Here is a 144179-nt window from a genome sequence, read left to right on the forward strand (position 1 = left end):
CTTCCGCACCACTCATCCCAAATCCCTCATACACTGCCACATCAACACTTGTCTACCGTTTCCTGTCCTGTCATCTGCATTATTTCAGTAGTACCACTCCCACGCCACTCATTCTGAGTTCTCCATACACAGCTACACCTGGGTTCATCTGTTGCAATCCAAGCCTCAGCAGTCCACTGGGATCCACCGATGTTAGGTTGCCAGGACATCACAAAAAATAGAACATAAAAACCCTCATCCGTGTCCTCCAAGACGTCAGTCCATATTGCTAACCACTTCGCAATGGCAACTGGTCACGTTCATGATATTCTGCACTGCCTGTTTTGATTCAGTGCATCCAACACTACGCTTACTAAGTCTCTAACTGATGACAATAATCACTTAGTTGCAGAGCTGGGTGAGAGTTCTCCCCAGAGTGGAGACTGCCCCCAGCTTTTCCACAAGCTCCCATAAATCTGCCACACCAAAGAACTTTAAAAGAACTCACCACGGGAATGGAACTAGAAGTAAAGTCACTATGAGAGCAGGACAGGAAAGGCCACAGAATAGGAGGCAAATTTTCTTTGTAGGAAAAAAGATTATGATAATGGCAATATAGCTAAGGCAAGACCAAGTGACATTGCTGTGCTCTACACATCATTTCATAATATGCCCTGTCACCAACTAAGCCCAAGATACTGATACTTGCAGTGATGGTAAGGAAATTTGAGCACCACTGCTACAGACACATAAGCAAAACAGATTACTGTCGGCTGTGTGGTCCATGTACTCCTATCAATTTTGAGCCCACAGCACACTCAACTCTAGGTTAGAGTGGGCCACACCCCTAAAAGCTTCTGATGGAATATGAACCCACATCCTCTCAGTTGTCAGTCTGTGATGTTACTTTGCTACAGTGGTTGGTCGTTTGTTAAGTCTTTATATTCAACATATCAACAACAACAAAAATCATTCATCAAAACATGCAGGTTGGTCCAACTTAGTAAACATGACCAATCACATCAAAAGTCCATACAAAACTCAATGTCCATAGTGAACACCCAAAAACCACTGAGTGACATGTTTATCTACACTCATTTCAAACAGGTCATCAGGCAAAAGACACAACACTGCAGAATATGCAACCATCCACATTTTTATAACAATACAAAAAATCTCACTACCCATTGTGATTGTCAGGGTTGAAAATCCCATACACAAATCAAGCATTAAAAACTGAGACTGGGATTGGGAAAAAGTACAGTGAAGAGACCAGTAAGTGGACTGAAAAAGAAAACAACAGTAACTTGAGGAAGATTAATTCAAAAAGGCAGAAGATCAAGAAGGCAGGCAGAAAAAGAGAGTGTTTGAAGTATACCCAATCAGGGAAATGCAACAATAAAAAACACACATAATTTCTATCAGAGAAATTACCCAACAGAAGTAACAGACAAGCTGAGACTGATGTTGAACAGAAAAGCTTTTATTTGATAAAAGAAGATATACCATACAATTTTCTGCACCCAAAGTATCACATAACAGAACAATACAAATTAAACAGGCACTGCAAGAAACACTACCAAAAAAAAGTCTGGTACAAACTTTTCATGTAATCATGTACTGATCATGTCCAATAAAAATCTAACATACACACATTTCTGTAAAACGTGACGGAAGTATTGATCCCTTTCACTCTCAACATCCTGTTCAAAGCACACGCACCCTGCTCGCACACACACACACATACACACACATACCTGCTGAAAAATAAAATCACCAAAAACGTCCAAATATTCTCTCAATGGCCTCTGGGTCAGCATTCTTGGCATGTCGAAGGAACCAGTAAAACTTCACTGGCCTGTCATAGAAGTGGATTACTTGATAAATATCATTCGATTTCACAGACATGTCAGACAATGGAACAATAGAAGATAAATCAAAGTCTTCATCCATTCGTCTGCCCCAAAACGTCAAGTGAGAAATGCGCACAATGTCCTGCTTGTCATTGATGCTGATCATTCCTACCATATGGCGAAACATATTGCTCATCACATACAACATAATGGTGGCTAGTGACGCAATCCCAAAGAAGGAGGCCAGTCCTGGGCTTGACAAAGCCCCTGTGTTGTGCATGAGCACTGCTGGAGGGATGGCTCCCAGTGTCAACAATGTCTGGTAGATTTTTAATCGAGACAGCATTCGTGTGTGGACGATGAAGCGAAATGTGTAGATATTCCTGAATTCTGGTCCAGATTTCAAGCTACTCAAATTGGTAGTAGAGGATTCTGAAGAACTGTAATGTCTGTGGCAAGCTGCATATTGTTGGGTGGGAAATAACTTCACATGAAGCAGGTGTTGCCTTCTGGTGAGCAGCACGGTAAGTTGCTTCCCTTTCACAGCTTGTCTTGCTATCCAGGCCATATTCTGTTCACAGAAATAACAACATAAAATAATGACAATAAGGAAGTTTGGTTTCAACAGAAATATGGATTACTAAAAAGATTCTACTTGAATTCTATGGCATACTGTGTAGATTATCTGTTGCAGACACTGGAACCATTTTTTTAAACAACTGTTTTTGTCACATTTGAAACCTGAGACATTAACATTATAGAACAACTTCACAAAATGAAGACACTTAGTGACTGAGCAGTATAATTCATTAAAGGTGTTGAAATGAAGACACTTAGTGAGTGAGCAGTATAATTAATTAAAGGTGTTGAGTTACTACAGTTGTTTTAAACAGATGATATTCCTTTACAGTATATTCATGTTAGTTTCCAAAGAAATACTAAAATGATTCTGCTTGAAATCTGTGACATATTATGCACATTATCTGTAACACTAACAGACAATAGAACCAGTTTCTTCATGAGCTGATTTTGCAAAATTTGAAATCTGAACCATTAACTTGATTAAGGGGCAAGTTCAATGACAACAGTTACACTTTTCACACCATGACTGACTGGCAGAGCACTCTTCCTTCATCCATGACATTGACAGGTGTTCATCAAGACATCCGTGAACACTATGGATTTCATCCCGGTTTCAAATGTCGCCCAACAATACTTAGAAATAGCTAAAATATCACACAGAATGCATAACCCATTGTTAGTTAACAGGTTATATATATGAATAATAATGGTAACAACTTGATGTGAACTATTGTTTTTGTTTATTCATAACCAACTGAAACAGACAGATGAAACACCAAAGTAATGATGGTGAAAAGCGCACAATTCCATTCCTTGTTTACTTAACAAGAGAACTTTGTGTCAACATCAAGCATGCGTTATTTGTGCGCGCGTTTCCATTCGATTTTTATTATTTTTATGTGAAGAATCACGAGAAAGACACAACAGAAGGGTTTGGGATCGACTTTCAGTGTAACGTCAACATTTGTTTCAGGCTTACCGTTTCGGTCTTACAGTAACAACTTTATAAACAAAGTCTTGGACCTGTGAAACGTATGGACCGGTGTTTTTGTTGGAGCAACATGTGAAGGTTGACAGGAAGGATGGAGGGGGATGGTGGGGTGATGGTTGAATATCACAGAGTACCCTTTCTACTTTTCGTAATGATTCTTTTTTTAATCTTCCGTCGTAAAAAAAAACCCCAAAAAACACTAAATGTATTCGGCCATAATTAGAGATAAAGTGAAACTGAAGTTCTTTACGCTCAGTGAATTTACGAAAATTACTTCAAATCAGACGACAAATTCAGTCCAACATTTCGCTTCCGGGTCATTTGTCCAGACTTTCTTTTCTGGGTTGCAATGTTTGCGCCAACGTTGATCGTTTCAGACCAGACACCACGGTTGCATAAAAAAAAAAGAAAAAAAAAGGCAAAATTTATGGCCACATAGCATTTCAGCCAATGCAGTACGTGCCAATGTTACACGATGTAAAGCCAGTGATAAAACCAGACAGAACAATTCTCTCAAATGAAGACAATGTCATAAAATGAATTATTCAATTTTAATGCAACAAAAGTAAATAAGAAGTGCACTTCTGGTATCCAGTTTCAGTTTCAGTAGCTCAAGGAGGCGTCACTGCGTTCGGACAAATCCATATACGCTACACCACATCTGCCAAGCAGATGCCTGACCAGCAGCGTAACCCTTAGTCAGGCCTTGAGAGCCTGGTATCCAGCTACATTGCAACTGAATACATACAGCCAGCACAACACCAAACTCTAACAATGAGCACATTATTATCTTGCTAGCAGAATTAAACTCTGCATGCAGCACATATTTGTATTTCTTTTTATCACACTACAGCGCCACCCTTTTTTTTTCTTTTTTTCTTTTTTTTTGGTATTTTTTCCTGCGTGCAGTTTTATTTGTTTTTCCTATCGAAGTGGATTTTTCTACAGAATTTTGCCAGGAACAACCCTTTTGTTGCTGTGGGTTCTTTTATGTGCGCTAAGTGCATGCTGCACACAGGACCTCGGTTTATCGTCTCATCCGAATGACTAGCGTCCAGACCACCACTCAAGGTCTAGTGGAAAGGGAGAAAATATCGGTGGCTGAGCCGTGATTCGAACCAGCGCACTCAGATTCTCTCTCGCTTCCTAGGCGGACGCGTTACCTCTAGGCCATCACTCCATTTAATGACACAATGTAGTACACATGGAGATTAAAAATAAAACAAAATTATATCAAGAAATGATTACAAAATATTCTCTGAATTTAATGCACACTCTGGCACACACCTAACGTAGGCTCAGTCACTCACTATAATTATGTCCTGTTGTACTGGTTAATATCAAATATCCAAGATCTACCAGATGAACTTCCACGAACCTCCCCAGTCTTTACACATGACTGGCCGCAGAATGTCTTGGAGTGGTTACAAATGGAGACCAAGAAAATGTATCTCAGCAGTATATGTGGTGCAGGCTAAAATGAAACTCCAGAGTCTTATAGATACACACACAGATTCTACATCCAGTGCCCACTAGCAACTGGCAATGCTTTGGTTGGGTAGTGTGAATATTGGCATGGCACTGTCCTGTAAATACTCCTGTAAATCAAATTTTTCTGCCCTTTGCAGAAACAAAATGTACTAATGGAACTGCAACAGCCACATCACAGTCACTCAGATGACAATTGATAATTCTTCCACTGTGACAGCAAACTATAGGTATCTTTTGTGACTGAACTTGTCTCCTGCTTCTCCTTTTGCAATGTCCCTGCTGTTTTGCTACAGTACCCTGGCACGTTTCCCTATACTATTTCTCAAGCAATTTTTCTGCTTCATCACTTTTTTTTTCAGGCTTTTTAACAAGCAGATTCCTCATGACCTCAGCCAGGCCTGGGAAAGAGATACATCTTCCCTGACAGCTACATGACAACATCATCAATTTTAAGTGACAAACAATGCCCCAGACAGGAATACCAACAAAGTCCCATTTTAGAGAGGATGACAGCTCAAATTTTTGTTTACCACAAACTTCAAACAGCACAAATGGTGATTCACCTTAGATTGTGCAGATTAATTCATTGAGAACCTCTGGGTCATTTGTGGCCAGTCAAGATCAACCCCCCTTGATTGGAAATTACCCCTTTTCTATGGGTCTTTAATCAAGCTTTTGATAAAAGAAAGGGAGTCATTTTGGGCTCGCCTATACTGACACCCCCCTCACCCCTTCCTCCTCCTTCTATGACTGTCCCTTTCCTCTCCATGATAAGCTAATGGAAGTAAATGTAGGGGAGTTATATATATATACAATCTTCGTTGGGCCAGCTTAGCAGACGACTTTTGTGACTCGCCGAAGGTTACTAAGGAAGTTGTAAATCGGTCACAAGTTATCTCCCTTTACAGGGAACCGTATGATGATTTCACTTTCACTGCGTTGACGGCCACAATCATCAATTTGATTTTTACGCCGTTATTGTTGGGTTGCGATGAAAGAAAAACAAGCTACAGAAAGTGACAGACCTATTAGTGAGGATGAAAACTTAGTCCTACTCTAAGTGGGTTCTCCCGCAGGCTACTATCACTTCACTTTTCGCCCTTCCGAGCTAGCCGGTCCCTTGCTGATCTAAGACAGCAGGGCCCCAAAAATAATTTTTTTTAAAAACCCAAAAATATTAGGGTAAGAGAGGGGGTGGGGAAGGGGAGAGGTGGGGGATAGGGGACCTATTATCTAATTAACTACTGATTGGGGGGCACCCTAGACTTAAAGGTGTCCAAGGTGTCTGCTGCTATAGCTGTTTCAGGCAGGTTGTTCCAGTCACGTATCGTTCTGGGGAAGAAGGAATATTGCCTGTATTGGGTTTTACACCGGATCTGGTTGATCTGGCGAGAATGTTTCCTTCTTTGTCTGAGTGGGGCTGGCACGATGCAGCTTTTGTCGACGATCGCCTCTCCGTCCATTATTTTCCGTAGCATGGCAAGCCTAGCTACCTTCCGTCTGTGCTGCAGAGTCGGCCATTGCTGTCTGTCGATCATTGCGGTGACACTAGATGTGTTGTGGTACCGGTTGACCACAAACCGTGCTGCTCGTCTCTGGACAGCTTCAATCTTCTTGATGTTGTCTTGGGTATGCGGGTCCCATACGGTGCACGCGTACTCCAAGATTGGTCTGACGAAAGTCTTATACGCTGTTTCTTTGAGGCGCACTGCTGGGATCTTCAGGTTTCTTCTGAGGAGGCCGAGGGTCTTATTGGCTTTTGCACAAATGGTGTTGATGTGCAGGTCCCATCTGAGATCACTTGTGATGGTAACGCCTAGGTATTTTGAGGTAGAAACAGTTTCTAGGATATGGTTGTGGAGGGTATAATCGGATTTTGCAGCGCAGGATGATTTTGTGACTGAGAGAGTAGTACATTTTCCAGGATGGAAAGCCATGTCCCAGCTGTGCTCCCAAGCTTCTAGCTTCTTGAGGTCTTCCTGAAGTAAGTTTTGATCAGTTTTGGAGGCCTTTAAACGGTAGACAGCGGTGTCATCAGCAAACATACGTGTCAGTGAGGAGAGTTCTTCTGGCAAGTCATTGATGTACGCCAAAAATAGCGCTGGCCCTAAAACAGAGCCTTGTGGGACCCCAGACTTCACACTGACCCGGCTGGAAGCTGCGCCCTCCACTACCACCGATTTTGCCGGTCTTTCAAGAAAGCTCCTATCCATTTTTATCAATTTGTTAAATTATAAACACTTCCTTATAGATAAGATTATAGTTTTATGTTATGGGACTTCAGAACGATCATACTTCTCAAATGTAATGATATCATTTGGCCAGAAAGCTATAACTTTTTTAAACTAATATTTATGTGAATGAGTTTTGGCGCGATCTTCGAAATCCACTCAGTTGAAACATACAAAATACCTTCGTTTTCTATAAATCGATATAGTTGCCGTGGAATTTGGAATGTGCATTAAAATGTAAATGATTAAGCTTTCTTCTTGTATACCGCTGCTTTCCGTGTACTAGTCTCATTATCAATTTTTGTTATGCTAAATTCAAACATGTAGACTGTTGGCTCTGGTATTCAGATTGTGACAGAATGATCTGTTGCAAAATACAGAGCAGAAGATGATGGCCAGGCAGCGAAGAAAAGAGTTGATGATAAGTTACCAGTATGTGGTCATATCTGTACTAATTGCATGATGATTAACAGTCATGAAACAGGAAAATTGCTGAGTTTATAAGTAATTTATTTTGGTGGTGCATATTTACTTTTTTCATTGTGACAACAACAAAAAAACTATCCTTTGAAATAAGTTAAGCGCAATTTGTTAATGACTGATATGTGGACAATAAACTAGTTTGTCCATATGCTCATCTGAATGCGTGTGTATGTGTGTGCATGTGTGTGTTGTTTTTGTTGTTATTGTTGTTGTGTGTGTATATGTGTGTATGCATGTGTGTGTGTGTATGTGCACTCATATGTGTGTGCATGCATGAGTGCATGCATGCGTGCGTGCATGCATGTGTGTGTGTGCATGCTTGGCAAGCTTTAACATTGCATGGCTCTTTTTCCGCTACTATTATCAATGATATTTGAATCAAACTCTGGTAGTTAAAAATATAACCATTTCAGTCACCTCATTTTTGATGCTGTGTTGAGGAAGGTGAGAGGTGAAAAGTCAAGATTGTGACCTTCCATTACATTTGTTTTACTGGCCATGGTGACAGCATCATCTCCATTGAATTTTAAGGCCAAAGTTCAAGGTCACAACCTTGCATATGATAACAATAGAAGAGCTTTGCAGATATAACAGAAATAAAGTCTTGCATATGGTCTTAACAAAACTTGATACAATGACTGAACATGGTGGGTACAAAAACCTTGTAGAGATTCAAGGTCAGGAGAAAAAGTTCAATGTCACAACATATGGGCCATATAAGTGTAGCTGTGTTCTGAAACCCTGAGTGGTTATTCAAGGGTACGGTACAAAAGAACTAAACTAAATGATGATTGATTGACTGTATTAAAGGATAGACAAGAATTCCCGCGCACAGGCCAGGAACATATAGAGGCCAGTCACAAATGGGTTTTTCTATTGTTTTATTAACAATAGTTATGTAGAAAAGAACTAAGAAAGAGAAGACATAAAAAGAGAAGATATAAAAAGAGAAGAAGAAGACAGTGCTGGAATGACACAAAGAAATGTCATTAGCACAACATGTCGGCACAAGTGAATAATAAAGCACATGTATACATATTACATGGAAAGACTACCACTTGGTAATGCATATGTGTAAAGACCAAACACTGACATCAAATGACATTTCTAATACATTTAAATAGTGCAGTTAAAGTGATTGAAGCTATGCTGATTTAGTGAAAGTACACTGACAGTATAGATTAGGTAAAGCTTATACTGTGTCAAAGTGACTCAAATGAATCAGTTTATCATGTAGCACTATACTGGAGTAAGCCGTATAGGAGAGGGCATGATAACTAAATTTCAGTTAACATACTGATACATATCAGGTGGTTTTAACCAATAACTGATATTAATCCAACACTGTCTTGAAATCACCAAACAGAATACTACACACATCTTAGAGTACTGAGCACACTGTAGCAGTACAACTGATATGAGCATGTAAGATAATACCTGAATAATAAACAAGATAGAGAATCAGTGGCTTAGATATAATACTGGCAAACTGACAGACCAGATAGTAAGTGAAGCACCATCATGGCTCAACCATTAAATGGTGAATGAACTTACACAAGTTATCCGTTGCATCAAAGCCAAATATGAACATAGCTAAGCTTGTGCTCAACATTTAAATCTCCTCCGCTGAAGCGGGATAAGGAACCTAACCTTCATCAGTGACAGCAAATGAGAAAGAACACGTCATATGCACTCACTAGAACATTCTGGAACAAACTATCTGTGTCCAGAGATGTCATTGACTGTGACGTTAAGAAGAATCAAATGGAATACTGCTACGAGCATATGACGACATGGCAATTTTCTAATTATAGCCGAGCTGTGACTAACATGTCAAAGAAATAACTGAACTAAACAATAACTTAACATACTCATATGAACACAAGTACTGTGTCGAACAATACAATTTACAAATCAACACATTCTACACACTAGTATTTACAGCGATACTTAGCGAGATGTCCGCTGTTGTGAGAACACACACAACACACACTCACACTGCTCGTGATGCAGCAAGAGAGAGAGAGAGAGAGAGAGCAGCTCTGGTCAGATGACTGACCAGGTATGAAGTGACCACTCATCACTCATTGTGCCAATTTTTGCAAGTTAAGCGGACTGCAAAGACAGTCACGTGTGCTGCAAAGCAGATCGTCTCAAATCAAGCCAAATCTGACAACAACTGTGTTTCTTACAAGGTGTTCAGTAATAGATTTCTAAATGATTCCTGAACCGATTTATGTCAGATAAGTTGTAAAAGAAAGAGCTCAACACCTACTTTATAATGAGTATAAAATGAAGTGTTGGTTATTTAAGATGAATTTATAATCTTAATTTAAGTCACCTGAACAGGGTCAGTTTTAACGAGCTTGTCGCTGAAAATTACAAACTGCGTTAAATCATTTTAATGTAGGCAGACATAAATGGAATAGATTTAAAGATGGAATTGCGACGATTCTGCCAGTATATAATACTTGTAGTTTACTGATCTGACAAAAGATATATTAATTAAATACGGTGGAGCAGAAACACAGATTCCAGCTCAGCCAATAGCGTACCGCGACGCGACACTGGTCGAGCTGTGAGTAGGTTGTCTGGCGAGGAGGACAAAATAATGTAAGCGGCTTTGCGTTCAAACTGGGAGTGATGTCACACAATCTGTGCGAGCCGTTGAGGGACAGCGGATTAGTTGCGAAAATGTTGTCTGCTGTAGCTCGTGTGTGAGCAAGTTTTGAAGCAAGCAGAACGCTTGGCCACATAAGAAAACTAAAGTACGTAATACTTGGGTTTTCATTTAGCTTCATTCACTTTGGTACAGCGATTTGAAAATCATCAGAACATTAATGCTTTCAAAAGTTGAGGTTAGTGATCATAGAATAATGCTACAACTATGTGTGACAAAAAAATGTTTTGTTACAAGGTGATCTGCGTTTTCTCCTTCATACATAACTCATGTGCTATATCAGATATGTATTACTCATGTCTTAAAGGCCTTGCCTCTGGAAAAATACAGATCTACTCCAAGCTTGTTGATTTACAGAGGGGAAATCAGAACTGGTGAGTTTGTGAGCACGCCTGATCGATTAATTAATCATGATTTGTTGCAACATGTAATATCAAACTAAAATGTGTATTCATAGCAAAAGCAACAGATATCTGGATTCTCATTCATAATCATGAAATTGAAGGGAATATTTCTCAGATTCTGTTCCATTCATGCTTTGCTCCCAGGGTAACCTGATCAGTTTTTATTTTAATTTCCACTTCTATGAGTTTTATTATGAATTCCTGTAAAAGTCTTCAATCACAGCAGATTAAAGGAGAATTGTTTGAATGCCACTGTCTAGCTCCACCACTAAGCTGTTATATACTATCATTTGGCAGAGATTTCATTCAGTAGTGTAAAATGCCTTCATTGAATCACCAATGAATTTCCCCAGGTGATCTTACAGTAGTGCAAAATCTGCTCTGGTGAGTTGCCTCACATGATCTGACATTCGCAGCTTCATGTTGACAACTTGCACTGGGTTAGTGCCAGGATGGATGAACAATACAAAGGTAATGCCACTGAGAGGTGAAGCAGCAAAAACAGACAAGTGAACAAGCCAGTGAATATCTCTGCCCATGCCAAGTCTGTTTTTCTACTTTTTTTTCAAATCAGTCACACCAACCCTACCTCAACAGCTATGTGTGTGTGTGTGTGTGTGTGTGTGTGTGTGTGTGTGCTGCTGCTGCTCTGATCTCTGCTGACTCCCTCTCTGTCTCATATACAGTCTCTGTCTATCTGCCTGTCCTTTTACACTGCTCCCCACACATTCTCTCCACCCATACTCCTGTCTCTTCCTCCCCTCTCTGTCTCAGATCTTTCCTTTTCTGAGATATCACTCTTGCAAGTCTCTCCCTCCAAAATTTACACACTCATATACACACATCAAATACACACACACACACTTATGCATGTACACAAACACACACACACACAAACTTATTTCCTCCCACATACATGCATACACACAAACATGATCTCATATATAGATTCACACACATAAAGACATAACATACATACCAATTAATACATGTGCACACATACGTGTGTTGACATGCACCTGCACATGCATACATACACACACATGCATGCATGCCAACATACAAACCAGTACTGAATTAATATAATTTATTGAAGCATAATATTTTACATTTGTTACATGAATAATAGTTTCTGCTAAATATAAATTTTGACCAGTGTAAAAATACATTTGGATTAAACATCACCAATGAAGTACATGTATATATTAGTAAGCACCATTAGCCAGCTACATAAGTATATGTGCAAAGGTAAGTTACACTTTATTATATAAGAAGCTTAATGCTGTTATAAGCTAAACATTAACAGTTTCCAGAACACTAGTGCAACAAAAACACACAATGAATGTGCAACACACATACACACACATGCATGCGCACACGCACGCGCACGTGCAATCATGCACACACACACACACACACACACACACACGCACACACACACACAGAGCAACAGTCATGTCAGCAATATCAAGAACACCATTCTAAACAACAAATAAGTGCTGTTGCTCTTGCCATTGCCATATTGTGTACTTTTGTTTTGCCAAGAGAAACAATACTTGTTTGTTGTTTAATATTTCTTTCTGTCTATGGCTCATGTAATTCCAAAACACATGAAATAAGACAATAGCTACAGATATCAAGCATCTTTTTCAATAATTTGTTAAGAAATACATTCCGTTGGCAAGTCTGGTCCATATGGCTAACAATTGTATAATTTAAACAGAAATGCTGTTAACTCAGCAACTATACAAAGAATATGCAATATACAAAGTCACACAAGTTTAGCAGAAAAGTGGAATTTTAAGTGATGCTTGAAATTGAAAATGAGTCTTTAATGGAAGTAAGCATGTGTATTTTTTACAAGCTTTCAAAACATTGTCAACCCAAAACATAAAACAAGATGTGTGCATTTTAAAATATGTTAACAAAATAACCAGTAGTCATTCTATGAAAAACAAAGTTCAGAATTCATTTCTGAACCTATGTCAGATCATTCTTGTTTCAAGAGAGAGAACAATGACATATAGACACAGACAGAAAATGCGAATTTGGATTATGAATCTGAAATATTCCTCTTGCTCCCTCAAAGTCATTCGAATGAGATGACAAACCGAAGTCCTGTGTGTAGCATGCACTTAATGCATGTAAAAGAACCCATAGCAACAAAAGGGTTGTGCCTGGTAAAATTCTACAGAAAAACTCTTTTTTTTTCCCACGCCACTCATTTAGATTTCCCCATACATGGCCACACCCGGGTTTGTCCGTCACAGTTCCAGCATCGGCAGTCCACAGGGAATCATCGATGGCTGGTCAGAAAAACTCTCTTTGACATGAAAACAAACACACTTGCAGGTAAAAAAAAAATTTAAAAAAAAGAAGAAAAAAAGGGTGATGCTACACTGTAGTGACAAGCTCTCCCTGGGGACAGCAGCCCAAATTTCACACAGAGGAATATGTTGTGGCAAAATACAGAATACATTACTATCTGTATCTGTGATACAATACAATAAAATAAAATACAAAAACTCAGTTTCTCTCCCTATTTCTCTCTCTTGAAAGCACATCTCTCAAATTTCTGGCTCTCTTTCCTTGCCATATATTAGGTCACAACTGTACGGGGTGAAGAGATAAGTCACAGCTGTATAGGCTACAAAGTTTAGGTCCCAGTTAAATGGTGTACAGAGGTTTGGTCACAGGTGTTTGGGGTGCAGAGGTTAGGCCACAAATGTATGGGCTGCAGAGGTTCAATCATAGCTATATGGGGTGCAAAGGTTAAAATGTTTTGGTCGCAGCTGTATGGTGTGCAGAGGTCAACATGCTCTGATCCTTTATTTACAGCTGTTTAGATGTATAGGGGTTGACACATCTGGTCACTTGGTCACAGCAGTATGGGCTCTAGAGGTTGACATATTTGGGTCACAAAAAAAAAGAAAAAAAGAAAGAATGTGGGTGTGGTGGCTGATGTGATCCAGTCACAGGGGTGAAGATCTTGACATGTACTGGTCACAGAAGTATGGGGTGTAGATGAAGACATGTTCTGGTTGTAGCATGCAACATTGGATGCAGAGGCTGACATGTTCTGATCACTGCAGTATTGGGTATGGAGGCCAACATGTTCTGGTCAACAATATTGGATGCAGAGGCTGACATTTTCTGGTCACAGCAGTATTGGGTATGGATGTCATCATGTTCTGGTCTCAGCAATGTGGAATGTAAAGGTTGGTATGTTCTTTTCACAGTAGCATGGGAATGCAGAGGTTGACATGCATGCTCTGTTTATTTGGTTACAGTAGTGTGAGAGTGTGTAATCAACATGTTCTGGTCAACAGCCAGTTCACATGTATCTTCCCTCTCTTCAAAGGTGGATCCCACTGCTGCAAGGTTTCTCAAGCCTTACTGGATTTTGTTTTCAATGCGGCGGTTCATGTCCTTTATCACATTCATGAATATGCATCATAGATGTTAATATCAGCTGCCCTCCTCTTCATCCCAAACCTATACTCCAACAGTAAAGGTAGTGGTGGATGTGTTTTAATGTTTTTTTTCATCTTCCAAGTAATTCTCTTGACCTTTTTTTAGCTTCCAGCTTAAAGTATACATGAAGTCTAAGTATCAAAAGTTAAAAAATAATAAAGCAGCAACACAACAACAATATCTTTAAAATGAAGATAATTCATACAAATAAAATCTTTGTAAAATAATCAATGAGCAAATAAAACAATCAAAAACAAATTTTAAAAAATGCTGCACAGTATACATCGACAATGCATGCAATGCCCATGTTAACACATCAGTTTATATGCACTTGTTTACTGGAGTGGAACAACAGGCAAGTCGTCGAATGTCTGATTGAGGGGCAAGAAGACAAGACACGTGGAGGGGTCAACCCCAATCACTTCCTGTGGCACCATCTGGGTCAGCCATGGCCGCAGTGGTTCCATGTGCCAGGGAATATTTCTGGGAACATTGTCACAGGAACAATCATGGTAATTACATGCTTCATCATATCACAATTCTTCAACTGCAGTTGTTGTTTTTTTCTTGTGATTAGAAATGGCAGAATCTAGAAACGACTTCCATGTTCTGATTCTTCATCACATGTTTTATCTGTGTGCTTCTTCGCTTTTATTCACTGTCATCTTGTCTCACTGTCTCAGCTCAACTTCCACTCCCAAATTCTGTCATTTTCTCAATACATTATGTGCAATCATTTGAAATGCAACCATACATATTCAATTATACTAAATAAATACAAAATATTGCTAAATATAATCATCCATATCCATTATCAGGCTGCTTTTGTGTGTGCTAAAAATGAGCAAATATGACTTCTGTAAAATGTACGGCTGGTGTATTTATGGATTTGTGAAAAAGGGATGAAATATGGATTGGGTGAAGATAACCAACAAGTCATCAAAACAATTTCCTATTCAGCTGGGCAATTGAATGAATTACTGTGTTATCAAATATACAAACAAACGAACAAATGAATGAATGAATCAATCAGTAATACCACCAATCCACTCACCCATCCTGGCATCCTTCTACCATGAACGAATGACCCAAAGAAGGAATCAATGAACAGATACAGCAGTGAATCAATAATTCAATATACCAGAAAAACAGTCACTCAACTGAACAGAATAACCATTTATCTATCAATCCACCCACTAGATTTCCACCAGCTAACCAACCCAGCCATCAATCCATCTATTTCTCACCTCAAAGAATGGTCTCCATTGGTCTGATCACTCTTTAGCTTCTGTTCCTGCCTGGAGGCTGGTGCACCAGTCTCATCCAATCTGAACATTGTGCTGGGATGTGAGGACTGCAAACCAGCTGTAAAAATGTTGGGATTGCTTCCAAAAACCTGTCGTTTTAGTCTGTATCCATACACAGAGGGCTTAAGGGTATCACCAGCCTCTGTCTGCATCTCTTCAGATTGTGGCTCTGCTAAACAGGGAGCAGGTATCCATTCCACGTTTTTACCTGTCTTTGCAGAGCTTGGTCGACTTGCTGACCTGTCAGCCAACACTTCATGAGGAAATGGCTTGTTGTCTTTAGTGTGTGCTTTGGAGTGTCGACGAAAAGGTTTACGATCAATGTTCAGATTCATATTCACATCAAACACAGCTAAGTCACTTCCTGGACATGCAACAGTGGCGTTGTCTGAATGTACCCCATTTGTAGGGAACCTTTCCAATCTTGCTTTTGCACTCTGCACTCGCCTGTGTTTCAAAGATGATTTGACATTGTCACCACTATTTTCTGGACTGGGTGGTGTTGGAGCAATATGTATGGGTGAAGGGGAGTTACCAGTAGTTTGTGTGCCATCAGTGTCGTTGGCTGACTGCTGCTTCAGTGTGGAAAACAAGCGCCCTCTGTTTTGGAAACAACCTGACCATGGGCGGCCACTGCATGATGGTGCTCGAGGGGGTAAGTGTGACACTGGAATAACAACAACTGAGATTGAAATGACAAAAATAACTGCTCACAGAACAACAACAGCAACAACCACTGACACTGGGTAAACAACAATGACAACTGAAACTGGAATGAGAACTCTAGGCATTCAAACAACAAACTCCAGATATTCAAATGTCAGTTGCTGTCATTGTTCCAGTGCCTGTTGCTAATATTCTACAGTCATTTGTTCCACCGCCAACTGTTATTGCTACACAGACAACTGTTGTTCAGTTGTTGTCATTATTGTGTTCTGGTATCACTGTCAGTTATTACACATAACTGACACCAGAACACAATAACAACAACTGAACAACAATTGTTTGTGTAACAACAATCGACGGTGGAACAACTGACTGTAGAATATTTGCAACAGACAATGGAACAATAGCAACTGACATTTGAATATCGTCAGCATCAAACACACTCTCTCTCTCTCTCACACACATGACACACACATACACACACGCGCGCGCGCAAACCTCTAATCATATCTCTCTCTCTTGCGTACCCGCACATACATACAGTACATACGATGGTCGAACACAAGTCTGACTTGGGTCAAATTCAGTACATGCATGCATGTATAAAACGTACGGTACGCACCATTCTCAACCTGCAGCTGCTGTCCCAAGTCCACGGTGGCTGCCATATTGTTTATCTTCGCAATGGCCATGTCAACTGATCTGTACAATTTCTATTCTTGGGACTACAAAAAAGAGGTAGTGTATAGTATAAGTATTACGCGCTGAATAACATCTTTAAGCAATATGATAATAAAAATAATTTACAATATGTTATTTCTTTGTCTTTCTTAAGTTCTCGTTATATTCGAGACTTAAACGTAATCAAAAGTAGGGTCTCAATCGTGCTACATCAGAGGCAGCTGAAAAGAACAACAGACTGTCCACGATGTCAAAAACGATCGTAAGTGTTATGTTTTTTAACATAAGTGGTGTAGTTGTTTCAGTGAGATGTATATGTTCATTTCTGAAAATGATAGTTTGTCTCCACACGAAATAAAAAAAAGAAAAAGGAAAATATTTGCCAATCAACCTTCACAACCCCATAGTAAAATGATGAATCATATTTTTCATGTGCGCAATCTGCCAGCATACAGAGAGTAAACCAACTAAAGATAACTACCGGTAGTTGTAGCATATTTGGATATATAGTTTGCTTATTTTCCATGCAACTGATTGAGTATTCTTAAATGGCAGAAACTGAAACACATGATCTGCAACATACATGCACACCAATGACGGATTGCCAATCCCTGCTTATTCACCGCATGTGAACCAAGTTAATAGAACAGGAACCAGAACTAATTGATGTTGTACAGCAAGATGTAAAAGGAAATAGACCAAAAGATAGCATTCAAGGAAAACATGACTGCCAACATTTGTAAGATGATCAAACTTGGTTGAATATGATTGATTCACTCAAACACTATGATGTTGATAGTATGAGGGATTGATATCCACCCCCCAATGTTCAACATTCTTTCCTGTGCAAGATCCAGGAAACATCACAGTTCTCTATACAGGCAGAAGAGCCCTGTACTGGAGTAAAACTTAAACTTCAACATTTATGATCTTTCAGCTTCATGGAATGTTAGGAACTGGAAGCATCTGTCACACACTCTATTTAAGAGAGACAGACTAGAAACCCAACCCAACCCAGTTTTGATTCCCAGACAACATAACACACAGACTTCAGGAATAAAAAGTTCAGTGTATATATATATGTGTGTGTGTGTGTGTGTGTGTGTGTCGCAGCACGCTAAATCCCGGCTAAAGTCGCAGCCAACTATTCTTAGCTATGCACAAAAACAGGAGATAAGGGTAAAAATAAACGAGATTTTTACAAATATCGCATCTTTCAAGTCATCTTTGCTGTCATTAAGTATTTTTGCATAAAGCTGCCTGGAACTGTAGTATTTTTAATGTTTTCTCATGCACTGATGCCTGTCAAAACCATGTAAAAAAAAGAAAAACTGTACTCTCTTGCTGTATTTCACATAGATTCCTTGAATTTATTTAGCCACTTTTCTGACTTAAAGTTCTGAAGATCGATAATTTTATTCAAAGTTCAGTCTTTCTACAACATATTGTAATTGATGGTGTTTTATTCTGTGGTGTGTGTACATCACAATATTTCAGAAAAAGACACACGTGTGCCACCGCTGACCAAAAAAAAAGATCAGTGCGTTTGTGTGTGTGCCACATGCGAACCCCAAACAGCAGCATGCTGTTCAACGCTGTTTCTCAGTCTCTTCTACCACTAAGAGAGAGAAAGCAAGAAACTTAGATGTGTTGTTGCCGACAGCGGCTGTTGTGACTCGACTTCCACTGGTGCCAGTGTATCTAACTACAAATTTTGGAGACAGAGAAACCTGCCACATTGACATCATCTGTCCAGATAATGACAGGCCCATTTTGAATCTGTTATGTTTTGATCCAACGAACTCTTTTTGCCAAACATTACACTTTGATCCTGGAGTGAAACGTTCTGTTTTTGATTAAATCCAGAGATTCTTATCACAAGTATGCTTTGAATTAAGTTGCAGTTTTCAGGCTTTCCAGAATTTACATCAGCTGATTAAGTGGCAGTACACTTCATGATTGCAGTTTGTTAAAAGTAATTTTGACCTGGGATCTAAAGTTGAAGATCAAAACATTGATCAGTATTACAGACATGATGATGAAATATTTTTTGTTTAAATAGAAACGTAGCCTTTGTGAGTTGTCTCATTTAAAAATTAAAAAAAAAAAAAAAAAAATCACTGTCACCATTGACTGGGCTCTTTTGTGGCATGACATCAGTCTTCCACTTGCCATTCTGGACTTCATTTGAGTACAGACAGAAAATGTGAATTTTCCAGTGCATTCTTTGTGTAGAAATTTATAGTTTACTTAATTCTGAATCTTTTGACATCACATACGTGTTCGAGATGATTTTGTTATAAAGTTACAAATAGGCAAATGTATCATTATATGTATTTTTCATGAGTCGATTTCTCCATTTGTCCTTTTTGGGCACACCAACTGTGCACAAATCTGTGATTTTTAAACTTTCAGAGAGTACAAAAATGTCAAAAATGAAAAATTCTGATTGTAAGAGGGGTTTTGTGTGCTGTGCCTCACACACACACGTCAGACACAAACACACACATTTATTCATTTATTTATTTTGTCAGTATATGATAAAACAAATTTGAACTATTATTTAAGAAACTCATAACACTTCAAACTGAACATAAAAATAATCAGTTAAAAAGATTAATGATAAATGAATCTGCTCAGAAATTTCTTTTTCTGAATTTTACTCATCTTTATCAATATGCCATACAAAATTCCACAATCAATATGAACAGAAGAACTGTCGGGTGTTTCAAGTTGTCTTCTCACTAACTTTTGAGACATTTCAGTGGTCAGAATTTAATATGGCTGATGATCCATTGGGTTTTCTTCATGTTCTGTTCAGAAGAAACTGTGGTCACATGACTCATGTCAAGCAACAAACTCAGGAGTCTGACATGAACATCATCAGAAGGAAAGAACCTTGAAGGTCTACAAAAGTACAGTGTCAACCAGTTCACTCTGAAATTCACAAGCCACATTGTGATCCAGAGTATTAAACATATCTACCATCTGAAACATTCTACACAAATCACAAGTGCCTCAATGACCGGTAGCTTTGCAAAACGAATGTGCAGACTTTCCAAGACAGATTCCTGCTCAGAAGACAGCCCACGTGATCAGCAGAGACCCGCAGAAAAAGAAAATAAAAAGATAGAAGAAGCAACAATGAATTCCAGACAGTTTAGAAGGCTCATATGCACAATACCAATAGATTCACTCAACACTGTGACCAGAACTCCACACAGCCATTTCTCCGTCCAGATACATCCAAGATGGATGGAGGTGGAGATAACATTGAGAATACAAGACAATACCAGGAATATTTCAAGAATGCACAGAAAAAATCAAGAGTGCACAGAGAACATGAATACATAGATAACATCAATTGCACAACAGAACTTGCATAATTATTTGCTGATAAGCATCCTGCAGAATTAAAGTCAAAAGTCAAAGTGTATGTTTTTGTTTTTGTTTCAAACTGGCTGAATCTTGCTGTATACTACGACTACAACTGCTGCACAACTTGTCCTAGCGAAAAAAAAATCTGCATCTTGTCACATCTGTTTTACATCAGTTACACTGGCTTCCTATAGAGTCCCGCATTCACTATAGACTAGCAACACTTGCCTTCCGACATTTTCATGAATCTCTTCCACCGTATCTCTCCTCTGTGCTGGAAACATACAAACCATGCAGAACGCTAAGATCCAGTTCTGAAAGCTTACTTAAAGTCCCAAGAACTAATTCAAAATGTGCAGGGAAAAGGTCTTTTAGAGCTCAAGTACCCCAAGTTTGGAATTCTTTGCCATCATCCCTCAGAAATGTTCCTGATCTCCAGACCTTTAAGTCAGAACTGAAAACGCACCTTTTCTGCAAACATTTATGGACTCAGCACAATGGATAATCCAAAGTCTGTTTGCACATGGAGTTTTATGCTAGAGATATTTTAATATTTCATGTAATCCTGTTTTATTGCAGTTGATATATTTAATGTGTATGGGTGTGCATGTGCGTGCATGTGTGTGAGTGTGTGTGTGTGTGTGTGCGAGTGTTCATGCGCACGCATGTGTGTGTGTGTGTTTATGAAATGTGTGTTTTATGGAATGTATTTCTTTTTAATCATAGCATTATTTACTTGATACTTTTTATTGTTTGGTGGGTCATGCTTTTTGATCCATTCTGTGAATGCATTGGATTGAGCTGTTGTAATGTTTTTATGTTGTGTTTATGTCTGGCTTGATGATGAAAGCGCTTTGAGCAGCATTTGTACTGCACATCGCGCCACAGAAAAGTTATGAATTATTATTATTATTACAAATCAGTGGATATTCATTATTATGCAATGAAAGATGACACTAAATGTTGCATTGGAATTTGGAAAGAGATGGAATATTCTATTCTGTTCCTGTCCCCTGCTTATCAAGTAATTACTTAAATGATCAAGGGTGAACATAACTGCCATGCTAAACAGAACTGTTCATATTTCCCAAGAGATGAGGACAGATACCCTTCGAATATTTAATCAGGGATGAAGAATGACAGAAGATTGAGAGTGTCATGAGTTGTGACAGCATGAAACAGTGAAGGAACAAACCTGGTGCCTGGTTTTCTCCAACATGACCTGAAACAATGAAAGTGGCAAATGAAAAGACCAAGACCTTTGCTTACAAGACCCTGGTCTGATTACATGTAGAGAAGTGTGGCACTGTCTGGGGCCCTTTCACTGAAGATCAACTCTAGAAAAGAAAGACAGTTCAAACAAGAGCAGCACGATATGTCACAATTATATACAACAATACAAGCAGTGTTAAACTGATGCTTCAAAACCAGTTCAGCATGAACAGTGGGAGTGTGCCAGACTTCTAGACCTTTGCTCCCAACTGGGCTTCCTCACGAACCAGGAGAAATGCAATTTGTCCCCAAGTCAGTCCTTCAACTTCTTAGGGATGAGATTCGCCACATGGTCCATGATAGTCTCTCCAATGCCAGATCGCTGGGACTGACTGGCAGACCTCCTCTGCCACTTGCGCTAATCCTGTGGGCAAAAGCACGGACACTTTCTTCTCTCCTGGGCATGATGGAGTCCATGGCACCTCTCATCTGCCTGGGCAGGGTTTTCAAGCACCCTCTTCAGAGGGCACTGAGGCTATGGTGGTCCCAGAGAACCCAACCATGGGATACCCAGAAATGTCTGGGTGAGTGGTTCCTCGAGGTGACATCAGAATGGCTAACCACTGTTCTTCGGACACAGGGTGTGCCCATAGCCCCACCTACACTTCAAGTGGCACTCTTCACAGACGCCTCCTCTCTGGGTGGGGGAGCCCACATGGACTCACTCCATGCAGCAGGGACTTGGTCCCGGAGGAGTGCCTATGCCACATCAATGGTCTGGAACTGGAGGCAGTTTGCAGGGCTCTCTTGCACTTTGCGGGGGAGGCCACTGGCAAGACCATCCGCTTGTTCACGGACAACATGACGGTTGCATGTTATGTGAACAAAGGGGGTGAGGGGGAGGGTGCATTCAGGAGACCTCTCCCTGCGGACCGAGGCTCTCCTCCATTGGTGCCACAGCAAGGGCATTGCACTTTCAGCAAAACACATAGCAGGAAAAGCCAACATCTTGGCAGATGCACTCAGCAGGTTCAAGAGTGTCATCCACACAGAGTGGACCCTGAACAAGGACACCCTTCAGGGGGTGTGGGAGCAGTGGTTTTGGCTGATGGTGGACCTCTTTGCCACACAGTTCAACGAGAGACTCCCCACTTAGTCTGTCTGGTCGCCGACCGGGAAGTGTGGGCAGTATGCTCTGTCTCTAGACTGGAGCAATGTGATTGCCTACGCGTTCCTTCCTTTTCCAGTTCTGTACAAGGTGATCCGGAAAGCCAGATTGGAACACCTGCAGCTGATTCTCATTGCGCCAAAATGGCCAGCTCAGCCCTGGTATCCAGACCTCCAGTCCCTGACACACGTTCCACCTCTGGAACTCAAAACCAAACCTCATCTGCTGAGGCAGCCTCGATCGGGGGTCCCTCATTCCAATCCTCATCTGCTCCACCTGTATGCGTGGCTGCTGTGCGGTTGGAACTGTCAGCATGATCACCATTGAAGTCTTCAACCCCTCGGTCAGCCTCTGTGTTCTTACCGAGGGGTCGCCTCCTCTGACCTCCTCTCCATAGTCTCCAAAGCAAGGAGGGTGTTGACTGAGGCTTTGCATGACTTTCACTGGAAGAAGAACAACAAAAACCACCCCGAATCACAAAAAATGAATTTATGCTCAGAATTTTATATAAGTGTATGTTTTTTTGAGGGAAAATGAATGGAAAATATATTTATCATCAGTTCAATGTTGACAATATAACTCCCAATCAGGGGAAGATAACTCAAATTTTTAGGGGGGAAAATCACCACAAAATATTTTGGGAAAAAAGAGAAGAAAATTCAAGTTTATTTTATGGATGGAAATGGTACTAAAATATTAGCAAATGTATTAGACACAACAACCAAGTGCAGTTATGCTGTTTCCTCCACTATCATGTTGTTTTAAAAATTGTCATGTGTAGCCTCTGGGTGATCCAACATCAGTAGTAGTTCAGTACCATGTGGACTGTTTGCACCAAGACTGTGGCAGATGAACCTTGAGGTGGCTGTGTATGGGCATAAATGAGCAGCGTTACAGAAATGCTACTGGAATGGTGCACATTTTTTGGGGGGGATTGGGGGGGGGGGGGGATTGTAAGTGAGTGAGGTAAGTTTGCCTGTAAATAGTAGTTGAAATGAATGAATAAGCTTGCCTGTAAATGATACCGATAGTTGAATTTATAATCATACTGATATTGGGTTTGGTTGATATGTCATCATTGTTTTTGTGAATTGAAGTTTGAACTTGAGCATAATTATTGTGTGGTTACAGATTGTGCGAGTGCAGTCACCAGATCATGGAACCAAGAGAATTGAATCAAAAGGGTCTGAAAGTACATCCAGCTTTTTGAATAAGGTACACACACACACACACACACACACACACACACACACACACACACACACACACACACACACACACACATATGCATGCACGCACATGTGCACACACACACAGCACACAGACACATATATTTATATGTGTGTGTGTGTATATATATATATATATATATATATATATATATATATATATATATATACATCATTATATGTACATGTGTATACAGATATATGTATATTATTTCAGATAACAAACACAAAATAAAACAAAATAACACCCCTCCCTAAAAATAACAACTATAAATCGGTAACATAAATTGATTAAAACACCAGATGCCATATTCAATATTTTGACAGTATTATTATTGTTTTGATAATTTTGTAGTAATGACCAGTAAAACCATTACTGTTGATGGCAGTACTTATGGATGAACAGTTTTTGTAACAATGTAAGTATGTATTTTATTAGAAGAACAGTAACATTGAAAGTACCAAACTTAAATAAACTTTCATTTGACATTATTCTGAATTGACAGAACTTTGAGAAGGTGATGCCATGGCAGAGTATCAAAAGAAAAGAAGATAGTTAAATGAATATATTTTTCAGATGACATCTCTTTGTTGTACCCTGTTAATCTTTTGATTCATTTGATCACCGTAGTATGATATGTATCCTCACTATAAAGACCCTTTCCTGTAAAGACATAACAAATTTTGATTTTTTTTCTTGTAGAGAACACCATTGTAATTTGTATCATCTGGTTTATTAATAATTACATTTACAGTCACTTTGTTTGATACATTTATATACATTGAATTTTATCATTTGTGTTAAGTACTGACATGAATCTGCTGTAGTGACGTTGCCTCTAAGGTAAAATAGTTTATATGAATTAGTTTCTAACTTTCAGTGCGAAAGGTAAAAAAGAAAGTTTCACTTTTCTCTGGTTATTTATATTTTAGTATGCATATTGTACTGTAGTTCTTTTGTGTACGAGTCATTTGCTGTAATGCAGTGCATGTGTTCGTTAAATTTTTCCTACAGGTTCAGACTGAATTTGGATTAGGAGACACTGGATGGTACCTGTACACCAGCCGAGATTTCTCTATCTTTATACGCAACAGCCGTGCCAAGAAATTGGATGATTACAAAATCAGGTTAATTGATTTGGTTTCAGTATTTAATTTTTGTAATAATTCCCTTTTTTTTTCCAAGCTGCCCCAGTTGAAAAAAAGGTATATTGAAGATTAATGTAGTTTTACATGTTTATGCATGTTTGCATGCATGCTTGTCTGTTGGGTTGTGTCATGAATGTATTTTTGATTTAGCAAAACTTGAATCTTTCTATTCATGCTTGACTTATATGAAATAAAGCAACAATGAAAGAAAATTGTACTTGTCTGTGATCTGATGGGTTAACATTTACAGTTGAAAATTAATTGTTAATCACGTATGTTTTATTTGGGAATTACTTTTAAAACAAATCTGACAGTGGTTGTAGGTTGGCAGCTCTGATAATAATGACATGATGATAATGAGAATGGGGATTTGAATAAGTCAAGTAAGAAGAAAGTGCATGTTTTTAATGATGACTGATTTGGAGAATGTGTTGATGACTTAGATAATTTTGCAGTCATGGAATCATGTAAATGAAGCCAGAGTCATAGAGATGGTATTTTAATGATGGCAGTCAACATAGTGAATGACCTGAAGTGATGGTCTCGGTGCTAATTTTTCAAACAAGATGATATGAAGTCCCTTGTGTAGCATGCACTTAATGCAAGTGAAAGAACTCATGACAACAAAGTGCTATCGTAGGCAACATGTGTAATATGCAGAAGGGGGGAAACAAGATGGTGGTGTGCTTTTTTCAGGGGAGAGCAATCTGAGGTTCACACAGAACATTCTGATGAATTAATGATATACAGTAGTAATGGCAATGATAAATTACACTGATACAGGGACATGTTTTACATCAAGAGTGCAGAGGAGAACCGATGACATTAATACAATAGTGGTGATACTCAAGTAATGATGACTCAAAAAGTGATGCTGGTGATGATAGGGAGATGACCTTGATGATGATGGTTAATGTGATGAAATGATGATGCAGGCATGGGGACATGCTGTACATGAAGCTGGAGGAGAGGGCTCAGAGTGTTACCAGTATGGACGTGGATGGAGCACAGGGGGCAGTATCATTCCCATCCAGTTCTGCAGATTCTGTCTCTCCCTCCAGCACAGCGCCCTCACCCCCCATTTCAGCAGGCAGTGAAGTGCAGGAGGATGAGGTGGACATTCTCCTCAGCAAGCAGGATGGCAAGATCTACCGTGACAGGAATGAACAGCTGTGAGTGTCTTTGGTCTTTGTTGTTCATAACTGTGGTTCGTTGACCAACTACATGATTCCTTGTACATCCTGATATGGTCCTTTGCAGTCTGCTGAACTATAAGCAACAATTAACAATTAACGATTCCTCGTTCACTTGCTCAGTGGCTGCATCCCTCACACAGCCATCTGCCTTCTTGGAAGATGTGTGTTTCAGAATCTTGTCACTTGATCCAGTTCTCTGTTGTTGGTGTTGGGTTTTTTTGTTTGGTTTTTTTAAATGTCAGTTTCTTCTGATTTTTCTGTTCTTTTTGTGTGTCATTACAAACTTTTCCCTGTCAGATGGCATCTTCCCAAACTGACATGGGTTTTTTTTTCTTTTTTTCTGAAAATGGCAACCTGAAAAGTTTGTGTCTAGTCCCTGGTCATACTTTCAAATATGAGCTGCTTGTAAAATTGTTCTGATTTCATTAAACAATGAATCTTCTTGCAGTAATTGTGAAAAATAAGTTATCCCCCATACTCTCTATAAGTCTTTCTGTTTTTAAATCACAGATCATCTATTCTTTTCACTGCAAAGACCGCATTCCTAGAATGCCCAAAACTGTACTTTGGTGTGATTGATTCCCAAAAATAGATTATGGCTGCCTAAATGGAGAAGTAAAAACATATATGTTAAAGCCACTTCTTGAAGAATATGGGAACTGCAGCCCACAAATACAGAAGATGACGACTTAGGATTGGTACTTACCACTGTCTATTTCTCAGTATTCACTGCTCCTTTCATATTCACCATCTACCTGTAGTGCATCATTTCTCTGCAGATGCCTCAAAATTTAAGTTGGTGAAAGCCCAGAAAAATTCTTCACTCAGCATTCAGCTGTGTCTGACTGCTTCATACTCATAGACATTGAAAACAGACAACCCTGACCCTGAATAAAGGGCAGCTTTGTGAGAACTAACACTCTCCATATGTTCAGTTGCTGTCTGTTCTGTCCAATTAGTGTACAAACTGTCCAGCTTTTCTTTGTTCATCTGGAACCTTATTGTTACGCGGTGACAGCATTCTTTCAATGTAGAAGTTATCTTGCTAGTGTTTTCCAAGGTTTACTAAAAATGTTGTGAGACTGATTTATGAATAAATTGGGAATGTAATTCTTTGTTTTGTCATGTAACGTTTTTCTTCTTTTTGTTGTCTTTGGATGATCATAGTTGACAAATGTGTAACAGTTAAGTCTCAGCCGAGGTAACCTACTTAGGGAGGTTATTGGCCATAGCTACTTTCGTTTTCTCCGCATAGGCAGGTAGTAGTTTGCACAGGACAGGAATATCAGACCCCTTCCGGAGTCTGCACTAGTGGGTCACAGTAAGTATGTTACTTCAACGTAATTTTAGGAAGAAAATTTCCTGTATCTTACGCTGCCACATTAATTAGTTTGTCAAATTCTGGGGAGAATAAGATGACCTGTCATATTTTACTGTGTTACCAACCAATCTGGTATTCCTCTTCATTTTTTTCTTGTTGTCTATGGTCACATCCCCAAAGTGTGAGTACTTATTTCTGTACAAGTAAGCTGGTGGCCACCAAAGAAGAAGAGGACAACAGCCCAGTGGCTGAAAAGTGCAGTGAGCTGTGTACTGTTTGTTGACAGGTGTCGCCATGGACCCAAAGGAAAGTGCCTTCACTGTGTCCCCTTGGAGGTGAGGCTTTTACTTATGTATATTGTGTGACGTGCCCAACGTTTATTGTGTTCAGGATTTGAAACTCAGATGATTGTCTCTTGTTTTTGTGTGTGTTCGTTTTTTTTTTTATTATCTTGAATTAAAAGGGGAAAAAATACACCAAAGAAAAATATATTTTATGAAAAGAAAATAGATAATATTGAAGAATGTTATTTTTATTTGATGAAGTAAATGCCATCTGATGGGAATCACAAAGATTTAAATATCCAGATAGGTTTGACAAAAGTGTATGATATTTTTTGTGTGTTTAGGTGATTTGTTAACTGTTGAACACATAAACAAGATGTTCAAAGAGATGGGTTTTATTGATTATAAATAAAGATGTATATCTGCCGTGTTTCAGCCATATGATGAACAGTTTCTGAAGAGCTGTGATCCGCCCATCAAGTTTTTGTCTTTCCATTCCCACCTGCGTAAACTGACTGGAGGAGTTGACAAGTAGGTGTGACTTCATCATGGTCAGACTTCTGTTGAGTTTTCTTGGTTCCCTTGATTTTGAAAATCAGTAACATTGTTATGATAAGTCTTTGGTCAATGTACACACCATTGAAACTAAGCAGATAAGAATGATATTTCAGTGATGCACTATGAAGAGAGTAAGTACGATTGTGGCAAAAGCTGAAGGTTACTAATGTTAGTTTGTGTTTGTACATGTCTTGACGTGTGCATGCATGAGTATCAGTATCAGTAGCTCAAGGAGGCGTCACTGCGTTTGGTCAAATCCATATACGCTACACAACATCTGCCAAGCAGATGCCTGACCAGCAGCATAACCCAACGCACTTAGTCAGGCATGCATGAACCTTATATATTAAGTGTAAGTATGTGTTGATATGCCACCATATATCATGCTCTGTGGACAGGAGACATTTACACTGGGTGCTATGCATGCTTTTGGAATAAAGTATGGAGTTTGTCATGTGTTTGAGTGATGATAGATTTTGGTCATTAATCCTTCAACTGTCTGTTGCTTTCAACCAGAGGGAAGTTTGTCAACCTGGAGAACATCTCGTGCAAAATCAAACCTGGCTGCAAGGAGCACCCACCCTGGCCAGGCGGCATCTGCACCAAGTGTCAGCCCAATGCTGTCACCCTGAACAGACAGGTGAGATTATGGAAAATGTGTTTGGGATTGCCCTCAATAGACAGGTCAAAACTAGGAGTTTACCAAAAATAGATAACTGGGTAGAAGTGATAGTGTGTCGGGTGATGTCATCAGTAGGCAAGTGAGAATAGGGCATAGTAGGCAGAGGTGCCAACTTGCATGGACCTGTTGAGTATTTTAGTAAAGTGAAGTACACTGAATGAAAGAATCATTTTTGTGAAGATAATGTTACAATGACAAAATTTCCAACAAATTTACCTGATTGTTATTTCAGGGGTTCTGTCAAATGTTTGCAAGCTTCCATAATGATCCACTGAATGAAACAGTCAGCCATGGTTGAATTTTGGAGGATATGACTGAAAAATGATAGTTGCGACACTCGAGATCATTCATTTTTATTTAGAGAAAATGGCAGGCCATGGTGTTTAATTTGAAGTGATGTCAAGCTCTTTCTGACACGTATGTTGCAGACATATCGACATGTGGACTACATCATGTTTGAAAACCCAATGGTGGCAGATCGCTTGTTGAACTACTGGCGCAGTACTGGCAACCAGCGTATAGGAATCCTATATGGCCGCTATGAAGCACACAAAGATGTTCCACTTGGCATAAAGGCTACTGTTGCTGCTATCTATGAACCTCCACAGGTGAGCATCTTGTTTTCTGCACTTTTCCATTTTCATTTACATTTTGTCACTTTATGACAAAACTAATTTACAAACAATTAAGTTGATTCTTCAAAATGGAAACAGTGATGCGAACAAGAGATCACCGTGTAATTTTAGCATACACAAAGTGAAAACAATGAAAATGTTCTTCACCACAACACATCCACACTCTCATACATAAAAAAAAAACAAGTTACATACTTCTCCCCCAGCTCCCCAGTATTTTGTGCACTACCCGAGTTGCTGTTCTCCTGGAACTATTCCATCTCTTTTCATGTCACGGCCTGTCAGCTGCTGATGCCACCTGTTTCAGCTCTCCACAGTTGACCAAGTTAGTGAGGCCACCAGTCCCAGCTGATCAAAAATCTAGACCATTGAAACAGCTGGTGCAGGAACAACAAAGTAGTGCTCTACCCAGATTTTCCACAGCATAATCTTTACTCTGACCTACGTTTATGCAACAAGTTATCCAATTATTAAAAAGGAGGAAAACAGTATTAGAGATAATCAGCTAGCTGGCTCCAAATCATAACTTTCCTAGACAGCAAGAGAGATGACTGTTTCTTTGTTATATTCGGTTTTTATTTCAGACAGACAGGTGGTGAAGAAGTTTTGTGTAAGATGTACTGGTGTCATCAAGAACAAGTTGAAGGTGTTAATAACACTTAATGTTCCATTTAATTACACATACTTAACCGTGATCCACTAGTGCAGACCCTGGCAGGGGTCTGACATTCCTGTCCTGTGCAAACTACTATCTGCCTATGCGGAGAAAACGAAAGTAGCTACAGCCGATAACCTCCCGGAAGTAGGTAACCTCCCTTTTGCCCCCCTGACTTGCGCCCTCTTGACTCCTGTTCCTGTGCTCTTCATACGGCTAAGTTTTTTTGTTTTTTTTTCGTATTTTCTGTCTGTCTGTCGATTCTCTTCCATTTTTCTCAATATGGAAAAAGCTGCAAGTACTTCAGAGGGCAAATTGCACTGACACATATACTAACTAGGGACAGCAGTAGGTTTGTGAACAAATGCTCTAAAACAAAGGAGACATGTAAGAGAGGTGGATTTTCTCAATGCTTACCCAAAGAAGTAAGTTCAGCAATTCTATAATTTATAATAACATAGAAGTAATAGCAGCAGAAGATCAACAACAGCAACAAAAGTTTGATTTATATGCATATATTGCAGACTCATTTTAATGGCAGACTTATTTTGTTTACTTGAAAAAGGCCATTTTTGAAACAAAAACAAAAGTGTGCCTGTCCTTTGTCATTTATTGAGATCTGTGCCAAACCTTGTCATTTATTGAGATCTGTGCCAAAACATTCTTTCTTGAACTGTGCACTAGTGTAAAGATATGCTCTTTGTCTTTCCATGCAGAGAACTCTTTCTCCCCAGAATCAAAGCAGTGACATTTCTTTCTTGATAAAATGTGTTGCTGACTGTTAAATGAAAAAGCAGTGAGACTTACTACTTTTTTTTCTTTTTCTTTTTTTTTAATTTCCTTTTTATTAGTGAGAATTACTGCTTATGACAGAGTGGTTGTTGCAAGTTTTTGGATTACTTCCCTTCAAACCGTGCATCCTCTTTCCCTGTAGGTGAATTCCCCAAACCGGGTAGAGTTACAGGAAGACCCCAAGGAAGATCAGGTGACAGAGGTTGCCAAGGGTCTGGGTCTGGTGCCTGTTGGCTGGATCTTCCTCGACCTTGTCGCAGATGACCTTTCCAAAGGCACTGTGAAGAACTTCCGTGGACAGATCGTGAGTTAAAAAGCCATTCTGTGTGTGACCAGAACAGTTAATTGGTTTCCTTTTGAAGGAAAGAGAGTGTTCTAGAAGGGAGCGCTACAAAGGAGGGTGGTGAATGGGAGGAAAGGCCATCAGTTTGTGTGTGACAAAGACCTAGGGTGAATGAAAGGAGGTGTTCACTGGTGTGTGACAGAGATCGATGGTGAAAGGAAGTAAAAAGTGTTCATTTGTGTGTGACAGATAGATGGTGAAAGGAAGTAAATAAGTTTTCATTTGTGTGTGACAGATCGATGGTGGAAGAAAATAAAAAGTGTTCATTTGTGTGTGACAGATGGGTGGTAAAAGGAAGTAAAAATGGTTTCATTTGTGTGTGACTGATGGGTGGTGAAAGGAAGTAAAATGGTTTCATTTGTGTGTGACTGATGGGTGGTGAAAGGAAGTAAAAAGTGTTCATTTGTGTGTGACTGATGGGTGGTGAAAGGAAGTAAAATGGTTTCATTTGTGTGTGACTGATGGGTGGTGAAAGGAAGTAAAAATGGTTTCATTTGTGTGTGACAGATGGGTGGTGAAAGGAAGTAAAATGGTTTCATTTGTGTGTGACTGATGGGTGGTGAAAGGAAGTAAAATGGTTTCATTTGTGTGTGACTGATGGGTGGTGAAAGGAAGTAAAAAACTTTTGATTTGTGTGTGACAGATGGGTGGTGAAAGGAAGTAAAATGGTTTCATTTGTGTGTGACTGATGGGTGGTGAAAGGAAGTAAAAATGGTTTCATTTGTGTGTGACTGATGGGTGGTGAAAGGAAGTAAAAAAAACTTTTGATTTGTGTGTGACAGATGGGTGGTGAAAGGAAGTAAAATGGTTTCATTTGTTTGTGACTGATGGGTGGTGAAAGGAAGTAAAATGTTTTTATTGGTTTGTGACAGGGATGGATGATGAATGGAAAGAGAGCCTGATCATGGGTGTGTATCAGAGATGAGTGGTAAATGTAAGGAGAGGATATCCATTGTTTTGTGACACAGGTTTCATTTATGAGTGACAGAAGGGTGGTGAATGGTAAGAGAGAATGTTCATTTCTGTGTGTGACAGAGATGACTGGTGAATCAGATTGGAAGATGTTCATTGGGTTGTGTTATATTTTTATTGGTGTGAAACAGAGAGATGATGAATGAAGAACAGGGTGTTAAAGATTCTCTTAAGCCACAGCCAGTACAGGCAGCGTGCATATTGGCTGGCTTGAGGGACAAAAAAGATGAAAGTTCAAATCAGTATATTGTATGTACAAATGTGATTATATGTGCTGAATCATAGCATGTAGCATATCTGGCTACTATGCTGAACGGTATAAATTGTAAAATGATCAGGTGTCATATTATGTGTGGCGGTTGCAGGACTCTCACTTCCTGAGTGCTGAGGAGTGTATCATGGCTGCAAATTTCCAGAACAAACATCGCAATCCCTGTAAACTGGCCAGGGAGGGACACTTTGGTTCCAAGTTTGTCACTGTAATTGCCACAGGTAGGTCCTGTTTGCAACACCAGCATTGTCACAGGAGGCAGCAAATTAGCTTCGTTGTTTCTTTCAATGTTTACTCACATTTTGTTTCACGTAAGTCAGTGTATATTTTTTTTCATTCATGTTCGTGACTTCATTGCATTGGATAATCATTTATTGTCCATTTCTTGTCATGAAAAACATATATAGGTTATACATATGTGTCACGTTTACTCGTCCATATTTTTATTAACAGGCATTTGTTTCATGCTTATTGCTGTTACTGTAATAGTCTTGTACACTTTGATTGTCATATGTTTGTGTCATTGTTTGATTTTTGACTCACTTGTGTAAACAAAGTGAGTCTATGTTTTAACCCGGTGTTCGGTTGTCTGTGTGTGTGTGTGTGTGTGTGTGTGTGTGTGTGTCTGTGTGTCCGTGGTAAACTTTAACATTGACATTTTCTCTGCAAATACTTTGTCAGTTGACACCAAATTAGGCATAAAAATAGGAAAAATTCAGTTCTTTCCAGTCATCTTGTTTAAAACAATATTGCACCTCTGGGATGGGCACAAAAAATAATAAAAGAAACCAAATTATATGCAAACTGCATTTACTTTTATATTTATTTATTTATTTTTATTCTATAAACTTGGCACTTTGATCTGATATTCTGACACAACAAGAAGAGCAGTCATTATCATTTTTTGTTCGAACAGGAACTTCTTTTGTTAAGCATGGAAGTTATATTTATTTTGCAAACGTTTTGGTGCAGATAGTAAAAAAGGGAAATTAATCTGTAATTAATACTAGGGGACTTAGTTTGCTTTAAACTGATCTTTCTCATCTTAAACATTACATTTTGAAATTACACTCAGTACATAAAAAGCTTGTGTGTTTTACTCTCAGTGTACAGGGCTTTCACTATGTTCATTCACCCAAGTGGTCTTTTTTGGAAAATACTAAAATCAATATGACGAGTGGACTTTATAGGTCTATTGGCTGAGCCCTGAAGGTCATGGGCAAAAATCAGTTGCGTACACATATTTATACACATTCAAAGCGTGTGCTCATATTCTTCGTGAACGCGAACGACACCATTTTGTTTCAATCCTATATTCAATGGACAATACACGATAACATGTGATCGAAAGTTGGAGAAGTTGACTGTTAAATATTTATTCAGAGAAAGATTTGTGAACGCCTCATCACTTACTGGATTATGCCCCAAACTCCCATAAAAATATCCACAGAATCAATCGGAATTCACAGTTAAAAATAATAAACCATGTGCGTTAATACCCTTGAATTGATGAAATGTAAAAATTTCCAGTCTTGACTTTTCTCAAAATGAAGTCCTTTTCACTTCATAAGACGTTTAGAAGTGCTTGTACTTGGCTCTGCGTGTTATTAGTTTAACAAAATACTCAATTTTCACATCAACTTTAAAACTATAAAACTAGAATGAACATAAAAGAGAAATTGAATCGACTGTGTCAACCGGGTGTAACTAACTGAAACTTGTACATCTATCTAGATCCAGAGAAAATGGCAAAATTTTGCAGTGTGATTGCGGCGATAGCCACGTCTCCTTTACCGCGGACTTAAAAAGAATTTTTAATTGCCCTTAAAGATTTTTTGAATACCCAAGATACACCAGAATAATATGATTTAAACAGCGTTCGCACCGCAAATACCGCAATCGATTTATTGCCCTTTAAAAAAGCATGTTTAAATATTATATTTTTGAACGTCAGTTAATGAGCCACGATAGTGTAATGGGTAAGAGAGTTTCTTCTCACCTGAACACGCAGAGTTCGAATCTGCCGTTAGGACTTTTTTTTTTCTTTTAACCCGAAGTTTTATGATAACAAATACAGAACACATTTTAACGATTAGATTTTTTTTTTTTTTTTTTTTTGTAAGTGTATCACAAGTGAGTCTTGAAGGCCTTGCCTCTCTTGTATATTATTCCGGCAATGTTCAGGTTTGTAAACAGAAATCATTGTTTCTTAGGGGAGGTAACCTACTTTGGGAGGTTATTGGCCATAGCCACTTTTATTTTCTCCACATAGGCAGGTAGTAGTTTGCACAGGACAGGAATCAGACCCCTGTCGGAGTCTGCACTAGTGGGTCACAGGAAGTATGTTACTTAAACGTAATTTTAGGAAGAAAATTTCCTTTTCTTAGGTTTGCCCACCTTTCCTTTTACAGGTTTATTGATTTTTTTGTGATTGTCAGAGAATAATAGATTTGTGTACCTGTACAGAATTTCCAGATTTCACCCTTGTTTCCATCCTTGGTAACTTTTAGCAAGTTTTGATGCATGTATTTAAGGGGGTGGCCAGGCATCTTTGACAGAGATTTAAAAGTGTGTGCATAGCTTGTGATATGTGAAAAGTGAAGGTGAGGCGTCCTTTGATAGAGAATAGAAAGTCTGTGCAAAGGGTGTAAATGGGTGAAAAGTGAGATCAACCGTTGTTTAAAAGAGTCTGTGTACTAGGTGGTTGTTTGGCAACAGGGGACAACAACAACCAGATCCACTTTGAGGGCTACCAGGTGTCCAATCAGTGCATGGCCCTGGAGCGCGACGACTGCCTCATCCCCACCAAAGACATCCCGGAGCTGGGCTACGTCAAGGAGTCCTCCAATGAACAATACGTCCCGGATGTCTTCTACAAGGTGAGACCATGAATAGAAATATTAATAAGAAGGAAAAGGTAAGAACAGGAGAACTTTGATTTTGAAAACAGTTTAAATTTATCCACAACATAGTGGTTTACTGATCAGACAAGAATATCTTTCAGATGTAGAAATAAAGAAAAATAAGCATCACTTATCAGGCCGACCCCATAACTTATGGACAGTAATTATATTTTTTTTTACTTGCATCTTGGTTCAAATCAGATTCACATCCTTCAGGGGAAAGACAACTATTCAATAAAGAGACACATTGGATGACTTTTTTTCAGGGGAAAGACAGTTATGGCAATGAGGTGACTCACTTAGCCAGACCACTGCCTGTTGAGTACCTGCTTGTGGACATGCCAGCGGCTTTCCCCTCAGATTTCCAGTACACCTTTAAAACCCATGATGGCCTTTCTACCTTTCCTGTTGAGAACCGGGAACAGATGGGGGAAACTCAGGTATGTGAATTAGTCCTTGATGATTTGTTTGTCTGTGTGTTGTGAGGACAGTCATTGTTGATGATTTTGCACTTTTGAGCATGGCTAGAAAAATACTTTCGATGCTTTTTAAGATGTAAGAGCATTGTTGTGGTACATAGTGGAAATGACAGTGATGATCACAGATGCTAATGGTGAAGTATGTTTCAGGTGTTTTCAGCTTTTATGCATAACAAGGCTCTTATGATGACAAAGATGCACATGGTAGTGATAAAACAGCCAAAGTATTTTGTGTCAGGACAAAAGTGCTGTGTATGTCATAGGTGACAGTTGGTTTTTTTTCAATCTTAAGATGTGTTTCAGGATGTTGGAGCAGGACCATTGTGACCATATGTGATAGTGGTGATGAAGGTAGTAAAGTTGTTGATCATTGTTGTTCCAGGACTTTGGAGCCTTGGTGCAGTACATGCAGCAGTTCAGCCCCAACCAGTTCTTGACTGCCATGTCTGACTTTCACCTTCTGGTGTTCCTGTGTACCTCTGAGATCATTCCTGTCAGGGTCAGTGCCTCTGCCTCTCTGTCCAGTCCTGTGTAATCATCAGGATTACAAGAGGAGTAGGGATTGTTTAAGCATGTACACACATGCACGGACACACACACACACAAATCCTCTCATGCTCACATATGCATGTGCACATCAACACACATGCTGTCAGGGGGATCATAATGTCCTCTCAATGAAGTAAGAAATACAGTACCAATCCTAAAATGTTCTGCATCACAACCCATCTCACTCCGGTCCACATATCATTCAGCAATTGTAATGTCATGGTTTTAGGATTGAGTTTTCTGGTTAGATACATTTAAATTAAGGGTGAATTCATTACTTTATCTTTTATGGCATCCAGTGTCATTTTACTTTTGCTGTGCAGTGCACATACTTTGATTAATGGTTTTCAGAGGTGAAATGGATGAAGCAGCTATTCGGACTGGGCAGTATACATCATCCCCTGAGTCTTATTTTTTTGCTATAATACGAAATGCTGAAAAATTAATTTCCAAACCTTTTGGTGGTGGAAGGCCACATGCATGGGCTTTGTGTGTCAGTCTGACGCCTGGTGTGGTGCTGTAGGTCAGTGTGGGGTTTGTGTGGACAGGAAAAGATGGGAATGCTGCTAGAAGCCGTGAAGAATCAGGATGAGAACTTGGCACTGCAGTTCAAGAAAACGGAGGAGTGGGCCACAGTGGAGGAAATGATGTCTGCCCATGGTAACTTTTTCTTCATCTTCCACCCTTGTTTTTTGGTGTCTTATTCTCTCTCTCTCTCTCCCCCTCTCTCTCTTTCTCTCTCTCTGCAGATTGCTTCCACTGTGTCTCAAACAGGAACTGATACTACTTTATGTCACCCTTTGCCCTGCCACTTTTCTCTCTTCTCTCTCTTCCCCTACCCATCCCCTCACCTTTTCTATCCCTTTTAGTTTTTCAACTGCATTTTATATGGGTTATTTACTGCATCTAGGGATAGATTTATGTCAGGGAAATCCCTCATTTATGTGCTTGAGCTGTTAGTCAGTTCATATAATTCATTTTTAAGTTGGTAGTACTGTCCGTGCACAATGAGTGATAAGAAACTCTAGGGAGAGCTGGACAGTACAAGGTCTTCGGAGAAGAAGCCCCCCTCAGTCAAGTGTTTCAGCCCTTAACTCCTTACACTCTAAGGCGGCCAGGCTGCACCCAGGTCATGACTCCTGGATGCCCTTTTATTGCCGCATTTTTATTCTATTTTATAAGTATTACCTTGCAGGAAGTTTTATATACTCATATAGATATTTTAATGCACTCAGATATATACCATAAAGTTCGGCCTATAAGCCGCGACTTTTTACCCCAGCTTCAGCCTCTGCGGCTTATACAGTGATGCGGCTTATTTGCGGATTTTAACGATCCCGGGAGTATCATGTTCTCGTCTATTCTTAGCTGCCCTTCAACTCACCAAAATCATGATTTCTGTCCATGAATTTTTGGATGAACTTCAGGATAGTGTGCTAACTGTTCACGTTTTATAAATCAAATCTGCACACATGAAAGCCTTCAGATCAGCATTCAGTTCTACTCTGCTCAAGCGTACACCCTCATCATGCCAAAAACGCGACGTTATGCCTATAATGATGCAGCCTTCAAATTGAAGACGATCAACCTAGCAGATGACAGTGCAAGCGACGAACCAGCAGCGACCTCCACCTTCATGTTCATGAAGTGAAAGCGAGGCTGAAGTCAGTGACAAGATGGCAGAGGAAGCTGTGCTGGTTCTCTTCAACTCGGACACTGAAGACGAAGATTTTAGTGGATTCAGTTAGCAGGATGACGTTGAATAAATATGACTATCCCTAAATTATGGATCTTATTTTCGTTGTGTTTATTATTTTTTTGTGGCACTGCAGTATTTTCGCTTGCTTTTCTTTGTGTTGTTTCCAGCTTGTGTTTATTTCATAACCTACAGTATCGACAGCTTTTCTGTAGTATCAGTATGTGTTCCGGTACCGGAAATAAATAAGTGCAGCTTATAAGCCGGTGCGGCTTATGTATGTATAAAGTTAAATTTTTTCCAAAATTTAGTGGGTGCAGCTTATATACCAGTGCGCTCAATAGACTGAACTTTACGGTAAACCCTTCCATCATTTATCATTGTTTGTAGTCAGTGCCAGGGTATTACATCAACCAGGGCTTGTGTTCCACAGATCCATCACCCCGTCAAGCATCCTACGTGGGGCCCGGGGCAGCCCCCCTGCCTCCCATAGGAGGGGCAAGTTCAAGCGCCATGTGGACCTGTGCACACTGCACCTTCCTCAACCCAGTGGGACTGGCAGCCTGCGAAATGTGCTCCTTACCTCATAGCTCCGGCCCAACTGTCTAGGCCTTCAGCCCTCACTTCTCTTATGTCTGTGGCGCTTGGGAGGGAGGGATATGTTTTGTTCTGGGGTATTTACAGGATTTTATGTGACTGTTGTGAATTATATGCTGGTGACATTGACAAGAATGCATGAACATGTGTGTTTGTGGTTTTCTTTTTTTTTTTTTTTTTTCATTGTTCTTCTTTCTGTTGCATTTGTATGTGTTTCTGTGAGATTGGAGGGTCTGTTAAGATGGATGTATCTTCCTGTCTTTTATTTTTCTTTTTCTTTCTGCCTTTACTACTTTTATACTAGTAACTGATATGTAGTGAACAGTCTGCTTAATTTTGTGTACAATAGACATTGCTTCTGTTTGTTGAGAGAGCATAGGATGATGCCAGATGCATCGGGATATCAGCAACAGCTCATACACACATATACATTTGCTTGTTGCACCCTGGTGCACATGCATGTAGCATTGATTACATACACACAAAATGAAGTGCATGCATTTGCACATAAACACACACACACACACACACACACACACACACACACACACACAAGCCAGATTACTGTGGACTATAGTATTGCACTGAATCTCATGGGTTGTGAGAACATGCATGGTCACAATCAGCTTGCTGGAACCGGAAGGTGTGATTGAGTTTTGAGTTTCCTCTCGCTAGAAAGCTTCTAGTATAGTGTGTTCTCATCTGAGCAGACAGAAATTTTCTGTCACACGGGTGGGGCAGGCTCACAAATATTGTTCTGTTGTGGTTTTGTCACATCCACACACCAATTGATTCCAGACATAAATTGAAGGAGATGTTCACATGTTTTGTGTTTGGAGATATATTTTCTTTGGAAATATCTGAGCACTTGACAAGAAAGTTTAGTGTGTGTGTCAGTGTTAAACTGGTAAGTTCAGGGCTTTCATTCGTTTACCTGTTTCTTTTGTTTGCTTGTTTTTTGTGTTTTGTTTTCATGTATCTAGCTAAAAGTTGTTAACATTCCCCCCTTTCTCCAACCACCACCAGTGCTTCTGGTTGGTACTATAGTTGTTTTTGTTTTTTTCATATTTAAGTTATTCTCTCCTCCATTCTTTTTATACATGTGTGTGCTTAGTATTCCTTTGTGTGATTCAGGTGTGTGTGAGTGTGTCAGTGTGGATGGATGGTTGGCATTGTCACAGTTTAAAGGAGCATGTTAGGAGCAAAATTTGTCTTGTTTTGTACATAACTGGTATCATGGCCAGTTTAATGCTATGTACTGATGTCTGACAAACGTGATAACAAAATAAAGATTTTTGTTTCTTGCATTCATGTTACCCATTTCTAAAAAGATAGAATATTCTTTCTTCTGTGCTTGAGAAGGTGAGGGGGTGCTTTTTTTTGCAGATGCTTCATCTTTCTCATCATTTCATTTGCATTATCCCTGCTCCACTGTGCTGTTTATCCTAAATACCACTTACACAGCCACACCCACTGACGCAGGCTTATTATGGCACAGTGTCAGCTCCAGCAGTGCACAAGGAGCTGCTAGTTTAAAGTCAAATCAAATTATGGTGCTTAGAGCCTCACTGACCACTAAGGCCAATTCAAGGCTATCACCATGTTAACATCTACTTCAAGCCAAGGGTGAAAAAAAGTATAATAAAAACTAATCACCACTTCAGTCTTTTCAGTCAAAAAGTTTTAGAAAATATTCCAGAGTTCAAATTTGATTAAAAACGTTCACTTCTTTCAAGAAGTCAATGAGCATGTGTTTCACAGTGAGAGAATCTTCACAGGGAATACATCAAGGGGCCTCCTCCCCTTTCAACAAGTAAGAATGAGTGAGAAAAGTTTGTCTCGTGTGCAATCCACACAACACAAGACTCCTCCTTGTCGTTCTTCACGACCGATGGGAGGATCTCATGATGAATTTGGAACAGCTTGTTGCCTGTCTAGGTGTTCCACACCTCTTCCTACAGATCTTTAACGAAAGTGATCACTTTCTGCTTCATATCTGTGTATGGAAAATAGGACCTGGATAACTTTTCTTTTGTGATGTTCTTGGCCAGCTGGTCTGCCATATCATTAATTCAAATGCCAACATGGCCAGGAACCCAGGTCAAAACAACATCACACCCTTTGTTAAAAGTGTTAAATTAAAAAAAAATCCAGTAGTTTCAGATGTGTCAGATTCTTGCAGGCAATCGCCTCCACAGCTGACCGGGAGTCCGAAAAAATAATAAAACGCATGTGTTTTGCTTGCAAAACTATTTTCAGTGCCAGAACCAGTGTAGTCAGTTCCGCTGTATAGACTTAGCTGTCAGGCAGAATTTGTTACACTGAGGGCTAGTCAGGAAAGGCAGGACAATGCAGAAGCAGCAACACCATCCTCAGACTTGGAACCGTCATTGAAGATTTTGTGAAACAAGAGAAATTTGTGGCAGAGTTCAGAAAAGTAGGTATTATAGGCCAAGGAACTGGTGGAGTCTTTGGTGTGAGGCCAGATCGAATGGGACCTCTGGTGTTTTAAAGGTCCATGGTAGGCTTTCAGGGAGGTTAAAAAAGTTAGAAAAGTCTGAAATGCCTCTGACATCCAATTCAGCACTTTCCTTGTGTGGATGGGTATGGAGTCCCAGGGGAGGAATGCAGTTTGGGTTGTCAATTTTTTTATTAAAAGGGTTATTTAAAATACTGTCGTAGGCAGGGTTTAGTGGTTCAGAGTTTTAGTCATCATGATGCTACACTCTAGAGGAGACAGTGCCTTGCTGCTTGGTCACTTTCCTACATTAAGTAGTACTTATTCTGATTCTATATGCAGGACCACTAAACTTCCTTCTGATGTTTATGGTTGCTCAGTCGCATAACCAGTGACTCCCCTTAAGGGGAGACCATCACTACATCCATCCGAAAGTCTGATCGTGAATCCGTTGATGCAGAACATCGAGAGCAGGACATGAATACTACACAGATGAGGATGATGATGAAGTTGTAGGGCACATGACATGATATGGCAAGGCTGTACACCATTCATCTTTGTTCATTGACAACACACTTCTCCTAAATTACTGAACGATGTACCAGGAACTATAAAACCAATACATACAAAAATAACAAAGATTATGATTCTTCAGAGTGAGGTCATATTCTTTTTTTGTTTTTCACATCAGCAGGCGTCGACTTTGCAGTTGTACACACACACTAACTCTTAATAAAATACTCTCCCTCTCCTCATCCTGCAGTGGCATATTAAATAAGGAATGTGTGATCTGCTAAGATCACAAGACTACTGTAGATATTTAACTTTACACAAAATGCACAGCTTTTTTGCTTTTTTCAGTTTCAGGGTATATTCTGCAAGGATCGCTGTCTAAAATGAATACATCTATTGCATCTAGGCTGTATGTGTTATGTGTGACCACACTCCTCAGACAACAGAAACATGGCATACCCTCCACCCTGACTCTGCATGCATGCTAATGCTGACCTTCACATTCACCTGATTTCTGAATGATCTGACCAGGTAAACAGTTTCATTTTCTCAAGGAGGCGGCAAATCCATTTATGCTACACATCTTCTAGGCAGATGCCTGACCAGCAGTATAACCCAACGTGTTAATCAGGCCTTGAGTGCATGCACATTTATTTGTATACCTATCAGAGTGGATTTCTTTTACAGAATTTTGCTAGAGGACAACCCTTATGTTGCCACGCGTTCTTTTTCAGTGTTCCATGTGCATGCTGCACATGGGAACTTGGCACATCATCACATCTGAATGACTAGAATCAGTTTGATTTTCCAGTTGAACTTGGGAGAAAGGGCGAGATTTGGAACTGGACCCAGACCCTCATGGACGTTGTTTTGTGAGATAGTGTCTTAACCATTCTGACACCTTCCAATTACATTGAAACTGGTGTACTAATGGCATTTTGGTGTGCTGTATGTATCTCCACAACCCTCTTAAACAATGGCTCATGAACCCATCACACCGAATGAAAAATAAAACAGAAGTATTGAGCTTATCATGGTCATGCCTACCACGCCCCTCTTCATACAAGTACACACATGCACACAAAATGCCCTCAGGCCCTTTTCTCCATCTTGCCCCAAAGCCCAAAGCAACATAAAGCGGATGACAAGGCACTATAAAGGGGATCACAAATGCATGGCTGCATGCGGAAGTGAATCTGATTGGGTTGTGTGGAAAAATAACCGGTCATACCAACCAGTCGACGCAATGCCCTATTTTACAGGATATTTCTCTCGGCCTGTCTGTCAGTCTGTGAAATTATCCAAAATAAAACAGTCATGAAAATTTCTCTCTCTCTCTCTCTCTCACATGAAAATGGTAATTATGCGCACATTCAGATTGGTACAATAGTCTCCCTTCTTTGACTTTTCAGCACAGATTTGTGGTACAGCCTGTGGCTGCTTTCAGAGTTGTCTACGGTTCAACACACAGTTTTTAGTTAACCGTTTTCTCATTTCAGCAATGGATTCACTCCAAGTTTGTCAATATCAGGATGACATTGAAACTGGTCAGATGACATTGAAACTTGCAAAACATGCAGTAAGACCCATACATATTTTGTGTAATTAATGCTTCACAATATTAGAAAGTACTGATAAACTTATCAACACACCACTGACTACAGAAAAAGAAGAAACCAATGAAAGCAACAGATAAGCTTGTAGTTTGTACTGTACACAAAACAATGATGCCCCATTTTAAGACACCACTGTTAAAAAATACTGCTGTGGTTTGTACACATGTATGTGACAGATGAAACCCTGGATCGTCATTTTAACAATATGCTTATTGGTTGACTCTTAACTAACACACATGGTATACATTAACTACACTCTTGAAACAATAATTGACATGGGAAGATACCAGCATTGCAAATGAAATGCTATTTCTTTGGTAGATGAGTGCATACACGCACACGTACACGCACTTTCATGTACACACACACACATATGATTCCTAACTTTTTTTTTATGATCTCATGAATCACAATTTTTTCAATGGAATACTTGTAGAATCACCTGCAGATAAATGATACTTATATGGTAATGAATACATCAAATGGTGAGGAAGGAGTAAACCCCACCCCCACGCCCCGAAACGCTGGCAAACGAGACAATCATAGAAACCAGTCTCTCTCTCTCTCTCTTCTCTCAGGCACACACACAATGGCATGCGTGCCATTGACACGATGACTGATGTGAAACAAATTAGACTTCAAGCTGACAAATGACTGTCAGCACCTCGATCGATCACCACAAACACACACAGGTGGCAATTTTTTTTTTTTCGCAGCAGGAAACAACACCGTTCTGCGTACTCTTGTGGCCGCAGTGTCGTGCTGAGTGAAGCTACTGAAGCCAGCTAAGAAAGCCCCCAGCGAAGTCAATCAGTAGGCCAGTCGCTGTTGTGTGTGCGTGTGTCTGCTGTGTGGTGTTGAACACAGACGTTCTGTTTCCGAGTGCATACGTGTGGCATACACTTGGAGCCACGCCCCCTGCACAACTCTTTGGCCCTGAAGTGGCATTTGGTCATTCACACGAGTATGGCATCCTCGAGAGTGGTTTCGACTCGTAGACTGTGTGTCCGGTACAAATACTTTTTTTATGTGGCCGTTGTCATCCTTGCGCTTCAGGTGTTTTTAGCTTATAATTTTTATTCCATGAAAGAAGAGAACCAGGCAGAGGAGGAGGCCGTGGGCAGCAAAGGACCACACGAAGGGCCGGCATTTAAACAGAAGGAGAGTGAGAGGGTGAGTAGCACTCAATGAGTGTTGTAACTTCAATCCACTGATCTCTCTAAAAATATTTTTAGATCAGTGCTTCAGTCGCATGACAGTGGACCGTGAGTGAAAAATTGTGAAGTCGTAATTTCCAACAGACCATCAGATTTTTTTCTCTTTCATTCTGCTGTCATTGTCCAATCAGTTCGGTGCTATACAGTGGCCCGTTGAAATAAAGTAGATTAAACAACTGACTTATGACACAACAAAGCACAATCCTTAAGTGAACACAGACAGTGTCAGTTTCACCTGTTGTACAGTTATTCACATTCACAAGAGAAATAAGTTAGACTAAAGTGATGTTTACAAATGAGTAAAACAGAAAATGATGGGAAGTCCCGCGGCCTCGCATCTCCAGCAGGGCCAAACAGGATACCGCATTTTTCTCGACGGTAGTATTGTATCTTAACGAACAAGCCATGACTGGTACACTCGAGTCTGATGACCGGCATGGTCACAGCCATCATGCGCGGGGGTTTTGAAACATGTCGGTTTTAAATGAATTAATTTGTGGTGTTTACTCTTTCGAAATATTTTCAAGAAAGGAAGCAGTCCAAGCAAAGCTGACAAGGAGCTCCAGATGGCTTGAAGGGGGTGGGGGTGGGGGGGTACCTCTGTTTATTTTTTAGATCAGATTGTTGTTATCATTCGTTGGCACATTGGCCTCTTTAGTCATTTACCTTAATATAACATGTACAATGATATACATGTCTATTTTTATTTATTAATAATTTTGTATTCTAGGTGAGTATTAGCTGACTAGCTTTCAAGTGATAAGTTTATCTGGAAGTTGTAATCATTCCAGTGTCTATCAAATGAGTTTGAAGTAGTTTTAAGTCAAAAGAATTCATCCAGTGGCAATGTCTAGGCAGACTGTTTTACAAGTTAATAATTCTGTCAGTAAAACAGAGTGAAAAAATGATTAGATTTTGTTTAAGGTTTAGTCAGCTTCAGTGGTTGTCCCTAGTGTGTACTGTCATTTATTTTAGTGTAAAGACAAGTGATTCTGGGTGGTGCTTTAGTTTTAATCTCTGTTGGATGCAGATTTTATTTTTTTAATTTTTTTTATTTTATTATATACTAAAACATATCACCCTGCAACACGGAAACGATCACATGAAAATTTAAAATGCAAAAATATTACACATCTATGAAGAATTTTTGTATTAAATCATGGAAGTTAAAACTCGCACATGCACTCGCACGCGCGGGCGCGCACACACACACACACACACACACACACACACACACACACACGCTTCAGATTACTCAGTCTCTCTTCATAGGTCAAGTTGCTAGAGTTCTTTTATTTGTTTTGTGATTCTTCTGCATATTTTCTATAAAGTTCGTATTTTTTCAAAGCTATGGAGACCATCACATTAGCATGAATGGTCTAACCAGTGACAATAAACTAGTGTGTGTTCACTCTAAACTGTGATGCCTCAGTCTTTGAGATCCTTGGTATCAGGTAATCTTAAGATCTGATTTCTACCAGGTTCACAGTCTTATTGAAAACCAGTAGAACTAATTGTACACAAGTGAAATACCATAAGTTGTCAGACATTAATTTTCATCCTGAATCTTGTGTTATGCTCTTTGCATTGTTGTACCTGTTGGTCTGATACCTTACTGCTTGTCTGTGGACTACTTTGATCATGTCCAATTCATATGCATTTGATGAACAGCTGCATAAAGAGGGGGGAGGTTTGGAAGAGGGAGGGAGGAGGGAGTGGTTAGAAGGAGGAAAAGGAGCAAAACCTAAAAGAGTGAATGATATTTCACAACAGTATAGAGATGTGCTGTATTCTCACGCACTGATTTACTGGGATCAGAACTGTAGGTCTCTGTTGTCGGATATATGTAGCTATTACTGTTACATATTGTATTGAAATGTTGTTAAATTCTGTTTTATACAAATTGTGACTTTTTGGGCATGGACCATGGTTTGAATGTCATATAATGATATATGATCCATGTGTCCTCAAAAAAGGAAAAAGAGGTATTAAACCCAAAAGCTGCTACTATTTTGATGAATGACTTTACATTTTCTTGATTTTAGTTTTTACTTTTAGCTGCCCTGTTTATTTTTGCTTGGCCTGGGCAGAATGCTTAATGCTAAGTAGTAAAGTGGAGGAATTAGTTTCCTGGTGGCACAAGGTCTCGGTCACTTGATATTGTAAATAGTAAGAAGTCTGAGTGCTGAGGAGAATGACTGGGAGTGTGAGGGAGATAAGATTGACTTTAGTTTTATAGCGAGGGAATTGGGGCGACACAATGCAAGCTCTGACACAGACACACACATATGAGGCACACACACACACACACACACTCACACACATGCGTGCACACGCACACACACATACACGTCCGCGCGCGCACTCACACACACACACACACACAGAGAGATGCACAAGAGAATATAAATTATGAAGACTGCGTACTCTTGTACATGCACACATGCATGTACACATGCATGTCTGCATGCTTGCTGACACACAGGTTCACATAATTCAAATATAAACCCCACAGGAAACATTTTGTAAATAATTTAATTATGTTGAAAACAGCAAAAAATATTGAATAGAAATAATTCAACACACTGATATGACATTATGTAAATAAAAAGTGGGTTTTGTACACAAGTATTCTGTTCATGCCATCTTCCACTCCCCATTGCAACACTAAACCAGTTGATACATGCACTGATTCATAGTCTCATAATCAAAATCATAATATTATGGGGAGGGGGGGGGGGACAACCAACAAAAAACAAAAACAAAACAACAACAAACAAAAGAGTTAGGAAGAAACCAAGTGTTAATAACACCAGTGACAGTAACAACAGGTCCATCAGAAAGGCTTAGTACGTCTCACTCATTCAGACCACATCTTTCCATTTATGTCTGTATGTTTACACATATAGACAAAGTATCTGTGTATGATATCACAGTTTATTTGAATATGAAGTGACTGTAAATCGGATGCAAGCACAAGTCCTTTGAGTCGTCTGACTTCTCTTTTGATTCCCGTTAGGGATGGATCATCAGAGGGTCCCATGTGCTGTTGCTAGGCAGTTTACCTGTGCTCCCGTATGAATTTCAGACCAGTGCACTAAACTGCTATTTTTACAATTGTGGTCGTTTTTGGAGCTTTATAAAATATTGCTTCAGTCCACTGAGACTTTCAGGTACTGGCTTTGAATCATGATGAAATGTGACTCAAAGTGTTAAACTGATCAACACAGAAGCAAAATGATGAGTTGTGACAAAAACAACAAAAACAAACAGTGGTTACCAGGCCAACCACACATGGAGATTTTTTTGTTCATATATCCCATATATATATATATATTATATATATATATATATATATATATATATATATATATATATATATATATATATATATATATGTGTGTGTGTGTGTGTGTGTGTGTGTGTGTGTGTGTGTGTGTACTTTTTTTTTCTGCTAGAAATGAATCTGTATAACCTGATGGTATTAGAGAATATATTACGGTACCATTTTCAAATATGGTATATTAGTAATTGGTAGGGTAGATATTTTAAGTTTGATTATAGTGGAATGATGGCCTGTTGAGTGATGGCCTGTGGAGTGATGACCTAGAGGTAACGCGCCGCCTAGGATGTGAGAGAATCTGAGCGCGTTGGTTCGAATCATGGCTCAGCTGCCGATATTTTCTCCCCCTCCACTAGACCTTGAGTGGTGGTCTGGATGCTAGTCATTCAGATGAGACGATAAACCGAGGTCCCGTGTGCAGCATGCAATTAGAACACGTAAAAGAACCCACAGCAACAAGATGGTTGTCCCTGGCCAAATTCTGTCAAAAAATCCACTTCGATTGGAAAAACAAATGAAACTGCATGCAGGAAAAAATGCAAAAAAAATGGGTGGCGCTGCAGTGTAGCGACATGCTCACCCTGGAGAGAGCAGCCTGAATTTCACACAGAGAAATCTGTTGTGATAAAAAGAAATACAAATACAAAAACAGAAAAAGATATTTTATGGCTTAGTCTTTACACAAGCATCACTTTCTCTTTTCTTTTTTTTTTTTTTAGTTTTATACTTCTCATTTTTTCTGAAGTGAATGCATCATGCTTGGACTATGGATGTTCAGTTGGTTTCGAAAATGCTGACTTAAATCCTGACTGACTGAACATCCAGTTCTCAAAAATAGTCATATTATTTTGGGAGCTAAGGAAGAAGGGTACTAAAGTGCATGTTTAATGGGGCATGAGCAAGGGAGGATACTGACTGAATTGAAAGGAATTCATTGGAGCTTGAAAGTCTATCTATAACTTGTATTTACAGCTTAAGAATCCACCAGGCAGGTTTAATGACGCTTGTCGGTCATTGAGTATGAGCTGAGTTTTCATGTGTTGCGTCAGCATCAAATCTTGCCCATTTCTTTGTGTTCACTTCAGAGGTTGTGTTGTAAGTTATAAATGAGATTTCTGTTTGTGGTGATTTTATTTCATGGTTTTTCAACTGCTTTATTTCCTCCATGTAGAGGGATGTTTACAGCCCACAAAAATGAAAGGTTGCAAGAAAGGATATTTTGAATGAGAGTGGGGAATGGTTAAAGTCCTGGCTTAAAAACGTGTGTGTGTGTGTGTGTGTGTGTGCTGAATAAGAGAGAGAGAGAGAGTTGGTTTGTAGCAGAGACCAGCACAGGCAGGGGGGGAGAAAGGGTTAGTTGTCTGAGAATGGTTGACGGTTTGTTTTTAAGTGTATCTGATGTGGAACTCATATGTCTTCAGCTAAACTTAGTTGTATTTGTGTGTGTGTGTGTTTGTGTGTGTGTGTGTGCAAACATGTTCTTTGGGATTATTCATTAAGATTTTTGTTAACCATTGTCAAGTTTATCCTTCTGTTAAGCTTCACACACACACACACACACACACACACACACACACACACACACACACACACACACCTCACACCACACCACACCACACACCACACTGCACCACACCACACCACACCACACCACACTCAACCCATTCTCAGCAGTGTCTTGGGATCTAATTAACCCTATTCCAGGAAAAAGCTATCTACCTCTGGGCAGCTAATCCATGGTCCACTTCTCTCTGCCATTCCTAACTGCTCCCATCTGCACACCCTCTCTTCCCATTCCCTCAAGACCCGTGCACCTTTTAATTACCACCCTCATTTAGCCCAGCCAACAGAGAAAGGATAGATGAGCTGGAGAGAATTGCTTACTGCCGGTTGGGTCCTGGTTACAGAGTGTCCCTGTGACAACCATTTGCCTGCATGGTGTATATATATGTGTGTATCACACTGTCTGTGCCACATGTGTGGCTGAGGGGATACACAGTCATAGACCTACAAGGCTACATGGTTACTGAATTGTTATATATGCAGTAGATATTTTTGTTTGTGTATTTTTGTTTTTTGTTTTGTTTTGGGTGACATATGAAAGAGAAAGAATAATGGAAAGACATGAGAGAAAAAAACACACAGAAAAACAAAACCAACCAACCACTCTCCAACCAGCCATCCAGCAGGTATAAAGCAACAGTGCAAAACAGAAGCTAGTAGTGCTGACAAAAGAGGTCTCATATGTCAGATTCTGCTGCTGTTCATTTGATCATAACAGCTTAAAGCAGGTGTTATTTTCAGTTGTGTAACTTTGGACCTTTACTGTTGTTGACAATCAAGATTCTACAAGCAGACACGTGTTTTGTTGTTTTGTGTGTGTGTGTGTGTTTTTAATACATTTTGTTAATTTTGTGTGTACTACAAGAACAAGCTGTGGAATTTAGCAGATCATGCCTTTGAGTGCAAGCTGTCATGTTGTCTTTTGAGTGCCTGCAGGGGAGATTGGGTTTTGAGTTTGAGTGTTGGCACCAGATTGTAATGAACCAGTTTCGGTATAACCACAGATGTTTATGTACTGTCTAAATGACACCAGGCGGCATTATTATCTCCACTGCCTGAAAAAAAGAAGAAAAAAAGGTGGTGGTGGGGAGCGGGAGGGGAGGGGGGGGGGGGGACGTGGAGCGGGGACAAGCTACAGGAAGGAGTCCTTCCCTTCTACCATCAGTTAGTGGAACCTACTTTTCCCCGGAGACAGTAACATCAGACTCAGGAAGCCTTCAGGTTCCGGATATAACCACCCCACTCCCCTTCCTCTCGGTCCTCTCATTCTTCCCGCCACTTCCACAACAAAACTGATCAGACAGTTGATCATCCAGGCACTAAGCAAAATTTGACACAGTTCTGTACTTCATGTGAACATCCCCTCCTTCCTCGCCTTTCAAGTTTGTGACGATCGTCAATATGGTGACGGTGAACGTCAGAAGAAAGGAGAATGGAAGTATTTCGTTTCAAACAGTGGTTCGTTATTCAACTGCAGTGGCACTGTCATTGATATTATAATGTACTGAAATGTAACAATCATTAATTTCCCCACGAGCGACCTCTCAACTTTTAGTCATCCCGCTCCCTCCCCCCACTCTTCCCCTTCCCGAAACGTTTGGTGAGAGAGAGAGAGACGAAGCGCGCTTGTGAACCCGCTCTCTCCAATACACAGCAGACATGTCACCGCTGGCAGCATGCACCCAGCTGACCGAAGTCTTGGCCGTGGAATGTGTGCTCTCTCTATGGACTCAGTCCCATTCATTTTACTTTCCAGTGATTGGGACTGCCTCTTCCCCAATCGTGTTCATTCGCACACAGTGGACTGAACGCCACGGAAAATCTCTCAGCTAACTTCAGCTGTCTTCCTGATTGATCACCGCTTTGAAATTTGAAATTCCAAATTGGACCCAAACCCAGAAGACATCTACCATGGCCAGTGTGCTAGATTTCAGCTTGATCGACAAAATTCTGCATCATAGTAGTGTGCAACAGACAGGAAGAAATAGAAGATCATATCTCTGGTCCTCACAAGGGCGTGTAAAAAAGCAAGTTCATTACATTATTCCTCTTCATTAATATGCGGTAACTCGAATCACACACACTCATGTAGAATTACGTGTGGGCTTTTATTACGATTTAACACTGCTGAATAGACTGCTTTACTTGTTTTCAATGGCGGTGCAGGCTACAAGACCAGTGCTTTCATTACCCAACGAAAACAAACAGGGCTTACGTCAGTCTCATGTCCATAGTGTTTTTTCCCCTGCTTGCATAAACACATGAAGAGGGTAAAAGGCACAATCTGGTCTGTACATTTGCTGATCTGGGAGATTGAAAACATCTCCATCCATAGTCTTCCAGGCGCTGCCAGGGCTTGGACTCTGGGCTTGTGTGATGGGAGTCGGACACACTAAGTGTTCCACTATCATAATCACACGCATCAGATGTGGGCACGAAAACACAGTGCATGAATTGCAGTGTTGGCACTCAAAACACTGCTATCATTGTCAAAACCCAGAAACCTAACAACAGACAAGCAAGCACAGTAAACTTAGCCCTTACAAGGACACACAACGTCAAGCCAACGCTGCTTACTGGTTCCCATCATCTTGCACGTAGGTAAATAAAAGGAGCTGAGGAACAAACTCTGAAACCTCAAACAAGAGCAGCAAAGGCCTTCAAGACTCGAAGGAACAGGGGTTGTTTCATGAACATCATAAATTGTCAGCGTTTGTTTGCTGTTTCCAACATGGATCTGACGAAAGCCTGCAAAAGAAGTTGGGAGGTGGAGGACACGTCATTCAGTTCCTTTCCTAGAAAATGAAATGGATGAAATGAGCAGCGCAGTTTCTAAAAAGTACCCGTTTTTAGGTGTGCTGAGATGCGTGGATGAAGAGGAAACTGCACTGCTCTCTCTCTCTCTCTCTCTCTCTCTCTCTCTCTCTCTCTCTCTCTCCGTGATAACATGGAGAGGGGTAGGTGCCTGAGGATGTAGGAAGAATTGTTTGGCGAGCGTGAGTGGGGTGGGGGTAGGGTGTTTTTGAAGAACTGCGCGGTGTTGTTGAAGTAGTTTCTGTCACACTGAACATAAACTCTAGTCCCTTTCTCTCTCTCTCCCTCTGCCAGTGATACTTTATTTTAATCATTTCCCTGACTGATCAAAGTGTATGAATTGAAACAAGTTTGGTGGTTCTCGAAATGTTACGGCTTCTTATACGGTCTTGCACAGTGAGTGATATTGTGTCACCAAGTGCTGGATAAGCCTGGAAACTGTTCTACACTCTTGACAAACGGATGTCAGTCTTTAAAATCTTTATATAAATCATAAGAAAGAAAACAAAATTAACAAATGACCTTTGTACATGTTCACTAATTATCTGCACATGTTTTGAAGAAAAAAAATCAAAACCTGTTTTGAAATTATTTGCGATAATCGATCCGGTTCATCGCCGAGTACACACATTCATCATTGTGAACACTTGTTTTTGCGTTTGATGCACACATGGTGAAGTACCTACCCCATCTCTTTCCCACTGCAGCGAAAATGACGATTGAGAAGTGTGAAGGTGATCGGTCTAACGTGTTGGTATTTTTTCTGACACAGTGTGTTCGGGGCACCGTGTACACAGCCGTACAAAATGGGGACGGGGGACGTAAAGAAGTAAAGAGACCGGGACTTGCGGGAGGATAGACATCGAAGGGGTGGGTGGGTGTGTAATGAGGGGAGGGGTATGATTATATATCAGCAGTATGGGAAAAATTAAAAGGGTGGTGTGGGGGAGTAAATGTAATCAGACTGTTTCCCCAGTTTGTGGGGGAGGTGGGCGTTTCTTGTGGCTTTTTCCATCCTGTCCGCTGTTAGATCCCGTCATCCAGTCTTAGGATTCTCTTTTCCGTGTGGTTGGCTTGTTTTTTGTTTTTTTGTGTTTTATTTTAGTCACGTTACATCACTTGCACTGGTCGTTTGTGTGTATGTGTGTGCGCGCGCGCACACACACACACACGCATACAGGCGTAAGAGCTTGCTGCTGACAAAATATGGAGTGACTGGAACATAATCATCATTAGCACAAAGAACAAACTTGTTGATGGCAGACCAAGTGCAGGTACAGAGCATGTTTTTCATTTCTTCATTGGTTTGTGTAAGCGTGTGTGTGTGTGTGTGTGTGTGTGTGAGAGAGAGAGAGAGAGAGAGAGAATTAAGAGCAAGTGAAGTTCAGTCCGTAATTTCTGGAGAAAGGGAAGTGCAGGACTAGGAAGATCCTGATGTTATCTTTAGTGGGGGGCCAAATGGTCAAGTTGCTTCCTGCGCTTATTAAACGAGGTTACGGAAAAAGTGGGCCATATGGCGCATGATCTCAAACACACAAGATGTCAACGATGATTTTGTTATTATGTGTACACATGACTGAATGAAGACCCGGAAAGGGAAAGTAGGCCCGATGACTATGATTTTTCTCTTGATACTACGAAGCTAGATCTTGGAGAACTTTTGTCCCGGCTAAAATGGATGTTTGGTGGTGGTTTTTCACAGACGGTGAAACTTTAAGTGTTTGGTTCTTCGTCAGAAATGGCGCCTGATTTTTTTTCTTACACTTTCCATTTCTTCTGAGTGTCAAACGATGCACACACACTCACACACACACACACACACACTCACACTCAAACACACACACACACACACACACACTCACACACACACTCACACACACACACACACACACACACACACACACACACACACACACACACACTATCGCTCTCTCTCTCTCTCTTTCTCTCTCTCTCTCAAACACACACGCACAAACACACACACACACACACACACTCAAACACACACACACACTCTCTCTCTCTCTTTCACACACACACACACACACACACACACACACACACACACACACACACACACACTCAAACACACACACACACACACTCTCTCTCTTTCACACACACACACACACACACACACACAGCACGCAGCGCAGGTCATGGCATTCTCCACTAAATTTGCCGAAGTTTTGTCTCTGAAGACAAATAAACAGCATAGAATGCCGGCTCTGCAGGAATTGAGAAATGGGTTTTCGACGTACAAGTTAGACCACTGTCCCTTTTAACACAGGCCCAGTACAGAAGGAAGAGGGAGAAGAAGGGGTCAGCTACTAACGAGGCTAACTGGGTAAAATAATGTGGCACTTGACGGGCAAAGGAAGCGTGTGTGGGGAGAAGATGGGCCTTGCTGAAGTGGACGTACGCAAGAGTAGCCAGAGAGGTTTGAATGAGAGGGGGTGAGGCTGGGGATGACCGGGGAAGGTGGAGGTAGGAGCTGAAGGCCTTGAAGCCTTGCTTTACGGGCACAGACCTGCTGGCATCAGAAGGTCAAGGTCAGTCTGTCTCCTTTTTTTTTTTTCTCCCCGCCCGCTTGTGGTTGACCGGGCCGGTGATGAAAATGGAGACATGGTGGCTGTTGCTTGCATCGTGCTGACAATCAGTTGTCGGGGGGGTTATCTGGGGTGTGTGGGTGCCTAATACACACACACACACACACACGCGCGCGCACGCGCGCGCGCGCGCGCGCGCAGAAGGGGAAAATCCCTCGCGGACACGCATGCGTCTGTATGTATTTCTCTCTCTCTCTCTCTCTCTCTCTCTGTCTGTCTCTCTCGCGCCCCCCAACCCCTTTGAAGCTTACAAGTCCGTGAGTAATGCATTCGTAGCCACTGGAGAAAAAAACCCCCACCATAACAGTTGTTTTCTGGCTATCGCAGAACAGATAATAATTTACGAATGTCTGCAGAGCCAGTGCAGTTCTTATTAATAACATTCATTTGTAGCAACAAGGGTGGACTTGGCTGATTCGTACAGTTACATGATATGTATTTTGGATGAATGGATGTATGGGTAGATGGATGGATGGATGTGTGAATATGTGTGTTTGTTTGAGCGCGTGTGTGTAGAATTATGCTATTAATTAGACATGATGTAATACGAAAATTGATAGTTTTTGATATTGCTTTGTGATTATTTATGTTTAAGGTTTGATATTCTTTAGGCTGTGGGCTTTGGTCACCCATGTTTAAGGATCAGTGTATCAGTAAACAATCAGGGTTCATTCATTCATTCATCCTCTCCCTCTTTGTAATGTTACGTGTTTGCTGTCTGTTCCCGTTTTTATGAGGGCAGGATGAAAACAAGCCTAGAGTGCTGATTACCACAGATGTTCTCTCTTAGGATGACGAGAATGAACAGGTACAAAATCTTTATGAGCTTGTCACGTAGTGGTGCATGCATTGGGGAATAGTTTGCTTTGCACGGTTGAGCACCGAGCTAGCTGGCTCATCGAAGATTCTGAGTTCGTTTCAAGGCGCACAGAATGACTTGAAGAAAAAGACAACCAGTTGATCACTCTCGGTGTGTCTGCCTTCTTGTCTTACCGTTGTGACGGTGTCAGTCTGATGTTGGGATCCCTTCCATCCCCGTCGCATGGGATCGGTGGCCAAAAGGTGGGGCGAGGGGGGTGGGGGGGGGGGGGGGCGGGGGCGGGGGGATGGGGGTTGACATTAATAACTGAACGTTTTGCGTAGCGGTAACAAGGAAAAACGGAGTGTGGTGCTCACATGGCGGCAAAAAAAACACACCCAAAACAAAACAGTAAGACATAACAGTCCGCTTATTTGTATAGTACAGGCCTACAAGTCAGTGTGGGAGTAGCAGCCCATGGACGCGGAAGACCAGACTGCAGCAGTGACACAATGCAACGGGGTCGGTGAAATGCTGTCAGCGGTCATTGTGCACGTTGACGACCACAACCACTGGTTGAAGTGGAGGGCAAGGAAAGAGGAAGTCATCGTCAGGAGATTCTTATGTGGAAATCCATTCTTTGGTCCATGACCTGGCCATCTCCTTCACATATGGGCGGTCCTCTCTCTATCTCTGTGTGTGTGTGTGTCTCTCTCTCTTTCTCCTTTTCTCTCTGTCACACACGCATGCACTCCCCCCCCCCCAGCTCCTCCCCCCCGCATACACACAGTGTGTGTGAGTACGCGGTCTGCAAGCACTGGTTCCTTTCGAGGGAGCAGATGAAATTGTTTTTTTTAATTCTTTTTATTTTCTTTCTTTTTAATAGCTTTGTTTTCTTTTTTGTAACGTACTTGTATATCAACGGCGAAATAGTTTATTGTTCGCTTCAAGACGAGACATTCTTTTCCTAAACATTGCGTTCACGTTACAAATATTTCTGTTGCAAATAAAGTTGATAAGAAAGACATCAAGTAATTCATTTGAATGAGATACTTCAAAGACACTCAGTTACATAGATATGTGTTACACACAAATTATATATGCACCACTGGTCGGCCCCTTACCAGCATTTGCACCAGTCAGTAGAGTTAGCAGACAGTTCTGACCGTGTAGAGCTCGATTGACTTTTGTCAAAGAAATCATGTGCCGCCAGCACTTTAAAGGGTTTACTGCTTTGACTGGTTACCTTTTAGAGTTGCATCGTGTACAAACTGTTGATAGTGCATCATTAATCAGCGTTTTGACTCTGTTGTTGTATCTCATGCGGTTCCAGCCTGCGTAATCTTGTGTCTCGAACTAAAGACCAGTCTGTTCAAATATCACTCGTTTGTCATTCAGTGCCTCGACCCACACTATTTCCTCTCTCTTTCCGTCTGTCTGACACAAATCCCGAAGCAGAAAACAACACTTGTGCAGATTTTATTCTGCCATCAACATATGTCTGGCGTTTTATATCCAAGAAGATTTTACGTAAGTCCCAAGCAAGTCAGTGGCTGCTTTCAGCAATACGTTAAAGCGGTGGACAGCTGTCAGCTTCGATCTTTCAGCAGGCTGTACTTTCTGTATACGGAAGTAATATAAACATGCATATCGGTGCGTGTAATCAAAGACGGTGTGTTGTCTGGTGTAATGTGGTCCAGGGTCAGAAGTGACAGGCGGGTCACGGGAGCCGGGGATGTGCTCGTGCTGACTCTAGTCCCCTCTGGCTGCCTGCGCTCACCTACTCTTCCGAGAAGTTGGAGGTGCTCGTGCCACCCGTGTCTTGTACTGTCTGCACTTTTGCTTTGCCACAGCTGGTCATATATATATATATATATATATATATATATATATATATATATATATATATATATATTTATACATGTGTGGTGTGTCATCCAAACATTTTCCCATATTTTACCAAAGTATCGCACGCGAGCGCATGTGTGTGTGTATGTGTGTGTGTGTGTGTGTGAAAGCGGGAGAGAGGAGACAGGAGGTAGGGATGGTGTCGGATGGACTGTCGGAAGTCGACTTTAATGATTATGATAAAGGTCGATGCATCATAGTTCATGCATGAAAAAAAAAAAAAAGGCGGGGTGGGGGTGGGGGGTTGTTAAAATTCAGAAAGCAATTGCAGCAACTGAAACACAAAAAAAAAAAAGAAAGAAAAAAAGAAAGAAAAAAAAGAAAGAAAAAAAACCCACCACCAACCGCATAATTCGGAAAGATACTGACAAAGATGATAGTTCAGTTCACTTATAATACTCAAGGAGGCGTTACTGCGTTCGGACAAATCCATATACGCTACACCACATCTGCTAAGCAGATGCCTGCCTGAAAGATAACAAGTAAGAACCACCCTTGTACCAGCCGGTGTCCTTCCTTGTACTGCTTTGGCGGGATATTGGTGTATATAAATGGACGAAAAGACTGGTGGCAGTCTTTCTTCGATTGTTTATGTAAAGGAAGGAGTCTCTCTCTCTATCTCTCTCTCTACTCTGGGTGTGGGTGGCAACCTGACCCAACAAACACGAATGTTTGTTCGCTGAGGTTTCCCAAATTCAGGGCAGACACAGTCACACATGTCCCTCACAATGCACACACAACTGCAGACAGGACTACTCCTTCACCCCCATTCCAACCCCCCCCCCCCCACCCCCACACACACCCATCTGCCTTCCCCAACCCCCCAACACAATGCAGTGACGACAGCGCTTTTCTCGGATGGGGGAAAAGGAAGTGCGACTTCTTTTCCAAAGAGAGGAAGGAGAGAACAATAACGTGTATTATCGACTGAGCTCGGGCGTTCAGGGGATGAGAGTATGTGACTCTCTCTCTCTCTCTCTGTCTGCGTGTGTGTGTGTGTGTGTGTGTGTGTGTATGTGTTAGGATAGGAGTGGAAGTAGTGGAAGCGGATGGGGGTAGTTTTCGGTTGGGAATGTAACATGACGTCAAGATGTCTGTTCCGTTTGTTGTTGATGCACGGTTTTTGTGTTGCTTTGAGATACCATACACACACACACACACACACACACACACTCTCTCTCTCTCTCTCTCTCTCTCTCTCTCTCACACACACACACACGTGTGTGTGTGTGTGTGGTTTTCTTTTACTCTTTTTTGTGTTTGTTTTTGTTTTTGCAACAGCATCGTGCATATACTTTGTGTGTATGATAATATTCCTTTTTCATCATCTGAAAAGCACTTGTGTACTCAACTTTCCGAAGGCCAGTGGGCATGTGCATTGTTTATTGCAACCTAGGTATACTGTACCGACATTTCAGATGAATTAGCACACTTAAAGTGAAATTTAACAGACCCTCGAAGATAACTTGACCCAACTGAGAGGTGCAACTGACACAGGGCCCTGACTTTGATATACTCGAAATAAGGAACATAACTTACGGAAAATAGTTGATTTGCTTTAATATACTCGAAATAAGGAACTTAAGGAAAATAGTTGGTGATTTGCATTAATATACTCGAAATAAGGAAATTAACTTCTGGAACATAGATATTGATTTGCAGTTGGAAACTGCATACTGCATGAGTGTATTCAAAAAGGCCTTGACATCCTGACACTAGGCTGCATGATCCCGTCAGTGAGGACCTCGGAGTCCAGAGGTATTGTTTGGACTGTGGGATATTATTGCCAAGCAACCGTCGTGGAATCCCTTTAGTTCAAGGCACTGGAAGCAGTTGGATGATCGTTTTGGGATCCTAAGACACCGGACATAGAGATATTGGAAATAACGGACCTTTCTGTTCTGAGTGCTTTTAATGTAGGGTGTTGGAAGTGAGGCTACTGGAACCCCAAAAGAACTTGTAATGTCGGATATTGAAAGGAAATACCGTGTAACGTGAACAGCTTGGAATCGATATCATTGAAACTTAGATCCTTGGACCCTTGAAGGCGCCAACTTGCGAGCCGGTGCAGCGTTACAAGCAGATGAAAGGCAAATCGCACTTCCTTTCACACAAAACAGGGAAGGCAGGACAAAAAAGTCCCTCCAGACCTAACACACATGGTGAAAAGATCAAAACGTGACATACCTGTATTAAGGAGGTCGAGCATTGGGAGGGATCTGTCCTTTCGAGGACGTCCTGTGTTTATTTAGAACCAAAAGGCGTCTTCCATCCTCCCATACCCCCCCCCCCCCCCGCCCCCCTCCCCAACACTCACCCTGCCCTCCACCCCTTCACCCTTAAATTCCCTTTGACAGTTGCCATTGATCGGTGGGCATCGTTATCGCCTTGGTCTGTCTGGCCGCCAGCTGTCGTTTGTCTTTGTAATGCGTCGCCTGTCTGTATGCTCACGAGTTTTTGGGAAAAGCGCGGACTGTGGTGCCAGTGGTTTAGAAGTCCACAGTGTGTTTTACGAACTCCTCACACCTTTCTGTCTGCCTGGCTACTCTCTCTCTCTCTCTTTCTCTCTGTTTTTTCCCTTCTTTGTGTGTGTCCATATTCTTGATTCTGTGTGTGTGTGTGTGTGTGTGTGTGTGTGTGTGTGTGTGTGTTTGTCTGCGTGTGTGTATGTGCTGTTGTTTTCAAGATAACGAGAGCGTATAATAATTCTCTCTCTCTCTCTCTCTCTCTCTCTCTCTCTCTCTCTCTCTTAAACACGCATACGGCACACACATAGTTAAACACACATGGGTTAAACACACATGGGTGCATACACTCAAACACGCGCGCTCGCGCGTACACACACACACACACACACACACACACACACACACACACTTGCACGTACACATGCATGCATTGTCGCAAATTTCATGTAGCGTCACAACAATCACAACATGTGGAGTGTTGGCATAGAGATAACGCGTCCGCGTAGGAAGCGAGAGAATCTGAGCGCACTGGTTCGAATCACCGGCAGTCGCCAGTATTTTGTCACCCTCCACTAGACCTTGAGTGGTGGTCTGGACGCTAGTCATTCGGATGAGACAATAAAGCGAGGTCCAGTGTGCAACATGCATTTATTTTAGGGCACGTAAAAGAACCCACGGCAACAAAAGGATTGTCCATGGCAAAATTCTGTAGAAAAATCCACTCCGATAGGGGAAACAAATAAACCTGCAGGTAGGGGAAAAAAAATAATGAGTGGCGCTCTCTGTGTAGCGACGCGCTCTCCCCAGGGAGAGCAGCCCGAATTTCACACAGAGAAATCTGTTGTGACAAAAGAGTAATACAAAAATACAAAGTATAACAACAACAAATATCTCCATCGCTCAGGAGGTACGACGAATGAGAAACAGTTAAAGTGTAGAATATTAGCGCACACAATTATGTGTACATTGTGTGCCAGCGAGCACGTGCATTATGCGGTTTTTTTCAGAATAAGAGAGAGAGGTGTGGTGGTGGATAAGAGAGAGAGAGAGAGAGAGAGAGAGAGAGAGAGAGATGCATCGCAACAACTAAATCAAACTAATGGTGGATAGGAGAGAGAGAGAGAGAGAGAGAGAGAGAGATGCATCGCAACAACTAAATCAAACTACATTATTATAGTGAATATGCGAACTGGTGTAACTGAAACCGCACATGAAGTGTATCGCCTAATTTTAAGGAGATTGTCCAGATGGAGTGTGAAATGAGGGCTGCCAGTGAGTGACAGGTTGGCTCAATCTCTACCTGCCCGTCTGTCTCTGTCTCTGTTTATCAGTCAGTCTGACTGTCGACGCATACAGACTCTGTCTCTATCTCCCTCTCTGTTTCTGTCTCTCTCTACGTAGCTGTCTATCTGACTCTCTCTCACTGTCTTTCTCTCTCTCTTTGTGAATCCAGGAAAGGTCCGACGTTTGCTGGTATCCACCTCTGTATAACAGCCTGTTTGTCTACTCTCCCTGTCTGTCTTTGTCTCTGATGTTTTGATATAGTTAGTCTTTTTTAATCTTTCTCTTTATGTAATTGTTCATGCATTTCCCAATTTTCTTTATTTTTTTCGCTTTGTTAATGTCTTTATTTTATTTTATTATTTTCCATTTCCATTATTTCATTTTAGGGGGGTCGGATTACTTGATCTATTGCGCTCAGAAAATATAATTCATTCATCTCTCTCTCTCTCTCTCTCCTCACTTCTTTCCCTCTCTCTGCCTCCACTCTCTCTCTCAGTCACTGAGTCCGTCTTTTTCTCTCCGTGTCTTGTTTTTAAAACGGGAAGATGGTCTGACAGTTGCTGTTGACTTGAACTGGACGCAGGGCCGACCGGAAAGAGCGTGTTGTGATCCGCACAACAGTCAGACGGAGGGAGCTGCGTCACTCAAGAATTTAGCTGGTACGGTGGTGGCCCTTCAGACCGCCAGAGAACAACTTGACCTTAAAGTAGCAAGCAGGTCTCTGCGTCTGCTGTCTTATCTCACGGCCCCGCAGACATGTGAGGGGATGCGTCTGGACGAGTCCAGTGAAACATGACACCGAGGTCATCCTGCTCCTCATGGTCAGGCATCTGCTCCCTGGGCTGACAAAGTCAAGATGTGTGGCCTGTCGACACTCCACTCAGACCAAACTCTGTGACAGCCACAAAGAGCGGGTGAAAACGTCATTCAACGCCAGAGCTGGACTAATGGTGTAGCTGTGAACGCCAAGAACAGCAGCCGGTATATCAGTCGGGAAACTGCAGAGTCATGTCGGTATCCGCAAATAGGCGCTAAGTGCAGAGATTCCTTGAGCTCAAGACGCAACACGGGATAATGATTGTCGCTCGGTTTCGTTGTGGCGGGCTTCGCCCTTGCTGTATAAACGAAACCAGATGGTGTTTCATTTGTCATTTGTTCCTCTCTCTCTCTCTCTCTCTCTCTCTCTCTCTCTCTCTCCAGAATAGAAAAGAATACTTTAATGTCATGAAACCTTATACCAGCATGGTGTGTGTGTGTGTGTGTGTGTGTGTGTGTGTGTGTGAGAGAGAGAGAGAGAGAGAGAGAGAGAGAGAGATTACGTGATGTCGAAAATCGCCAGTCAAGCAGTTGTCCTTTCGTGGAATAGCACCGAGACTTGTCTGTTCTGAGTCACAGACTGGAAAGTGTGAACTCCATTTTTTAATCTCTATTTTTCAGTCTGATTGGACTTCTCAAAAGGCGTGTCTTCGCGATTCAGTTTATATATTACGTGCCACTGCCTTAACGGTCTGAATAAATTGGGTTTGGGTCTGTTGGATTGGAACAGACAACTAAAACCAGTGAAAATGGATTATCTGGGAAGGTCTGCTCTAAGGAGTGAATCACTAATGCACGGCTCTCTAACCCCCCTCTTTCAGTCTGGGTATTGAATGGCCACAGTAAATTCTGTGAGAGTTACTTTGAACAGGAAAAGAGTGTTGTGGCGATCTGTAAAACGAATTCAGAACACCACCAAGTTTGAAGTTAGTCGAACAGTGACTGGTTGTTAATGAAAATTGACGAAGACGAGTAAATTGTTTGACAGGGGTGTTGAGCAGGTGAAAATATCGAACACTTGCGAAACGACCTTTTATATGTATATACATATATATATATTAACGTTTCGCGTTGCACAGAGTAAATAAAAAGCGTATATCAGGACTCAGAACGCGGCTCTTCAGATGAAACGTGTGGATGTAAAGGTCAGTCCGATTCCGCACGTGCTTCCTACGTGTCCGTCACGCACATTCTCACCCACCTGTAAAGCCGCAGGTACACAGACGTATGAGTGTCGGCACTCTTCACGGAAAGGCTATCACGGCGGGCAGTAAACAAAGGCGGTGAATACTTGGCTGTGTATGGCGCAGGAGAAAGGGAATGAGACAGGAGCCCTCCTTGGTGCATGCTCTCAGGGAACCAAGAGATGGATGGATGGACGTGGGCAACTGGTGGGAATGATGGAGGGTGTGTTGCTGAGGTGAAAAACCTGTTGGGGGATTGGCGAGTGGATTGGATGGGTGGCGGTAGAGACGGTGTTGAGGCAGAGAACATGGAACTACGTTCTCTGGTTGGGAGGTGTAGACTTGGGGAAGTGCAGGAAATAGGAAGACTACAGTTTCGTTGTTTCTTGTTTGTTTGTTTTTGTTTTTGTTTGTTGTTTTCTTCTTCTTCTTTTTTTTTCCCTTTCTTTTAGACCTGTTTGTTTTTGGTCTCCTTGTGTTTGTATGTCTGTCTGCCAGAATGTCTCTGTCTGTCAGTCTGTCTCTATCCGTGTGTACGTATGTATGAAAACATGTGTGTATGTATGTATCCCGGATAAAACGCCCAGGTTGACGCATGTTTGCAGCATTTTGCCGACAATGTATATTTAGCATCCAGAATGAGTTTGGAGGAGGAAGAGGACGAATAGGATGAGGAGGAGAAAGAAGAAGACTGGAGAGAAACCCAGGAAAACCTAGTTTTCTGTCCTCTCAAGCACATGACACGTAACATCGCCTGTAATGAATACTTCGAAGCGGTTGGTTGTTGTTTTTTACCCCCCGATACAACCTGCTAGAACACGGTGGTAGAGAGCAGCCGCCACAGCTGTTTTCACTGTGCACAGTGTACACCAGGCTGTTGTTGCACGAGAAGAAAGAATTTGTATGGATTTTTTGTTTTCTTCCCGCGGTATTCTACCACTGTCTCGGTGAATGACTGTCTGGAGAAAGATGTTTGGAGGAGCCGGGGAGGGCGGGGGGTCTCTCTTTCTTTCAGCTCTACCACCTGGCAACACGGGGAAAAAATAGCGCAGTGTGGTTTGTTTCGCAACGACTTAAACTTGTCTGGGAAAAAAAAAGTTCCGAATTATTCTCCACACAAAAAAAAGTTCCGAATTATTCTTCGACCCCCCTCCGCCCCCCTCTCAATCTCTCCGCTGTCCCATCCTCTCTCTCTCTCTCTCTCTCTCCCCCCCCCCCCTTCTTTTTCAGTCTCTATCTCTCTTGACCTTTCTTTTTCTTTCTTTTTTTCTTTTCCTCCCCGCGGGGACTCTGGGGAGCTTTTTCAGTATGGATAGGTTTCCCTTCTGGAAATTCGGTGCTAGAAATTCCTCTTATCGCTCGCCGTCTTTGTTTCTTTTTTTTCTTCTTCTTTTTTTCTTGTCCCTATCTTCTTTTCTTTTCTCATTTCCTACCCTGCTGGTGCTCTCACTTGATTTTTGGGGGGATGCCGGGGGCTCCTTCGGTATTTATAGCTTTTCCCTTCTGGAAATTCTGTGCTGGAAATGTCCTCTTTTCTTTCGCTCTCTTTGTTTCTGGCATTTTCTTTCTTCCTTTTTTTTTCTCCCCCCCCCCCCCGCCCCCCTCTCTTCTCTTACTTTTTGTTTGTTTGTTTTGTTTTCTACCTTGCTGGCCCATTCACCTGTATTTAAAAAAAGAAAGCCTTGAATATTTTATGTCTTTCCCAGAACTTCATGATTGGGAACTCCAACGGTGTTGTGTTCTTTTTTGGCGCCTTGGATGTTATCATGTGTGAGGTGCCTTTGAAAGTTTTTGGTTTCGTATGCCTGTTACGATATGTAATTTTGTGAATTGTGTATTATATTATTTTTCAGGTGCTGTTTTTGTTGGTTTAAAATTTTTTTTTTTTTTAAGTAGATCCTCTGGTGAGAAAAATGACTGAATGGTCAACATCAGAGGTATGTCTTGGGCTTATGTGCATAAATGTGACTGCTCGTGCCTAATTTTCTTTTCCAGCTTTTGTTTTTATTGACAGGTTATACTGGATCAATATTTACAGTTTATCAGTTCAGATATAACCATGTATGGTCGGTTGGGCTTTAGTATAAGAAACAAAGATAATTGAATATTTCCTCTTTTTTTTATTTTAGGTAATATCACGTTTGCATAATCACGTTGAAGAGAAAGGAGTGTGTTACGCGCATCAGTTTGCTGGACAGTTTTGCCAAGTCTGCTATATGTTATGGGAGGACAACCTGGCTCACATATTATGCTTTCACATTGACTGAATGAGTCACGCACACACCCGCTCTTGCATATATATTCGCGCGCGCACGCACACACACACACACACACACACACACACACACACACACACACACACACACACACACACACACACGCACGCAACATTCTATTGTTGTTTTTTCATAACTACCATAATTTAAGACACACACCCCCCGCCCCCCGCACCCCCTCCTATGACAGTTTGCAATTTCATTTTAACAATGTTCAGTAAGAAATGATTTTATGCATTATTTGGAATTCCTCTTGGGAAGTTCCTGTTGGTGGGATGGTGGGATGTTTTCATTGAAGGACCTTTGGTTGCCTATCCAGATCTTCACTCTCTTTTGTAACTATCATTATACTTTGAAGCCATAAGAGCTGATGCTCTGTCATACACAGTATGATTATAATATATGACCTTTCCTATGAGGAAGTTAACGACCAAATAACTCAAGCTTTTAAGGTCATATTGTATATGACTGGGTGTGGGTGTGAGCATGTGTGTGTGTGTGTGTGTGTGTGTGTGTGTGTGTGTGTGTGTGACGTATGTGTCATTTCAGTGCAATCCAAATCAGAACCGAGCAGAAAGCCCGCAGCAAACAAGCTCTATTAAATATTAAATAGAAAGCGATAGACAAGACAAATTCTTTATTTACCATGGTAATAGATAATGCACATGCTCTTTGACACCCAGCCCTCTTCCGCAAGAGGGAGTAAAGTGAAAGAAGAATTTTATAAACGAGGAAAAACAAGATAAAACAACAACACCACAAAAGAATGAAAACATTCGTATCACTACTGCTAACCTTCCCCACTTCCCGATAATCACCTTTCCTATTCCACCTTCTACAGCTATTCCGTTGAACACAGAGCAAAAGAAAACAGCGCGTACAATATTAAATGAAGAGAAAAGCTTGTAATATAAGCATAACGGTTTTTGTTGTATACAATGTTTTCGTTTCGTCTGTGAGAAACATGCAGTGGCAACATGCCCTCGCACCATCAACAGTTACTATTTTTTGCAGTTGCCTAGTGATGTTCTGGCAACTCGATTACGCTGTCGTGAGCAATTTGCAATGATTTCAGGCATGCCTAAGCCCAGCTTTTGCGTACTGCGCATAATTACGCGTCGGTGTTGCAGTGTGTGATTATTGTGAGATTGTCCCAATTACCATGTTTTCCATCCGACACCCCCAACCCACATCTATTTCCGCGCTGCGCTTATCTGTCTGTAGCTCCCGTTTCTGTCTCTGTTTCTGTCTCTCTCTCTCTCTCACACACACACACACACACACACACACACACACACACACACAGAGTTCATATCCCTTTATGTCCTCTTCAATTCCCCGGAGAGTTTCATATAAAAATCTAAATATAAAAAGAGAGAAATCCCTACTGTTTTATCAGAATTGAGATCTGAGATTTGTTCCAGTTCAATCTTCCCAACTGCGGCTGAATGAAGCTCACGTGCTTTTTCCGTTTATAAATAGAACGAGTCGAGGAAACTGTCGACATGGCTGAGGGGAAGGTAGAAATATTGCTTCACACCCACCCCTCCACACATTCTCTTACGCACACACAAACGGATACACAGACAAGAGATGCCACACACACACGGAGATGCGCGCACACACAGCACACACACACACACACACACACACACACACACACACACACACACACACCTCACACACACACACACACACACACACCTCACACACACACACACACACACACACACACACACACACACACACACACACACACACACACACCCTGCCCATACCACCACATTTTTAAGGCACAAAATTTGAAAGAAACAATATCCAATTATCAACTTTTGAATTTGAAAAAGCTGAATACTAACTACATCGCCATGCTGGCATTTGTCGGTAGGCTTGTTGGGATGGAAGATGCAGGGGAAGAAGATTCCAAAAACAAGATGCACCAGATTGTGACAGGTCTGAAAGTATGTTCTTATCATTATGGACATGGTCTGTAGTGGGGTGGTGAAAACAGGCTTTCCAAGCCAAGTAGAAATGACCACAATCGCAGAGAATGAGAATGGAGGTCCTGAATGGACAACCGTCAGTGAATCATAGAGCAGGGATTGGTTCAGCTTGTGAGTACGCACTCCAGGACTGACCCTGTCTGCATTATATATGTATGTGTGTATATATAACTTTTTTCTTTGGTTTGTTCTTTTTTGGAAGAGGGGGAAATTCCGTAACTTTACATAAACAGCACAGCATAATTAAATTGTCGATGAAGAAATTATGAGCAGATGCTGAGATTGGAATGATTGATTAAGTAGTTGTTTATTAAATAGTTCAAGTCACCCAGTTTACACAGGTTTGGATGTTTAAGAAATTTTAACCGTGTAGTTAGGAATAATTATTGAATGATTGTGCAGTATATACTCGCGCATACACACGCTCGCATGTAATATGCACACACCATGCTTCCATAGACATGAAGGAGAGAGGGGAAAGTGTGTGCGTGTGTGTGTGTGGAACTGGTTCAAAGGAGAAATGACCCAAGTTTCTGAAACACATCACACATGCATCCATCCACGCAATAATGAGCTGCTGTAACAAGAAACAATTACAGAGCGGCGGAAATGGTGATGGGTTTGGGGAGAGAGAGGAGGGGGTGGGTGAGAGAGGTGGACAGGAGGGTGGGAGGAAAGTGGAAGGTGGTAGAGGAGGGGGATGGGATAGTGAGAAGACTTTTCTTTTCTTGCGAGCGCTGAAAAAGAAGAAGAAAAGAAAAAAAGTGGCATGAAGCTGGCCCGACTTCAAACGATAATTCAGTTTGCTCTCCGTTCCGCCGCACCGTGTTGGAGTATGTGGAGAAACCTGACGGGAAACAAAATACACCCAAGCCATATTCGTGTGCATGCTTTTCATCTGATCTTCCAAAACTACCAACTTTTATCTCCTTTTTTAAAAAGTTTTTTTTTTATTTTAAATTTTAGATATCAGAGGCAGCCTGCGTTCACATTTTAGAATGCTGATAAGCTAAGTTTAGCGCGCCCTGAAAATTTTTGCAAGTTATTTTTTCGGGGTCTCAAGTTTTGTCGGCATTTCAAAATGTGAACATGGACTGCCTTTGGGCACATGCTAGCCAACACCACACGCCGACACAGAACATCAGTCTGTCTTTCTAAATTACTTTAACATTTCTTCGAACTCTCTCTTAAGTCTCCATGGACTGGAAATTAATTAAGTCGCATGCTATCCTCTTCACCTGCCGTTCTGGTTCAGCCTTGATGAATTCCCTCCTGAAAGAAACAGTTATCGTCAACGGCTGGTGTATTCCCACACCCATTTATTTATTTTCATTATTTTTATGTCCCAGTTTCACATACTGTTGTCGGTATGTGAATGTGTTCGTTTGTTCCTTTGTTTAACGTCTGTCCACAATTGTGATTTTAGACGAAAATCCATCACCTTCCCCACCCCACCCATGCCTTAAATCATCACTGCTTTCCCTATTCCTCTCTCCTCAATGTGTGGATGTGTGTGTGCGAGTATGTGCCTGTGTGTTTGTGCTTGCGTCCGTCCTTGTGAGCGTGTTAGCTGGAAAAAGAGACAACGTATTCATTGGCTTAACCAGTGAAGTGATGAAGATAGATACTTGAAGAAACAGAAATCAGAAGCGTGGAGACTCCATAGTTGCTAATGGTACAAAATGATCTCTGACATGCACCCGAATGATGGAAAAAGAAACGAGAAAAGACATGTCCACTGAACTTTGGAAAAGCTATTTCAGTTGAAATTAACACTTTTTGTTATTGGCAGTGCATGCCCGCACACGCACACGCACAGTACGTCCTGGGTGCACTCAGACTGTCAGTACTATGGTATCTGCATGGACCATTTTATGAATGGAGCCGTAGTCACGGTTCGCAGTGCATACTTGTCTGCACCGTCCCACCTCTCGTCTCCACTTTCCGCATTGTGCTTCCCACCCTACCAACAGACATAACACACGGATCTTATCTGATGGTCCTGCTTCCAGGAAGTCCTCTCATCCTCCCCCCGTCCCTCCTCCTCTCTCTCTCTGTCTCTGTCTCTGTCTCTCTCTCTCTCTCTCTCTCTCTCTGTGTTTCTCTCCATCATCACCCCTGCCAAACCCTTCATACATCCGTGTCTTTTTTTTTTTTTTTTTTTTTTTTTTTTTTTTTGCTGCCCCATCATCTGCACCGTTTCAGTGGCATTACTCTCACGCCGCTCATTTAGATTCCCCCATACACGGCCACACCCGGGTTCGTCCGTCGCAGTTCCATCCGTGTCTGTTTGCTACTATTGAGCTCGATGGTTCGCTCTGAGGTGACTCACCTGTCATTGCCACCCTTTTTCTTCTCTCACCTCCCGCCCTTTTTTGTGTTGAATGTTTTACACTCAGCATGTTGACTGACAAAGCTCTTGCATCTTAGTACAGAACATTCCTGTCTTTGACCAACACGCCTTTTCCAGAATCAAACACTTTAATCATAAGAAAAAGCCACCTTGTGGTAAGTTATCACGATCAAAAGGCACATTAAGAAAAACAACAAAGAAGCAAAGTGACAACCATGGCGAGCATTGTCCAGTTCAGCTCAGTTACTCAGAGGCGTCACTGGGTTCGGACAAGTCCATATACGCTACACCACACCTGCTTAGCAGATACCTGACCAGCAGCGTAACCCAGTGCGCTTAGTCAGGCCTTGAGGGAAAATAAAATGAAATAAAAAATATAAAAAAAGAAAAAAGAAAATTTATTGGAACGGAAAAGCAATTAACCAAATGTTTGCTGGTAAAAAAAAAAGAAGAAGAAAAAAGAAAAAAGAAAAAAAAGAAGCTTTAATGACTGTCTTCTCCTGCAATAAAGTTATTGTTATCCATGAAAAAAAATCAACAAACATTTTGCCAACTTGGCAGAAAAATACCCAATCAAACAAAGAGCAGCTATTTCCATAGGAACTCTAGGAACCGCCAGTGTTGATTGAAATTAGCAACAGCGCACATTAACACACGGACTGTACTACCGGAAATAGGGAACTTTTTATTTCGTTGGAACAATGAACAGATACGACTGAGATGATAAATAAAAATAATAATATAAGACTTGCAGCAGATATGATTAAGCAAATGTCGTTTTGAGTAGAACAAAATTGTCGTGATACGAAACATGCTAAATCAAGGAACACGTTGTAAAACCAGTGAGGGGATATTCTTTGAAATTCATGCCTGTACACTTAAGTTAATAGCGGTATTAGGAAACTTCGACTGTGTGTGTATCCATTAACACTGTAAGCCTATTGTACTTACAGAAGTTTGGAAACTGTACTCTGTTTGAATTCATTAAAAGCAGGAATAATGGATGTGTGGTTGGTTGATGTTACAGGTCAGCGATGTCCTCTGAAAGAAAGTATCCGCGAACGCACTTGCAAACACACACACACACACACACACACACACACACACACACACACACACACACACACACACACGCTCACTCACTCGCACGCACACAGTTCTGCGCAAACATGTATGTACTCACAAATTAATGCTTTTCTATGTTTGTTGTGTTTAGTTTTAATGTCCTTAATTCCTGTTACGGGTTTTGCGACAAACAGAATGAGTCACACACACCTATATCCCCTCCCAAGCGCAAGCGCGCACACACACACACACACACATACGCGCAACCCCCCACCCCCTCCGCCCCTCCCTACACACACACATGCACATGCACACTCATACACACATACTCCAGAGTAAAATCACTTTAAATGAATCTATAGATGTTATAGACCAACCAAACAGCCAACCAACATACATGTACACTCACAAAGACACACTCGCACCCAAACACAGACACAGAGACACAGGAACCCCCCCGCCTCCCCCCCCCCCCCCCCCCCCCCCCACACACACACAAAGCAACGCAACGCAAGGAGAGAAAGAGAGAGAGGAATGTGAAAGGTGGAGAGAAAGGAGAAGAGAGAGAGAGAACAGTAGCATCAGCAGCAGCATTTCACGAGTAGTAGAGAGAGTAGTGGCTGTCATAGCTGTAGTAATTATAGAGGGGAGAAGGGTGGCACAGGATGCGAGTCCAAATCGAGAGACATCGACAGAGAGACAGAGACACAAGAAGAGAGAGAGAGACAGAGAGGGGGTGGGGTGGGGTGGCTGGGGACGGACGACACGGGCGAGTGTTGTGATTAAACCCCACACAGTTGGGAGGGACGGGAGGCGGGATCAATAGAGCGGGCCGAGGGGCGGTGATCAGGCTGTACAGTGCCACCCCCCCCCCCTTGCCCCCCAAAACCCCAACCCTCCCCTCCCCCTTCCCCCAGACAGGGCAGGGCCAGGTCTCCTCGGGACGGCTTGCGGCAACAGGGCCTTGTCTTGCCTCAGGCTTTCATCAACACCTACCCCCACCTCCCATACAAGTCCCTGTGGGCTCTATAAATTCCCCCCTCTCCCACTCCCCTGGCACCTCTTCACATGAATAGTCATCCTTGAGGTCCACACCACCCGATGTTGGCGTAAAAAAAAAAAAAAAAAATAAAAAAAAGAAGAAAAAGAAAAAACAAGGAAAAAAACCCAAACAAGAAGGAAACAATGTACATACATAAATAAACACACGCACATGTCTGTACGCACGCACGCGCACACGTGCGCTCGCGCATGCATGCACACAAACACGAATTAAAACATGACTCCAAAGAAACAACCAACAAAAACAAACAAGCATGCAAACAAACCACAACCAACCAACAAAAACAAACAAGCATGCAAACAAACCACTCAATCATTCAGCGCTCGCACACGCACTCAGACGCGTGCGCGAGCGCGCACACACTCATACACATGCGTGCAGTCATGGTTTCCACTTTACCGTGAGATCTGGCTTACATTCTGTGCTGGAGTGTGTCTGGAATTTATATTCTTCTCAATGGCTGTCTTGTTGATTTTCCTAGTTCAGCTGGCATATGTTCCTGATGCTACAAATTCGAAATGATAATGAGTTTTATCTGTTAATCACCACTCCAGGAAAATGATTTGAAGTGGTGTGCAAGATATTAAAATAAGTTAATAACACATATTCATAAAGAAAAAAGTTATAATGGAATCTTTAGCTTTAGAATTTACGTCGTACTTGGTGACACGAATAATGTTGACCCGTCTTCCTAATGGTTATTATTCAAGTCACTGTTTTGTTTCGTCATCTCGACACATTGTCCAAAAAATGTTATGCTTGTTACTTTTCGCTCTGCATTATGCTTATGAATGTCCATGTTGTTTGTATAATTTTTCTGCATTTTCATAATGGAAATTATTCAACCCTCTGTACATTTCATCGATCTTTTTCACTTATCGTTGAAGAAAAGGCTTCCTGGTTGACGTAACGTGTGGAGGCACATTGATGTGTCCACGGCCAGAAAAATTACCAGGAAGGTTTTGGGGAAGGCAAACCTGTTCACGTAATCTAATCCAAACCTTAATGCAACTCACAATTGAGTAGTTTCATTTTGTTTGCGTGTGTGTGTGTGTGTGTGTGTGTGTGTGTGTGTGTGTGTGTGTGTGATTATGCCCCCCTTTGAGGCGGGGTTGGGGAAAGGGAGGGGGTATGGGAGAGGGATACACAAGCCTATGAACACACCCAGAGTTGTTCTTTATTATCTTGACGAACTACTGCATGGTAAAACAGTGGGTTTAAAAACGAGTTCAAGTGCATTTTTAGTTTTGAACTGAATCAGATACCTTACCCTCTCTCTCTCTCTCTCTCTCTCTCTCTCTCTCTCTCTCTCTCTCTCTCTCACACACACACACACACACACACACACACACACACACACACACACACACACACACACGCACGCACACACGCACACACACACACACACACACACACACATATATATGTGTGTGTGTGTGTGCACGTTTTTGTAGTTTGGTTTCGTCTCGTTCTTTGAGAACTGGTTCCGTTTCGTTCTTTGAGAATAACACGATATACGTTAACGTCATTAGCGGATGTTTTTGTTACGAAGCAGTTATCATCTGACGTATTTGTATATTTTTTTTGTAAGTGTGTAAAGAAAGAGGGTCCGGGTTACTTCTCTCAGGAACGACACTCACTGGACGTGTTTTCTGGTTCATGCAAAAGTTACGTGATGCAAATTTAAAATGCAATTCTCAAACCACTCCGACGCTTGTCATTTGTTCCTATAAATTAAGCTCATCCCTGTGACCACATGACCCCCCCATCCTTCCCAGTCCCTGTGGTCACACTCCGCCCCCTCCTAACTTCCCAGGTTTAAACACGTTATTGTGCTTTCTGAAGGGAAAAAAGTCGTAGACCGCCAGATCTTTCCCCTTGCGCTTGGGTGCACATGGTTATTCCATTTGGAAAAAAATCATTTTTCATGCTAGAATGTTACCGTAGTTAGGCTTTCACACACACGCCCCTTATGTGCTGTGGCCATTCTTCCAGCACACCCTGCCTTCCCCGCTTATCACTTTTTCATTAAGACTAATGAGAGAGAAGAGAAGACAGAGAGACAGAGGGGAGTGTAGGGGGATCGTTGGGGTTGGGGATGGGGGAAGGGAGGAGGGAGAGACGGGTGGTCAGACAGAGGTTGCTAATGCTTGTCACTTGCAGTACGCACTATTGCTTTCTGAAGGATAGGGAATGGTTTGGTAGGAGGTTGGTATGAAGTAGGTGGTTATGCAAGTTGGCAGGTAGGCAGATACGTACGTACGTATGTGTACAAGTTAACCAACCTCTAGGATCGACTCTGTGGCGACATATAACAATTGAATTATAGCGACTCTGTGGCGACATATGACAATTGAATTATAGCGTTTTCCGGACCATTCTTTCGACAGTGACACATGTTTTATGCAAATTATCCAGATATGTGCTTTGTGGCGTGTCCGTGTGAAGACATGCGCAGATACGCCTGCAGCTGGAATCATTGTTGCAGCCTTGACATGTTTTACCCAAAAGAGGGCTACTTTTGCCCATCATCTTTTTCTCTCTTTAAAAAGAACTTTTGTTTCAAACTATTCTTTTATACGTGAACATCATCATTGTTTGGCGTCACCACCATCAGCATCGTTGTGGTCGTCATCACATCGTCGTCGCCACTATTGTCGTAATACTGATTAGATTCATATGGCACCAACTTCGTCACTGTCATTATTATCATCATGGCGATGTGTTTTCATCTTGATTTTTTCCCTCCGCCTCCTCCTTTTTCTCCTTCTCAATCCACAACTCTTCGTCTGTCTCTGCCGTTACTGTTTCATGCCCTTGTCTTCGTTCTTTCTTTGTCACCTTTTCTTCTTCTTCTTCTTGCCCCTCTTCGTCCATTTCTCGTCCCCCTTCCCCCTTCCTGCCCTCCTCACTCCCTCTCCGTTTCCTCCTCTATTTCCCTCTTTTCCATCCGCCTCTTCCTCTTCCTGTCGTTATTTTTGCAATATCTCCTGATCCTTCTTCCCAGCTTCCTGATCTCTCCTCCTTCCTCCTATCCCTCTTCAGTATCATCATCTTGTTGATGAATAACAGGAGAGAGAGAAAAAAAGAAGAAAAAAAAAGAGGTGTGCAGACTCGGAGAAAACCGAATTATGCACACGCACAGAGTTCGTGGCGGAGACAGACTGGGGGCTTGTGTTGATTCGTCGAAATCGAAAAATGAGAGAATGGAATTGATTTTCCTCTTCTTTTCTCCCCCTAGTGTTTTGCTCCCACCCCCGTCCCCCAGCCCCCAGCCAACCCATATATCCTTCCAGTCCACTCGGTTTTCTTTCGGAGAATATAGCCTAATGGATCTCTTTTTGCTAGCGGTTTCCGAAATTGTGTGTGTGTGTGTGCGTGCGTGTTGGCGTGTGCGCACGCTCACACATGCGTGTATGTAGGCCCTAAGGGGCTTGCTTTGTAGGCCTATTTCTGCGTGTGTGTGTGTGTGTGTTTTCACCTGGACAAAATGGAGGATGAATTTTGTTTCAAATCACGGTCTTAGACTCTACAGTCTTGACAAAACGAAATATGCGATATTAGACCATATCTAATATCATAAGAATGTATGATATCGCTCATATTCATGCTGATTCAGTCATATTTAGCCATAAAGTACATTCAGCCCGAACGAATTTCGTCTGATGCCATGGAATCTCAGTCGAACGCCCACCGTGGTGATTTCGCTGTGACGTCACAGAAGGTGCACGGTTGAAACAAAATAAGGTCGGTAATATCGCATGTTTCCAGCCCGTCACAAAAAGCGGAAAGACGTGTGCAGCAACTGGATACACGGAAATAATGGAGTGGGTTATGTTCCATCACAAACTGGTTATATGATAAGGTCATTTTCTAGATTTATTGATGTTAATGTAATTGGAACCCAGCTACACTTGCTCTGTAATTATTCATCCATGCCACCCTCACACACATTTTATTTTTTGGATGGCACAAAACTTTCCAGGTGTGTGACTACTAGAAGTGTGAGTACGTGTGAATATATTATTGATATTTTATATATTAGCGTGTATGTGTAGAGGATTAGGTATGTATGTGTGTCGGTAGGAGGTATCTATGAGACCCCAAATTGGTGCATGTGCGTAATGTATGTGTGTGTTTATGTGTGTGTGCGCGCGCGCTTGTATGTATGTTTGTGCGGATGTGTACACGTGTTTGAGTGTGTAAACGTTTGTTGCAGAAAGTCGAAATGTAGAGTGTTGTATGTATATATATATATGCCCTCTTCGTTAATATTGGTGTTCTTTCTTGATCGTCATTTCTTCTTTGAAAAAAAATCGAATAAATACAGAGCATCATTTTCTTGTACACCAGGGAATAATCATGAATATAATTGATCATCAGCACGGCTGAGAACCCTGGCATGGCTGACACGCACCATGGAGACACCCGTTCGCACATGGCGGCGCCTTCTTTCGTACCTTTTGTTTAGCTCTTGGGGAACGAAGTGATGAATGATTATCCTTTGGAAATGGCAGCGAATTAGCCACGGTTTGTGCGTCGGGGGAGGTGTCGGGAAGGGGAGAGGAGAGGTGGATTTGGAGGTGATCGGGGGTGGGGGGTGGGGGGGGGGGGGACCCAGTGACGAGCGGAACCATAACGCCTTTGTGCTGCAGTCATAACATCTTGGATTAAAAAAAAAAAAAAAAAGACAAACAAACAAAAAAACCACGTTTTGTTAAAAGTCTGTGGCTGAAGCAGACGTTCAGTGTGTTGATGTTCGCAAACAGCCTCCCACCCCTTCCTCCCTCCCGAATCCAATCCAGCTGTGGAAGGCAAACTCGGGCAAAACCCAGGCAGGTCGCAATGATTGGAAGAAACTTCAGATTGAAAAAATCCAGTTCTAGTTAGGGATCATATTAGAGGCCAGATGGTTAGAGGGAAAGCGTAACAGCAGAAGATAAGAAGTGTGCAAGGAAAATACATAGTTATAATTATGCAAGGTGGTGTGTGGTAGGATATGGGGAGTCCCGATGGTTGATTGGGATGATGCTTGGTGAAGCGCCGATTCCTGGAGACGATGCCTGACTGAACGATGTCTAGTTATGTCTGATGATGTGTGATGGAGAAGAGGTCTTTGAGGTCGTGTCTGGTACAGGAGGCACGTGCTGTGAGGCAGTTATTCAAGGAGGGGGACAGGCGGTATCAGTTAATTTTATTATTTAGCTTGAGATTTTCTTTTACAAAATATATTAAACGCGTGTGCGTGCGTGCGTCCATGTGTGCTCGCATTAGAGCGCGCAGGCTTCTTTGTTGAGACGAAGTGGTTGAAGTGGAGGGGTAGAGGCAGTGGGTGGGATTGGTGGGGAGGGGGCCGTGGGGTGGGGGGTCGCAGTGAGCAAACTATTTTTTCGCACACTTCATCGAAATTATGGCATTCTAGAACAGCTTTGTCTCGGTTTCAGAGCTGTCTTACATGCCGCACTTAGTCGGTCATCATCAGTAATTTTTCATTTTACCGAGAACTTTTTCCCTTGGTGTGCCCCAGGATAGTTGTTGGGTCTTGTCTGATCATTATGCATATCAGTACCCATATATATTCACTCATCAACAGCCATTCCATCTCCAACCAGCCATTGCACACGGCATTCAAATATACAGATTTTACCGTTCAATGGAAACATGTCATACAACATGAATCACGCAAACATGTATTGGTCAGATTTTAGTCTAGTTTGGCTGAGCATAGGTTGGAATTGAACGATGATAAAACTGATGCCCATCACATTTATTCATCCAAAGCTTATTTTTTCTCAAAGCTATAAACGAGATCACGTCGCATTTTTTCTTCGAGCACTGCATTGGCTCCATTTTTAGGGACGCCTTCAGTACTTCCTTTGCCGTAAGTTCTGAACGCATCACCAGCCTTCACCAACGTTCAGCAGTGCAGCGCCCCCACGTCCAAACCTGGTTTCGGGGCCAGTGACATTGACTGCTCTGCCCTAAGTTTCTGATATTCTTTCTGTCTATTCGCCTTTTTTGTTCCAGACCATCCCGTTCTCTCACAGACAGACAGAGAGTTTTTTTGGTCAGTTCCTTTACTTTATTTGAATTATAAACCCTCTTTAGTAACATTGAATCAAGTTATAATACTTCTACTCAGACGCGGTTTGTTTCGATTCTGTTGAAGCCGTATAAGATTCCCCACCCACAGTTGCAGAGAGCGTGCAGAACAGAGATGCACCACTTGAACAACGACCAGCTTTCTTGTTTACCTACCGCTGTATCGGGAGGCACCTGTTGACTTGGCTCCCTCACCCCGTGTATGCCATAAAGCCCGTACAGTGGATATGTGTGTTGTTTACTTGCCGTCTTTCTTTGGGCGGAGGGGCCCTTGTGTGAAGTGCCGAGAGCCCACGTGTACCATCTTAGGTGTGTGAACACTTCTCTGTTAGCCTGCTACTGTGCTGTCCTGAAGTCTTGTCCTTCTGTGCTCCTTCAGTCATGGGGTGTGTGGTCCTTGGCTTCAGTCCTTTCATCATGACATGGGCGATCGGGGTGAAGGCAGATCGTGTTACATTTCAATCTGCTGACCCTCTTTTTCTGTCCCGGTCTGTCTGTCTGTCAGTCCGTGCGAAAGCACGTTTGGAGGAAATGTGTTGTTACCTTTGAGGAGGAAAAAGGGAGGGAAAGGGGGGGGGGGAACTTGGGTCAGGTAAATAATGCGGTTGTTAAGAATAACAAACGCAAGGGTTAGATGGCTGGGAGTGAATTGGAGCTGTGATGGAAGGTGCTTTGGGAAACGTAAATCAGCACAGCGGATTGTATTTAGTCAGATACGACTTGTCATGTGCCTCTGTTCAGCTGCAAAGAACGACCCGGGCATGTAGACATAAACCGGAGTCTCCCGTTTTGTAACAACGTTGCTTTCTGAAATTTTATTGGTGTTACTCACGCTCTGAACTTTTTTAAAACTAAAAAAAAAAAAAAAAATTTTTTTTAAAGAAAGCAATGCTTTAAGTCGTTTATTGATGAACACCCGTGTACCAGTGAAGTTTGATATGAAATGATTGATTTGTGTGTGTTTGTGTGTGTGTGTGAGAGAGAGAGAGATATTTGGAAGTCTTTAGGAAATGACACCGGAAGTGACTTCCTTTTGATGACTATAAAAGATCATATTTCTTTTTGCAGGGGAAAGTGTGTGCGCGCGCGTGTGTGTGTGTGTGTGTGTGTGTGTGTGTCGGGGGCGGGGATTGTCAAGAAACAAAACTCTACCGAAGACGTTGGGAAATAATATATCTTTCGGGTACCGCAGAAATCACTTAATCTCTTGAGGACTACAGGAGATTACTTGATGACACACTTATGGGGTTTGTAGGAATTTTACCCCTCCAGGAATTCATGGCATTTGGCTGGGAAATGGCCTCGTTTGTTGGCTGGAGGAAAATCATGTTGTGGATTTCAGGAAATGACATTCTTGTGAGGACTTCCAGACGAGACTTTTAACTTTCATGTACCCGTTTTTTCCCCGAGGAGTGTGTAAAATGACATGTTTTTTTTTGTGGATGACGTTTTCTGTTATGCACTTAAGTAGATGTAATTCCTTCGAGCAATGTAGGAAATGATACCTTTTTGAAGATTTTGAGGAATTCTTTTCCTTTGGGAACTTTAAAAACCTCTGCTTTTTGGAAAACTTTTGGAAATGACATCGCTTCCAGAGGATTTTAAAATTGCCGTTCGTTAGAGGATTTTAGGATATCAGGCTCTTGAAGACTTTAAGAAATGGCTTTATTTGGAGGACTTTAGGACATGACACTTTGGAGGAATTTAGGAAAAGACTATGATTCTCTGGGAATCTCAGGGGAAGAAAGGGATTCCAGAGAATAAGGTTGAGGATCACTGACTGTTTGGTACATGAAAGGAAATTGTATTCTTTGGATCATTTTTAAGTTGGTTTTGTGTGTGTGTTTTTGTTGTTATTGTTTCTAATATTTTGTAAGAGAATGTTACGAAATGGCTTTATTTAGAAAAAAATATGATAGTTAAGGTACTTTATAGAGATGTATTTCTGGTGGACTTTCAGGACTGTGACACTTTGGGGGACTTTTTAAACGACACATTCTCTAGAACTGTAGGAAAATACACGGAAAACAACACTCTTTCGAGTTCGTTAAGAAATGACATTTTTCAGATGGCTTTGGAAAATGTCAGTCTTCGTCGGGTTTTTAAAAATAGGAACTTCTCTCTGATAGCGAATTTTACTAGATTGTTATGTTTGTGTTTTTTTTCTCTCTAGGAGCTTAGGATCGTTTATTTTCCTCACCTTGCTAAAAAGCATATGAAACCCAGGCAGAAAGGTTACTCCCTCCTCGTTGACGGATTTTGCTTCCTCTGTTGGATTATTCCTTGGTCGTTAAAAGCCATGGCAATCATTATTTTGTCGTTTGCGTTGGAGAGAGGTCGTGGGATGGAGAGGGGATTTTTGGAATGGGTGGAGAGGACAGTCTCATTGTTTTTTTATATACCATTTGGAGTGCGTGTCCAACACCAGTAAATGGAGTAATTGCTTGGATGAGTAGGAGTTGGCGAATGTGGAACTCATCCGCACACCCGTACAACCAGGAGAACTACGGGAGAGGCGGTCATGTTTAAACCACATCCAATGCTTGCCTCCACGATTCTGCAATGTGTGATGACTCCCCAGCCCTCTTCCCAGTGTCTCCTTGTCTGTACTTTCTTTCCAGCTGCACAAACTTTGAAGGTGTATTTTGAGACAGGAAGATGTGTGTGTGTGTGTGTGTGTGTGTGTGTGTGTGTGTGTGTGTGTTCAATATGTGCGGTATAGCGCACGTGATTTCTCTCTTCTCACTGATTTTCTCTCACTTTTGATAAATCTAAGCACGTACAAATTCATCTGAAAAGTGATCTTTGGATGAATTTAAGTACGTGTTGTACAAATTCAACTAAAAAGTAGTCCTGCTTGATGACCAAAGACAGACAAACAGACAGGCACACACACACACACACACACGCGCGCGGCATCCTCTCCCCTTCCCTCTTTCCTCTCTTACAGAGGGGCGTGTAATCAACTGCACCGTCTTGCATGACACATTCCAGACGGCAAGAAAGTGAAGTGGCAGAGCTCTGTGTGTGTGCGCGCGCGCGTATGTGGGTGTGCGTACGTGCATGTTTGTGCGCGCGTGTGTGCGTGCGTGTGCGTGCATGCGTGTGTATTTGCTTACGCGTGTGTGTATGTGCATGTGTGCGCACGCGTGCGTACGTGTTTATGTGTGTGTATGTTTGTATGTGTGCTCGTGTTGGCTTGCGTATGTGTGCGTGAGAGAGAGAGAGAGAGAGAGAGAGAGAGAGAGATGTATGATACTTTCTAAATCATACCCACGTTCCTTTTGTGGATGGTTGCAGTGATGCGCAGTGTTAGTGCCGATGTTTCGAGGAACTGTTCTGTCAAGTGCTCCCCTTTTCCTCGCCTTTAGACATTCCAGACAGTGGAGCAAGGGGGCACAGGAAGAGTGCCATTGGAGGAATGCAGGAGAAGTAAAAAAAAAAAAAAAAAAAAAAAAAAAAGGAGACAGCAACATTTGCTAACTTCTGAAGTTTCTTGGCCGAACAGAAAAGCAGTTCTAATCCAGATAAAGTCAACCCGAAACGTTTCCCCTCGTTTATATTTTGTCGTCTTTTCCACTTCACTTCTCTTCTCTGTCTTTTGTCAGCTCATCCCTGTCCCCCCTGCCCCCCTCTCTGTCTGTCTGTCTCTGTCTCTCCCTGTCTCTTCTCTGTCTGTCTGTCTACCCCCCCCCCCTTTCTCTCTCTCTCTCTTTGTATGGGTGTGGGTGTGTGTTTCTTCCCTCAACCCTTTTCAGTAGTGATTCTAATCATCAACTGTAAACTATAAATTCTGAGTCAATTCAGTTTCGGTTTCAGTTTCATGAAAGTGTCAAGGCGTGCGGCCTGATCCACTATTTACGCTGTTCTACATGTGCTTAGAAAGGGGGAGGGGTGGGGGGAAGGGTTGTAGGGACACAGACTCAGAGTGCTGGTCAGGCCTTGAGAAGAAGTATAAACAAAACAAACTAAAATGCATTAGATTAGAATAGAATGAAAATAAAAACAGATGCAATAGATTAGATAGAATGTAAATAAAAATAGGTAGTTCCAACCAAGAAATAGCGGTCGGTGAAAGGTAATGTAAAATGCATTAGTTTGAATAAATTTTCACTCTGTTCAGAGTTGCTTCCCTTCACAATCGATGTCGGTTACGCGAAAGATGACTTGTTTCGTTTGACGTTTTGACCTTTCCACTTTCACCCACAGAAATAATCGAAGCCAAACAAGGAGAAACTGAGAGTCACATAGTAGCAGTCGCAAACACTGTCCTCACAACAAAATGGTTGTGGGTGGCATCGACTCCGGCGTCCGTACCGAAACTGTATTGGTACCGCCAGAGATGGCAGTGTTGATGTGGTGAGTTTACCAGACAAAGTCGATGACAGAGGGAAGGGAATGAAACAGGAGAGAAAGAGTGATGGGGGAGGTGGGGGGCGGGAGGGCGGGTGGAGACAGTGACAGAGAGGGGGGTGCGAATGGGAATGCAAATGTTTTATTCAAAAGGCCTTTGCCATATCTCAGTGAAGGGGACTGAGATAAAACAATCCACCTGACAAGCGTATCCTGAAGTTTAAATGCCAAAAAAAACAAGTTGGTGGCTTGTCTTGTTTAGTCTTCGTTTTCCCGATGAGAGAGAGAGAGAGAGAGAGAGAGAGAGAGATGGATGCAAGCATAATTGATTTCGGTTCTTAAATTGATTTAAGACGCTTGGTTTGTTCTACAACTGGGGCGGTGTGGGTTTGTGGAGCTCCAGCGGTTACGTTGCACGTTAGAAGCGTAGCACAATGTTGTACAAACATGCAGGTTGTTTATGTATGGCGGGGACCTTTCTGACACTGGGTTGTGGAGCGCCAGCCTGTGGCACGTGGTAGTCTGCGGGTCCCTTAGCTGCAAGGGGAAGTGGGAGGGTGGGGCGGAGAAAGAAAAAAGGAGAGGGCAAGGGGGGGGGGGAGGCGGAGGGGGGGGGGTAGGAGGCTCTGAGTTGAGAGAGGGATGTGGACGTGGTTCTTTGGTGGAAGGTGGGACGAGAGAAGAGAAAGTAAAGGAGTGCGACGATGTTGTGCTGGAATTACCGCCGAAGCGAAGTGTGTGTGTGTGTGTGTGTGTGTGTCAGTCAGAGAGAGAGAGAGAGAGAGAGAGAGAATGTGTCTGTGCGCATGTGCGCGCGCTTTTTATGAGTGCATGTGTTTGCGTGTGTGTCTGCATACCTGCCTGCGTGCGTGTCGAAGCGAGTGTGTGTGTGCATACTGAAGGGAAAATGTGTGTGTGCTTGCGTGTGTGTGCGTGCATGCTTGCATGTGTGTTTATACGTGTAATGTTTGTGTGTGTGTGTGTGTGCGCGCGCTCAAACGTAAATGTAAGCATGCGTGCGTATGCAAGCATGTGTGTGTGTGAAGAGGGTGTAAGTCTGATGTTAGCTGACACCAAATTGTTACCCCCACACTGAAGACTGCTTGTTTGAGGTGACTGGAGCTGAACCTGAAAGGTCGGGGTGCGGCAGGGAAATAAAAGGGGGGAATGGAATAATGAAGGTAGGGGGTTGGAAGGGAGGCAGGGGAAAGGCTGGAGTGATGTTTGTTGCTGGGAAGGGTTGCTGGGGGAGGGTGGGGGGGGGGGATTAGGGGCTGTGTGCCACAGTGTTGTACAGCGGGGACGTCTGTTGTTGTTTGGTTCTTCAAACGGCCAGATGTTGCTGACGTCAGAAGAGGTGTTGGTTGGTTGTCCTGTTCTCTGTCCCTCTTCAGCAGACACTTGTGTGGAGGAGGTCAGCTCCAAACAGTCGAATGCAGTTTATTAGCGTTGTCGCAAGGATCGAGAGAGTCCAATGAGTGTCATACCAACAGACTGTGTTAGCAGAGTTTCGATTGGATTTGTCCAGAGAGTAGTAGATCTAATGAACGTCCAGTGCCATGCCACAGCAAGTTTCTTCCTTGCTGCGTTCCACTTTCTGGAACATCCCTGTCAGCCTCAGTGGCACAGGCTCCCTCTTAGGCATTAGGAGGGAGGTAGCTTGGTGAACTTTCTTTCTAAATTTAGGGTAGGGTCTGAAGCATCGAGCTCAATAGTAAGCAAAGAAGGGGAGTAGTGATTGACTGGGGCTGTGTTGGTTTGGAATGGAGGTTGGTAAGTGGACGGGGACGGAACTGGCCCCATAGAACGCTACGTTTGCTGGATTGTTCTGGTTCTGATTGCCTGAAAATTGGTTCACTGTAGTATAGGTTTTTCTCTCTTTCACATTCAGGTCTTGTACCCTTCTCTTTATTTCTGTAAAACATGGAGGAAAGAAATGCGCGCACCCTAACTGATCACCATATGTCAAAGATCGTTTCCAAAAAATGCTTGCTGAAGTCTATATCTTAGGGTTTTATGAATTTATGTAAAAACTGTCAACAGCAACACGATTAAAACCGTCAACAGTTTCAGTTTCAGTAGCTCAAGGAGGTGTCACTGCGTTCGGACAAATCCATATACGCTACACCACATCTGCCAAGCAGATGCCTGAACAGCAGCGTAACCCAACACGCTTAGTCAGGCCTTGAGAAAAAAAAAGTAAATAAATAGATAAATACATAAAAAAAAGAACTACTACTACTAATAATAATATGTATAAGGCGCAAAAACTTGATGAAGTCAACTATAAGCGTAAAAAAAAATATATAAAAAAAAATTAAAGAAAGAAATAACTAAGAGAGGGCGGGAATCGAAATCCAGATCCTCACAAACACTGTATTGGCGGATGAGCATCTTAATTAACCATTTCTACCACCTTCCTCCTCTCTTCCTCCTCCGATGGACTGTTGTGCACACTGATCAAAAGTTAGTAGTAGTAGTAGTCAACAGCAACACTGAAATGGTTCGTTTGCATACTGAGAAACACCATCATCACCAAACCATCACCAACGCAAAAATGATAAAGTTCACATCAAGCAGACGAGCAAAGCCCGAACCGACAGGTTCATGTTCGTGAAGACTTGAGATCATTTTCTGGTACAACGAAAACACACACACACACACACACACACACACACACACACACACACAAGGGAAAATGATCTTAGAAAGACATGTTGTAGTGGAACAGAAACTTGAAGGGAAAAGGGGCCTTTAGGTGTAGGTGAAAAGGAAGCCTCCACTTCAAAGGAGTATTGACATTGTTCTGCTAGCAGCAGACGAGCAGAAGGAACCGCCGTGCACAAAACAAGTTCCTTCCTACTCCCACCCTCACACCACTTCTATTCTAGCACTTACCCCCACCCCTCCCTTCTCTGCCCCAGCAAACAGAAAAAGACATGGCCTCAAAGAGCAAAAGCTGATCGGTCGTTAAACTCAGTTCTGTCCTTTGCTGGTGATAAACACTCTGGGGTTTTAAACTGGTTGAACCATGTTTGTGGAAGAAAACAAGCGTGAGAAAAGTGTTTTGTACTTGCAATCATCGGGATGAGTGGGGAAGGGGTGATGAAAGCAGCAGGGAGTTGAGCAAGGGGGTTGAGGGGGTGGGGGGAAAGGAGGAAATGGGACTGTTCTGATGACAGCTTTTGGGTACATAACCCGGCAGTCTGACAGGAGACAACCGTATGTTGTGTCTGATTTCTGCATGAATGCTTGGCAGTGAGGCAGCAGCAATTCCTCGTTCTTCACGGATATATGACGTACAAGAATCTGAGAGAGAGAGAGAGAGAGAGGCGGGTTGGGGCGTGGGGGTGTGTCACAGAGCCCTCTTCCCGAGGCTGTGAGCGGAACGTGATGATAGGGAGACTAATACAGTAACAGCATTTCTGAGGTACCTTTGTTAGTGGACAGCGATTGCTTTCCGACTCGTGCATCATTTTTGTAGCGGTTTTGCTTTAAGCAGTGAAACCTGTAACTGCATCATTTTTTTAATTTGTATTTGAAATTGTATCCGTTTGATCTTGATCGCTTTTCACTGATTTACATGGACTGGAAAGAAAAAAAACAAAAAAAACACTGACAAAAGACTGTTTGTTTCTGTAATTTGAAATACACAATTTCCATTATCAGTTTTTTCTGAAGGTCAAGGTAACAGGGATATGCCGGGGAATTTACCAAGTAGTAAACATAAAAAAAATGCATCTCAGATTACTGTGATCTTTGTTGGGAAAGGGTAGGAGTTGATGGTAAACTGACAAGAATCTGTGAAAACCATTCACAGGACCTGGCCTTTTTATGTGTTTTTATCTGAGCTCTTTGCCATTAGAAGTGGTGGTGAGGGTTGTGTGTGGGGTGGGGAGAGGGGCAGGGAGAAGCTTGAAGTAAAGGGGTCTGCTGTTTGGGGGAGGTGGGCTAAGTGTGTGGGGGGTGTGGGTGTGTGGTTGAAGATTGGCTGGGGTCCAGTGGGGTGCGTGTTTACAGTGCCCTTCTCTCTGATTAAGGGCTCGCTCTCTGCAGCTGCTGCTGGTGCAGCCTGCATGTGTGTGTGTCCTGTCTGTTTGACAGTCTGTCAGTTTCTGTTTGTTAGTCTGCCAGTCTCTCTTTTTGTCTGTTGGTCTCTCAGTTTGCTTGTGTGTTTGTCAGTTTCATGTTTTCTTGTTGTTGTTGATGTCCTTAACCCTTTCACCGCCAGTCAGTTTAGAGTACAAAATTCCCTTGCGGTATAAACACAGAAAAGACAGTGGCTAAGAATAGCTGGGGATTCCCCCTGCGATGTATAGGAAATATGGCCTATCCTACCACCAAACATCAAGAGCAGTAGGTTCATGGATAACAGACCAATGAATGGTCACCTTTCAGTGACATGGGTCCTCTACCACACCGGTGCATAAATGCGAGCTTGGCGGTGAAAGTGTTAATAGACTGTTTCCAGTCACCTGTTTACTGTTCTATTCAGAGAAAAGAGAGTGTATGCATGCGCAGACATGCACACTACTGCTACTACTATTACTACTGCTACCACCACCACCATTACCAACACCAACACCATATCACACCACACCATGCACACTCCACACTAGCATACACAACACACACACACACACACACACACACACACACACACACACACACACACACACACAGACTTCATGTTTTCTCATCTTGGTTTATATAAATAGTATTTTTCCCCAGATTATTTTGGCTGCCTCTTTATTAGAATGATTTTTCTTCTGCTTCAATATTTGTGGGCTGCACCTCCCACATTCACTGCTATCTGCAAGTGGGATTCTGCATATAAGACCGTTTTTATGCTGCAACGTTGGCAGACATCAGGCGGTTGGATGATTTGCAGGAGAGATAGAAGTAATTAGATTGATGATTAGGAGAGAAATAAAAATAATCAAGGGGTGATTTGGGAGAAGATGATAAAATGATATGGATGATTTGAAGGGAAAATAAATGTGATGGAGATATAAGATTTGAGGAGAGGTAAAAATAATGAGTTGAATGATTTGGGGGACACTGAGGTAAAGTAACCATGACTTTGATTGAAGGGAAAGATAAATAGTACTCACATGGATGAGTTTTGGGGAGAGACGAATATGATACAGGTAGATGATTTTGAGAAGAGAAGCATATGTCAGAACAACAACATACACAATCTAGAGTGAGATTCATTCTACATCTTACATGGTGATAAAGAGAAAGATGCTGTCTCCATGATAAACATATAGAGCTGGTACAAAGCACCATATGTAACTCATTGTTTGGTGTCATATACTGTACCATGTCAAACTGATGCAAACTAGGCCTATTGGTTTGCTCTGCTTGGCCAAATTTCGCGCGGCTAACGGTGAAAAGACGGGCCCACCCGCTCTCAGCCAATCAAACGCCTCTAAAAACCATAAGCGCTTAATCATTCCTTGGCCAAAGGAATGATTAAGCGCTTATGGTTTTTAGAGGCGTTTGATGGGGCAGAAAAGGAAACTGATTAGATTCTGACTGCCAAGCAAGAAAAGAAAAGCTGTAGTCAGTTCTTTTCTTGTGTTTGGCCAGATCAGGAAATGTGATGCTACATTTTTGTATGATTGAATAACAAACTCAGATGCATTAACTTAAAAAAAACAATCTCTTTAACTTAAAACAAAAGAGGCAAGGCCTTCAAGATTCACTTGTGACTGAGAGTAAAGCACACAAGCTTTTTATGTATTGAGTATAATTTCAAAATGTAATGTTTAAGATGAGAAAGATCAGTTTAAAGCAAATTAACTCCCCTAGCATTAATTACAGAGTAATTTCCCTTTTTTACTATCTGCACCAAAAACGTTTGCAAAATAAATAAAACTTCCATGCCTAGCAAAAGAAGTTCCTGTTTGAACAAAAAATGATAATAATGACTGCTCTTGTTGTTGGGTCAGAATATCAGATCAAAGTGCCAAGTTTAGAGAATACAAAAAATATAAATATAATAGTAAATGCAGTTTTGCATATAATTAGGCTTCATTATTTATTTTTGGGGGCCCATCCCAGAGGTGCATTATTGTTTTAAACAAGATGACTGGAAAGAACTGAATTTTTCCTATTTTTATGCCTAATTTGGTGTCAACTGACAAAGTATTTGCAGAGAAAATGTCAATGTTAATGTTTACCACGGACACACACACACACACACACACACACAGACAACCGAACACTGGGTTAAAACATAGACTCACTTTGTTTACACAAGTGAGTCAAAAATCTCCTTCATTTCCTTGTCCTTTTTAAAAAAAAAATTATATATATATATATTTTTTTTTTCTTCTTCTTCTTTCTTTCTTCTTTTTCTCTTTGTTTTTTCCTCTCACTTTGTGTTGATGTCATTTCTGTTACTATTGTCATCTTTATCTTCTTCCTTTCCTTCTTTTATTAATTAATTAATTCATTCATTCATTCATTTATTCATTTATTTATTAATTCACTCATTTGTTCTTTCTGTCATTCTTTTTGTTTTCTTTCTCCTCCCTCCCCCACCCCTCCCTTTCCTCTCTCTGTGTCTTTCTTACAGTTGTTGACAGAGTTGTGGGTTTGTAGCGAAACGAAATGTGAATTAATGTTGATTTCTGTGTGATTTACACACACACACACACACAAAAGAAAAGAAAAAAAAAAGGAAAATGACTTAAGTCATCATCACATGACCTAATGGTTCCGTCTGTGCCTTTCCTCATTTATACCTCCTTTCCTTGCTGCTTCATCACTCAGTTTTTTGCTGTAATGCGGAGGCTGTTATCTTCCTCTCTGTCCCATCACAGGTTAGGAAGTGGTTCTGTTGTTTTGTTTTGTTGTTCATTCATTAGTGGCTATTCTAATTCACTTCAGATATCTTTTTACAAGCTGTAGGGCTCTGTCTGACCCTGTTTTCTGTCACACAATGCTCATCACACTGCTCACTCACTCAGCGATTTTAGGCAGCTGACAAAATAAGACAGAAAAAAAGAAAAAAAAAACACACCCAAAAAACATTGATCAGTTTACCTTGCTGCAATTCCCATGTTCACTTATATCTATAAATGAGTCTTTACATGTATAGCCGTTTATTTACCTTACCAATTAGATTGCCACACTCTGTTCTTTGAGTTGATTAATGATGGTAAGTTTTTTTTTCTCATGTATGTTGCAGGGCAAGAACCCCTCGTCAAGTAGCAACGACAAACTGAACAACGAGAACGGAGGCAAAGGTCCCCCCTTGGACGATCCCGGTGCTGACCCCAATGGCCAAGCCTCCAACAAACTGGATGGCAACCAGAACGAGGACCCCATCCCAGCAGCGGACGAGGGGGTGCGGCGCTTCTCCAAGTACCAGCCTCGCTGTAACATCAGTGGGAAGGAGGCTGTGTCAGCCATCACTCGGGCCAAATCCGTGCAGTGCAAGCAGGAGTTGGCCGATGTGACCTGTCTGCACAATGAGAAAAAGCTCTACCCTCTGCAGCTGCCTCGCTTCTGTCCCCTGAAAGGTATTGTGTGGGTGTGGGTGTTTGGGTGTGTTCTGCATGTGTGTGTGTGTGTGACATGTAAAGACAAGATGCCCTGTGCAATGTATTTTCAAAGAACTTGGAGGAGCAACAGTGCCACTGACATGGATCAGTTGATAAAGCTGAACGTCTCTTGACTGAGATTACATCACACACACCTTAGCTTGCTTTTGTGTTCAGTGTTTCATGTCAGTCAAATTGAACATACCAGCAAGGTACAGTGGGTGATATGGTGCCAGTCAACAGGCATTTAGTTTGATCAAATGCTCCATAAACTCTCAGCAACATGCACCAATTGTGAACTCAGTTTGTGCATTAGTTAGGAATTCTTTTTATGAAGAAATGTTGGTCTGCATTTCACTGGATGAGGGCATGTGGAATAAGTTAAGACTGATGATGATGATGATGATGATGACAGTGTTAATGCTGTGTGCAGGGCAGGGATTGGGAGAATACATGGGCTGCTATAAGGACAAACTGAATGACCGGGACATGGAGGGGGGCTTTTCCGATATAGAAGACAGTACTCCGGAACGCTGCATCAACCACTGTCTGAGAGGAGGTGGGTGTTAAAAGGGTCTGCAGACTTACAGATATCATTGTAGGTAATGTGTGGAGTACCACCTCAACTGTTGTTACAGCTATTGAAAGATTCTTGCCGCTTGGAGATTTAGAGTCCGATTGAACTGTAACAAGGATTTATCTGTGTATTAACCAAAGATTTTAGGTGGTCAGTATCATGTGTTTCACCAACTACAAATGATGATGACACTGATCTGGGGAAATTTTGTCAGGAAGATTTGTCTGAGATGCTGTGGTTTGTGGGCCATTGATTCCAAAGTCTACAACATAAAGGTGTGACCATTCTCTGCAGCACCTGTTCTTTCTTCTTGTTTTTTTTTTTTTTTTAATAGCATGTCTCAACAGCCAAGATGTTGATTCATCATATTGACTGTATAGGGTTTCTGACATGTTATATTTATGCATTACTGGAAACCCTGCTTACTCCCTTTAATGTGACAGAGTTTGCAGTGTGAAAAAGAACTGCGCATAAAGTGGATGTTGTGCTCAGTAGTCAGTGTGCAGACTTCTTCTCATCCTTTTCTTCTGTGTTCGTGGGCTGGAAGTCCCTTGTTCACATGTCCAAGTGGACTTTTACACATATGACCATTCCATATAGGCAGCCATATTCTGTTTTTGGGGGTGTGCATGCTGGGTATGTTCTTGTTTCTACAACCCACTGGACTCTGACATGGATTACAGGTTCTTTAATGTGCGTATTTGATCTCATACATGCTTATACACATGAAGGGACTTCAGGCACTAGCAGGTCTGCACATTTGTTGACCTGGAAGATCGAAAAATTCTCCACCCTTATTCCACCAGGTGTGCCGAAACTAGGCATCAAACCTGGGAAAATCTGGTGAGAATCTAGTGCTCTAACCATTCAGCCACCACACTCGTCACTGTGCAGACTTGATTGGTTACAAAAGTGATGTTGTTTGAGGGGATCTTTAGTACAAAAGTAGTGTTGTTTTTTGGGGGGATCTTGTATAATTTTGACATTTTGGTGGATCTTTTAGAACAAAAGTAGTGTTTTAGGGGGGAATGTTTACCACAAAAGTAGCATTTTTATTTGGGAGGGTGGAGAATGAAGAGTGGATGGTAGGGGGGTGGGGAGGGTACTTTTAGTAGAGACTTCGTGATCATTATCCCATCTCAGAAATATGTACCTGTGTCAACAACATGAAAGTGACCTAAGCATAAACAGTGTATGTGCAGGGTTCAACTATGCAGGCCTGCAATACGGCAAGGAGTGCTGGTGTGGGGAAAACTATGGCAAGCATGGCAAGTTTGCTGAGGAACACTGCGGCACACCCTGCCCTGGCCAAAGCAACATCACCTGTGGAGGGTACCTGGCCACCCGCGTCTTCCGCACTGGACACGGCAGTGAGTGCTTTGTGTGGGTCTGTGTGTGTGTATGTTCGCTGCTTATTTCCCACTGCAGTGAGACTGTCATGTTAGGATCACAGTTGTTTGTATGTTTGTCTTGCTGTGATCGCTGTGTGTTTGTCTTGTGGTGGTCACTCTGTGTGTGCTTGTCTTGCTGTGATTGCCATGTGCTTGTCTTGCTGTGGTCACTCTGTGTGCTTGTCTTGCTGTGGTCACTGTGTGCTTGTCTTGCTGTGGTCATTGTGTGCTGGTTTTGTTGTGGTCACTATGTGCTGGTCTTGCTGTGGTCACTATGTGCTTGTCTTGCTGCGGTCTTGCTGTGGTCACTATGTGCTTGTCTTGCTGCGGTCACTATGTGCTTGTCTTGCTGCGGTCACTGTGTGCTTGTCTTGCTGTGGTCACTGTGTGCTTGTCTTGCTGTGGTCACTGTGTGCTTGTCTTGCTGTGGTCACTTTGTGTGCTTGTCTTGCTGTGGTCACTTTGTGTGCTTGTCTTTGTGGTCACTTTGTGTGCTTGTCTTGCTGTGGTCACTTTGTGTGCTTGTCTTGCTGTGATCACTGTGTGCTTGTCTTGCTGCGGTCACTCTGTGTGTGCTTGTCTTGCTGTGGTCAGTCTGTGTGCTTGTCTTGCTGGGGTCACTATGTGCTTGTCTTGCTGTGGTCAGTCTGTGTGTTTGTCTTGCTGTGGTCACTCTGTGTGTTTGTTTTGCTGTGGTCAGTCTGTGTGTTTGTCTTGCTGTGGTCACTGTGTGCTGGTCTTGTTGTGGTCACTGTGTGCTGGTCTTGTTGCGGTCACTATGTGCTGGTCTTGCTGTGGTCACTATGTGCTTGTCTTGCTGTGGTCACTATGTGCTTGTCTTGCTGCATTCACTGTGTGCTGGTCTTGCTGTGGTCACTGTGTGCATGTCTTGCTGTGGTCACTTTGTGTGCTTGTCTTGCTGTGGTCACTTTGTGTGCTTGTCTTTGTGGTCACTTTGTGTGCTTGTCTTGCTGTGGTCACTTTGTGTGCTTGTCTTGCTGTGATCACTGTGTGCTTGTCTTGCTGCGGTCACTCTGTGTGTGCTTGTCTTGCTGTGATCGCTGTGTGTGCTTGTCTTGCTGTGATCACTGTGTGTGCTTGTCTTTGTGGTCACTTTGTGTGCTTGTCTTGCTGTGGTCAGTCTGTGTGTTTGTCTTGCTGTGGTCACTCTGTGTGTGTGTTTTGCTGTGGTCACTCTGTGTGCTTGTCTTGCTGTGGTCACTATGTGCTTGTCTTGCTGTGGTCACTATGTGCTTGTCTTGCTGTGGTCACTCTGTGTGCTTGTCTTGCTGTGGTCACTATGTGCTTGTCTTGCTGTGGTCAGTCTGTGTGTTTGTCTTGCTGTGGTCAGTCTGTGTGCTTGTCTTGCTGTGGTCAGTCTGTGTGTTTGTCTTGCTGTGGTCACTCTGTGTGTGTGTTTTGCTGTGGTCACTCTGTGTGCTTGTCTTGCTGTGGTCACTATGTGCTTGTCTTGCTGTGGTCAGTCTGTGTGTTTGTCTTGCTGTGGTCACTTTGTGCTGGTCTTGTTGTGGTCACTGTGTGCTGGTCTTGTTGCGGTCACTATGTGCTGGTCTTGCTGTGGTCACTATGTGCTTGTCTTGCTGCGTTCACTGTGTGCTGGTCTTGCTGTGGTCACTGTGTGCATGTCTTGCTGTGGTCACTTTGTGTGCTTGTCTTGCTGTGATCACTGTGTGCTTGTCTTGCTGTGGTCACTGTGTGCATGTCTTGCTGTGATCACTGTGTGCTTGTCTTGCTGCGGTCACTCTGTGTGTGCTTGTCTTGCTGTGGTCACTGTGTGCATGTCTTGCTGTGGTCACTCTGTGTGCTTGTCTTGCTGTGGTCACTCTGTGTGCTTGTCTTGCTGTGATCGCTGTGTGTGCTTGTCTTGCTGTGATCACTGTGTGCTTGTCTTGCTGTGGTCAATTTGTGTGCTTGTCTTGCTGTGGTCACTGTGTGCATGTCTTGCTGTGGTCACTCTGTGTGCTTGTCTTGCTGTGGTCACTCTGTGTGCTTGTCTTGCTGTGATCGCTGTGTGTGCTTGTCTTGCTGTGATCACTGTGTGCTTGTCTTGCTGTGGTCAGTTTGTGTGCTTGTCTTGGTATTTGTTGGGAGATCAGCGTGTTGGAACCAGGTAGTGATGCTGTGAAGCAAACAGGCAAGAATGTACTGATTGCGTTGATTGGAACTCTTTCTCACACATATACACTCTGACATCCATTCAGACATGTAAAAAATCAGCAACATAAACCTGTACACACTAAAACACACATTCATGTCAATGTGTCTAAGATTATGAATGCATATAAACACAGAAGCAGGCACGAGTACACACACACACACACACACACACACACACACACACACACTAACTGCAGTCTACAGCCCCTCCCACCCACCGACATCCGCCAACACTCAAACTCTCACTCTGTCTGTTTCTCACACACACTAACTCCCAGCCCACACACTGTCACAGTTGTTATCCACACCCGAAACATGCAAACACATCATACACAGGCATTTCCTCCAGCGGGCATCAGCTCATGACACATCAGACACATTGCTGTCCATGTGTTGTTCAGGTTCAAGCTAGTATGAATGTCATGATCTGTGTTTTTCAGTTCACAGTTAAAAGTCCTGCAGCTAACATTGCTGGCAAAAGTAGTATGTGATTGATATGGTTACACAGCAGTGCTTGCTTTCAAAAGTTTGTGTTTTTGTTTAATTGACTCACTTGTGTAAACAAAGTCAGTCTATATTTTAACCCGGTGTTCGGTTGTCTGTGTGTGTGTGTGTGTCTGTCTGTCTGTGTGTGTGTCTGTGGTAAATTTTAACATTGTCATTTTCTCTGCAAATACTTTGTCAGTTGACACCAAATTTGGCATAAAAATTGGAAAAATATTTTTGTTTCTACCTTCCAGTTTTCATTGGTATACCATGTTGCTGTTTGTTTTGGCCAGAACATCAATGCAATGCAGCTTTAGATGTCTAAGGTCAAGGTCTTATCAATGAGTCTTTTTGCCAGATTATCCCTTTTGCGTGTTTTTTTTTCTCTCCATAATTCCTCTGTTTGATAAAGTGCATATCACAAGTGAGTCTTGAAGGCCTTGCCTCTCTTGTTTTATTGGTTGTTTTTGTTGTTGTTGTTCTTTACATTTGCATGTTTACAAAAAATGTATTTAGTGTTGTCATGTTGATCCTTTTTTATTTTTTTTTTAATAATAAATTCTATATTTCTTAGTGATTTTGTTGTGTTTATCGGATTTTGGTTGGATTTGGTACTTTGTCTTTTTGTCATTCAATTGTTTGAATAAAAACATTGACTCCAAATTTTATTGATTTTGATATTGTACTTTTCTAAATTAAAAAAAACATCAGAGCTCAAAAGATATTTGCTCAATAAAAACATTGACTCCAAATTTTATTGATTTTGATATTGTACTTTTCTAAATTAAAAAAACATCAGAGCTCAAAAGATATTTGCTCACTGTCATTGTCAATATTCAGTTTTGTCAGACCATTGGATATTGAAAATAATTCACCTCCTCTCCTCTTTCTCTAAAATCTCTGAATTGGATGTTACGGACAATTAGTTGATCAGTTAAAACTAGAATCTGTGTCTGTGTGTGTGTGTCTCCTGTCCCCACAGTGTGCTGAAAAAGCTGCTTCCAACACAACCTCTGTGATATGTGTGTTGTGGTGTTGTACTCTGTCAGAGAGGGTGCGTGGTATGAATGTGAATGTCCAGCAGGGGTGCTGGTCAACACTGACATTTCATGTATGTTTTACTTATAAGTTGTTTTTTTGGTGTGTTTTTTTTTTCCAACAAATATTTTAGGGGTCTAGAGGCGATTGAGTGAATGGTAGTTAGTCTCTTACAGAGATTTGAAAGATTGTCTACTTTTTTTGCTTTTTCTGCATTTGGGGACTACAGCGCCAGTGTTCACTCGTATAACCAAGTTGGTAGGCAACCATACTCTGTTTTGGGGGTGTGCATGATGTATATTTTCTTGTTGCCATAATCCACCAAATGCTGACATGGATTACAGGATCGTCAGTATGCATATGCATATACACACGACAGGGGTTTGAACCCAGGACCCTTCCCCCCTGTCCCCCAAATAAAAATCCAGTGTTTTAACCATTTGGTTGCAAGTCACTAGATTGGAAGAAACAAGAGAGTAAGCTGTCTTCCGTAATGAATGTTCATGCTGTTTGAGCAAAAATATGTGCATGTCATTGCCAGCTGCAACCGCTGACAGGGGCTTGTCTTAGCAGACAGATAGTCAGTTGCAGTGTTTATTGAGTTGATGTGTTTTTTGCAATGTCATGGTCAGCTGGGCAGTAAGCAACAATGAGAGAAGGAATGGCTTTAACTTTGATAGAACAGCCAAATGTTTGTATATATCCATTGCTTGGTGAAAGGATGTCAAGCCTGTCTTTGATAAGTTTTTGTGGCAGTGATATAACAATCAGCACAATCATTTTCATCTCTTCTCTCTCTCTCTCTCTCTCTCTCTGTGTAAATAACAATGCTTTGCAGCATGCAGTTGATTCTGGTAGTGTGTGGTGTTGGTATTTTGAAGTCTTGTTTAAGAATAATTCTGTATGTGTTTGAGAATAATTCTGTATGCTGATGGATATGAAGCTGAGATTCAGATTATTTTGATACTCTAACATTGTGTAGTTTGGTAATATGTGTCTTTCTTTGGTTGTACATATTGTTGAGAAATAAATGATGTTATTGCTAAAAGTAGATTACATTATTTCTTGCATGCTTTGTTCAGATTTAAGTGTGGTGTTTTATGAAACATATAACAGATAATATGTAAGAGATCGGCTATAAATGGGTTTTGCTTTCAATACCAGAAGCAGTCAAAAAATGCTTTTTGTCTCATTTTTAATACATCTGCCATGAAGATATTATGACATGCTGCAGATCATTGCCATTATTGATTGTAACTTGAGTAACGGTGTACATTTGGTCTCTTTGTGCGACTTTGTTATTCCACCCCCCTTTTTTTGTTGTTGTATTGTACAGAGCTTGTTATCCTGTACCTGCTTTGAGAATAACAATGTTGACGCACTGTTCCCTATGTCATGTAAGTGTAAGGTATAGGTAGATGAAAAGTGTAGGCTGTGTCTCTGGGGGCATTGTATCACTACAATCCACATGTGTAGGGTTAAGCAGGGTTATGTGTAGTACAAAATTGGAAACATTATACATTCTAGTTGATTCTGATTCAAAGAAAGTTTATGTACTTTTCTCTTTGTAATGTTGAAATAAGGTATGTCAGTTGTGAAAACATATGAATGGCTATTTGTCTGGATTGCTTCAATTTGTAATTTGTTTTGCTTTATATTGGTGGTATGGTGTTGTACATACATAGATGGATTTTATCATAAAACTGAATTAACAGTTCAGTGAGCAGGGAGAGAGAGTAAGATCCATTTTATTCAGTCTTGTAAAGCCATCCAGATAAGTTAAAACCTTTTTCATCATACATATTTATCAAAGCTTGATAAAACATGAATAATCACCTTGTGATTCGAAATGGTTAAATGTCATCCGAAAAGGAACCCAGCAAACAAACACAAACTAAAATCATGTGTGCATGTGTTTGCATGTGCTTCGTTTATTTATTTATAGTCTGTTCATCTAAGATGATGATATTAGACTGAAAAATGTTTGCATGTGCCAGTGTGCTCTGGTGTGTGTGTGTGTGTGTGTGTGTGTGTGTGTGCTGGTGTGTGTGCGTGTGTGAGCATGCTTGTGTGTTTGCGTGTGTGCATGCATGCATGCATGCATGCATGTGAGTGTGTGTACATGTATGTGTATATGCATGCATGTGTGTGTGTGTTGATAAACAATAGACATATTTCTCACCACAGCAGGAAGGTGGCTGCGTGCTTGTATTAGGTTGACCTGCCCCAGACTCATTCTGCAAGACCAAAAGCAACATTTCCCCTTTGCCCCCCACCTCTCCCCACCTCCCCACCTCCCGTGCACAACCTCCTGGTTCTTCCTGGTCTCATTTCCTGCAAGTAGCTGCTGTTCATAGATTCTGCTGTTTCCTTTCCTACTTCAGGCAAAAAATGTGTGGTGTTAATGGATTTCGTACAGGAGAGAGAACACATGGAACAAGACATGTTTTGGGGGTAGGGGTGGGTGGGGAGGGGGGCCTGGGGGGTGGGACTGGAGGTCAGGATGATGAGGAGAAGGGTATGGGGGTGGAGGCGTGCAATGGTTGAAAGATGGGGGAGGCTGTGGGAGAGAATGAGATGGAAACAGATTCTTTTCCCCCCTTTAAAATTTTTTTTTTTTTTTAAGATTATGTTGCAACGTCAACAGAGGGCTGGATTTGGAAAGGAGATGGATTGCTAACCACTGTTGGAATTCTCATTGAGCTTTCTTGCTGTTTGTCCTTTTTTTTCACTCTATGTGTGTGTGAGAGAGAGAGAGAGAGAGTGTGTGTGTGTGTGTGTGCATGCATGCATTTGTGTATTCTGTGTTTGTATGCATATGTAAGCGTGCATGCCTGTGGGTGAGCGTGTGCGCATGCATGCTTGTGTGTGTGTTTGTGTACTTAAATCTGTATGTATGTGCTTGTGTGTTTATGTGTGCCTGTGCAAGCATACTCCAACTCTGCTCCTTTATTCTAATTTTTCATCATGTTGGAGTACATGATTTTCTTTGATTCATTTAGACACTCCAGTCCAGTCTGGTTATGTTTTGGAAAAGGAATGTTTTTATTTTTCATGTTTATGCACAGAAAAAATACAGAGTGAATAATACGGCTGATTGTCTACACTGTTCTGCCAAAGATAAATGAAAAGGTGAATTTTAGACAAAAAGTTAATGTTTTTTTATCCCAACAAGTATCGTGGAAGTGAGTCTGTTAAGTCAGAAATATGCTCCTAGTTCTTCTGATAGTAATACCTATATTTTTATCTTATGTATAAATTCAGATGCAGCAGCTAAATCTATTTGCATTTAAAGTTAAAGATTTATCAGCTTTGTTTTACCAGGTGAAAAAAAAAAACAACAAAAACTTAAAGAGACAGATGCATTGCTATTCCTCAGGAAGCAAGATTATGCAGTGAAGTGTGTGACATGAATTGAATGTGACACACGGCAGCATTCATAGGCTAAAAAGTTAAATATCAGTGGTGCTTGGCTGTTAACAGTTTGCTTCATGGACCATTTCATGCATATATGTCTCTACCCCTTCTTCACCATTTCTCTGTGTGTGTGTGTGTGTGTGTGTGTGTGTGTGTGTGTGTGTGTGTCCTTTGACTTGTGTATGTTTGTGTGGGGGTAGGGAAGGAATGGCCAATTGTGAATGTGTGGATGTGTGCGTGTGTGTGTCCATATATGTGGGGAGGGTGGGGTGGAGTGAAGAAATGGAGGGCTGCATGTGTGTGTGTGTGTGTGTGTGTGTGTGAGTGAGAGAGAGAGAGAGAGGGTGTGCATGCATGTGCGAATGTGTGTATAGATGCATGTGTATGTATTTGGAGGGATTAAGGTGGACTCTGTGTGTGTGTGTGTGTATGAGAGAGAGAGAGAGAGAGAGAGAGAGTGTGCATGCATGTGCAGATGTGTGTAGATGTATGCATATGTGTTGAGAGGGATTGAGGTAGATTGTGTGTGTGTGTGTGTGTGTGTGCGCACGCGCAAGTTGGAAGAACTGGGGGTGGGTGTGTACATGCATGCATCACTGCTGCTTCTCACTCCTCCCCATCCTTTCTCCTTCCCTTATGATAGTTTTCTTCCCTCCTCGCTCTCCCCCCCTGCCCCACCCCCTGCCCCCAAGCATATACTATGGTTCCCTACCCCATCCCTGTCTGAGTAATGTGAGGGAAGGTATGATGTATTGGTGCCTTGTCTTGTTCAAGTTGTTGCCTGTTTCCTCTGCCTTTCTCCCTCTACATGATGTAGTGCTCTTTCTCTGCCTCCTCTGTCCCCATTCTCCTTTGATTTGTTTCCCCCCACTCAGCTTCTTTTCTGTCTTTTGTCTACTTTGTGCGTGTGTGTGTGCGTGATGTTGGGTCATTGGATGGAGTGTGTGTGGTTGTAGCAGGGTGTTTGGGTGGAGAGTGCACCCAGACAGATGGAAATATTAAGCAAGAAATAAAAACTGTTGCTCTTTGTAAAGGCTGCTTGTGTTACCAATCAGCTAAAATACAGGTTAGTAAGGCGAACAGAAACAACTCCCAAAAACGGAAGATCAGTATCCATTCTTTTGACATATGTACATGTACACACTTCTCTATTTCTTTCTGTTAAGCAAACTCTTCAAATTTTTCATTTGCATTTGGAGACTCACACACACACACACACACACACACACACACACACACACACACAGAGAGAGAGAGAGAGAGAACAGTGATCACAGTGAACATTGGCATTTTTCTGTTCTCCCCATACATCAGAATTAGTGTTGTGTGACACATGCTAATGCCGTTTCTGCATACCACCACCACTAAAGCACAGATATATTATTACCAACAGGCTCTTACAGCATAGACAGTCAGTGAAGTGTAAAACCAGTTGTCACAGAGATTATCTCCCCTTTACATCACAAGGAAAATGACATCCTTCTCTGAGGGAAAGTGCAGGAAGGGAGGGGGGAGGGGTGGAAAGAGAAATGGGCTTTGTGCCATGCTTTGAAAATGTGGGGCATTTTTTTCAGCAAGCAAGAAATTGTCGATAAGAATCAAGTGGTAAAAAATATGAGCTCCACCAGAAAAGATATGGCAGAGATTTATGGTGAAGGCTTTGTTGAACTTTTGTCCTGGAGTCTGAGTCGTTATGGATCTGCAGAAAGGCTGAGTGGGCTGGCCTCTAATTCTGTTCTTTATGGCTGAATGGGTGCCACCAGGATAAAAAGCACACGCTTGGCTTTAATTAGCCAGCGTTGCATGGTGAATGCAAGGGGTTTGTGTGGCTGCCTGTAGTCCGTCAGAGGTCATGGTTGGTGGAGAACAAGATTGACTGAATGCAGGAAAATATTTCAGGAGTGGGAAACAGAGAAGAATAAGGAAGGAGGAGGTTGAGGGGGGGGCAGGGGGGGGCGGGGGGGGGGGGGCGGAAGCAAGATGGTATGTTTGTGGATGGGGGCTGGGGGGGGGGAGGTAACTGAATAGACTGCATAGGTGACTTGGAACAACAGAAGCTGGGGAGGGTGGAGGGAGCAGAAAGGGGTTGGGATTTGAGTAATGGGGATTGTAAAGTTGGAAGAACAGATTTCCTTGTTGCTCTCCCTGTTTGCAATTGCATTTCTGTGCAAATCTTATTCCTGAACCAGTCAGGCTGTCAGTTTGCAACCTGATCAGGACTAGCAAATTCTCACTTTCAAGGCAGTTATACCTGGGTGAAATTTTGTAGCGTAGCCACTCAGGATTGCTGGTATCGTGGTCACTGGCTGTACTGATATGGTACACACAGACACAGACAAACACACAGTCACACACACACACACACACACACACACACACACACACACACACTTGAAAGTTAAAAGAATCTGGATGGTGTGTGCTGCGTAACCAGCCTCTCAGTATCAAATATCCGTTGAACAGCTGCTCAGGCACAAACATGATACAGCTTGATCCATGAAGATACAATTTCTCAGGCCTGAAGGAAATAAATATCCAATAATGTATTTAAAAGATTTTGTGGACTGAAGGAGAAATGCTTAATTGGTCTTTTTAACACTATTTCATTGGCCTTTTGAAATCATTTTGGTTTCTCATTGACTTATCTTTAAAAACTGATGGGTATTCAGTCCTGAAATGGCTTCTTTGCCTTCAGCTGGGCTATAAGCAGCAGGATCAGATTGGGTTTGAGCAAGAGAGAGCTTGCATCCTCAGTGATATCTTTTTGTTGCTGTTTTATTTTGTTGTGACAATGTCGTTCAAGGGAGGAAATAGGAGTGATGTCAGGCATATCAAATGTCCCTCAGACTGACCCCCGACTGCTGTCGCTGAAGGGTTTTATATTTGTGTTTTCCTGTTCCCCATGCCCATTGCCCACCCCCCTTTCCATCATTTTAAGACATGCATGAGCCTGCTTACATGTACATATGTGTGCATGCATACGTACACACACAATACTTCTGTGCTCTTCCACACACACACATTGAGGGAGAGAGAGAGAGATCAGAACTGAAGTATTTTATATTTGAGAAAAGGAGCAGGCATGTAATGGCCTGTTTTCATGCTGTCTTGGAGAGGGAGGGAGAAAGGTAGATACGTAGGCAGAGCTCAGCACTTACAGATGTAAATGTATGCAGTTTCATGCAGATTCTGTGTTTACTATTTGTGCACATTTGTATGTGCGTGTGTTTGAGTACGCAGGCGTTTGTGTGTGTTTGCATGTGTGTACAAAGAGGCCAGGTTGTGTTGAGCACTGTGAGGTCCGTGCTTGATCACTTTATGGCGTTCTTTGCATAGACAGCTGCAAAGGCCATCCTCCTTTTCCCTCTCCTACTCCTTCTCCTTCACTGTCCGCTCTGTGAAGAGTCATGGAGAGCTGCACTGAAGAACTGTTCACCAGACTCAACCAGCTCTGTCAGCTGTATGTCAAAGCCTGGGTCTCTGCAGATTGTTTTCCCTTCCATTCTGCAATACTGTCAGTCCATTTTTTGTTTCTGTCAGCCCCTCTGTCTCCCTCCTGCTACAGTTTCCAGAAAGATTGCTTGTTACATGGCCATGCCAGTGTACTGATATCAGCAGATTCCCATGGTCCTGTGTGCTGTTTGATGCTGGCCCAAATGAGGCCATACCACGTGTGAAAACTTGAGAAAGATATTATTTTCAAAATAATATTTAAGAGTTTTTGACGATATTAACAGCAGTAAATTCTCTAGACAATGTGCAACACAGTTAGATTTAATCAGCATGCTAGTCAAAGTTGATACTTTCCTTAGAAAAATCAGTCATAGCATAGAGAAGAAAAGTTGTCTCCTGTCTCACCATGTCCCGCCTTCATAATGACCCCAGTTTGGATCTTCCTTCCATCCCCTTATCTGCGGTGAGGTTTTGTCCGTGTTTTCAATGTCAGCAGATTCATGGGGTCTGTTGCTGGCAAGACATAGTTGGTCTGCACACAGCAGGTCAGGCCCCCACTTAAAATCAGACTCACACAGCCAAATGAATATAATCAGTATAGTGCTTAACAGGTGGCGTCCAATGTGTGTGTGTGTGTCTGTGTGTGTCTGTGTGTGTGTGTTGAATCAACTGTACTGTTGAACATTACTGAAAAAATGTGTGCTGTGCATGGTCTCCTCTAGTGGGTGACCCACAAGTTACCCATTAGTGTGATAGCTTCCTGTAGACTGTGAGAGTGGGTATTTCTTTGTGTGACTGGAATCAGGATAAATGGCTATCAGCTGGCAAAAAGCAGCAACACCAATAACAGCAGTAAAATCCCCTGTCTCACTGTCTTCATGACTGATATTAAGAGTGACACTGACATATTATTTCCACTGTTAAGATTGACTGGTGCAGTATTTCCTGAATTCTTTGATTAACTTGAACGCTGCAGTGTTCTTTGTGACCTCAAGATGTGTATACTTAATTAAGTGACTGAGGTGTGTCCTTTTATGCACCAGCGGATGTTACACAATTACATACCTACTGTGTCTGCATGAACCTGTCCATTTTCAGAGACAGTGCGGCAGCCAGCCCCACTGACCCCCAGCCGGGAAGAGCCTGAGGGGGAACAGGTGAAAATTGTCTTTGTCTTGACGCTGAACGGCCGTCAGGTGCGACAGGTGGTGCGGTTGCTACGTACCATCTATGACCCTCACCACTACTACTACATCCATGTGGACAGTGTGAGTAGTGGACATTTGTGTACATGGTTTACTCTCATTAGCAGTCCACCTTTCCTTCTTTCTATGATTCAGTGTAGATGTGTTTGATGGGACTTTTCCACGTGTCTGTGTAGGTGGGATCGTTGTTTTACTTTGGCATGCACAAACATGCAAGATTTCCTTCTCACACCAGTAAATCCAGAAGGATTTGTGGGAGATTTTTTAAATTTTTTTTTAGATGTGGTGGTTGTCTGAAGAAAATTTGTTATTAGTGTTTATTTAATAGACAGGCACTGTCTTTTTCTTTTCTTCTTTTTCTGTAGTTTAAAATATGCCATAGTTCATTAATTTTCATTATTTAAACAAAAAAAATGAGGGGAAGAAAACACTGCAGATTTGTTTTGATCCTATGCTTTTCACTCTTATTTTTGTACCTTTGATTGAAGTGACCATGGTTACGTGACTTTTTATCAGACGAACAAGAGGAAACTGAATAGATGGGGCAGGGCTGATCGTCAAGTCAGTCTGATTTATATTTGCTGACAGAGACAAGAGTTCATGTACCGAGAGTTGCTGCCCCTGGAGCAGCGGCTGGACAATGTGATGCTGACACGCAGGCGCTTGGCCACCATCTGGGGTGGGGCCAGCCTCCTGCAGGCCCACCTGGCCTTCCTCACCGAGCTCATCAGCAAGGACGACTGGCACTGGGATTACTACATCAACCTCAGTGAGAGCGACTACCCCATCAAGTGAGTGCCCATCCACCCTGGATTGTTGCACATGCATAGATAGGTAGGTAAGCATATATATATATATATATACTGCTGTAGATGAGTATGTAGGTAGGTACGTAACTAACTAGATGATAGATGGATATTTAAGGTTTACCCCCCTAGCCCCACCCCCACCTCCAACAAACTACAATATATGGAGCAAGCACAGCCCTCGGCAGCCAGTGTGATCACCATATGTGTGATATGTTGCATGAGTCATCCATACAAAAAGGACATTCTGTGGGTGCAATATTATTTTATCTTGAAAGCAATCACATAGTATATATAGCAATAACATATACATCTTCCCTCAATGCAGCATGTGCACGCACGCACGTGCACTTTCATATATGTATATGTAAACTGAGAAGTGTGTTTGCGCTAGCATATGTATATAAACTGAGAACAGCAAATGAAAACAAGAACAGGAAATTAATTTCGCAGTCTGCTGAATTTAGCAAAAATAGCAACAACAAAACCAAATGTTTAGATTGTTGATAGGAGAAACAGTAAATGAGGAAAAGATGTGAATCTATAACATTCATGGACATCCTCTATTACGTACATCACTTTTTCATTGGGTCCAGATGTTTCTTCCATTAAATTTTGATAGACTCTGCACATTCCCACCATGAAGGAATCCATTTATTTTTGTTTTCTATAAATGAATATATATTATTTGTATGTTTGAAAGATAGAGATTGACAGAGAGAGAGAGAGAGAGAGAGAGAGCTAAAGGAAAGATATGTATCAGAACATTCATGGACAGCCCACTGCGAGCGTCAAGTTTCTTCCACATCTGGATCTTGTCATACCCATTAGCCCCCACTTCCCTTTCACCATGATCCCAAACCCTCCCCTGCCCTCCTGAGACAGGAAAACATTATGACTGCACAGTCCCACTGTGAAGGAAATCGTTTGGTTTTGTTATGCATTAATGAATATGTGATTTGTCGATATGAAAATGAGTGGGAGACACAGACAGATACATACACACATGCATGCATGTGCACACACATTCTTTCTTTCTCTCTCCCTCTCTCTCCTGCTCTCTCTCACTCACTCACAGAGTGAAATCTGAACTTTTTAAAAACATTTTTTTTTACAGGACAGTGACACACCTCACCCGATACCTCACAGCCTACAAGGGCCTCAACTTCCTCAAGTCCCATGGAAAAGACACGCCCCGCTTCATCAAGAAGCAAGGGTTGGATCAGACGTTCTACGAATGTGAAAACCACTTGTGGCGCATTGGCCATCGCTCTCTTCCCTCTGGCATTCGCGTAGATGGGGGCAGTGACTGGATCTGTCTGCACCATGACTTTGCCCGCTACATTGTCACAGAAAAGGATGGCCTGCTGGAAGGGTTAAAGGCACTGTACAAATACACACTGCTACCAGCAGAGGTGAGATTGTCCAGGATGAGCAGTTTGGGTGTAGGTACAGGGCATGGCGAGGGAGGGACAAAGTGACTTGACACTGGGTAACATGTTGATGCCTTGCCTTCATTCCTATGCATATATTCCTGTACAGACAAGTTCTCCTCTCCAATAAATACACACCTAAGAAGAATGATGATGATATGGATGGTTATGTGATGCGTTTCCTTTGTCAGGATCTAAGTGCTTTACAAACATGGTCATTTGCACAACAGCCTGCATACCTGGGTAGAGCAGACTGACAACTGCAATTGGGCGCTCAACATTCATTTTATCTGTCATTCAGTCGGGTGTCAGTCTTGCGCATACACACACGCTCACACAGACTTGTAACATTTTACGTGAACGAGTGTTTTTTCTTTATCTACCCCACCATATAGGTATGTTCTTGTTTTCAGAACCACCAAACACTGATATGGATTACAGGATCTTTAACATGTGTATTTGATTTTCTGCATGTATATACATACAAAGGGGTTTCAGACACTAGCAGGTCTGCACATATGTTAACCTGGGAGATCAACAACAAAAAATCTCCACACTTTAGCCACCTGGTGTGATGGGGATCAAACTGGGAAACTTAATGTTGATGTCAGTGTTTCTGTGATGAAATGACAGATCCATCTTTCATTAACAGTGTTTCTGTGATGAAATGACGGATCTATCTTTCATTCATGGTGTTTCTGTGATGAAATGACAGATCTATCTTTCATTAACAGTGTTTCTGTGATGAAATGACAGATCCATCTTTCATTAACAGTGTTTCTGTGATGAAATGACAGATCCATCTTTCATTAACAGTGTTTCTGTGATGAAATGACAGATCTATCTTTCATTAACAGTGTTTCTGTGATGAAATGACAGATCCGTCTTTCATTAACAGCGTTTCTGTGTTGAAATGACAGATCCGTCTTTCATTAACAGTGTTTCTGTGTTGAAATGACAGATCTATCTTTCATTAACAGTGTTTCTGTGATGAAATGACAGATCTATCTTTCATTAACAGTGTTTCTGTGATGAAATGACAGATCTATCTTTCATTCATGGTGTTTCTGTGATGAAATGACAGATCTATCTTTCATTCACGGTGTTTCTGTGATGAAATGACAGATCTATCTTTCATTAACAGTGTTTCTGTGATGAAATGACAGATCCATCTTTCATTAACAGTGTTTCTGTGATGAAATGACAGATCTATCTTTCATTCATGGTGTTTCTGTGATGAAATGACAGATCTATCTTTCATTCATGGTGTTTCTGTGATGAAATGACGGATCTATCTTTCATTCATGGTGTTTCTGTGATGAAATGACGGATCTATCTTTCATTCACGGTGTTTTCTGTGGATGAATGTACTCTGTATCATCTGATATTTTATTTATTTCTTGTGTGTGTGTGTGTGTGTTACGTGTGTGTGTGTGTGCATGTGTGGGTGCGCACGTGCATGTGTATGTGTGATTTCAGTCCTTTTTCCACACGGCCCTGCAGAACAGCCGGTTCTGTTCTGACTCTGTGGACAACAACCTGCACCTGACCAACTGGCGGCGCAAGCAGGGCTGCAAGTGTCAGTACAAGCACATCGTGGACTGGTGTGGCTGTTCTCCCAACGACTTCAAGATCACAGACCTCGAACGACTCATGGTCAGAGCTTTCATGGGTTGGGGGTGGGGGTCAGGGTGAATTTTTTTGTACGCTTGTGTGGTTTGAATTTCCTCCTGCCCCACCCCACCCCCTTGGAATTGAAAACAGGAAGGGCTCACCACTGGGTCAGAAAAGCAGCAGTGTTTGTGTGTTCAGGTGGTTTTGGATATCTTGTTTCTGGAGTTAATCTTTGATCATCTCTATCTTAGCCTCAGCTGATTCATAAAACTGTTCATCATGATGTAGTTTTAGAGAGCAGGATTCACTGTTTGTTGAACACATGTGAACATGAGTAAGTAGTGTTAGTTTGTTGGTATTAGTGCTAAAGAAATCCGTAATTTGTATGTGTTTGACAGTCTGTGTATTTATTTTAGTAAGTAAATTGAGTTTGATTTTTTTTTAAATTAAAGAATGTTTGATTTGAAAAATATGATGGTAGAAGTGATTTGAGAAAAGTTATTTCATCTATCTTTCTTTTCCTTCTTTTTCCTCAGAAATATGAAGAGAAACCTCTCTTCTTTGCCAGAAAGTTTGAGGCTGTTGTTAGTCAGGAGATAATCAACAGTCTGGATGTCTACCTGTTTGGTCACCTTCAGCAAGGTAGGTAGATAGGACTGTTCATGTAAATGAAATGCCTATCTTTCTGTGACATGTGTTGTGATGCTGGTGTGGGTTACTGTCGTGTAGTGGAAAGACTGTTCATGTAAATGAAATGCCTATCTTTCTGTGACATGTGTTGTGATGCTGGTGTGGGTTACTGTAGTGTAGTGGAAAGACTGTTCATGTAAATGAAATGCCTATCTTTCTGTGACATGTGTTGTGATGCTGGTGTGGGTTACTGTCATGTAGTGGAAAGACTGTTCATGTAAAGGAAATGCCTATCTTTCTGTGACATGTGTTGTGATGCTGGTGTGGGTTACTGTTGTGTAGTGGAAAGACTGTTCATGTAAATGAAATGCCTATCTTTCTGTGACATGTGTTGTGATGCTGGTGTGGGTTACTGTCATGTAGTGGAAAGACTGTTCATGTAAATGAAATGCCTATCTTTCTGTGACATGTGTTGTGATGCTGGTGTGGGTTACTGTCATGTAGTGGAAAGACTGTTCATGTAAATGAAATGCCTATCTTTTTGTGACATGTGTTGTGATGCTGGTGTGGGTTACTGTAGTGTAGTGGAAAGAGCTGGGTGAAAATAGTGTTATTTTTTTCGGGAGTGAAATGTTCAAGAAAGTTGTAAATGTCATCAAAAAATGTATTATATAAGTTCATATATTTTCATCAGATATTGTTTTATTTTGTGACTGAGTCTTGGAGAATAAAAAATACACTTGAAATTATACTACCAAAATGCTAATACTTTATGTCTTCTCATGTTTAAGTAAAAAGCACTTGCAGATTCTTACCACAAGAGATTGTGGGGGTTTTTTTGTGTGTTTTTTTTTTCTCAAGGCCTGACTAAGCGCGTTGGGTTACGCTGCTGGCCAGGCATCTGCTTGACCGAATGCAGTGATGCCTCCTTGAGCTACTGATACTGATATTTGTATTGTGAACCTAGCATCTTGGAGGATGGAAAGTTTGACAAAGAATGGGTTTTTGACGGGTACATGACTGTGGATGTATATGTATATCAAGTACACAGGGTGTGGTGTGCCATTTGAAAACAGGTGTACAGACGCTGATCCCTGTGAATGAAAAAGTAGCGTTGTTTGGTACAACAAAAATGGATATCCCAGATCATGAAAAGAGAAAAAAAATCATCACGACTCTGTTGACAGCAAAACTGTCCATTTCTAAATTCAAATATGGTAAGTGTAAGAATTTGTATCATCTTTGAAACCGAGCTCAAATTACATAAGATGTGATCTGTGTCTACCAAGATACCCGAGCACTTATACAGATCCACAAAAAAAACTCAAGTGGTCAATTTAAATGTGTACATTTAAAGAAGTTCTGTAAAACTAATGCCTCCATAGAGAGAGAAAAAGAGAGAGAGAGAGAATGAGATCGTGTCTACCTCGCCTCTTTCAGACATTGTGCATGAAACTACCATGTATGTGACTTTATATGTTGCATGGCCTTGACAATGTTTGAGCATGACAATGGTAAGAAGACAGATTACAGGGGGAAGAAAGAGAGAGAGAGAGAGAATAAAGAGATGAGAGAAGAAAAAAAAAAGAGAGAAAGAAAAGACAACAGAAAGGAGAAAAATGAGGATGGAAGGAACAAAAAGAAACGACAACCAAAATGGGGGGGGGGGGGGGAAGCAGGAAAGAGCTTTCCAAGTATGCTGAGACTATCCTGCTCATTTGCAGAAATTTTAGGCATCCACTGATTTCTCAAAAAAAAAGAGAAAAATTAAAAAAAAACAAACAAAAAAACAAACAAACAAAAAAACAGGTGTACAGCCCAGTACTTTATTTATTCTATTATTTTGTTGATGAGTAATAAATATGGCCATATTGCTGGTTTGGTTTCTGCACAGATATTTCAACCATACCCCTGAATGGTCTTCACAAGCAACATGATGGCAAAATATTTGTGTTCAGAACTGTGGCATGGTTGTTGGTGATATATTTGTTTGCCACAGGATACAGAATGTGAACTACAGATGTGTTGAGATGTGTATAAATAACTGGGCACAGATAGAGAATAATTATAAAATATGAGACATGTATGACTGAGAAGTTTCAGTCTTAGTTTTGAGGAGGCATCAAACCATGTGGACTGATCCATATATGCTACACCCCATCTGCTGTTGGAGGGGGGATGTGTGGGGGGAGGGGCAGGGGGGGGGGAGGCAGATACTTACCCTTACATAAACTCAACACACCGATCAGAAATGATGGAGAACAAGATAGACGATGATAATGGATGTATGACATGCTGGTTGTTGACCCCTTTTACCTCCCCTTCTCTGACAGGGCTGACAGCTCTCTCCAGCTACTGGCAGAATGAGTTCCATCACCTGGACACCCCACCCAAAAACAGAGACACCCAGCTCACCTTCTACCACTCCTTCATGCGCATCGCAGCAGACCTTCTGCCCCGCCACCAGCCAGACAGCGGCTTGCGGCCACTGAAACTGCTGGAAGTGAACCTGTTCCTTGAGGGAGACCACTTTCACGGACTGCTGGTCCTCTTCACGGCAGAGGTGCTGAGCACGGGTCGGGAGGTGACGCTTGAGACCCACGTCCACCCCAAGCACTACTACTCCGTCCTCGACTCCAAGGGACCCATGGCTCGCATGCAGTTCCTGGAGGTCAGTTCACTGCTTCAAGTCACTGATGTGTCTGAATGAACAAGCACGGTAGCCAAGCGGTTAATGCGCTGTATATCCACCCCAAAGGTTTTCCGTGATCAGAATTATGGCAGCATCTGTTGGTTAAGGATGAAGATTTTTGGGTTTTTTTTTCCTGATCTCCCATGCCATTATGTGCATTCATTGCGATTCTTTAATTAACTTTATTCCAAAACGATGGAAAATGGAAAGGAAATATTGTTTTGTTGAGTTTATTTGTTATAGATTTGTGTAACTTTATTGCCAGCTGTCTGGCCATTTTCTGTTCCAGGTGGGTTCAGACTTTGACCCCAAAGAACTAATTTTTCGTAACTATGGCCGACTGCTTGGGCCATATGAGGATTTGACGCTGCGCCATGTGTGGAGCCCTGGCAAAGAGTTCACAGTGTCTGTGGCCTGGATTGATCCTACCAATGTCATCGCTGTGTCCTATGACATCATGATCCCTGGAACCACTTTTGTGGGGTCACACAAACCCTCTCTAAGCCGTCCTTTGCGTCCTGGTGTGTGGACTGTGAAGCTGATGCTGAACATGACTGTTGTGGCGGAGACACAGTTCCTGGTCACTCCCATTACCTTCTACCAGGTGAGTTCACCTGTGTTCCATCCATGTTCCTAAGTGATGTTGGGGGTGGGGTGGGGGGGTGCGGGGGAGACCGCAGTATCTGTCGCTCATGTGGTTGAAATAGTGCTATGAATGGGCATGTTGAGGATGAAAGTGGGTTTGAGGAGCTTCAGGTGTTAGGGGGAGTCAGTATGTACACATGTCTCCATCCAGGTGCCAGATGATCTCACTGTATGGTGTATGTTCAGGGCATATTTTTGTCATACTTTTTTTTTGTCAGGGAAAGTTATATCAGTGGTTGTTTTCTTACTGTGAAAGTGTTCTAATGCCTGGATGTTCATGTTCAGGGCAAGTTTGTGAATGTGTTCCTTATATGTGGTTGTGTGTTCTCAGGGCAAGTTTGTGTCAGTGACTGTGAATGTTTTCCTTATGCCTGGTTGTGTGTGCTCAGGGCAAGTTTGTGTCAGTGACTGTGAATGTTTTCATTATGCCTGGTTGTGTGTGCTCAGGGCAAGTTTGTGTCAGTGACTGTGAATGTGTTCCTTATATGTGGTTGTGTGTTCTCAGGGCAAGTTTGTGTCAGTGACTGTGAATGTTTTCCTTATGCCTGGTTGTGTGTGCTCAGGGCAAGTTTGTGTGTGTTTTCAGGGGCAGCCCATTTCTGTCAGCGCAGCCCAGCGCAGTCACGCTGGCCCCCCGGGGCTGTACATGGGCAAGGACTTCTCTGGCCTCCGCTCCTACCTGAAGGTGCCTCCCAGCCCCCAGCTGGAGGAGGAGGCTGTGGCCAATGCCCGCAAGGTGGGCCGGGACCTGGAGCTGTGGGTGGACAGTCTGGTGCCTCTCTTCTGGGTCACCAAGGACACCTGTTCCTTGGAGAAGCTGGAGCTGACTGCTGTCTCCCGCTGTCGGGAGACCCCGTGGAGTTCGCGTTCCCCCGACCCCAAGTCAGACATTAACACCATTGGGTCCAAGCTGGCCTTTGGGAGATGACCCATGTCTTTTGTTTAGTCCACTGAGAGAGAAAGACTGATCAAAGAGAGAAAGCTTGAGACAGAGTGAACAAGCAAGAGAGTTTTGAAGATGAAGGCAGGTTACTATAGTTTGAGGGAGGTATGCATTTATCTTTTAGAAAAAATGCGGAGGAAAGTAAGCACTTTGTAGTCAGAGAAATACAGAGGGAAGTATGCATTTAACTGTCTGAAAAGAGTAGAGGGAGTATGCACTGAGCTGTTGCAGAACATATGTATCTTGTTGTAAAAGAATGAAAGGCTTGATTGAGAGAGAGAGAGGGGATGTAATGATAATCAGGAGGAATGAGAAAGCCAGGCAAGCTGTGGAAAAACACTTTATGATGATGAGGCTGTGCATATTTTATGTAAAAGTTAATCTTTTTGAGCCAGGGGAGAGGACTCTGTGTGTGTGGGTGTGGGTGTGTGCGTGTACGTGTGTGTGCACTCTCTGACTTTCACAAATCCAAAGTTTAACAAGACAGAATGGGTGCTATATCGTATGAAGCTGTGATCAGAATTGATCTGAATTGATAAGCTTACAGATACTGATCAAATGTGAATGCATTTATATTGTATTTCTGGTGAATAGACTGGTGGGCATAAGGAATTGTTGACAGTGTTCCTGTGAAAATCCCAAACCTGTTACTGACCAGTGCTGTGTGTATTCACTGACTGGGGATGTGTGTGAGGATTGCTGTCTTCTGGACCATTTTTTGTTTGTTTGTTTGAATAGAACCCATTGCTTTTCCAGCAGTATTTTTTCTTTATATATTTTATCCTGTTTGATTTATTTACTTGTTTGTTTGCTTATTCATTTCAGCAAAGACTGGGACTTTTTGTTTGTATGTTTCCCAAAACGTGATTTAGAGGAAACTGAAATGATTAAAGCATGCATGGAATGACCAGAGAAGAGATGATTATTTTTATTTATTTATTTTTTTTTTAAAAGAGTAGTTCTGTCTTTTTTTTAGAACGATTACAGAAGCAGAAACTATGAATACCCTTGTTGCTTGCACAGCCATGTATGTTAATGTACACAGGGCACACAGTGTTGTCATTGAAGAGGAACATGCCATCATGTTCACTGTTGAGAGTGAGGACTCGGGAACACTCAGCAACTGGGTCACAGGTCAGGTCACCGACTGGACACAATTCAACAATCTGACTGGAGCAAACTTTGTGGTACTCTTTTATACTGGAAAACAAATGGTGTGCATTTTCCAAAGTGAGGTTGCTTTGGTTTAATGGGTGTTCTATCAACAGTATGCATACATGTATGTACGTGACTTGCATGTCATGATTTATGATCGCCGGAGAGTCTACTTTTTAGTCTAGTACCACCGACCGTTTGCCTTACACGAATGCAGCAACGATAATCAGCACCACCAGGATGGCGGTCTTGGTGGATGCTGTAACATTATGCAAACTTGGCCTTCACATGACTCACCTGTTTCCTTGACCATAGGCAGAATGCCAGAAAGTGTGGTGTGTATTGTGTGTGCTGATCATTGTTTCATTTTGAAATCAAAACCATTAATCTGACATCTGCTTTTCAACAGGACAAGTTGAGGGCACACAAGTTGTGAGTGTAATAACAGATCTTTGAAATCATTTGGCTTTATATTTTCATGAAATGATTCCTGTAATGACTTCGTATGTGATGTTATGCCTGTTATATCTAATGTTGGTCATATCATTGTTATTTGGGGAACATTAACACTGTTTATAATGTGTGTGTGTGTGTGAGTGTATAATAAACTAATGGTGTTGGATAGATTACAGATGATGATGTGAGATGTTGCACATAATCACAACTGCCTACGATGATTGATGCTGATGTCAGACTGTCCCACAGCTGTGTGTTGCCATGGTTATCATGTACTGCAGTCCCATTACTGTCTACCTGTAGTTTGGTGAAGGCTGTCTGTAGATTCCATAGATGTGAAAAATCTTCATTAAAAAAAACAGGGAAGGCATTTTTTTTTTATATGAGCATAAAATTTGTTCTGGAAGACTGGGGCTATCTTTCATTCTTTTTTTCATGTGACATAATGTCATGGTTTTGTCAGGACATCAATGAAAATGTACACAGCAATCTGTCAAGCCAAGAAATGTGCGCTACAGGACCTTTTGCAAGTGATTGGTCTGACCTGTTGCACCTGAACATACTTCTGCTGACACCAGCCTAGCTCACTGTTGGTATGGTCCACTGTCCAGCAGTCACTGATGTTCAGTCAAAGATGCACAAAGACTTTTGACTGCTGTTGGCAGCTATGTTTTTTAAATGATCACTTTTGTTCAGCACAGATTGTGACATATAAACGGAGACAGTAGAAACAAAACCTTTGCCCTGGACATTCTTTCTGACTGAAAAAGACTCCCTTCAATTTTATTAGGAGTATTTTTTCTTTACAAAAGCCACAGTCAGCTTCTACGCAAAGGGATGTGGATGAGGAACATGAGGAGGAGCTGCCTCTGTGTGTGTGTGTGTGTGTGTGTGTGTGTGTGTATTGTCATCCCTGTTTGCAGGGTTTTCAGGGGTATCCACACGCAGCACAGCCAGGGTGACATCTTCAGGGTGCTGCACTTCACCAAGGTTTTCTGTTGTCTGCTGTAACACATTTGTACAGATCTGACAGAGTATTTAAATGACTGCTTACATGTACCACTGTATCATTTATGTGATACTTGTATCATGCTTGTGATATATATTTTTTGAAGCTTGTGGGTAATTATGAAAACTTGATTGTGACTATGTTGATGGGTTTGCTTTTTTTTTCTTTTTTTTTTTAAATGAAAAGTAATTCTTACTGTGGGTAAGGAAGCGTTTTGTAGCAAAATTATTGATACATTATCAGTCATGGTAAGGTAGCAGCATGATTATCTTTTAAAGGTTCTCTCACCCTCTTATTCCTATTCCAGTAACCCCTTAATGTTTATGTTTGTCTACTGTATTGCCATTTCCAGCTGATAAATAACATGGTCTGTACTTCATAACTGACAGTCCTTAGTCTGGTGCCAGTATATACAGCTGACTAGGGTTGCTTTACTTCCTTTTGTAGGTTTGATTTACTTGTGAAATGTGTGACAGTATACAGCTATGGTTATTTAAATTGTTTAAATAGTTTAAGTTTTACACTAGATGATATTAACAAGTTAATAAATCTATCATCTTTGACACTAGTTTTGAAAAATCGGGCACAAGTGTTTTCATCAGGTGTTTCAGTAGTATATACAGCTGTTTCTGTATTTTCCTCCCAGTTTTGTGAACCATTCAAAATTATTTCATCAAGCACTTAGTCTTTGCCAACAGTGGGGAGGGCATATGTTGTTCATCATTATATTTGTTCCATCGAACACAAATGCTAAATGTAGCATGCACTGGTGTACATTTCTTCATCCAGAACTCTGTACCAAAGACAAGTGTCTTTCACCCCTGTGAAATGCGTTGTTCAGCAACAGAGATGGAAAATATGAAGTTTATTAACAACTTTTTAAATGTAATATATGTAATGAAATATATGTAAGTTTTCAATTGATTGAAGTGCAGATTTATGTCTGTGTGAATGAAAATGTGTGTGTGAGCATTTGGCAGGTAGACAGTACTGATTCTCTGATCAACATCTCTTTTACAAAAACAAAAAACAGCAAAAAAAAGTTTTCTTTCCTGTAACTTCACCGGGAACATCTTCAAGTGAAGTAAGTTGTGTCATCCACACTCAGAAGCTAGAAGCAAAAAAAAACAACAAAAAAACAACAACAAGTGCCTTAATTGTATCTTGTGTTCAGTTTTGCATCCAATTTTGTTTCTTTATATGGCTTCCTTGCATGATCCAAATATATTTTCTGTTATTCTTTTGGAATTAATTGTATTTTCTTTTGTGGCTTGGATCCAACATTTTCCCAGATCAACATGGCTGCCAGGATGTATGGTACTGAAGAGGTGGCTAGAACTTTGTTTCATTTTCCGCACAACGTTGACAATAGCAACTACGAAAGCATGATAGAAAATGAAAGTAATGTTGTTGTTGATCAGCTGAAGTGATTCTGGTTATCCTGACGATGATTACATGCTACAAGGTACATCAACAGGAAGGGGGCAGGGCCATGTTTGAAGTGGGTATAGAAAAAACCCAATATTTTAGCTTGAAAATTTAATTTTGGGGTTTTCATTTACTTTGAAACCCTCCAGATGAAAGCTGAAAGCCTAAATATTACTTACAGTGAGCTTTTGTGTTGTACTATTGTGCGATAGTGTTTTTGGGTGGAAGGGTGTGTGTGTGGGTGTGGATGTTTATATATATTTCTTATGTTTAAAACAACATGATAGTAGAAGAAACATTCCACCCATAAAGTAAACAAACTTAATTTTCTTTTTTCTTTTTTCCAAAATATTTTGTGTGTTTTTGTGTGGGGGTTTTCTAAAAAATCTTAGTTATCTTCCCCTGATTGGGAGCTATCTCATCCTGTCTACATTGAAGTTACGATAATTGTATTGTCCATTCATTTTTCTCCAAGAAAACATATACATTTTCATACATTTGAGCATAATTGGGTTGTTGTTTTTATTTTTATTAAAAAAAAATTTTTTTTAGAGGTTGGTGATTATTTGGAAAATTCACAAATAGTTCCAGAAGTGAAAAGGTTAAGCATCACGAAGGATTGAAGTCACAAGTCAAAATGTGTGTCAAGTGGTGATTTCCTGAAAATACTTTGGTGTTGACCTTTTTATGAAAATGTATTAAAAAGCAAGCGCAATTGTTTGTGATAACATATTGAAGGGAGACAAAGGAGGCCACTCTATTTTATTCAGAGAATGATTTGAGCAAAGACCTTACAACCTAACTTCATAATGTCTATGAACGACCATTTTAAATCAACAGACAGATCAGTAGTAATTTGGCTTTGACCAAAACTATCTGGCAATGACCTAAATGCAGTATTTCTGTCATAAAATATGGTTTGTTGTGGCAGACATGACAACTGAAAAATTGATAGGTTAAAAGCATAACTCAGGCAGTTCCTTGATACTGGTCTTTCATTTATTTATTTTTAAAATAATTCATCTATTTATTTATGTATTCATTATTTTATCATCATTTAATCAAAAGTCAAAATATGAAATATGTTTGATTACAGAGGTACAAGCAACGCTAACAAACACACTAAGTGAGCAGTGGATTATGATATTGTTACACATAAATGGAATAAACTTTCTGTTTTGTTATCTTTTGAATTATCTCATTTAAATACGTTCATCCAACACACAGCTGCTGTGACTAAACAATCATGGAGCCTTAACATAAAACTTCAGTATCAATATATTGATCACTGTTGTACTGAAAAAAAAAGAAAGAAATCTGAAATACAGATCAACAGTACACAATTCTCATAGAGATTGGTCATAGGACTGAAAGAATATTGCATTTCTTGATGGTGAAGCAAACTTGGCACACAACACAGTTTCCACAAGTCACTTTTATTAAAAAATAAAATAAAATAAAAAATTTATAAAAAAAGAAAAAAGTTTGAAACATTAGATAACCTGTCAACATCTTTAGATTCAATTAAAGACATGTACACCCTTGAAATATATAAATTCAAGGAAAGAATTGTACACCTCTGAAAAGCTTCAATTAAATACTTCAGTTCAAGAAAAGAACGCAAAGTTTTTAACAAATGATATTGAAATTCCAGAAAAGTTTTAAACAAAGCTTGAAAGATCTACATTCAAGAAAAGAAATGTACTCACATGAAAAGTCATTTATTTAGATTTTAGGAGAAAAATGAGTACACCAATGAAAAAAATTTAAAAATCAAATTAACCAAACATGATGGAAAATGTAAACATACAGACAACATGGACACCCACTCTAAAGAAAAAAATAATTTACTGCCTGAAATTGTAACAACTAAAACCATAACCAGAACTGGTAATGACTTCACATCACACAAAACAAGCTGTGGCATGAGAACAGTATGTGTTGGCCTCGACACTCTGTCAGAGGGACACCACCACACTGACCACTAAAGGAGATGGACTTCAGGCATGGAAAATTTTCTTTTCGGTGGGAAATCTGTTGTTTCTTTTCTTTTTTTTGTTGTTGTTGTTGTTTTTTTGCTGGGAAATCCGTTTGTGTGTGTGAGTTTGTTGGTTTTTTGGGGGGTTTCAAACTGTTTTTGAAAAAGATTGTCAAAAAGATAGGAGAAAATTCAGTAATAAAACGCATATTGTCCTGCAAGGATAATACATCACTGATCAGATGGATACTTGCCTAGTTTCTAAACTGACTGATTGGAGCTACTGACTTAATGCTGCACCCTCAACTCAGTAAGTTTGTGAAGTCTTTGTTCCACTTTTTTTCTTCTTTTTCTGTTTTTTCTTCTTTTTTTTTTTTTCTTTTTTTTTTACAATTCCTCTGTTTAAAAACTAAAGAATAAAAGACTAAAAAAATAAAGAAGAAAAATAAGTGTAAAACATCATATTATCTGGAAAGGGTAATACATCACTGCTCAGTTGGATACTTGCTGAGTTCACAAACTGGAAAGGGTAATACATCACTGCTCAGTTGGATACTTGCAGAGTTCACAAACAAACTGATTTGAGCTATTGACTTAACGCTGCACCCTCAACTCAGTAAATTGGTGAAGAATTTGTTCAACTTTTTGTTTGGTGTTTTTTGTTTTTGTTTGTTTGTTGTTGTTGTTTTCAGTTCCTTGCTTTTAAAAACTGCCAAAAGTAAAAGAGAAAATTAAGTAATAAAACATATAATTTATAATATAGCAAGGATAACACATCACTGCTCAATTGGATACCGAGTTCACAAACTGATTGATTTGAGCTGTTGACAACACTGCATCTTCAACTCAGTAAGTTTGTGAAGTCTTTTTTCCACTTTTTTTCTTTCTTTTTCTTTCTTTTCTTATAATTTTTTTTTATACAATTCCTCTGTTTAAAAAATGCCAAAGATAAAGAAGAAAATTAGATAATAAAACATCATGATTATTATCCGGCAATGGATACTCGCCGAGTTCACAACAGAATGATTCAAGCTATATTGACTCAATGCTGCATCCTCAACTCAGTTTGCAATGTCTTTGTTCCACTTGAAATAAAACTGTGTTGCTGTGTAGAGCAATCTACTTGATTTCATCCTCCTAGTAATGAACGGCCGCTTTCTTGTCTGTTCTGTGTTGATCCAACGAACTCTTGAGCCAAACATTATTCGTTACTGAGATATGAGTGTGGATTATGTTGTTTTGATAAAAATCGATAAATACTTATCACATCTCTTTCTCTCTCTCACACAAACACAATTGGATATTAGTTAACAAAGTTATCATCATCCTAGACGTAACACCACAGAAGCTGTCTGGTAAACGATGATGTGGAGAATGGTTGACTGCCAAGGAGATTCAGTAAAACAAACTTTCAGTTCTGTATTAAACAACTTCGGATTAAAAAAAAAGACAGAAAAAAGAAATCATTTTACTTACCCCCATTCCTTGGTTTGTAAACTGTTGCGATGTCTAATAACGTGTTTTCTATAACAACAGCAACATACACTCGCTGATATACCAGGACACTTAAAACCCCAGACATCATATATGAAGTCACAGGACATTAAAAATGCAAGGTCCAATGTCAATGTTTAGAAAACATGCAGATATATTCAATAATTCATTGTATATGAATTAGGAAGAACAACCACTAATGAATGGTGCATGTGGAAACACCAAACAAAACAAAGAAGAAAAAAAGAATGTAAAATGGTGCTCCATTGCATACAACTGAGATGGGGGAAAATAATATTGAAACTGAGTTCACTCTCATTCACTCACACATATCTATTTCAGGTAGTCATTATGTCAGAGTAGTGAGAACACTGACGTTTCGTTTCCTCCTTTGGCAAGCAATCTTGGATTCGCTGATCTCTGATGACATGTTCCTCGACAGACACATCGCTCGTTATACGTATATATCTGCCTTTTCATCTCGCTGTCAGACAAGTTGTATCCGTCACTAACTTTCGACTGCAGTAATAAAAGATACCAGTTTGTGTCTTCATCCTGTCTAGACTAGATTTTAATATAGTGTGATCGATGAAAAAACATGTTAAATCGATGAATTACGCAAAGATGTTATATCAAAAACTGAATCAATGTCTAATCATTACGTCTGAAAATTGATTGACTCTACAACCAGAAAACTTTTGCATGGTTCCGTTTGATACTGGCTTTTACCCAGACACATTGGCTACTTTCAACATTGGCTGGCTCCAGCTGTCCCAAGGTGCGGCCTGTCCACTTCATGTCTATCTCCAGGTGTCGGCGCCAAGTATTCATTGGATGACCTCTTTTCCCATGCAGGTTCCAGATGAATGCTTGCCCTGTAACACGGGAGGCAGCTAGCTTTCCGGAACATTTGGCCAGTCTATCACAGTGTCCTTTGAGGTCACTTCTTCTGCAGGCTGTTGCTTTGTTCGTTTCTACATTTGGAATACCTGTGGTGAAAGGCTAGAAAAAAGCCTCGAATTATTAAAACAGCAGGCAACACTGGGGTTTGGATACCTTTGTATGTATACATTTAGCAACACCGCCAGTACGCTCAAAACTGACGTAACCTACATACGCAATGTTCTTTTCCACACCAAGATGGGTGTTGAAAAAGACTGCAAAGTGTGGACAGTAATACATACTTATTGGTGTTCCTGTTCTTGCTTCAGCTTTTAAGATGTACATAGAAATTAAAATCAGCAAAGTACATACTGAGAGGCACTTCAGTTCAAAATTCAAATACTGCTGAGATCGGTTTTTAAAATATTCATTTCTCTAAAGGAGCGCTGTCTGTTCACTCCCCCACAACTACAGGTAGCCCATGCTTACATCTCTGATATTTTCGAACAACAGGAGTAAATCCAAATGAGATTGCCCCACGATTATCACACATGGCAATACCTGGTGGTGTGTCCATCGAGATCGATGATGACCATCGTTGTCATCCAGATGGGGGATGGGGGATGGGGGGAGGGTGGTGGTGGGGTGGGGGGAAGGATGCTCATGAATCTATCTGTGAGTGCGCAGATGGCTGAATAGTCCAATCTGCGCACAAAATGTTCGCTGACAGTTGGGGCAGACAAAGACAGGCATATCATTGTCAGGGAGCTTGTTTGCCCGTGACTTTCTGGCCTGCCTCTTCTGAACAGCTGCAGCAGTCCTGTTGGCCTCGCACAACCTGGCGCCTTTGTGCACAGCAGCGCGCCATTTGTCACGGTCCACTGCAGATTCCTCCCAGGAGTCAGGGTTGATATCAAACGCTTTCAGAGAGACTTTCAGAGTATCTCTGAAGCGCTTCTTCTGACCTCCGTGTGATCTCTTCCCTTGTTGCAGCTCGCCATAGAAGAGCCTTTTGGGCAGCCGATGGTCTGGCATACGCGCCACGTGTCCAGCCCAGCGAAGCTGGGACTGCATCAGGATGGTGAAGATGCTGGGAAGGGTGGCTTTTGCGAGCACCTCTGTGTCTGGGGTCTTGTCTTGCCACTTGATGTTCAGTAGCTTCCTGAGGCATGTTGTGTGGAAGTGGTTCAGCTTCTTGGCATGTCGTTGGTACACTGTCCAAGTTTCGCAGGCGTACAGTAGTGTGGGGAGAACTACTGCTCTGTAGACCTTTAGCTTGGTCTCAAGACTAATGCCTCTTCTGTTCCAGACATTTGCATTGAGTCTACCAAAAGTTGCGCTTGCTCTTGCAATCCTGACGTTCACTTCATCGTCGATGGTCGCATTTCGTGACAGTGTGCTGCCAAGGTATGTGAACCGCTCCACCGCACTGAGTCTCTGACCGTTGACTGTGATGTTGGGCTCAACGTAGGGTTTCCCTGGGGCTGGCTGATGGAGAACTTCAGTTTTCCTCGTGCTGATGGTAAGGCCGAAGTTCCTGCTGGCAGTGGCAAACTTGTCGACGCTGAGTTGCATGTCAGCTTCAGATCCAGCGTTGAGGGCACAATCATCAGCAAACAAAAAGTCTCTGATGATGTCTGTCATGACCTTCGTTTTTGCTTGAAGCCTTCTGAGGTTAAACAGCTTGCCATCTGTTCGGTACTTTAGGCCGATTCCAACATCGCCATCTCTGAAGGCATCAGTAAGCATTGCAGAGAACATGAGGCTGAACAGCGTTGGAGCCAGGACGCAGCCTTGCTTGACACCATTTGTGACAGCAAAAGGAGCAGATGTTTCACCATTTTCCTGGACTCGAGCCTGCATGCCTTCATGGAATTGGCTGACCAAGGAAATAAATTTCCGAGGGCATCCGTACTTGGCCATGATCTTCCACAGTCCCTCTCTACTCACGGTGTCGAAGGCCTTAGTGAGGTCGACATAGGTGGAGAACAGATCAGCATTTTGCTCCTGACATTTCTCTTGCAGCTGCCTTGCAGCAAACACCATGTCAGTGGTTCCGCGCTCTTTCCGGAATCCACATTGGCTCTCAGGCAAATGACCTTGGTCAAGGTGTGCTGTGAGGCGGTTAAGTAGGATCCTGGCAAGTATCTTGCCTGCGATGGAGAGCAAGGAAATGCCCCGATGGTTATCACAGGCTTGCCGGTTCCCCTTTCGCTTGTACAAGTGAATGATACATGCATCTTTGAAATCCTGGGGGATCGTCTCTTCTTTCCACATGAGTGAGTACAGCTGATGAAGCTTCTCAGTCAGCACAGTGCCTCCATCCTTGTAGACCTCTGCTGGTATGGAGTCTGAGCCAGGTGCTTTGCCACTGGATAACAGACGGATTGCTTTCTGGGTCTCAAGAAGTGTTGGCGGATCGTCCAGTGCTTCGTTGATGGGGACTTGTGGGAGACGGTCTATGGCTTCATCATTTATGGAGGAAGGGCGATTTAAGACACTGTTGAAGTGCTCAGCCCATCGTTCGAGAATGTTCTCCTTCTCGGTGATCAAGGTATTCCCATCTGCACTGAGGAGGGGGGATGATCCTGAGGATGTGGGGCCGTAGACTTCTTTTAAGGCATCATAGAACCTCTTCATATCGTGCCTGTCAGCATATCCCTGGATCTCATCAGCTTTGTCACTCAGCCACTTATCCTGCATCTGGCGTAACTTTTGCTGAACAGTCCTGCGGATGGCATCATACGCATCCTTTTTTGATGTGGACTTTGGGTTGCTCAGGTGGGCTTGATGCAGACGGCGTTTCTCATCCAGAAGCTGCTTGATTTCATCACAGTTTTCATCAAACCAGTCTTTGTGCTTTCTGGTCATGGGTCCCAGGGTCTCTGAAGCTGTACTATAGATCAGCTCACGCAGGGTCCTCCAGTCAGACTCCACATTCTGGTTGTCCAGAGAGGCGGATTCCAGACGATCTTCCAGCAGCTCCACAAAGGACTGTTTGATGGTGATGCTTTTCAGCTTAGCGATGTTGAGCCGTTTTGGAGCCTTCTGGCCTTGGGGGCGTCTCTTGGGTTGGATTCGAATATTCAACTTCGAGACTACAAGACGATGGTCTGTCCAACACTCGGCGCCGCACATGGTCTTTGTTACACGTACATCTTGCCTATCCCTTTTCCTGACGATGACATAATCGATGAGATGCCAATGCTTTGAGCGAGGGTGCATCCATGACGTCCTGTTACGGGTGGGGAGGCAGAAAACTGTGTTGGTTATCAGCAGTTCGTGCTCTGCACAGGTCTGAAGCAAAAGCAATCCATTTGGGTTGCAGTGGCCCACACCGTGCTTTCCAATCACTCCATCCCAGGAGATGTAGTCAGAGCCAACTCTAGCATTGAAGTCCCCAAGAATGATGAGCTTGTCTGCTTTAGGGATGGCAGCAATGACAGAGTGAAGGTCCTCGTAGAACTTCGCCTTCACTTCATCCGGGTTGGTCATGGTTGGGGCGTAGGCACTGACAATGGTGAGGTGCTTCTGGCCAGATGCCAGTGGGAGTTTCATGGTCATAAGCCTATCGTTGACTCCCTTTGGGATTCCAGCTAGCTTGCTGACAAGTGCTGTTTTTACTGCAAAACCAACGCCAGCCTCACGTCGCTCTTCGCTTCCTCGTCCACTCCAGAAGAAGGTGTAACCAGATCCCCGTTCACAGAGCTCGCCTTCGCCTGCAAGCCGAGTCTCACTCAAGGCTGCGATGTCGATGTTGTATCTGGCGAGTTCGGATGCAACTAGTGCTGTTCTCCTTTGGGGTCTGTCCGCATTATCTCTGTCCAGGAGAGTCCTTATGTTCCAAGCACCAATGGTGAGAGGAACGATCCTTGTTTTTTTCTTTTCTTTCTCTTTGTTTCGACCGCTGATGTAGGGTCCCCGCCAGCCGCGGTATGCTGGCCAGGGTGATATGGAGCAGGCAATTTTTAGGGCACCTTTTCTAGCCCCTTCCTCATGCCAGGGAGGTGAGCAGTGCATTCCTAAAGAGGGCTGCTCAGACGCTCAGACGGCTGCCGAGCTCCATCGCTGCTCCTGTCGACGAAGAACGACCCTATGGCCTGAGCCGCCTGCGTGCAGGTCTGCGGCTGCGACTGCCAGTGTACCCACACCTGTCGTTTTGTCGCTCGCCTGTCGCCACAGGACTTGGGGGTGATGAAATGAAGGATGAAAGGTCATTTTGGATGACTGATGACTTGCGCGATGAGTTTGTTTAAAGTGAAGAGGAGTTGCGCAACGTCAACCTCACTCTCTCGTCCGGGTCCACCAATTTCCAGTGGCAAGACTAAGTCGAGACGACTGGAGGATGAGCACGGATGCAGTGGATGACCAAGATATCCTTTCGGTGTCTCATCTTGCTCTCTGCACTCCACAGTGCGTTGCTGTAATCGCCTTCCTCTCCGTTGAACCGATAGGTTTCTTCCGCAGATTCTGCCGGATCCAGACTTCGCATACATGGGTAGACACACCCCGGAGGCCAACTGCGTGTGGCATGCACACAGCACAGTGGAGCTAGATGGCCGTCGGTGGCTCTCCCGAGCCAACGCCCTTTTATGGATCTCCATAAGGGTGTCTAGCCACCCGCCTCACCAGTCCCAGAAGGGAGCGGTGGAAGTGCCGGTTTAGTCGTCGGCAACCCGACCCTGAACAGGTTGTACTGGATTACAGGTTACCAGTAGCAGATCTAATGACCTGACCTGACAAGACCTAAGTGGGAAATGAACAACACTACCTTTAACATTGATTTACAGAAAGCTGATTGCCCTGCTTACTCTGATTTATTGATGATTGATAACAACCACGCAGGGGCAGCGTTTTATAATTTCATCACTGAAAATGGAGAAATACGAGTACTATCATATTTGTAAAGATTTGTCTAATCCACAGCAGAACATCCACAAAGACCTGTGTTAATGGATCTTAATCTTCCCATTTCTATATTTCGAATGTATTTCTGTACTGAATCAAAATCTGTATCGCAAACATTAAAATCATGTAGTTTGAAAGCAAGATGATATAACTCGTGACATACATTCCTCTCTCTCTCTCTCGATCTCTTTATATATATATATATATATATTATATATACCATTCGTGGTACGTACCGCCCTTTTCACGATGGGTTTTTAGAAAATGAGTGCGTGGACCATTGCGCTAAAATGTTGCAATGAATATTCACATGCTAAAGAAATTTGTATCCCATTTTTATTACAAGTAGATGTAATCCTTTACTGTAGAAAACCTGTTTTGACCATGGCAATAAACTGAGACTAGAGACTGACTCCGCTGTCAGAAATAATACTGGCTGTGGCTTGCGCAAAATTATATCAATGTTTTCTTCTAAAACCAAAGGAGCATTGCAATATGAGAAAGCGCACCAGCCTACAGACTTCTAAAGTGACTTGCTTATATGGCAATGACCCCCATGCATATAATTTCTGAATTCATTTGAACAACTGAAAACAAATTCTGCAGTTCCGTCTGATTCCAATGGTAACGTTTCTTTTTTTTTCCTTTTTCTTTTTCTAAAATCACAATAGTCCGCGTAGACGTTGAAGAAAAGAAGCAACGAATTCACAGAGAGATGTCCAAGGTGACACACCGGAAGAACTGAGTTTTAACGACCCATGGCAAAGCCCTGAGGTCAACATATATTCGGTTTTGGGGTCTTGATGTTGTCCACTGGTGGATGTTTCGGTTGACTCGCCGAAAAAGGCCAACATTTTGTCACGACCCATCCGTGCAACACGTCGTGAGAGTTACAGTTTGAGAGGTTTGTGAACTGACAACTTCAGACAACAGAGACCCGGCAGTATGAAAGGAACGGAATTACGGTTGACAATGAAGACTTAAAATGGTTGTGGTGCAGAGAAAACTCAGTCGACCATACGAAAATGGAAATGGACTCCAAGTCCAAGATAGAAATTTTAACATTTTGGACGAAAAAAAAGTTACTCACTGTTCTTCGACCTAGTCATTTACAGTGTTAGCTGTTCAATTTGTGGACATGGCCAGGGTGGAAAATTCAGTGTTATATGTTGTGTTGTGTTGTCTTCAGTCTGAACAACAAACACCTGTATTTCTTAAACGTGGTGGAACCGTTAGATATTGCATACGCAAACTGACTCCTAACCACACAGGCTACTTGCTGATCGTTGATCGGCCGTTACGTGCACGGACTTCTATGGACTACAACTCCGTGGTTATGTGGAATGGGATGAGTGTACACCCGACTCCTCTTCCAGCCTCAAGTTGACAGGGATTGTGTTCGACTGATAATGATTCCCGTCATTGAGGAGGACCTGGCTTATTTATTGTCATGCACTGTTTGGCAGACCATTGAACTGGCAGACAGAACAGCCACCAAAACACCAGACTGCAGAACCAGGTGAGGGAAGGACAGTGGTTACCCAGGACAGTGCCACCTGTCAACGAGGCCAGCTCGATCCACACCGCAAGCTGCCCATGCAAGAACACCGTTCTCAACCAACAGGTTAGTCCGTTCATGACAGTTCGTTCTGTGTTGCTTGCAGCACCACCCTTCAGTGACTTCAAGTTTCCTGACGTGCAATGGAATGGCGCATGGAGTGGTAGATTAAACGAGTTCGTTGAATCCTTAAGAAATGCTTTCCTCATTCAGGAAGTTACACAACCAACAAACGAGACACAGGCAACAACAAAGACCTACCAACTCTGGACGACGCAGTTTTACTTGATGATGACAGATTACTATCAGACATCAGTTACACACATGGACCCCCTACGGAAGAGTGACCACGACATACTGGTGTTTGACGTACAAGTGTCAAGAGTAAATATTTCACAGAAAAGAAAAGGCGACAGTCCGATGGTTCGACGTGTCAAAAGTCCGACGTTCATTTATCCGACGTGTAGTTGTCCGATGTTGTAGTTGTCCGAAAGGCTGCTGTACTGGAACATTCATCCGACGTGGCGATAAACTGAATGTTTGCTGTTTTGTTGAAGACGTCGTGAACATTTTGTTGCACTGCCGGACCACACGTTTGTTTATCCTTTAGACGTTTATTTCCATGTGTGTGCTCTTTTAAACTGCAGTTTCAATATTTTCCGAACTGTCACTCAGTGACGCATATACATCCATGTCTGTCTTTCTCTCTATCAAGCCTGTTTGTCTGTCCCTTTTACTCTGTATCTGTCTGTCTGTCTGAGTGTCTGTCTGTCTCTGTTTCTCTCCCTCTGTCTCTGTCTGTCTGTCTGTCTCTCTATTATATATATATATATATATATATATATATATATATATATATATATATATTGTGTGTGTGTGTGTGTGTGTGTGTGTGTGTAATTTCTATTCAAACCATCTGTTCAGTTTTATCACCTGAGGCATGTTTCGACCTTTTGCCCCATGGCATGATCACACTGACAGAACAACAGGGAAAAAAATAATGGATCAAAGTGCCAAGTTTAGAGAATAAAAAAATATAAATATAACAGTAAATGCAGTTTGCATATAATTTGGCTTCTTTTTAATTTTTTTGTGCCCATCTCAGAGGTGCAATATTGTTTTAAACAAGATGACTGGAAAGAACTGAATTTTTCCTATTTTTATGCCTAATTTGGTGTCAACTGACAAAGTATTTGCAGAGAAAATGTCAGTGTTAAAGTTTACCACGGACACACAGACAACCGAACACCGGGTTAAAACATAGACTCACTTTGTTTACACAAGTGAGTAAAAAAAATGGTTGTGTACATATACCAGTGCTGAGTGTAGTGTGATGCATGCATGCGTTTGTAGTGTTTTGTGTATCGAGACGAGCTAAGGGAAATAACTCCGGTGAATGGGAACTTGGCGGAATAAACGTGGCTTACAGAGAAGTACTCTGTCTGGACTCCATTTGTCCCTTTACATAATATTACATGGTGGCAGCGGTCTCATCGACCTCCAAAACATGGCAGAAAACCAGCAGGCAAGTGACAACAACGGTCATCGACCCCTCAATCTCCCCACTCCCAAACCGTTTGACGGCACGCCAGCGAACTGGCTGAAATGGCGCCAGCGTTTCGAAAGATACTGGACGGCGTCCGGACTGATGAACAGATCACGACGTGAACAGGTGAGCACCTTTCTGTACACCATGGGAGAAAGTGCTGACGACATTCTTACCACCTTACGTGTAAACGAGGACACAATTGAATTTAAAGACTTGCTGCAGGCTTTCAATGGTTACTTCAACGTGAGAAAAAACATCATTGTAGAAAGAGCAAAATTCAACAAACGCTCACAGGCAGTCGGAGAAACCATTGATGCATTCATTCAAGACCTCCACAAATTGGCCAACGAATGCAATTTTGGCTACTTGAAAGAAGAGTTAATAAGAGACAGAATCGTGGTTGGTGTTATCGATGACACTCTATCAAACGAGCTACAGTCGAAAGCAGAACTGACACTGGCCCAAGCTGTCCAACTCAGCAGGCAGGCAGAGGCCAGGAAAGAAAGCCAGTAGCTAATCAGAGACAGTCCTTCAGTCATCCTGGTAGACAGGAAACCACCTGCCACTTCCAACCAACGCTTCAACTCCAGGAGTCAGTACCAGCACCACAAGGCCAGCAGTGCTGCTGGCAACGTTTGTGGTTATTGCGGCAAAGAGCCACACAGTCGAGACAAATGCCCAGCCAAGAACGCAGCATGCAGCAAGTGTCACAAACATGGACACTTCCAAGCAGTATGCCGCAGTAGCCAAGCTCCTCGACACGCCCGTCGCCCAAGGGCAGTCCCTGAGCTGTTTGAAGATGAGGAAGATGATGGGGACAATGACTATGACAGCCATTTCCTGGGTCATGTCTACCATCTACAGGAAGAAGACTGCTGGTCAGCTGAAGTCCTTGTCAGTGGCTGTCCTCACACCTTCAAGTTGGACACAGGGGCATCAGTGACAGTGGTTGGAGAAAAATCGGCAGCCTCACATACTTTGACCAAGCCCACCAAAACCCTGAAGGGACCAGGAAATACCAAACTGAACATACTCGGCACCTTTCAAGCACAGCTGCAGCACAAAGCTTACAAACTTACTTCACCCCATAACCATACCAAAGTGTGGAACGCAGTGCAACATTGACATATATATATTCTTGTGTGTGTACATGTACATTGCTTCTGAACATTTAACAGTAACCGCTGATCTAGTCACATGTCATCATCAAACGTACACTGGTACCAAACCCAAAACCTATACAAATATGTTTAACGTAATGTTTGTTTTTCACATTTTTTTTCTTCTCCTTTTCACCACAAAATTCTCTTGTCTCTAAAGGTTTCAAAGCATATCCCATGATATGTATCCGCCCACAAGCCATAATTTCCTTATTTCTTTGGAAGGAAACTATACTGAATTGATTGACATTCTTACGAATCAGTAGAAGGGGGAAGAGGAGAGAGGTGTACAGACTCTCACAAAAAAAGCTCAGTGAGACTCGTAGTGCATACTGCATGATCTGCTTTAAATTCATTTTTAGTTCATTGTGTATCTAGATGGAAATAAGCAGTACCCCACACAGAAAAGGGGAGTTGTAGTATGATGCATGCATGCGTTTGTAGTGCTTTGTGTAGCGAGACGAGCTAAAGGGAAATAACTCCGGTGAATAGGAACTTGGCGGAATAAACATGGCTTACTCAGAAGCACTCTGGACTCCATTTGTCCCTTTACATAATATTACACTGAGCACTTGACAGATCGCCAACAGAGCAAAGAGCAGGCATACAGAAGCAAATACATTTGTGAAAACTGCATGAATTGGGGGAAGAGATCTCACAGCTTTTGGATGGTGCCTTATATATGCATTAAGCTTTTGGACATCAGCTGGCATGCACATTCACATAATAGAATAAGTATGTGTGTGTGTGTGTGTGTGTGTACAACGGTTTTTTATTAAAAAAAATTTTTTTTAGGTGTGTTTTGGTTTTTATCACTTAACATTTTCTTTTAAATACTAGAGGAGCTGATATCCTTCCGAGTTTATTGACAAACTGAGAGTAGGTGTAAAGGGATCACCAATTTAGTGATAGGCAAATCGAGAAAAGGCAAAATAGGAACAGGCGAATTGGAATGACACATGTGAGGCTTGCGCTGCATGTCTTGGAGCAGCCGTCTTTTAGCTAGGGAAGGCCACATGCCATTGAGACTAGGAGATTCAGTGGCTGTCATCTGCTGTCAGTCCATGTGGAAAGAATAAACACTGACAGCATGGCAAGCATTGTATCTTTAAGTTTCAATAGTTTTTCATTTGAAGAACATCATCAGTTTCCTTGAAATATAGATTTTCTTGTGAAATCTTGGAGTACTTTTCCCTCAAGAAATTGGAACATGAAATTAGGAATGAATCTTCAGTTTTGTAGCTGTTAAAGTCCCCTACCCTTTCACTGCCACATGGGCCGTGACTTTACATTCAGTGTCCGAGGCTTAGCATAGGTCCCAGTCCTTTTGCTGCTTTTAGCTTTCTCCAGCTGGTCAGGAACCAATTCACTCTAGGCTGAAGTGAGGGGAATCAGAGTAAAGCATCTGTATTTGCAGATTACTGAGCCATTATTTGATTTTGTCTCTGTATGGTATATCGTTTAATGCATGCCTGTACACAGGACCCCAGTATACTGTCTTGATTAAAATACTTGTATTACAGTTTAGGCCTTGTGGAGGTGGAACTTTGGTGATTCAAGCAAGACTGGAACCATGGAACTGTGTGTTGCACAAGAATGGAATGTCAACCTGTGGAGTCGGTCATTGGAGACATGTTGGGGAGAGGAACAGTAAAACCAGTTTCTGCCTTCTTAATCTAGAAATGGTACCCAACTCATGCACAGAATAGTGGCCATGTGTTGAGACAGGAGGAACTTGACTGTCTAGCATCATGTAACAAGAAGACACTGTGTCATTACAGAATGAAGAGTGAGCAAATGGTTCATTCTGTTCTTGATCCCCGAGAAAGACCAGGTGTCAGGATATCACGATACCTCTTACAGGCTGTGTTATTGGTGGACCTGTACTCCATGTGTGGTGCTCTGTGTTTGTTCAGTGCCAGCAACATTTGAAAGGGAGATAAATTAAAGTATGGTTTACTGGGCTTTTCTTTGTTTTGTTTTCCGTAAGTCCTGACAGTGTTTAAGATTTTACTTTGGCCATCAAATTTTGATTAGTTAGAAATGATTCTCACTGATGTATTAATGTAATCGGACTGGACAATGCCAGACTTGAGAGGTATTGATAAACTGGTTTGAAATTGTACCTCAAATGAATGTCCTTTTATGCCATGCTCTCATTGTGATCCCAATTTCTGTGTTCCCTACCCTCATCCACACCTGTGATGAGCTCCTGTCTATATTTTCAGTGTCAGCAGATTCACAGAGCTCTGTTGTTGAAGGGACATGGTGGCAGCGATTATTGTCTCCAGTAAAAGGGAGGTTTGTAGGTGGTGTCTCACTATGTTGGATCAAACAGGCACTGACCACAGCCTAAAGTAATTCACCAGTGGTGTCAAACATTGTCAGCTCTGTGGACTGCTACAGCTCCTCTCCCCTCCACCTCTTCCCCCCAGAAGGTTTGTGTAAATGTTAACGATGTTTGGAAAATTAAAAGCAGGATGACGGGCGCAATAGCCGAGTGGTTAAAGCGTTGGACTTTCAATCTGAGGGTTACGGGTTCGAATCACAGTGACGGCGCCTGGTGGGTAAAGGGTGGAGATTTTTATGATCTCCCAGGTCAAGATATGTGCAGACCTGCTAGTGCCTGAACCTCCTTTGTGTATATATGCAAGCAGAAGATCAAATACGCACGTTAAAGATCCAGTAATCCATGTCAGCGTTCGGTTGGTTATGGAAACAAGAAAATACCCAGCACGCACACCCCCGAAAGCGGAATATGGCTGCCTACATGGCGGGTTAAAAACGGTCATACAAGTAAAAGCCCACTCACATAATATGCGAGTGAAAGTGGGAGTTGCAGCCCACGAACGCAGAAGAAGAAGAAAAGCAGGATGCAAGTGGAAGGTTTGCTAGCTTGAAAATGTGCGCTCATGTGATGTAAATGTCAAAGTTCTATTTCAAGATGGTTTGTGTATGAACATGAATGATAAAATCATCTTGAATGCATGTATGTATTTTCAAGCTGGTGCACTTCCCAACTGTCTTTCTCCTGTCTACCCTTATTTTCTGAACATTGCTGCTTTCAGAGGCAGTATAGGTACTAGTCCTTCATATTCCATGTCGGGCAAGTGTGTACAATTTAAAAGCTGAGGGTGGGTGAGTCAACTTTGATTTGTCAATGAAACTGGTTGATTCAGCGGTCCTCCCACAGTGTTCATTTTTAAGATCAAAGAATGACAGGAGGTTGGGTGATCACTGGGTCGTTCATTTTCAATGGCATGTTCAGTTCTGCAACAAAGGGTGCATTCATATTGCCACACATGACTGTCGTGCAGACGTGAAAAACGTGTGGATGTGACAAATCCCTCTTTATTATCACATATGGCACTGAAGGGTGTTCATACTGACACAGACATGTAAGCATGCAAAAAAAATCTTGCGTGACTGCCACAATTTTTACGTATGTGCAGATGGAAAAGGAGTGGGTGTGATCTGACCTTTTTCCTCACTGGCAGAGATCTACATGTTCACACTGACACATTCTTTTGCTTGCGTGCATGCGGATCAAGGGTCTGTACTCTTCACAATCATTTCTTTCTGAACTCGACATCTGCCCACCACACAGCTCCAGCAAATGATTGTACATGTCAGGTGTCATTCTCAGATACTCCACAAATTTATGTTGATCTTTCAGCAGTTCATACGTGAAATGATACTCTCCATACACCTTTCACGATTTGTTTATTGGGTGTACTGAAAATCAGCAAGTAGTTCTTCCACCACCACAAAACTGGATTACTCAAAATGTGCAGCGTTTAGTCTCTTGTCTTCCTCATGGGCAAAGTATGCACACCTTTTTTTCCACCTCAGTACATTTTCACGTCTGTGCATGGCAGTATGAACAGAGCCTAACACTTAACTCTGGGCGACTCTCCCTGGAGATGGACTAGCACCCATACCTGAAACCACCTGAACAAATAGATGAGGGAAGGGGCGCACTTCACTGACAACACTGTTAGGGTTTAAAATTGAGATTTACTGCAGGGAGGAACGGCCGAATCACAAAGTTGGACTTAGTATATATATAGGGGTGCACTGGCCTTTCCTCCCTTAAAAAAAAATCATGTTTGTAAGCTTGTGGTGTTTTCATTATTTCAAATGACTGAATAAAATTCAAATGAAATCTTATCTGCATAGTTGTCAAGTACTAGAATTTTTTTTTTTTTTTTTCAAAGGAGGAATGGCCGACGCAAATATATACTATGTCCAACTTTGTGATTCGGCCGTTCCTCCCCATAGTATTTTTTCTTTTTCTGAATTCAATTTCAGGAAAGACTCGACATCCATTCAGCGTTCTGTTTATTTTCCCCCCCACTGATTTTTCATTGGGAAAAAAGCAGTGGTTACACAATGTCTGACATAAATCAGATGACGATAATCTATCGCCATGGGTAATGGGACTCAACAAAAGCTCACCGACAATGCCCAAGTCATGGAAATATAACAAAACCTGAATTGGCATAAAAATAGAAACTCGTAAGAATGGACATACTACAAAAACAAGTGAATTAGCATTAAACATTCCCCCAAATCACAAGGATTTCCTCCCTCACTAAAGCACTACTTTGCTGGTGAGCTTTTGTCCCATGATGATGTACGATCTATACAATCCAACAGACCAAAGAAAACTACTGGTGTAAAACCCAGATATGGTACTGTCAGACCTATTGGTCCACTTACGAATGCAGGAGCTTATCACATCAAATATACTGCACATAAAGCGGTCATTTTAGAAAGTTTCAGCACATACTTAGGTGCCTACCCCAAAATCCATTTTGAATATTCACAATTAAAAAATTTTCATTTTTACCCTCCACATCATTTCGTTTTCTGCAATAGGCAACCATGTAGAAGAACTGTGTATACAACCTTCAGAAACTCCCCCCCTTACGGCCTTAGCTGGTCAGGTATCTGCTTAGCAGAAGTGGTGTAGCATATGGATTTGTCAGACAACACAGTGTCACCTCCTTGAGAAACTGAAATTTCTGAAATTACAAATCTGGATAGTGCTCTTGGTGTGAGGCCTTGCGTGGTCGACTGAGCTGTAAGCAACAAAAGACAAGGGTAAAGATTTGGCGCAAAGTGTATTTTCATAATGTGAACAAATCCTTGATGCCAAATGCACAGTTTACTTTCAGACCGATCATTCTTGATACCGCTTTTCTTTTTAGTGAAGAACCACTACCCATGTTCTTTTCTCTTCAAATACTGGGCTTTACCTGTGGTGACTTTAGATCAGTCACGTGCCTTGGAAACCATGAATACACCTGTACAGTACAGTGCTTTTATTTCCAACCATAAAGGAAAACTAGCAAACACTCGACAAAAATCAAATCAGTGATTTACTGAAGTGATATTGTGCATGTTAACCACTGCACTGTTCTTCAGCAAAGTGAATGCTTTTGTCAAGTACTTTACATCACCAAGATAGTGGGTCATTATGGCTGGCACCTCTGGGTCGTGCTGTAAACTCCCTTCAGAAAATGACAGCAAATTTTGATACTGTAAAAGCGAAGTTTTTTCTTTTTCAACACTCATCAGTTCAGATCTGGGTTTGTTTTTGGTTTTTTTTTGGCATCAATAATGCGCAAAGTGGACCAAAGGTCTGGACATCAACAGGGAACACAAACCTAGTTACTGTATGAAAAACTGGACATCTACGTAGGGGATACAGGACTAGACAATGTACGAAAACTGATCATAAACATTGGGGAATACAGACCTAATCACTACATGAAAACTGGACATCAACAGCTTAGTCACCATGTGAAAACTGGAAATTAATGTTGGGGAATACAGACCTACTCAGTGCATGAAAACTGGCCATCAACATGGGGGTGACCAGTCCTAGTCAATGCATGAAAACTGATTGGAGGGCAACCCCACCAAACAAGCCAGCACATGTCCTGCAGCATCAAATCTCAATGTTCCTCTAGCACTAACAAAGATGATCATGTGTGTGTGTGTAAAATAATAGAGTGCCAATTGAAATGGGCTACTGTAGCTAAATGGCATTGTTTGGTATCACACTACTTTCAGTTGACAAACACTTGGTTTAGTAAAAGTGTGATGGGATCCATAGGCTTATATACATGTAAGTTCTGGTAGGTCCTTTCACCCCCACCCTACCAGCATTTTCAATTTCTTTCTTGTAGATATTAAATCAGCAAAAATCACACATGAGCCATGAAAGCTTCCTCTTCTTTGGTCTTCAGCTGTTTTCATGCCTGAATTGTTTTTTTGTTGTTGGTTTTTTTTAGTTTTTTTTATTTTATATCTTATCATCACTTGATCAAAATGCAAACTATAACTGAATTTAAAAGGAAACCTATAACTGAATTTAAAAGGAAACCAACACCAACACACTAAGCAATGGATTATAATAACATTACATACAAATGGAAAAAAAATGTTTCATATTTCATCATCTTTTGAATCATCCCTCTTATACATTCATCCAACATGCAGCTGTAGGAACTAAACAATATCATGGAGTCTTTACACACAACATCAGTCTTTACACACAACATCAGTATCAATATGTCGGTCACTATCATACTGACAAAAACAATTTGAAATAATGATCAACAGCAAACAATTCTCTTGCACATCCAGTCATTGGATCTAAGAAGATTGCACATTTTGATGGAGAGGCAAACTTGGCACACAACATTCTGTTTTCATAGTCATTTTTGATTCAAAGCTTGAAACATTAAATAACCTGTAAATTCTTTTTAAAACAAATAATTGTGTTCCAGAAAAGAACATACACCTGTGAAACAATTTAAACAATTATTCAAATTCATGAAAAGAAATGTACATCTGTGAATAGTTTTAAACATATTTGAATTCAAGAAAAGAATTGTGCACCTTTGGAAAGTTTTAGACAATATTTTAAATCCAGAAATATGTACACATGCAAAAAGTTTAAATAAAGCTTAAATATATAGATTAAAAAAAAAAGAAATGTGCTTATGTGAAAATTATATAAAAAAATATTAGATTTCAGAACTTTTTAAAATACATATATAAAAACAACACATCAATATGAACAAGTTTTTAAACCACATACACAATGGAAAATGTTGACACATAAATAACCACTATTTAACACATAAAATAACTTGAACTATAACCAGAACTGGTAAATGACCACAAAACACACAGTGAAGACAAGCTGTGGCAGGGAGAACAGTATGCACTGGACTCAACACTCTGTCAGGGGGACACCACCAAACCGACCACTGCACGGAATGAAGCAACATGGCCGGACAACTGGTGACCTGGAAACCCAAGAAGAAAACCATGATTTCCTTCACCGAAATTTCCCCTCTGAAGTCTCTTGAAAGTGCATGGCATGTCTGGCCTGTATCATCCGTGGCCTGGCCTCTCTTCCTCTACGTGTAATCCGTGAAGTCCTCAATTACAAAGGGATGCTCAGCGATGTCCTGGGGGGGTGGGTTGCCGGTCACCTGACTGTCCTCCTGCCCAGAGCCCTTCTTGTTGTAGTGGTCCATCAGACGCTTGCGGATCAGTTTGATGCGCCGCAGGCGGGTCAGGCAGTTGGAGGCGAAGGGCTCGTGGCCCAGGCTCTGTTCCTTCAGCACCAGGGAGGCCAGCTGACACACAACACACAGATTGCAGTCAGCTGACACATAACACACAGAACACAGTCAGCTGACACATAGAACACAGCTGACACAACACATAGAACACAGTCAGCTGACACACAACACACAGACTGCAGTCAGCTGACACACAACACATAGAACACATTCAGCTGACACACAACACATAGACTGCAGTCAGCTGACACAAAACTGGGAGAAAAAAGTCTAATGACACACAGAAAGAAAAAAACAACAACCCATGATCTGATGGCACAAAGATACAGAAAAGTCTGATGATAAAAACACAAAATAGCTAGCAGGTAACACGGACTGTATGGTGATTCCCAACAGCAGACCAGCACTATTTTAAACACCAGGACAGACACACGCACACAAACACTCAACACCCAAGGACATAATGACAGACAGACACCCAATTCTCCCACAGAAATAACTCAAAGTGACACACACCCAAGAACAGAGATGAAGACAGACAGACACCTAATTCTCCCACAGACAGAACTCACAGTCACACACACACACACACACACACACTACACTCAAAGACAGACATGACAGACAGACACCCAATTCTCCTACAGAAAGAACTTATACTGACACACAGACACACACATACACACACAAAGACAGACATGTTGACAGACGCACAGACACCAAATTTTCCAACAGAAGATTGACAAGGACAGACATGCTGACAGACACACAGACATCAAATTTTCCAACAGAAGATTGACAAGGACAGACATGTTGACAGACACACAGACACCAAATTTTCCAACAGAAGATTGACAAGGACAGACATGTTGACAGACGCACAGACACCAAATTTTCCAACAGAAGATTGACAAGGACAGACATGCTGACAGACACACAGACATCAAATTTTCCAACAGAAGATTGACAAGGACAGACATGCTGACAGACATCAAATTTTCCAACAGAAGATTGACAAGGACAGACATGCTGACAGACACACAGACATCAAATTTTCCAACAGAAGATTGACAAGGACAGACATGCTGACAGACACACAGACATCAAATTTTCCAACAGAAGATTGACAAGGACAGACATGCTGACAGACACACAGACATCAAATTTTCCAACAGAAGACTCACGAGGACAGACATGTTGACAGACACACAGACATCAAAGTTTCCAACAGAAGATTGACAAGGACAGACATGTGGACAGACACACAGACATCAAATTTTCCAACAGAAGATTGACAAGGACAGACATGCTGACAGACACACAGACATCAAATTTTCCAACAGAAGATTGACAAGGACAGACATGCTGACAGACACACAGACATCAAATTTTCCAACAGAAGATTGACAAGGACAGACATGCTGACAGACACACAGACATCAAATTTTCCAACAGAAGATTGACAAGGACAGACATGCTGACAGACACACATGACATCAAAGTTTCCAACAGAAGATTGACAAGGACAGACATGCTGACAGACACACAGACATCAAATTTTCCAACAGAAGATTGACAAGGACAGACATGCTGACAGACACACAGACACCAAATTTTCCAACAGAAGATTGACAAGGACAGACATGCTGACAGACACACAGACATCAAATTTTCCAACAGAAGATTGATAAGGACAGACATGCTGACAGACACACAGACACCAAATTTTCCAACAGAAGATTGACAAGGACAGACATGCTGACAGACACACAGACACCAAATTTTCCAACAGAAGATTGACAAGGACAGACATGTTGACAGACACACAGACATCAAATTTTCCAACAGAAGATTGACAAGGACAGACATGCTGACAGACACACAGACATCAAATTTTCCAACAGAAGATTGACAAGGACAGACATGCTGACAGACACACAGACATCAAATTTTCCAACAGAAGATTGACAAGGACAGACATGCTGACAGACACACAGACATCAAATTTTCCAACAGAAGATTGACAAGGACAGACATGCTGACAGACACACAGACATCAAAGTTTCCAACAGAAGATTGACAAGGACAGACATGTGGACAGACACACAGACATCAAATTTTCCAACAGAAGATTGACAAGGACAGACATGCTGACAGACATCAAATTTTCCAACAGAAGATTGACAAGGACAGACATGCTGACAGACATCAAATTTTCCAACAGAAGATTCACAAGGACAGACATGCTGACAGACACACAGACATCAAATTTTCCAACAGAAGATTCACAAGGACAGACAGACAAGGAGACTGGCCAGACAGTGGGATGAAGGGACAGGGTGAGGGAGAACTCACATTGCAGTGAACGGCGATCTGTCGCACCAAGAGAGCCAAGTTGGTGTCAGAGATGATTTTGGAGTGGGTGTAACCCAGGACGTCTGCTATGTCTGGGGAGCCAATCAATGAACGTCATCATTCATCTTCATCAAGAGAACAACTGAACAAACACATGATAGCTTGTTTGCATCCTTTCCTTGAAATAAAAAAAGAATATGAAAATAAAGCAAGCAATGCATCAAAGCAAATGAATAATATAACCTGGTAAAAAAAAGAGCTGACATCCAAATCATTTTACAATACATATTAAAAGTACCTAAATACTTGCACAAGATATCAGCATGTAACAGTGAGATAAAAACAACAACTGAAACTAAAGAAAGAAGCTATTATCTAAAGCATTACATTAACAGCAACAATGATCACTTATATTTAATGACTATATAAAATGTAATAACACTGTCATAGTCAAAAACAACCGCAACAACAAAATAACAGATCAATGCAGATCTAGCGTTCCACTAAATATACGGAAAGTATATCAAGAATAGTTTTCCTTCCTAAAAATCCACTTATTTTGTTTGTAATTGACAGAACACAAGAGAAATTTATGAATCTTTTCCTCAGCATTCTTTTCTAATTAAAAAAACAAAACAAAAAACAAACAAAAAAACACCACCACCCAAAAAACAAATAATCCAACATGCACATTCACAAAGAGGTAGTAATACACACACAGATATGCAAACATCGCTGTCTCAGAAGTTTTGATTATATAACCACCACCATCACCTCAAACAGTTATGTATTGTTAATATCACAGACAGTGTGCAGAAACAACACAACCAAGCCACTGTACACAGAAACTGGAATTACTTTGGGACTCTGCACACTTTCTATTCATCAAGTACAGGTGGATATCATGTAAGACAACAACACTTCTCTGGGAGTGTGTCAAGAAAAAAACCCCCAACAACAACAAACTCACCAGTCATAAACATAAGCGGGTTGTCTGCATTCAATGCTCAGAAAATTCTATACGACTATGTCAAAGAAATATTATAAGAAATGACAGCTGGCACTGCTGTGTTAGATAAGGTGTGGCTTTGAGCATCACAGCTGTTAACCAAGCCAGCAATTTGCACACACTCCATGCACATTATCTGAGAAAGGATAGAGCCGAGAGGTGAGGTCATGCACATTATGCATAGAGTCAACACAACCCAGTAGCAAAACTGATGATTAGGCTTCCAAAGTGGAGAATGACCATAAATGTCTGATCAAAATTATTCCTAATAATAATATATAAAAAAAGAAACTTTCCAACACACGATTGATTTCAATCATGTTTCACTGACTTTGTTTACTTCATTGTTTTTTCATCATTACTTTAGACTGTATCATAAAGCACTTAATTTCGTTATTCAGATCAAATGTCTACAAGCAAATAAAATCAGTGCAAATTGACAATGTCTATAAACCAAATGAATAAACTTGATAAGACAACCATAATTCTTCCTGATGTTTTAAATGCTTAAAAGGAAATTTTTTTCCCCTAAAATCATGTTCGATCTGATGATATTTACCATGACCCACTGGTGCAGAATCTGGCAGGGGTCTGATTCCCTGTCCTGTGCAAACTACTACCCCGCTGAAGGGGAAGAAAACAAAACTAGATGCCGCTAGTTACCTCCAACCAGAAACCATGTTTTGTTTTGCCCTTTTTTTCTAAACATTTACTCAAACTCATTGTCACGATCCTATGTGGTGAAAATTTCCATGAAGAGATCAGATATAAAACTACAGCTACATAGAAAGGTACACACACAGGTACACAGAGAAGCAGTTAAAAAAACCCAGAGAAACCAATAGAGAAGTCAGTCAAGAAAGGGACTGAAATAGCAGTATACTGAACATACACCAAACTGTACACAAAGGTATCTACACACAATGCACACAGATGTAACACACTATTTTCAGGCAGTAGATAAATCCAAAATCCTTTCTTTTTTACATGTACACACGCACAGGCACATATTCATAACCATCACTCTCGCACATATGCACATGGTCACACCCATAAAGATCAAGAAAATTTAATCCTTGGACTCCCACTGGAACAATAAGGATGAACATTAAGAAAATCTGCATCCCATAAGTAATATAAGATTTTATGTCATAGAAATCAACTGAGCATAACCAGCTGCTGATTTAACAACTCTTAACAGTCAGTGGTATACATGGATTTAGTGATAAGATAAGGAAAACTGCATTTATCTTTGAATAAAATTATACAAAATTAAAACTCATTTCTAAGAGTAGACTATAATTTGTACAGCCATTCTCTAATACACCTATTCTTACTAAAAATATCTTGTGTTTTGTGACAATCCCCATTTTTTCTTGCAAAGGCAGTTCCAAGACAGAATCATGTGTCAACCAAAATGATTTTGATACAGAAAACCAGGGTGAATTTTAAAATATATGTTTTTGGTATTCACAACCTTTCACATTTTGCTTTTAGGGTGTGGATGGCTCTCTATTTTCCTGCTTGTCTGTAAATCATGATATACCTTTTTTTTCAGTATTTAACCTGAAGAAATGATGAAAACAAATTAACTGCTATTCATTTCCCATAGTTTGAACACTGTCACAACCCCACAGACTCTTGAACACACAGAGACAACACAGTGTGTTAGTCAAATAGTAAACACAAAGCCACCACACAAAGACGAACCATACCTGTGGAGATGGAATCCTTAAAAGATTCTAGAACAAAAATCAAAACAGTACACACACACATACTAAAGACACAGCAATGCAGTGTGATGACAGCATACACACACACACACACACACACACACGTGACCCAGATTTTACAGGTACACACACTGCACACTGACATGAACATTAACAGACAATGATATGATACAACCATTCATGTAGGAACAGACAGAGAGGCCATCAAACACACTGTGAGCCATGAATACAAAGCTGACACACTCAGGACCTTCAGTTAGATGGGGCACACTCATAATGAGACACACAAACACCCAATCAGCCATAAATGAGATGTATACAAAATAATGAGCATGCACACACACACATACACACACCCAACACAGACACATACACACAATGAGGTCTACACACAAAACTGGTAACAAGCAGTTATGACAGCAGAAAACCCAATGATCCTAATACAGATCACCATTAGTGACCTTATTTCCACTGCATTAAGATTAATAATAGCACTGTGTGGTGAAATACATGCAATGAACAGAAACAGAGCTGGTCATGGTGAGTACTGTTATTATGCAATAGTCCTTTCCACCAGAATTTTATAAAGCACACAGCTGGAATGCTGTTTCATGATACACAGTGACCAGAACATTGTACAATAAGTAATATTTCTGTTATATAATAAAGTGATAGTCACTTCAGCACAACCTTATTATCATAATAACAAATGATTTTTTTCAACCAGCATGCTGAAGAACAAGCTGTGCAACAAAGCCTGAGCAGCAGTGGCAGTAATGTGCGATGAAGCGTGGTGAAGGTATGACGAAGTGCGGCACTCTCACCTTGTTTTGCCAGCAGGGTGACAGCGTTGCCCCCATGGTCCAGGGGCCGGATCACAATGTTCACAAAGTTGAACTGACCCTGTGCATCAAACACAGTATCTGTTACACAGTGTTCTCTTCCATCAACATTTCCTTGTACACACACACAAACACACACACACACATACACATTACATTCACAGGCATTTAAAAAGTGTGTACACAAACACACATTCACCGACACTTATACGCACATATATATGCATATCTCTTATACATCGTCACAGTTGTCCCACAAAAACGTGAAGAGTCAGGCTGTATGCTTTTAACCAG

At 41.6% G+C, this 144179-nt stretch overlaps 4 protein-coding genes across 17 annotated transcripts in view; 2 read left to right on the forward strand and 2 right to left on the reverse strand.

Annotated features, from left to right (window-relative positions):
• Positions 1-11767: 11767 nt before the first annotated feature.
• LOC143291835 (uncharacterized) lies at positions 11768-16824 on the reverse strand. The gene is made up of 3 exons (XM_076601951.1): positions 16764-16824; positions 15416-16142; positions 11768-14651 (listed from the first exon to the last, which is right to left on the reverse strand). The coding sequence occupies exons 1-3, from the start codon at positions 16807-16809 to the stop codon at positions 14504-14506; spliced, it is 921 nt and encodes a 306-aa protein (XP_076458066.1). The 5' UTR covers positions 16810-16824; the 3' UTR covers positions 11768-14503.
• A 170-nt stretch (positions 16825-16994) lies between these two features.
• LOC143292461 (nuclear protein localization protein 4 homolog) lies at positions 16995-40198 on the forward strand. The gene is made up of 15 exons (XM_076602753.1): positions 16995-17084; positions 23712-23795; positions 24825-24937; positions 25894-26130; positions 27762-27810; positions 28196-28290; positions 28834-28957; positions 29428-29607; positions 31224-31385; positions 32762-32888; positions 35386-35546; positions 35837-36010; positions 36432-36548; positions 37147-37258; positions 38728-40198. The coding sequence occupies exons 1-15, from the start codon at positions 17070-17072 to the stop codon at positions 38901-38903; spliced, it is 1926 nt and encodes a 641-aa protein (XP_076458868.1). The 5' UTR covers positions 16995-17069; the 3' UTR covers positions 38904-40198.
• Positions 40199-44285: 4087 nt separating this feature from the next.
• LOC143292462 (xylosyltransferase oxt-like) lies at positions 44286-116302 on the forward strand. The gene is made up of 12 exons (XM_076602754.1): positions 44286-44651; positions 89900-90233; positions 90688-90813; positions 92034-92201; positions 103893-104062; positions 104588-104790; positions 105923-106220; positions 107718-107894; positions 108389-108494; positions 110816-111153; positions 111464-111778; positions 112406-116302. The coding sequence occupies exons 1-12, from the start codon at positions 44445-44447 to the stop codon at positions 112745-112747; spliced, it is 2784 nt and encodes a 927-aa protein (XP_076458869.1). The 5' UTR covers positions 44286-44444; the 3' UTR covers positions 112748-116302.
• Positions 116303-135934: 19632 nt separating this feature from the next.
• Positions 135935-144179, reverse strand: part of LOC143292463 (tuberin-like) — a 51067-nt gene continuing 42822 nt past the window's right edge. For 13 of the 14 annotated variants that reach the window (XM_076602763.1, XM_076602762.1, XM_076602760.1 and 10 more), the window contains 4 exons: positions 143868-143946; positions 143026-143052; positions 140302-140393; positions 135935-138000 (listed from right to left, as the gene is read on the reverse strand). In XM_076602763.1, the coding sequence (XP_076458878.1) occupies positions 137779-138000; positions 140302-140393; positions 143026-143052; positions 143868-143946 (420 nt within the window). In that variant the 3' untranslated portion in view covers positions 135935-137778. The remainder of the gene's footprint in view (positions 138001-140301; positions 140394-143025; positions 143053-143867; positions 143947-144179) is intronic. The other variant, XM_076602769.1, reaches the window with a different exon arrangement.

This window comes from Babylonia areolata, chromosome 18 (genome assembly GCF_041734735.1).
Source record: "Babylonia areolata isolate BAREFJ2019XMU chromosome 18, ASM4173473v1, whole genome shotgun sequence".
NCBI classification, from domain to species: domain Eukaryota; kingdom Metazoa; phylum Mollusca; class Gastropoda; order Neogastropoda; family Buccinidae; genus Babylonia; species Babylonia areolata.

What these genes read in the sequence shown, in the direction of transcription:
- LOC143291835 (XM_076601951.1), bottom strand. Translation starts at nt 16,809, where the DNA reads ATGGCAGCCACCGTGGACTTGGGACAGCAGCTGCAGGTTGAGAATG. An exon ending in GCAGCTGCAGGTTGAGAATG is followed by an intron (nt 16,143 to 16,763) that starts GTGCGTACCGTA and finishes TTGTTATTCCAG; the next exon opens with TGTCACACTTACCCCCTCGA. An exon ending in AATGGAGACCATTCTTTGAG is followed by an intron (nt 14,652 to 15,415) that starts GTGAGAAATAGA and finishes CAATGTTCCCAG; the next exon opens with AAATATTCCCTGGCACATGG.
- LOC143292461 (XM_076602753.1), top strand. An exon ending in TTGGATGATTACAAAATCAG is followed by an intron (nt 24,938 to 25,893) that starts GTTAATTGATTT and finishes ATGATGATGCAG; the next exon opens with GCATGGGGACATGCTGTACA. An exon ending in CTGTCACCCTGAACAGACAG is followed by an intron (nt 28,958 to 29,427) that starts GTGAGATTATGG and finishes CGTATGTTGCAG; the next exon opens with ACATATCGACATGTGGACTA.
- LOC143292462 (XM_076602754.1), top strand. Translation starts at nt 44,445, where the DNA reads ATGGCATCCTCGAGAGTGGTTTCGACTCGTAGACTGTGTGTCCGGTAC. An exon ending in CTTCCGCACTGGACACGGCA is followed by an intron (nt 92,202 to 103,892) that starts GTGAGTGCTTTG and finishes GTCCATTTTCAG; the next exon opens with AGACAGTGCGGCAGCCAGCC. An exon ending in GAGAGCGACTACCCCATCAA is followed by an intron (nt 104,791 to 105,922) that starts GTGAGTGCCCAT and finishes TTTTTTTTACAG; the next exon opens with GACAGTGACACACCTCACCC.